Source organism: Bidens hawaiensis, unplaced genomic scaffold (assembly GCF_021521415.1).
Source record: "Bidens hawaiensis isolate Kalapana, Puna unplaced genomic scaffold, B.hawaiensis_p1.1 tig00040272_1, whole genome shotgun sequence".
Taxonomy (NCBI): Eukaryota; Viridiplantae; Streptophyta; class Magnoliopsida; order Asterales; family Asteraceae; genus Bidens; species Bidens hawaiensis.
In genome coordinates this window covers 2,995-147,173 of record NW_027497118.1, presented here as the reverse complement: position 1 = coordinate 147,173, position 144,179 = coordinate 2,995, and the positions used below count along the sequence as shown (strand labels likewise).

At 35.8% G+C, this 144,179-nt stretch overlaps 6 protein-coding genes and 5 pseudogenes across 12 annotated transcripts; 8 read left to right on the top strand and 3 right to left on the bottom strand.

Moving 5' to 3' along the window:
* Positions 1–1,960: 1,960 nt before the first annotated feature.
* LOC143592013 (DEAD-box ATP-dependent RNA helicase 20-like) lies at positions 1,961–6,493 on the top strand. 2 transcript variants are annotated; one of them, XM_077072037.1, is made up of 10 exons: positions 1,961–2,112; positions 2,284–3,026; positions 3,103–3,282; positions 3,355–3,516; positions 3,602–3,756; positions 3,839–3,931; positions 4,031–4,116; positions 4,187–4,413; positions 5,965–6,192; positions 6,275–6,493. In XM_077072037.1, exons 1-10 carry the CDS (start codon positions 2,057–2,059, stop codon positions 6,373–6,375), a joined length of 2,031 nt encoding a protein of 676 aa, XP_076928152.1. In that variant the 5' UTR covers positions 1,961–2,056; the 3' UTR covers positions 6,376–6,493. The 2 variants fall into 2 exon arrangements, with proteins under 2 accessions (XP_076928152.1, XP_076928151.1); XM_077072036.1 differs by lacking the exon at positions 1,961–2,112 and having other exon boundaries at positions 2,186–3,026; positions 6,275–6,414.
* Positions 6,494–9,492: 2,999 nt separating this feature from the next.
* On the top strand, positions 9,493–11,224 carry LOC143592019 (uncharacterized). The gene is made up of 3 exons (XM_077072040.1): positions 9,493–10,656; positions 10,748–10,900; positions 10,987–11,224. Exons 1-3 carry the CDS (start codon positions 9,493–9,495, stop codon positions 11,161–11,163), a joined length of 1,494 nt encoding a protein of 497 aa, XP_076928155.1. The 3' UTR covers positions 11,164–11,224.
* A 6,160-nt stretch (positions 11,225–17,384) lies between these two features.
* Positions 17,385–18,753, bottom strand: LOC143592018 (uncharacterized). The gene has a single exon (XM_077072039.1). It carries the CDS (start codon positions 18,676–18,678, stop codon positions 17,755–17,757), a length of 924 nt encoding a protein of 307 aa, XP_076928154.1. The 5' UTR covers positions 18,679–18,753; the 3' UTR covers positions 17,385–17,754.
* Positions 18,754–39,944: 21,191 nt separating this feature from the next.
* On the bottom strand, positions 39,945–45,468 carry LOC143592017 (tryptophan aminotransferase-related protein 2-like; annotated as a pseudogene). Its single transcript, XR_013145835.1, has 5 exons — positions 45,240–45,468; positions 41,700–42,003; positions 40,827–41,108; positions 40,453–40,724; positions 39,945–40,352 (listed from the first exon to the last, which is right to left on the bottom strand). The product of XR_013145835.1 is annotated as a tryptophan aminotransferase-related protein 2-like (transcript).
* Positions 45,469–55,558: 10,090 nt separating this feature from the next.
* On the top strand, positions 55,559–63,117 carry LOC143592016 (short-chain dehydrogenase TIC 32 B, chloroplastic-like). Its single transcript, XM_077072038.1, has 7 exons — positions 55,559–55,856; positions 56,830–57,061; positions 57,175–57,254; positions 60,487–60,640; positions 61,321–61,399; positions 61,813–61,900; positions 62,783–63,117. Exons 1-7 carry the CDS (start codon positions 55,640–55,642, stop codon positions 63,013–63,015), a joined length of 1,083 nt encoding a protein of 360 aa, XP_076928153.1. The 5' UTR covers positions 55,559–55,639; the 3' UTR covers positions 63,016–63,117.
* Positions 63,118–81,891: 18,774 nt separating this feature from the next.
* LOC143592012 (uncharacterized) lies at positions 81,892–85,491 on the top strand (annotated as a pseudogene). The gene is made up of 3 exons (XR_013145832.1): positions 81,892–83,151; positions 83,236–84,789; positions 84,873–85,491. The product of XR_013145832.1 is annotated as an uncharacterized LOC143592012 (transcript).
* Positions 85,492–95,885: 10,394 nt separating this feature from the next.
* Positions 95,886–99,644, top strand: LOC143592015 (arginine-specific demethylase JMJ20-like; annotated as a pseudogene). The gene is made up of 11 exons (XR_013145834.1): positions 95,886–96,162; positions 97,307–97,444; positions 97,542–97,704; positions 97,776–97,893; positions 97,990–98,059; positions 98,150–98,230; positions 98,320–98,376; positions 98,458–98,569; positions 98,637–99,014; positions 99,142–99,269; positions 99,628–99,644. The product of XR_013145834.1 is annotated as an arginine-specific demethylase JMJ20-like (transcript).
* Positions 99,645–99,691: 47 nt separating this feature from the next.
* LOC143592010 (protein neprosin-like) lies at positions 99,692–102,727 on the bottom strand. Its single transcript, XM_077072034.1, has 7 exons — positions 102,420–102,727; positions 102,247–102,333; positions 101,923–102,147; positions 101,694–101,858; positions 101,387–101,440; positions 100,445–100,591; positions 99,692–100,361 (listed from the first exon to the last, which is right to left on the bottom strand). Exons 1-7 carry the CDS (start codon positions 102,585–102,587, stop codon positions 99,984–99,986), a joined length of 1,224 nt encoding a protein of 407 aa, XP_076928149.1. The 5' UTR covers positions 102,588–102,727; the 3' UTR covers positions 99,692–99,983.
* A 7,013-nt stretch (positions 102,728–109,740) lies between these two features.
* On the top strand, positions 109,741–111,393 carry LOC143592011 (uncharacterized). Its single transcript, XM_077072035.1, has 2 exons — positions 109,741–109,990; positions 110,811–111,393. Exons 1-2 carry the CDS (start codon positions 109,791–109,793, stop codon positions 111,232–111,234), a joined length of 624 nt encoding a protein of 207 aa, XP_076928150.1. The 5' UTR covers positions 109,741–109,790; the 3' UTR covers positions 111,235–111,393.
* A 3,795-nt stretch (positions 111,394–115,188) lies between these two features.
* On the top strand, positions 115,189–120,886 carry LOC143592009 (protein MODIFIER OF SNC1 1-like; annotated as a pseudogene). The gene is made up of 10 exons (XR_013145831.1): positions 115,189–115,537; positions 115,776–115,856; positions 115,939–115,983; positions 116,070–116,439; positions 116,560–116,659; positions 116,783–116,842; positions 116,939–118,078; positions 118,161–118,362; positions 118,443–120,482; positions 120,565–120,886. The product of XR_013145831.1 is annotated as a protein MODIFIER OF SNC1 1-like (transcript).
* A 2,252-nt stretch (positions 120,887–123,138) lies between these two features.
* LOC143592014 (DNA N(6)-methyladenine demethylase ALKBH1C pseudogene) lies at positions 123,139–124,989 on the top strand (annotated as a pseudogene). The gene is made up of 3 exons (XR_013145833.1): positions 123,139–123,312; positions 123,402–123,716; positions 124,681–124,989. The product of XR_013145833.1 is annotated as a DNA N(6)-methyladenine demethylase ALKBH1C pseudogene (transcript).
* The last annotated feature ends 19,190 nt before the right edge of the window (positions 124,990–144,179 follow it).

Sequence of the window (144,179 nt, the reverse complement as noted above, 5' to 3'; positions counted from 1 at the left end):
TTAACACTGAGATCTAAACCAAAGTTTTAAAATCTAAGAGCTAGAAATCAGCCAATAGGCTCGTGGTGGAGTGGTAAGGACGAGACTTGGTGTTCATGTGACTAAGGTTTGATTCATGCTCCCATCATTTAGTTTTGACGACACCAAACTGATTCTGAGAGATTAGGCGAGTATGTGACGTTTTCTAGTTGGATCCTTGAACTTAATGGGTTTTACCTCACCGCACTGCCGTGCCTTCGGGCTAGTGTTCACAACGTTGGCTTTAGGTGAGGGTTTTCCTCGGATCGTAAGAAGAATGTATCCTGATGTGGTGAATTTAACCAGTATCTCAGTTGAAGGATTCGTTGGCCTTCTAAAAAAAAGCTAGAAATTGGAAAAAAGAAACCTAAAATCTAATATCATAGAGTCCGACGAGACAATTCCAGTACCATTACTTTGAATTAATCGAAGTCATTTTGATACCCTTCTTACGACTTTATAGCTTTAGAAGATCACATATTTGAACCATGGGCTGGTCTAGCTAACAAGTGGGTGGTTCGTGGAACCACCCAAGTTTCGAAATAATAGTGTATTGATATATAGAAAAATTAGACTGAACCACCTTATAAATTAGGAATGAACCACTTGATTAACAATATAGGTGTTGGTCTAGCTGGTAAGTTGGTGCTTTTGTAAGTTGGAGGTCATGGGTTCGATTCCGTGCGCCCGAACTTTCTTTTTTCTAACTCAACCTAGCTTATATCAATTTTAGGGTTTTATAAAACACACAGTTACACATAGGGGTGTGCATGAGTCGGCTTGGGGCGGTTTTGAGCCAAACCCATAACCATAACCGATATGGCGTTTAATGGATATCCATAACCATAACCGATCCATTATGGCGGTTTCGGTTAATCGGTTTTGAAGGTTATAATGAGTCGGTTTGGGTCGGTTAACCATAACCAAAACAATGTATCTACGGTTAAAATTTTGGTACCAAATATTACAAAAAAAATGACATTACATGTTCCAACAAAATATATATTCCATAATACTAATACCATATATTTAAAAAAAACGACAACATATAATCCAACAATGAAATTCCAAGTTAACTCAATAACAAACGTTGAACAACCATCAAAATGGTGTATTCCGATCATATTTTCGGTGGAAGTTAGCCTCAAATATATTATGGGTTAAATAAATGGGCCGGATCGGTTATGGCGGGTTTTGAATTATCTTTAACCAAAACCAACCCATATTTGGCGGTTTTTGAAAATTCACTAAACCGAACCACCGATTATGTCGGTTATCGGTTAAAATCGGTTCGGTTATGTCGGTTATGGCTCGGCTAAACGGTTATGACGGTTAAGTTGCTCATCCCTAGTTACACAAACGCCTGCCTCTCTCCCCTATTAACCTCTTCATACTCCATTGACGCACACGACACGCCACTACTAGACCACCGCCTGAATGTTGTTCCTGACCACCGCTGCCACTTTTTCGGCCGACCACACGCCACCGTTGGTTCGTTGCTCCTTCTTCCTGCCTTGCTACTCTTCCTCAAATTCTCCCATTGTGAAGGTAAGTTCGATTCATTTGTTAAATGTTAATTGTTCTTGATGGTGTTAATTGTTAAGTTATTTGTTAAATCTTAGTTTTAATTTGTTAGTTTGTAATTATTAGTTTCTAATGACAGTGTCTTTTTTATTATTTTATCGCATTTTTGTTATGTAATGAACTTCGCCCGAACCATTGAACCGACCCAAACTTCGAACTAACCCGAAATTTTTTATCCCGACTCTAAAAGTAGTGCACTACCTAAAAAAATTTTCTGAATCCGCCGCTTATTTTCATCTCAACTTTAACAAACATATATCAATAACTCAATAAACACACAACAAAACAAAATATCTAAAAGAGTTTAGTTCCCAGGAAAAAAAAGAGTGAATCAAGCAAAATATCTTCTTGTTTCGTTCATTCATTCATTCTGTTAAGCGGTCAAAGCCTGAAGCAGTTTTCAAAGCCCTAACCCTAAAATTAGGCATCAATTCAATCTCTAATTCAATCAGCAATGAATCATTACGACGACAGAGTTGCCGATGCCGGCTCATACCATCAGCGTCGGAGGTAACCGTATTATTATTATAGATCTTTCGTATACGAACCAATATATACGTGCATTTGTTATGTAGTTTGTTGATTGTTAATTGTTAATTGTTAATTGTTATTACTAGTTGTGATGCAATTGTTTTGTTATTATGTATGTATTGAATTGTTATGGCATGTTGAATGTGGCAGTGTTTTTATTGGAGCACCACCTATGGCCGGATTTCCGCCGCCCGGTGCTCCTATGAGTTATGCTCCTGGTGGACCGGCTCCGTTTCGAGGTCCACCGGTGGTACCACCTCCTTTTGTAGGCGCGGGAAGAGGCGTTTTAGGAAATGGATATCCTCCTTTTGAGCCTGGAGTTAGAGGAGGTTTTAATATCGGTGTTGGTGGTGGTGCGAGAGGAGGGAGGGGATTAAGTAGGGGTGGAGGCGGTGGCAGAGGAGGATTTGATGGTGGTAGAGGTGGCGGTGGCAGAGGCGGTAGAGGTTTTGATTCTGGTCGTGGCGGGAGAAGAGGCGGTGGTGGTGGAAGAGGTGGGCGTGACGGAGGTCATCGTGGTGGTGGACGTGACGGAGGGAGAGGGTCTAGCGGTGGAGGACGGGGTGGAGGGAGGGGGTTTAGTAGTGGTGGACGAGGTGGTGGTAGGGGTTTTGATGGTGGACGAGGTGGCGGTAGGGGTTTTGATGGTGGTCGTGGCGGTGGGAGAGGTGGAAGAAGTGGTGGCTCGAAAGGAGATTTGGATAGTATAACGTTACCGAAACAGGATTTTGGCAACTTGGTACCATTTGAGAAGAATTTCTACATTGAGTCTCAGTCTGTAAGTGCCATGCCTGACCATGAGGTGGCAATGTATCGTGGTAGGAGGGAAATTACTGTTGAAGGTAATGATGTCCCGAAACCAGTCCGAATGTTTCACGAGGCAGGTTTTCCTGGTAAGTGTTATTCGTCTTGAAACTGCTTATTATGTCAGAAATGTTTATCAATCAACTAATGGTTTTTATTTGGCAGCTTATTGTCTAGAAGTTATATCTAGTCTGGGATTTGTTGAGCCGACACCGATTCAGTCTCAAGGATGGCCTATGGCTTTAAAGGGAAGAGATTTAATTGGGATAGCTGAGACCGGTTCTGGCAAGACTTTGTCATATTTGTTGCCTGCGTTGGTTCATGTTGCTGCACAACCTCCATTGGGTTAGTATATAATTTGTGGCTGATTTTGTTTGAGATTTCATGCATGTTAATTCTGTTCTTTGTTATATTTAGCTCAAGGAGATGGTCCAATTGTGCTAGTATTGGCTCCTACTCGAGAACTGGCTGTACAAATCCAACAAGAAGCTGGAAAGTTCGGGGCACATTCTAGAATAAGAAGCACTTGCATATACGGTGGTGCTCCTAAGGGACCACAGATTCGTGATCTTCAAGGAGGTACTGTAATTGTCAATTCATCCAATTTAAAATGCTTTTGCAATATACAGAGGCATTTACAAGACAATATAACACTTTAATGCAGGGGTGGAGATTGTTATTGGCACACCGGGTCGGTTAATTGATATGTTAGAAGCCCGTCATACAAACTTGAAGAGAGTGACTTACCTTGTCTTGGATGAAGCTGATCGTATGTTAGATATGGGATTTGAGCCTCAAATCAGGAAAATTTTATCACAGGTATGATTTAAAGTAACTAAACTTTTGTAAAACTATATTTCATTGTTTATGCTAAATTTTGGGTGTGCTTTATGTTCCACAGATCAGACCCGACAGGCAGACTCTTTATTGGAGTGCAACATGGCCTAAAGAGGTTGAGAGTTTAGCAAGACAGTTTCTATGCAATCCATACAAGGTTAATATTTTGCATCTTTACAATCCAGTGATGAAATTATTATTATTTTTTTCATGTTAATTTGCTTATTTCATTTTTTTTTAAAACTCAACTATATAGGTTATCATTGGATCACCTGCGCTGAAAGCGAATCAGTCAATAAATCAGATTGTTGAAGTTGTAACAGATGTGGAAAAGTATACTAGGTATAAATTGGTAGCATTTTAATGCAAACAGTTCTTTTTTGGGGTTATTGATTTAAAAAACTTCATGTAGGCTGGTGAAACTGCTGAAAGAAATGATGGATGGAAACAGAATTCTTATATTTGTGGAAACAAAGAAAGGATGTGATCAAGTTACACGACAACTTAGAATGGATGGGTGGCCTGCATTATCTATCCATGGTGATAAAAGCCAAGATGAAAGGGATTGGGTGTTGGCTGAGTTTAAAAGTGGCAGGAGTCTTATAATGACAGCCACTGATGTTGCTGCCCGTGGTCTTGGTAAAATCACTCTGTGTTAGCCTGTTAGGACTTAGGAAGTTTAGTCTTTGTAGGTCACGTAATCACTAACAAATGGGAGTCGCCGGCTGCTGTCTACTTACCTGTGAATATAATTTGTGGTTTGGGTGCGAAAAGGACGTGCAATCGTTGCGAGAAATGGTTGTTGGTGAGATGGAATTGTTTAGCTTCAGTACTGTGTCTTTTCTCTTAGAATGTAGTTTCCTATTGGCATGAAGGGTTAGGAAAAACAGCTCGCTGATATAGTTTGCAGCAGAACCCCATACCTTAAGAATATTTTACTAGGGCTGCTAAAGAACACAAAAAAGAAGTTAAGCGCATGCTGTGGGTCGGTCATAGTTCATTATGCTCATTGATCTGTGCTATTTAGTCGCGATTAACTGAATCCAACCAATAATAACTAGACGCATTAAAAAAGTACATATTTTATAGTTTGAATGATCTAATATGTTTCAAATACTGATAAGTTAGTTTAGGAATTTCTGTCTTTACCCTTGGGTTTGAAATCTATATGCTTACATTATATGTCTGTACTCTTACTTTACTTGATTCAAACATAAAGTTAAAGTTGTAGTTAACTAGTTATTAGTGTCAGGCTTGAGTTCTTTCTGCTTACACTGAAGAGTTATAGTTGTGACTTGTGAGTGACAAACTTGAGTTAATTGTATTCACTAAATTGATTCTTAATTTATCAACAATGAAACTTAACAAAGCAGATTGTAGGTGTTTAATTTTATAGAAGACCTTACAGTTGCTCATCTAGAGTTGGCTTTGTTAAGTTATGTGGCTTATACAAGGGGTCTAGTTTAGTGGACATGTAAATTAGGTTTTTTTTTTAAATTTAAACAAGTGTGCGTTTTCGAAGGTTTAATGCAACTTTAAAGTATTAGAATATGTGGTGACATGAATTCGTTGCACTTATCACTTATGTTTGATCAGTTAATAGGTTATGTGCTACCTGACGATGCATGACAAATAATTCTTAAAACATCTGGTATTCAATGTGTGTTTTTGTGCATTTGCATTTGTGTTAGAAACCTTTACCGAGCTAACGGAGGACAAATAGATTTAGGATGCAAGTAGAATGCCATGTACATAGGATTTACTAGGTTTTCTGAGCGTGTTATGGTTACTTCACATTCATGTGGTTGGTATCCATTCTTCAAAGCAACCAAGGGAAACATAAGGAGGAAGTACACGTATGGCAGCTTATGTTGGTTGAACTCGTTCTGGTTTTACTGTTTTACCCTTCATCTTTAGAAGTTATCGCTGCCCAAACACGGTTATGAGGTTGGTGGTCGTGACAGTCCGGTTGACTCGTACAAACAAAAGTTAGATACTGGTTATGAATATGGATTTTTGGCGGAGGTAGTGGTGGTTGCTGCTCCTTATCCCTGCAAAAGGTAGAGGTAATGAATGATCTTTGTAGATCTTATAAATGCAGGGATAAGGTTGCCATTTCATCCCAGGTTTTAAACTTACATTTGTTATGTTTTGTATTCTTCTAATATTAATTCCTTATGTTAAACATAGATGTGAAGGGCATAAAGTGTGTCATCAATTATGATTTTCCAACAAGCCTTGAAGATTATGTTCATAGGATAGGACGAACCGGTCGTGCAGGAGCCAAGGGGATCGCCGTTACGTTTTTCACTCATTCAAATGTTAAGCATGCTAGAGAGCTTGTTAATATCCTTCAAGAAGCCGGTCAAGCCGTTCCTGTTGCGTTATCTTCTATGACCCGGTCCATGGGCCCTGGAGGTAGTTTGAATATATTCACACCAATTCATATTATTTAGTTAATGCTGTTTTAAAATATAAAATGTCATTTGTTTTGTTGCAGGTTCTGGTGGGAGCTTTAGATCTAGAGGCAGAGGAGGTGGGGGCCGAGGTGCGATTTCAGGAACTAATACGGTTCCGCTTGGTTCCAAAGCTCATTGGTAGAGTACAACTAGTTGAGCCGGTTCGTTTTTATGTTTCTTGGTGGAGTCAACTTTGGTGTTTAGATCATTAGATATATTGTCTTTCTGTGTAGATTAAATAAGTTTTATCATATTCGGCATGCATTGGCAATGGGTTGTGCTTTGTTTTAACTTTTAATGACTCAGATTGTCAAATGCATATACGTGTAATTGGTCTGCATCGAACGCTGGTTTCTGAAACATTGTTCGTTGTATGCAATGCTCGTTAAATCATAACATATGCTTAGTTGTTTCTAAACCCAGTCTAGGGAATTGTTGACTTTCGGTAAAACAAAGCTGGTTGGTTGATATTTTCAAAATTGTGTGGTAAAAATATGTAATCTAAGTGTGTTTAGTTTTATATTTTGAGGTTTATCAACTTAATATTTGAGGGAAATATTAAGACTAAAATGGTACAAGCTTGATGGCATAAAATGCAGAGACGTTTCAGTTGGTTTTTAACTTTTGAACCGAATTGTTAAGCATGGTTTCGGTTAACTACAAATAAACGGTCTGTGTAGTTATTTTGTTTTAGTGTTTGTACAAAATTTTTGAACACCGTTAATTCATTTTTCAACCGACCATTATCTTGCTCACCTCTATTCATGGGTACTACGTTAACCCCAACCAATCTTGCATGTCACCTTATTTCTACCCTCAAGTGTTCTAACATTCGAAATCAATGGAAACACTTACCCTCAACTACCATATAACGCTTTTGGATTTTAATAAAAAAACAAAACCATAATTCAAATAAAATATAAATTAAATAAAAAACATAAATAAATTAAACAATTAAACATACTGTGATAAAAAAACGTAACTCAAATAAAAAGAAATCAAAATGAATACATGGGATGGGAGTTTATACTAACTTTGTGAACAAGATAGGATTTTGAAGGAGCTGATGGTATTTGTGAAAACAAGTGTATGTGTTGACTAAATAAAAATTGATGGGCTTTAGTGCTATTACTTATTAGTGTCTATCTTGTCAACAAAACCCTACTGCTGATCTAGCCACCAATCCATACACTAGTAATCTTCTATGTTGTTGTTTTATTTCCATAGGAAACAAGTTGGTTGAGTTCTTTGTTTTAGTCATTTTATAATAACCTCACAATCATCATCTTTCAGAGGCAAAGGGCAACCGAGATTAATGAGGTACACATATCTTAGTTCCTTCTCTGTCTTCATATTTGGTATTGAGAAAGTCCTTTTTTTTATGGTTATGTTTTGGGTAAAGACTTATTATTTATGTTTTGTACGATTGTCATGGTTTTGGGTTCATGTTTTTTAATCTGCCTCTTTTCTTTTTTTAAAATACACACGAATTTAACAACATTCATGAGATTTATTATGATTTATCGAGCAAACCTTCATTGGTATCTTGTGGAATTATGGCACGTAACCGACATAGACTAAATACGCCCCGACTCCTCACCACAACGCTGGGGTTTTATCAATGTCTCGGCTATGGGTGTTCGTGGTGCGATTCGGTGTGGTTTTTGACTAAAACCGAACTGAAAACCAAACTTTTGGTTTTATGTTTTTTAAAAACAATTTGGTTTCGGTTTTCGGTTTTTGGATGAGGTTTTTTCTATTTTGCTAATCGAGCCAAAACTTTTTGGGCAAAAAACCCAGGATATTGAAACTAGAGGTGGCAAATGGGTTGGGTTGGGTTGGGTGGAACGAGTAATGGTTTGAAATGAGTCATGGGTCAAAACGAGTTTGGGTCAGAATGAGTTTGGGTCAGAACAGGTCAATTAATAAAAAGGTTGTTTTGGTTTGGGTCAGAATAGGTTAGAGTCGAACCGGGTTTTGAGGTTTTTTTTTTATTTTTATATTTTTTTATTTTTATGAACGAGAATAATGGCGGAAACATTGTGGTTTTTTTAGATTTTTCTTTTTTTATTTATATTTTAAGTTATGATTTTTTTTTATTATTTTTTTTGAATTTTTTTTGAGGAGTTTTCTATTAAGATTAAAAACCCTCAAAAAAATATTCAAAAATAATAATATTTCAAAATTATAACTCAAAATATAAATCATAAAAAAAAAGTAAAACAAAAATGTTTCCTACGTTGTCCTCGTTCCATAAAAAAACCAGCTAGAATCGAACCGAAACCGAAAGAATCGACGAAAATGAAACAAAGAAACAAAAAGTCAAAACCGGACCACATCAATCGAAATCGAAAAAATCAATCAAAACGAAACTAAAAGAATTCAATCCGAACAAAAACATAGCTGAAAAAACGAACAAAAACGAGTCCGGAATCGAACAAAAAGAAACAAAAGAAACCAAAACCCAACACGTCACGGGTGAAAACTCGTGTTGACTTGAAACCTGAACCGAACCCGTTCCGATCTGAAACCCGTTTCGTGCCGAAACCTGTCTTGTACGAAAACCCGTTCCGATCCGAAGCCTGTCACATTTCCTTAGGACACTAACCCACATCGACCCATTTCTTTGAACTTGTCGACCCATTTTGACCCGAATGTAAAAGATGGAATTTCAAATGACTCATTTTGACCCATTTATTTAAAACCTTTTACCCAAACCAACTCATTTAACTTTTAAAACAACTCAAATTGACTCATTTGAAAGGGTTTGGGTCAAGACTGCCACCCCTAAATTGAAACTGAGCATGATATATTTTTTATAAACTAATGATTAATAAAATATTGAATATTTGGACTTCAAACATTAAAAGTTAATAAAAGATACATTTAAATTCAAATCAAAACCTAGTACTATTATTTATTAACCATATCTAGAAACAAAATATAGTTATTATTAACTATATGTTAGAACTAAACAAATAGTTATCGGTAGATTTTGCTTTAATGGTTACAGAGTTACGGTTAAGATATTATGGTTATTTCAATTTTTGGTTATTTTGGTTCGGTTCGTTTTTTTCGGTTCTTAACAAAATACAAAACCGAACCGCCAGTTTCTAATTCGGTTTGGTTTTTCCGGTTCAGTTTTTTCGGCTAAAAGATACACCACGTCATCACCATCGTCGGTTCCAATCCTCTTAACTTCAACTCTCCGACGATATCATCCGCCGCTCAACTGCGGCAGTTAACACTGCAATTCCACATGCAGTTCCTGCATTCAAACAGAGGAGATGCAACCACCGTATTGTATTCCAATTCCATTAAACATGGACTCGTTATCACTCACCCTAAATCATTCCAATTCTCAATTCCACCAAACCTCTACAGACCAAAGTCCTTAGAAAATGCAATTAACAACACAACCGGCCAAGAGCTCTCGCCGGAGCGATCCAACCGATACATATGTTCGCTATGTGAATCAGGAAACATCGATAAAGCAATGGACTTTCTTTCCCAAATAGAAGCCCTAGGGTTTCAATTGAGTTATGGTTCTTACACTCATCTATTAACAGCACTTGCAACTGCCGGCAGGACTTCAGAAGCCGAAGCAATTCTTCAAGAAATGGTAGCTCTAGGGTTTCATCCAAGGCTAAAACTTTATAATGTATTACTAAAAGGGTTTTTAAAAAGAGGGCTTTTAAAACCTGCTGAGAGTGTTATCGTGTTCATGAATGATATGGGTGTGTTTAAGAATCGAGAAACGTATGAGGTTCTTCTTGGGTATTACGCGAGTGCGGGACGGTTAAATGATTCTTGGAAAGTTGTGAGTGATATGAGGAAAGACGGGTTTGAACCGGATTCGTTTGTGTATAGTAGGATTATTGAGCTTTATAGGGATAATGGAATGTGGAAGAAGGCTACGAACGTTGTAGCGGAAATTAGAAATAATGGGGTTGTTCTTGACAAGAAGATTTTTAATAGTGTTATTGACACGTTGGGGAAATCGGGTGAATTAGGAGACGCACGCCACGTGTTTGATAAAATGCTGCAAGAAGGGGTTACTCCGGATATCAGTACGTGGAATTCTTTGATCCGGTGGCATTGCAAGCACGGTGATCTCACGAATGCGCTTAAACTGTTTGGTGATATGCAAGCACAGGGGTTGTATCCTGACCCGAGTATCTTTGTTACCATCATTAGTCGGTTAGGTGAACAGGGGAAGTGGGATGTAATCGAGAAAACGTTTGAGCGTTTGAAACATGGAGGTCATCGACAAAGCGAGCTCATTTATGCGGTTTTGGTTGATATTTACGGGCAGTATGGGAGGTTTGAAGATGCAGAAGAGTGCATAAATGCATTAAAACTCGAAGGTGTTCCATTGTCAGCTAGAATCTTTTGTGTGCTCGCAAACGCCTATGCCCAACTGGCAAGTGTTTTTGTATTTATGTTGTCATATAATGCTTGAAAATAATTAAATAACCATACATTTGGAAATTTGATGCGACTTTGTTACACAGGGTTTGTGTGAGCAAACTGTTAAAGTTCTCCAGTTGATGGAACGTGAAGGAATCGAACCGAATCTTATTATGCTTAATGTATTGATCAATGCGTTTGGCATTGCTGGACGACACTTGGAGGCGCTCTCGGTATATCAGCACATAAAAGAAAGCGTATGTCCTTTTGTCTGTTATAAACATAATAAAACATCTTAAACTTGGAGCTGTTTATGCTAATGTACTCTTGGTTGATTGTGAAGGGTGTAAGTCCAGATGTGGTTACCTACACTACTATTATGAAAGCTTTGATAAGAGCTAAGGAGTTTGATAAGGTGCCTATAGTGTATAAAGATATGGAGGCTAGTGGATGTTCGCCAGATAGGAAAGCCAGGGAATTGCTGCAAAATGCAATGATGGTTCTTCAACGCAGACGTTGATTAGATCAACAAGATTGTGAAGTTATATGGTTCGTGTCAAAAAGTGCAATTTTTTAGTACGGGTTGGGTTGACCCAAAATACATATAGTTATAAAACTTATGATTATGTAAATAATTAGGTTGTTAAATATGAATGTGAAATTTAATGGTTTCGTTCACATTTTGGGGACTTTCGACCCGCCTTCCTTTTAAGCTAATCTTCTTTTACTTGTTTGGCATTTTATATACTAAACAGTTTGCGACTTGCGATCCAGCGTATCATTTATGTTATTTAATTAATAATATAGTTTCTGTCATATTTAATATATTTAGTTCTTGAAGACTTCATTTCCCTGAGTAAGCCAATGCTTTCTGTATAACCACTGTTGGTCAGTGTAAAACCTCAATGTTTTATGTGAAGAAATTAGTTTCTACTTTATATATAAAACATGGTTTAGGGGAGATATGGACGACACCACTGCTTTATGAAAGGGAAACTGAAAGATTACGGTGGTGCGCGATGTAAGGGACTTAGAGGAGTGTGGGACGACAACCTCCGTCCTTAGGTTACAAGTTTATCATATGTTTCTGAGAATAACTATAAAATTATCATAAGTTTAGGATGTGTGGAGTATTATCTGAGATTAGCTTAAACCTATGTTAATACCTATATACTTGCATCAAAATTGAAGATGTTAATACATCACATCATCATCATCATCATCTTAAAAATATAATACATGGTATTTTATAATTTGTTAAAAATTAGAAATTACAAATAATGTATATTTCTTTGAAGTGCAGTTTAATATTTGATACATGGTTAAGTGTGTATATCGGGCTGAGTTTAGGGTAATAGAAACACAAGAGGTGTCAACGGAAGGCTTTAAAGTAATTTTGATACCATAGCGAAAGTTAACGGTTAAATTTTTTTTTATCATCAAGCACTTATGAATTATGATAAACTCAAGAACAACCTAGCATCAAAGGTTTTTCATGAAAATATAAGGTTTGGGTTTTAAAGGTGAAGGTTATAATAGGTCTTCTGGCTTACCAAGTTATGGTCCTTTCAGTTAAAAAAAAAAAAAAGACGCCTCAAAATGAACATGAAACATAAACATGTATCGAATATCATAAGTATCGGGTAATAGAAACACAAGAGGTGTTAACACAAGAGCTAGCTCACGAGCCTATTAACTATATAACTTTTATAATACACACACACAATTATAAATATTTAAAAATTAATTAACAGATAGTAAAAGAGCCTAGCCTAGGCTTTAAAATTAGAGATTAAACAAGCTCGAGCTCTGTAAATGAGCCAAGCTCGAGCCTAGCAAAGCTCGGACTCAGCTCGTTTGCACCCTTAGGAGTAATTATAATCAATTAATTATATAATAACAAGAACATTAATAACCAAATTTACTTTGTCAACAATCTCTAATCAACCTAAAAGTTTTAAACCTAAACATAACCGAAAACCAAAATGTCTGTTTAAGACCAACCAGACCCCGCTGGACTCTAATTTGGGTCATTCTAAACCAGTAAATTTTAAACCTGAATTACAAAACCGAAATTGTGTCAAAATGGACCAAATTTTATTCGACCAAAAAGTTTTAAACCTGAATCACAAAACCGAAACTGATCATTTTTCATAAACAGAAATCTCGGTTTTCAGTTTTCAGTTTTCAGTTTAAGCTCAAACCAACCTACACACACCCCCAAATATTTAGACCATTCAGTTTTTAACCAAGGTGAAAAAAATCATATGAAACAGGTCAAAATGAGCCCTCTTACACCTCCAATTAATTAGAGGTGTGCGACCGTGCGTGGGTCGGTTTGGGCTTATATTGAAAACCGATATTTTTGTTTTTCAAAAAAGTTTTTTGAGTTTGTGATTCTGGTTTAAAACTTTTGGACCGAGTGAAAAAAAAAACACCCGCACACACAATGTCAGATTCGGGCCAAAACAGCCCTTTTATAAAATGAACCGTTTTCTTAAAAAGCAAGACCGTGACTCCGCCCTCGTTTTGCTAGGCTTGATGCTAAAAAATTTATAAGTTGTTTTTTGCAGGGCCACCAAGATTTTTTTTAACCTCTTTTTTAGTTGATGCTTTTTTTATTCTAAATGAAAATGGGGAAATACACTTGACGGTTAAAGCAACCACACCAAACGACCGACTAAATATTAGAGGCCTAGCTCAAGAAAATGGCCTCACTGTGAAATTGGAAATTAAGTTTCCCGAAAAAGACTATCCTTACTATGTTAACAAGAAAGGTGTGGGACCAATCGCGGATGAAACATATCCCCTACAACCCTTATCTACATTTGTTTTTGTCAGGAGTCTCGTTCAAGTAAGAGTACCTCCGAGTTATAAGTTTCCTACAAAATTTCCGAATTTTAAATTACTTGTAATAATTTACAAAATCAAAAGCTTAGCCTTTATGCTTTCATAAAAACCGACCCATTGGTTCAGTTTTGGTTTTCCTATAACTAAAACTGAAACAACGTATCAAACCGAACTAACATATTTCATTGCTTTTTTTTGCTTTGAAATGTGAGTTACATAAAAAAGTGTTGAAAATTGACGGTTTAGTTTTTTGTTTAAAAATAACCGAACTTTTGGTTCAGCTTCAGTTTTGTGTGTAAATACAACCAAACCATACAGGAACTGAATTTCTTATATTTGCAGTCTGATTTTATATTTGGCTCGGTTTCAGTTTTGCGAGTAACTAAACCGAACCTAACCAAATTTAATTTTTTACCATTAATTATAAATTATGTACAATTATGAGCAAAAACCGAAGAATTAATGTATTCATAAAAACCAAACTTTTGGTTTCATTTCATTTGAATTTTGCATGTAACTAAAACCTCAACCAAACTTATAGATTTCACCTTTTTTTTTACTTTCAGTTTTAAGTTATTTACAAAAATTTACAAAAACCGACGCTTAAGTTTTATTTTTTTATAAAACGAACTTGTGGTTCAATACCCGTACTGTACTGAAGAAAAAAATCGGTAGAATACCGGTATCGAACAGTACGGAACCCGAAACCTCAAAAGGCGGGTACCGAATTGTACCCCTCTCCTATAATAATCAAATAAATAAAATCAAAATTTCAGTTTTCGGTCCGTTGGAGCACAAACCGACCCATGCACTGATACATGGGTCGGTTTTCTTAAAAACTTTGGTGCATTGGAGCACAAACCGACCTATATTTCATGATATCTTGTAAAATACTGAAAGAAGATTGTTAGTTTGTGTCCATGCCGAAGGAGCATTAAAGGTATATATAGTTTTTGCATTTCAGATGCAAATATTAATTTTCTAACATTATTCTTTTGTCCAATTGATACCTTGACTATATAGATTCTTAGTGTCATTGATTCAAATTATCAAAGTTTTGATGATATAAAAAGCCCAAATTCTCCTCAGCTAAATGCCAGAATAGAATTTGATGATTGATTTAGTTAAAGAGTTTAGAGCAGCAAAAGTTTTCATTAAAAATATTGATAAACAACTTTCAACCACACCTTAACCTGTTATAATGTCTTTTTACCATGAATACAAGCAAAATCAACTTCACAGATTATTACTAAACATGATAGTTTGAGGGTAAATCGGGGATGTATGAAGCAGTTCATGTGAACATGTATCGTCATTGCCTGTTGCAAAGTCGAGGAATAAAGACAGAGCGCTACTTTCATTCAAGCATATAATAAAAGTCTATTTGGTAGTAAAATGGGTTGAAATTGCTACCTGTGAGTAATGGGTCGGGTTGACCCAGAAATGATTTTTTGTCCAAAATTATATTTCTAAGCTAATTAGTATTTCCAAAAACAGGAATGACTTAAATACTAAGTGCCGAAGATTGGACCTGTTGGTAATATTAACGGGCTATGAGGCATAACAATATTCATTTTTAATGGGCCAAAGTTATCCAATAACGTTTAAAGGTTAGGTATAATTAACAGGTTCTGTGTTGAAACCGTCTTTTTCAATTACAGGTCAAAATGTTTTTATTAACGAGTTTTCGTGTAAATGTTTCGTATTATTAACGGTTTATGTGTCGAAACTGTGTTTTTTAAAACGGGTCAAAAAGGTAAACGTCTTATGTGACGAAACCGTATTTTTCAAGAACAGGTCAAAAGATTTTTTATTAACGACTAATATTTAGCTTGGAAATGGGTAATATTTATTATTATTAATGGGTCAAAATTATCCATTAACGGATTAGAAATTTGGTTCTATTAACAGGTGTCGGGTTATAAGCCAGAACAATATTCGTTATTAACGGATTATCCCAGTAACGTGTAAATGTTTGCCATTATAACGGGTTATATGCCAAAACCGTGTTTTTCAAGAATGTGCCAAAATTATCCCGGTTATGTTCTACTATTTTATTTATAACTCAACCGGATTTCAAATGATTTTTGACGTTATTAAATGATTTTACTAGTCTTTGATGCACAAGGTACAAGACTAATAACATTGATCAACTTGTACACTTGGAATACGGACCTAAGTGTTTCATATGCATCCATATTGTACACCTTACACAGCTTACAAGTCAACAATGCCCAATGTACAAGTATACTAAGCATCCGAAATGTTTCACTACAGGTGGAAAAAACACACCAAGATTGGAAGAAAGTTGAACTTTTAGCAGACAAGGAGCTTAGAGTAAGCTATGATCAAATCGACGTGCATGAGATGTTACAAGTGGCCGAAAAATGGGCCACGACACATAATATCATAATTAATCCTAACATCGTAAGAGAATGGGATGGTCCAAAAACTTGAAGACAATGATGATGAGTTGATGACTATACACCAAGCGCTTGGAGCGATGCTGATGGATTTAACCGTAAGCACCGTAAAAGGGAAATGAACATGTATTTTTTTAATTTGGGTTATGATGGATTGACTCGGATCGAATGGGCTAGCTGATAAACATTTTTTTGCTTTTAGTTTTATAAACACTTATAAATGTGATCTTCATCACTTGAGGCGTTGTAAGATTTTTGTTGTGGCGGTTTCAATTTCACATGAACTTAATTGTAAAAATGTATTAACATTTATTGTGAAATTTCATACGACATCGGATATAGACCTGTTTCCAGCTCATTCATATAAAAATGTGACTATCGTCAATTCGTCACATTCCCGCGCTGATTTTCCCGTCCACCGGGCAGGTAAAACAACTAGTTTAAACTGATGACATCGTTATTACTCCAAACCAACATTAAACTTCTTGTCGGTTAATGTTTTCATAATCAAATTCTTTGAAATTACATTTCCGTTAATAAATTTCAGTTCCCTCAAAAAAATATTCCGAGAAGCAAATGCAACCCTTAAGTTCATATGGTGATATGTTGCAACTAGAAAAGTTTTCTGAATCCATTTCAAAATGGAGTCGCTTCCCTCGATAACACAATGTACACAACATTACACTATAACGTAAATTTACATTGTCTAACGTAAATTGGCTCAAACAAACATAGCAATTTAAACCAAAGTCGGGTCTCAAATGACAAGTTACTTTAAATTAGGGATGAACATTTGGTACTGAGCTAAAACCAAGGCTCAAAGCTTCTTGTTTATATTTCTCATATTACTCATAAACACTTATTTCATTATATTTCTCGTTTTTATACATTCATGATTATTCAATGGAGAATATATAATAACTTTTTATAATTCAGGTTAAGGTAAAGAAATGGGGAATGGAATAAAGTGAGTTTTTAGTAGATTTGTAAAAAATATAAAGATGGGGGGTGAATGATGGATAGGGATACTCTTAAAACATTCACCGCCATTCTTCATCCTCATTCCTATAATTAAAAAAAACTATTATTTAAAGTTATTTCTTATTTTTCAAAAATCTCTCGTATTTTGTTTCCCGTGTCTCTCTACAGAGGACTCTCTGGGATATCGATTACCAAAACTTAACGAAATTTTTACACCGGTTCGTGCACGGACTAAAAGGGTGACGGATGAATGAGCAATTAAGAGCAAGTGGATAATTTCTAACATATAGACCAAATGTAAAATTTTGGCTTACCACATGAACCACCTAATTTATGTGCTTTTGATTAACAGAAGCTCTAGACACGAACTCGTTGATTGTGTGTCTCTAGATCCAATTCAACGACTAGGCTCGGGACTATAGAGATTCGAACAATTGAACTAGACAAAAGGAAGATTCATTCGCTCCTCCTTTCATGATACCCCTAATTACAACTCTCAACATGCATACATATTAATATTTTATATCCTATATACATATGAGTACACCGAATTACATAAATACTTATTTGACCGCCGAAGGGGGTCACGATCTCACACCAAGTTTCTCTACTTTGTTGTATCCTTCCAATCTCTATAAAGACTAAAATCGGTCTAACCCAAACACCAAGCAAGAGCCCGCATGATCGTTATCATCAAGTCTACTTGATCAAAACTATTACCCACCCTTATAACCTTCCTAGCAATCAAATAAGTTACCAACAGTTTGTAAGTTTAGTTCTGCAACGCATTTTGTCGAACACGTTGTATGCAGAGAAAATGTCACAACTAACAAAACACACTTATACCTAAAAACATGTTATTCACTAAATGGTTTCCACATATCAACATAAAACCTCAAAGACTTAGCCACATTACTCTTCCACAAATCCAAATCAGGCAATTTGCCCGTAACCGCAATCGAGCTATCATCCTTATTCCTACCAAGACTCAAAACACTTACCTCACCCGGAAACACCATCTCCATCGCCTTCAACGTCTCCAACACAATCACCCTCCCATCCCTCCTCGAATCCTCGGGTTCCACACAACTCCCTCCCACATTCACCATAATCCTCCCGCCTTCCCTCAACTTCCTCTTCATCTTATTCCACGTGTCCGGATCCTGAAGCTCCGGAATCAAACACCCGTTACTAAACACATCAACCAACAACCCCGCAAACCCTGAATCCACATTCGCATTCAACGCATTACCAATATGTATAATAAGCCTATCCCGGTATTGCCGTTCGAGCTTCGACAGTCCGAAATACTCCCTGGCTACCGATACTACAGCCGGGTCAAGCTCCCACCCGTGGATAACCCCTTGTGGGTAAAGCTCCAGTATCAATTTGGCAGCTGACCCGGCTCCGAACCCGAGTATACCTAACGGTCCAGGTGGTAATATAGGTGGGAATGTAGCGAATACATCAAAGTAAGTACCGGTTAATAGTTTTAACAGGAATGAAATGCTGTGAATGTTGCCGGGTTTGTCGAGTAATAAGAGACGTGAACCGGCAAACGGGTGGTCGGATTTACGGGATACTTCGAGGACTCTGATGAAGTTATGTCGGGATTTGAATTTGGCTAAGGTTTTGACTTGGTCGGATGGGATTCCGTTGTCGGATTTATGGGATTTTAAGGTTGTTGATTGTTTGTGGGATTGATTAAGTTTTGGTGGGAAATGAAACATGGGAGATTGAAGTGAGGGTTGGATTTGGAGAGAGGATAGACCGGCTGCCATTGTTGTCTTCTTACCTTACTGAATTAAAAAGAAAGAGAGAAGGGTATTGGTTAGGAACCGGTGGCTCGACTTGTTTTGACTATGGGTGCAAATGAGCAGAGATCTCGCGAGATATTCGAGACCGCCTCGTTAAAAAGCTCATTCGAGTCGAGTTTTATCGAGCACGAGCTCAAGCCTAAAAATAAGCTCGTTTAATAAACGAGCCCGAGCCCAAGCTTTACTTATCGAGCTCGAGCCGGCTCGCGAGCCTGCCATTTATATAATTTTTTTTAATATATATATTTAATAATTATTAATTAATAAAGATAATGTTATGAAAAAATAAATAAAAAATAACTAAATAATATATGTTCATTTATACATAAAATTATAATAGAAAACAATTTATCAAATAATTAGAATTATATAAAAAAATATTTGATAAATAGTAAACGAGCCGAGCTTGAGCTTTGAAAATAGAGCTCGAAACGAGCCGAGCTCGAGCCTAGTTGAGCTTGGGCTCGGCTCGGCTCGTTTGCACCCGTAGTTTTGACTCATGAGAGCTTGAATTTGGTTCATGAGATATTTAAATATTTTTTACACTGGGTTTGGCTCGTTATTATTGATTAAATAATTTATATATGTTTTTAATAAAAAAAAATATATATTTTGAGAAAAACTTTTAACGAGATTAAGCACGGTTCGAGCTCGATGTGCAAGGCTTAAAGATAAAACTAATACATAGAAGTCTAGAAAGATAAAATTTAAGAATACGCATTGCTTATTAAGGCTTGACGAGCTCACACGTGCTTCCCATACAAGGTTCGAGTTTGATAACTAAACGAGCTTTATTTGAGGTACAGGCTCGAATCGAGCTCAAAACGGCTCAACTCATTCAACTTTGGTTTGCGAGTGACAATAAACCAATGTACTTTTGTTCCCATTTTATGTATAGCTTTTCTTTTCTTCAGACTGCATAAGTTATCCTCCAAATCTGATTTTGAAACGACTTCATTTTAAGCCTTTGCATATCAACGACGAATACTTGAAATTGGTCATGTAGGAGTTGCTCAACGTTCGATTAGACAATTCATCTCCGGGTTTTTTTTTCTTTGAATTGGATAAATTGAACGTAGAATGAGTACACATCGAAACAGATTGTTTCAGCTCTGATACCGGATGTTGTAATATCATAGTATTAATCGGGTAGGACAATTGAAATCAAATGTAAGTGATAGATCTAACGTTTGTTTGTGATACATAATCACACCATAAACATATGGGACAATTGAAATCAAATGTAAGTGATAGATCTAACTTTGTTTGTGATACATAATCACAAAATAAACATATGGTAGGACAAACTAAAATTGGATTAAGATCCACAATTAGACTCCGAAAACACCATTCAAGTGGCTAGACTTGAACTAGCATGGAAATAATTACTCACCTCATAATCCAACATGGAAACAATAAATCAACTCATAATCCAGCCACTTAATCCGCAATTAGGCTCCAATAACACCATTCAAGTGGCTAGAATTGAATTAGCATGAAAACAATTACTCACCACATAATCCAACATAGGAACAATAGATCACCTCATAATCTTAACCAAAAGAATATTCATTCATCAAAACTCATCCAACTTTTCATATAAATAAGGTATTAAGGTAGCATTTGATATACTAAAATTATAGGTGAAATAAAAAGGATCATCGTGAGTGAATGAAAAAAAAAATGTTTGGTTGGTCAATAAAATGGAATCACTCATTACCATGTCCATTGTATTCCCCTAAAACAACTCAAATTTATTCCATTCATCCATTTGGTTTTTTTTCTCATTCCATCCTTCTTTCAAACTATATTACCTCCACCACCCTCTCACCAACACCACCCATTGCCCTCTCGCCACCACCGTTGACGCCAACCGCCACCACCACTTACTACCACTCCCCGCCATCACCACCACCATTATTGCTTGCCCACCCACCACCACCACTCATTACCCTTTTTATTTTATTCCGGCTTTTACTAGCATACCGAACAACACAAAATAATAATTTATTTTATCCCACATGGTAACCAAACATCTTAATGAAATGATAATGATCCATTTCATTACCTCATCCATTCTATTCTCTCGCCCATTCCGTTAACTCATACCAAACAAACATTCGACCAGTCGGTCTCACAGTCAAACAGGTTTATACCATTACGTTCACGAGTAGAATCTTAGCTTGAGCCTACCTTCGCACACCTCCGTTAGTCTTTAGAAGGCATCCCCCCCCCCCTTCACACGAATAATCGGTGTAGCGGTTAGGCATCCTTAAAAGAAAGAGTAGTCTTTCAAGATTGGTCGTTTTGTGTCACCACCTACCGTGAAAGAAAATAAACCTACCTATGTTTTAAGGAATGGAAATAAATAAAAATAACACACAGAAAATAACCATCACTAAAGCAAATAAACAAAACTAATGTGATGGTGTGGGACGTGGAAAATGTCATCATGCATTTACTTTAGCTAATAACTTCATGAATCAAACTGGCCCATTTCCAATGACCCATGAATCACAAATACATAGCTATCATCCTAAAGTAGAAAAGAACGAGCAAGTCAAAACTGCCTAAAAGTAAGGTTTAAACGGCCGGTCTAAGCGCGGTATCTAGTTATAATGGACAAGGAGTGGTGCTTGAAAGACTAACCAGATTTATTTTACATTTATTTTACATACTATTAATGTTGATGTGGTCTGGTGGAAAGTCCCTTGTTTTATCTTTGAAATGTCATAGGTTCAAGTCTTACACGGCTTAGTTTTTGGTTTTTTGTGTTAATTTTTAGTGTTAATCAATCATTTGATTGCTAATGTTGCAATGATAACTTTGGAAACATTCAAACACCTCTAAAATACATATCATTGTTTTCAACTTTATGCATGATTTTCTTTAGAAACATTCAAACACTTTAAAATATCAGTTTTATTTTTCACTAGTTTAAGTTAATGGTTTTCAACACATGCTTATGAAAGGGTGGATCTAGGTTCTATCTCAAAAATGTTTAAGAAAGGGAAAACAAAGTGTTTATGTGTCAACCCGACCCATTTTGACCCGTTCAGGTAGTGATGATTGAAAAGAAAGTTTTATTATGATATTGTTTTTTATTATGTTCTTCGCCTCGACCCGACCTGAACAACGACCGACCCGAAAAATTTGAACATCGAAAATATGGGACCTCATTGGCAAAAAATCCTGGGTCCGCCACTGTCCATGGGTCCAATTGGTATGTCACACTAACTTTTATTGTTCATTCGATTACATCTAATTTAACTATTAAATATATAAAGTTTGACATGATTTAAAAAAAACATATAAACCATTGAATATCTATAATGAGTTTAAAATCAAACAGTGAATTATTAAATCAGTTAAGTAATAATTTACGAACTATTATTGTATAATAATTGATGACCTATGTTTATTATATATATTTAATTATGTGTGTACTTCAAATTCCGTTGAATAAATAAAATATTTATAATTATAATCTTACAATTTGTAAAACACTATTTAACTTACATTCGTATTGATCAAATAAAACATCTTTAATTAATATATTTAGGTAATCACCAATATTTTATTTTATGTCACCTTAAAACATTATTTCAATCTTAGAAAAATGAAAAATTTAAATATGTAGTATTTGAAGTACGTGTGTGTGATAATATTAAACTTAATCTATAAATTAAAAAGAAAATCCATAAATTACGTATAATTAAATACCTAAATTTCAGTAATTTGACAAATTCCGTGTAATACACGTGTTCAAAAACTAGTTTGTTTCATATTTGGTAATAGCATGATAAAGTCCTTTTTTTATGGTTACGTTTCGGGTAAAGACATTATTTGTGTTTTGTACGGTTGTCATGCTTTTGAGTTCATGTTCTTAATCAACCTCTTCCAATTTTTTTTAATTCATAGGGATTTAACAACACTGATGAGATTTATTAAGATTTTTCGAGCAAACCTTCAATGGCATCTTGTGGAACATCATCTGTTCAGAACATGCTACAAGTATTAACACGACGTGTTATTGAGTTTCAGAAGGTACGTTCATTTTCCAAGCCTTTAAAATGCATATGAATAAATGGTATGGTGTGTTTGTCTATTATTATATTAAATGTACAGTATCAAATACATTTGAAGTGCAACTTTGATCATAGTTTTGGCTAAAACTTACAAAAACTATATTTTGATTTGACTTATTTGACTATCAATGTCAACCGCCACTTTTTCCCTTCAAGCAACAAACTTAGATAATTTTGACAAATTTTTCGTCAAACATGTTAAATTTGAAGCAACATGTTAACATGACACTTATATATGCAACATCAAATTCTTTATTCCTGGTATACCCTTTGTATAATTAGCAACCCGATACAGCATTAATGCTCAGAAAGTCGCCTTTCAATCATAGGCCGATCCAATTGAGTTGAACAATCAAACACCAACTTGATTCAACTGTTTCGAACTAATTCACACGTATCACATCATAATCTGTTAAGCTATGAAGTTTTACACTAATTCGTGAACGTCCGTTTATGTTCATTTACTTATGTTCATTTACACAATTATAGAAAATAATCAAATATTTTACAAATTGCATCACCCTAATGCGTTTTATATTTTTAGTTTGTATTCATTCAAGCTTGTTCATTTATGTTGTGAACGTTTCTTTGCGTTTGTTTACGTATGGTTATATATGTTCGTTTATTTGTGTTTAATCATGCGTTTTTGTATGTTCTTTAAAATTATTGTTGACTGATCACAAAGGAACACAAACATTTTGATTTTTCAAACGAACGAGAACATTAAACACAAATATTTGTCTGATGATGTTCATTTGAAGTTTAATGAACAAACACGAACAGCCCTGTTCGTGTTCGTTTATAGGCTTCATATAAAGAGTTAACCAACTATGAAGACTGTCAAATAAATTTTAAGAATGAAAAATTGAGAACATACCTACGGGATCTGTAGCAAACTTTCCTTCAGTCATTAGCAAGGTTTTCAAATATGTTGACCATTTTCCTTAATTTCACATAAAAAAATTAAAAGATTAATAAAGTTTAATGTGTTTTGAACAATTAACTAAGTAATATTAATCCTAAAGACTTACCTGCATGCTAGTTGAAGAGGTATGCACCCGCCTTAACATCGAGCGGGGCGGGTCAACCCACAAGATATAGACAAGAGGCTTGAAATCAAGATATCATGAAGGCACAAAGCCAAAACCTATGCGCATGGCGCATATCACATATGCCCACGCATCACATATGCCCACGCGTATCACATGCTCACGCACCATATATGCTCACGCATATCACATCTGCGCGTGGCGCATCTGCGCGTGGCGCATATCACATGCTCACGCATCATATATGCTCACGCATATCACATCTGCGTGTGGCGCATCTGCGCGTGGCGCATATCACATATGCTCACGCATATTACATATGCTTACGCATATCACATCTGCGCATGAAACATCTGCGCGTGAGAATAAAGATAAGACCTCGCGCATCCTCAGGATAGGCGCATATCACACATGCACATAATCAACCTCGTCCTTATCCAAATCAGGATAAGGACAACCCTGATTGTGCTCATCAAACAACCTTCCAGAAGGTATCCTTTAAGGAATATAGAATATGCTGATGTTGACAGCTGCCAATGAAAGGTGGACAACTCAGCAAAACCCATGTGCTACCACGTGATTGCACATGGGTCAGGTGAAATACCTTGGTCAGAGAATAATCAATGAAAAAGCACCAGGTGTCCTAAGGACACGTGGCGCGAAGCAATAGGAGGAGGCCAAAAAGGCCCTAATGGGATCTGAGCCCAATCATTGGAAACCCTAGCACTATAAATACCACACCACCTCCACAAGGGGAGGTAAGCAAGAAAATACATTCTAAATCCTTACTGACTCTCAGATTATTATTATCTTCTCCTACAATCTCTTATTCTCACACCGGAGGGTTACCCCAAAGAGGACCCCTCTGTCCCTTTCTGAGGGGTAAGTTCACGGTGCTGCTCGTTTTGTAGGTGGAATAATTCATACTCCGGAGAACCATCGGTGAAATAGCATACTCATACCCAAGGAAAGTTGATCGTCTACCAGTGAGCCGATCCACGTTTCTTTATTGGCGCCATCACCTGTTACAACGGCAACAAAATCACCATCTCATCAGTTCTCTCTGAAAAACTTCACCATGGTTTCTGGTGTTCGAAACAGCGATCAAGTTCTGGAGGATATTGAGCTTGAGGATGTTAATGAGGGACAGTAGTTTCTGAGGGTGCCGCGTGATTCTGCGCGCACCACCAGTAACCATCCCTTCATCACAACTCCTCATAGCCAGACTGAAACTCCTCCAGACGATCTCACGTTCCAAAATCTGACTGGCGCAAAACAAAAAGGACCAATGGGTCCAGAAGTTGAAACCAATGATCCTAAAGAATGGCTCATAAACGAACAACGACGTCTAATGGACAAATACAATGAGCTGGTCAAACACAAAAAGTTAGCCGACTTAACACAAAGGCTCGCATTTGATAAGCAAACCATTCAAGGAACAACAAAAAGGGCGCGCGCGCCGGAAGATGGGCACTCTGTTCACACTGAACACACTGATTTTAGTGATGAAGAAGTGCACAGCATGAGGAAGACGCGAGATACTCATGCAGGAGGCTCACAGCTCCGCGCGCACATGAACATAGCGCCTGGAGCCAAAGCCGATATGGATCTGTACACACCGTACAACCCACCAGCGAGAGGGCAAGTGGACGTAACCACACCATATAGGCCAGCCATCTTGGTGAAGCATTCAAAATTCACTGAGCGCATCGTGAAGGCTCCCATTCAACACAAAACCAAGATGCCAAGTGGTTTGGGCAAGTACGATGGCACAACAGATCCAGATGATTTCTTACAAGGTTTTTACAACACTGGAAACCTAGAAAGCTGGACGATGCCAACATGGTGTCAATTGTTTGCTCGCTGCCTCACGGGCGCAGCGCGTGTCTGGTTCGAAAGCTTGCCGACTGGGCAAATCGATGGGTTCGAAGAGCTATTGGAGAAGTTCCAGGCTCACTTCGTATAGCAGCGCAGACACACGCGCGACCCCGATGACATCATGCACTGCGTGCGCAGGAATGATGAAACAATTGAAGACTACATAACCCGTTTCAATCAGGAATCTCTTGCAATTGGAGGTATCACTGAACAGCTCTTGCGCGTGGCCTTTATACAAGGTGCGCGCAGTGATCAACTCCGCAGAGCTCTCGTGAGCAGAGATGGCATGCCAACCACTTGGGCTAAGCTTATGGAAGCATCGCGAGTCTTCGCGCGAAATGAAAAACAAATTGCCCAAGACAGAGCAAGAGATAGAGGGCATCAAACAGAAGCACCGCGCAACAACGAAAGGAGGGGCAAACAAAACTCCGTATGGTCCAGGTTGCAACAAACCAGTTTTTCTCCCGCAGAAAACAGGCGCAACCAAGTTCACCCCAGCCCCAAAAAGACATTCGTAATCGCGGAGAAAGTGACAAAAGGGAAGGCGGCAGAGAGCCCAACAGACCTCTACCAAGAATATGGACTCCCCTCACTAAAACGCCATCTCAAGTGTTGAGCACAGAGAATGTCCAGTTCAAAAGCCCCAAGCCATTACTCCATAAGGGGCCACCAAACAGTGGCAAGTATTGTGAGTTTCACAAGTCCACAGGGCACAACACCGATGCATGCCACCATTTGAAGGACGCGATTGAAAGAGATGTAAAATCAGGCAAGTTGGCTCACCTGGTGAAAAACCCAAGACCAGAGAATGAACAGCCAGATGGAGCCCCAGCCAGTAAAAAATTCAAAAGAATCTGTGTAGCCGAGGGAGGAAGGCTGGGGCAAATATCGAGAAAGAGAAGCGCGCAAGTCCAAGGAGACTGGCGCGAGCAACAAGTAATCTTCCCAAGAATCAGAGGAGGCCCGTCTATCAGCAGTCCTCTAGTCATCACTACACACATTGCTCATTATGAAGTGTCAAAAGTCCTGGTGGACACTGGCAGTGAATCAGACATCATGTATGAGCAATGTTTCAGGAAGTTGGATCCAGCAGACCAAGCAAGGCTCGAAATCGTGAATGCACCAATCTCGGGTGTTTCAAATGAAATTATTCACCCCCTAGGTCAGATACAATTTGAACTAACCATGGGGGATGAGAAACACAAGCGAGCTGAAATTGTCAACTTCTTGGTCTTGCCCACCACTTCATGCCACAATATGATCTTGGGTAGAGGAACGATTGCCCAATTCAACGCCATACCGTCACCAGCGCACGGCGCGTTGGGGTTCCCAACACCAACAGGTGTAACATTTGTATACCGAGATCATTTGTGCGCAGTGACAAGTATACCGCGGGAAGGGAGAATGAAACTTCCAATGGCAAACAACGCGACAGAGGAATGGATTCTCAACCCAAAATTCCCAGAGCAAACAATCATAATTGGGGCTACGATATCAGACGACACAAGGCTGAGAATGAAAATATTGCTCACAACGTATATGTCAGTCTTCGCGTGGCAACATTCTGATATGACTGGGGTTCCGCGAGACCTGGCGCAACATTCTCTCAACACCTTCAAGTCTGTAGAGCCAATTGCTCAAAAGAAGAGAGTCATGGGGGATGAGAAGGCAAATGCCATGAATGAGCAAGTAGAAGACCTACTGCGCGCAAATATCATCCGCCCAATACGATACCAAACATGGGTAGCCAATCCTGTGATGGTAAAGAAGAGCAACGGGTCATGGAGGATGTGCATTGATTTCAAGGACCTCAACAAAGCATGTCCAAAAGACTGTTACCCCCTCCCAAACATTGACGCGAAGGTGGACTCTGTGGCGCCATTTAAGCTCAAATGTTTCCTGGACGCCTATAAGGGCTATCACCAAATTCAAATGGCACCACAAGATGAGGACAAGACTGCCTTCAGAACTGACAAGGGTGTTTTCTGTTACACAAAAATGCCCTTTGGTTTGAAGAATGCAGGAGCCACTTACCAAAGACTCATGGATGTGGTTTTCAACGAGCAAATTGGAAGAAACTTAGAAGTCTACGTGGATGATTTGGTGATTAAAAGCAGGGAGGAAAAACAAATGCTCAAAGACATCGAAGAAACCCTTTGGCGCCTAAAGGAAGTAAACATGAAGCTCAACCCGAGCAAATGCACATTCGGCGTAGAAGAAGGGAAATTTCTAGGTGTAATGGTCACCAAGGATGGTTTCAAGGTGAACCCAGAGAAGGTGGAGGCTATCCTTGACATGCCCTCACCATCCACCATGAAGGAAGTTCAAAAGTTGAATGGTAGATTGGTATCAACCAACAGGTTCCTAGCGAACCATGCAAGCAAATCTACCCCATTCGTTAACACATTGAGAAATTGCTTAAAGAAAAGCCAATTCAAGTGGACGCCCGAGGCCGAGCAAGCTTTCAGTGAGATAAAAGAATGTTTGATAAATCTGTCTGCGCTCACAGCTCCACTTCCTGGTGAAACTTTAACGATGTACCTGTCAGCAGGAGAGCGCGCCATTGGCGCAGTGTTGTTGGTGGATCGCAAGGGAATCCAAACACCAATCTATTATGTAAGTCGGGTGCTGACAGATCCTGAGACGCGCTACTCCATCATGGAAAAGTTAGTTTTATCAATAACACACGCGTCGCGCAAGCTTCATAGATATTTCAATGGTCATCCCATTAAAGTCCTGACTGATTACAACATCCAGCAAGTCTTGCGACGTCCCGCGCTCTCAGGAAGGCTGACATAATGGGCGTTGGAATTAGGAGAGCACACGATCGCCTATAAGCCTCGTCCAGCAATCAAGGGACAAGTCTTAGCTGATTTCATCGCAGAAATCCCTGAAGGAAAAATTGAAGAGGCTCAGCGCGAGGTAGACCCTCCGCAAGCCAATAATGAAGAAAATGTTTGGAGATTATTCACTGATGGAGCTTCAAACAATGAAGGGTCCGGCGCAGGCCTCAAACTGGTGGATCCAGAAAATCGTGAGTATACTTACGCAATCAGGTTGGATTTTAAGAGCACCAACAATGAAGCTGAGTATGAAGCCCTGCTGGCTGGTCTGCGCATCGCGCGCAAGTTCGGAGTTAAAAAGCTAGAGGCCCATGTTGATTCATACTTGGTAGCAGCACAGGTCAATGGCCTCTATGATGCCAAGGAGAACACCATGCCTCTGTATCTAGAGCAGGCGAAAAAACTCACCGAGCAATTTGACTTCTTCAGAATCATACATATTCCGCGCAGTGAAAACAAGTCCGTCGACGCGCTGAGCAAGATGGCATCAACCAGCTTCGATCACTTTGGCAAAGACGTCAGGGTGGAAGTAATGAGCAACCCGTCGGTGGGAGCGAAGTCTGTCCTTGTAATTCATACAACACCTTCATCATGGATAACTCCATTAATGGAATTCTTGAAAGAGGGAAAGGTACCGGATGATCGCGCACAGGCGAGGAAGATAAGACACAAGTCGCAGAACTACGAACTGCTTGATGGTACGTTATATCGACGCTCTTATCTTGGACCGCTCATGAAATGCCTAGATGCTGAGGAAGCAAGCTATGTGATCAGAGAGATACACGAAGGAATCTGTGGAATACATGCTGGCCCGCGCATGGTGGTTGCCAAGGCAATGAGCGCAGGTTACTATTGGCCAGGCATGTACTTGGACGCGTTAAAAGAGATCCAAAAATGCAAAGCGTGCCAGAGCTATGCGCCAAACACCATGCGGCCAAAGAACAACTTGATTTCGGTGACCTCCGCATGGTCTTTCCACAAATGGGCAATCGATATTGTGGGTCCCTTACCGCAAGCGCAAGGGCGAGTAAAATTTTTGGTAGTGGCAGTAGACTATTTCACAAAATGGGTTGAAGCCAAGCCACTAGCAAAAATCACAGCCGAGGCGATGAAGCAATTTATTTGGAGCCACATCATATACCGTTTTGGCCTGCCCATGGAAATTGTGAGCGACAATGGCAAACAATTCACTGACAGGAAGATATCCAGCTGGCTCAAGGAATTGCGCATCAACCAAATCTTCACTTCAGTATACCACCCTCAAGGGAATGGCCAAGTGGAGCGCGCGAACCAATGCTTGCTGAATGGGCTGAAGAAAAGGTTGGAGGGAGAATCTCATTCATGGGTCGAGGAGCTACCTAATGTCCTGTGGGCGCACAGGACATTAAGCAAAACCAGCAATGGTGAATCCCCGTTCAGCCTAACCTATGGAACGGAAGCTATGATTCCAGCAGAAATTGGATGCCCATCCCATAGAGTGCTCATGATGAGTAAGATAGATAACGAGCGCGAAAGGAGGTTGGATCTCAACTTACTTGAAGGGCGCAGAGAGGCGGCTATCATCAGTGAAGCCAAATACAAGAAAAAACTAGAAAATTATTACAATCAGCGCGTAAAAGAATGCCACTTCAAGAAGAATGATTTTGTCCTTCGGAACAATGAAGCTAGCCGCGCGATACCCCCGGGAAAGATGTCCCCCAATTGGGAGGGACCTTATCAAGTCTCGGAAGAATTGGGAAAAGGCGCATACGCTTTAAAAGATTTGAATGGAAAGAAGATCCCATGCGCATGGAACGCAGCACAGCTTAGAAAATGTTTCATGTAAAAATTGTCAAGTTTGTAATCAAGGCTTTTTTAAGCCATTATGAATAATGATAAGCGCTATATTCTCTTAATGTGTGTTCTATTACCTTTTGCATACATGTTTCACACTTCCCTTTATTAATTTTGAGCAATATGACAACATTGTATTGACATCAAAACTAAAAATAAAACGAAGTAAAACATACATGCGCGAGCTTCAAGCTCAAACGCGTTAACGAGTTTTAACTCTAAAACGTCAGGGCCTTAGCCCAATAATATGAGCCTTAGCTCAGGGCCTTAGCCCAATAATACGAGCCTTAGCTCAAATCACTCACAACATCCATCCTACATGCTGCGCAGCTAGACCATAAAAATACCTAAGCACAACTAAGGCAAAGCACATGCCAAAACATAGTTGTTAAGGTCTCAGGTCGAGGTCGCGCATGGAATTGTAATGGATATCAGAGTAACACATACTGACACGTAAAGGCTAAAAAACTCATGCATAATTCCCTATAATAAATGCACGATAACGTCGGGCAAAAGAGGAATAATGAAACGCCAAGGCACGTGTCAGCATAGTCAGGATATTGCAAAATCACTTAAAATATGACAAGGATTAAGTAAAATAATTTCCTTACAACCTTGTTCAAATTTCAACGTGCAAGCATATCTTATATTCAACAAGCAAACATGCAATACAAAGAGATGAATTGGGAATGCGCAAGATGCGAATAAGGCAAAAACAAAATTTCATTCAAAAACATAGAAGTTTACAAATTTACAAAATGATGAGATACAAACTACAAATAAAAAAAAACATGAAGGGCTTCTCAAGTCTTTATATCAACGTCAGCCTCTTCATCGCCCTCATCATTACCTCCCTCAGCATCTGGCGCAGCCCGCTCCTCGTCATCTCCAAACTTGCCATAGTCAAGCTGTTCGTCTTGAATGGAGTCGTCTTCTATCACGATAGTGTCAGGAGCGGGTCCTTTGGCCACGCCAGAGACGCTAGCAGAGGCAGCATTGCCCGCGCCATCATCACCGCCACCAGCCCCTTCACACTCGTCAAGTAATTTCTTTAGAGCGCCGAGATCGGGCTGGTCAGCAAGCGAGGCTATCTGCAAATCATAAGGAAAAGTATGAGTACATAAAAAGACTAGGAAAATAAGTTAAGGTAAACTCATTAAGGTTAAAATACCTGCTCAAGGATGGGAATGGGAGTATTCAAATACTTCTCCCCCACCTCGGCCATGTCAGTGCAGATAACGTCGAGCTGATAAGGGTAGTCGGATGGGTTCTTCTTCAGCATGCTATATTCACAGCCATCCTTAAACCCTTCAGCTCGACCCACCAAGCGCGAGGCAGCGTTGCAATCCATCACAAGGGTCTGAAACTCGTCTGAGTATTTCATCGCATAAGCGCAACGAGTCATACCCTGGGAGACTAGCCATTGGCGATCCTGCACGAGGGAAGAAACAGACGTCTCAAGAGCAGGAATCTGAGAGTTTAACAACTCAACAGTTTCCTTGGTCTGTTTTAGCTCTTCTCTGTCGGACGCTGCTGCCGCCAAGGCCTCATTCCTTTCCGCTCGCGCAGCATCGAGCTCTTCTTGGCCAGACGCTGCCGTCGCCAGGGCTTCATCCTTCTATGCCCGCGCGGCCTCAAGCTCTTTCTTCAGGCGCGCAACCTCACTCTCTAATAAAGATTTGTCAGTGATAGTCTGCACAAGAGTTTGATCATGCGCCTCTGCATCTAGCTCCAAATCGCGCACTCGCCGCGCGTACCTGGCTGCATCCGCCTTTGCCGCCTGCAGCTTCTCCCGCGCAGACTGCAGCTCATGCCCGCGCTTCACAAAGGCAGCGTTGGCACTTGCTCGGTTCTCGCTGAGTTCTGCTTGGAGTTTCTCATCTCTCTCTCGAGCGTCAGAAAGATTCCAAGCAGAAACCTTAGCCTCTTGCTTGGCCTCCACAAGAGCATCACGCACTTTTATATAATCATTGCGAAGCTCTTGAGAGGCAGCAAAGAACACAGACCCAGCAAAAAGATGGTCGTTGACCAAGTCCACGCGGGCGCGGTCCTCCTGAACCTCCTTTCAGCCGGAGGCACAGAGTGAGCCCAGAAGTCTTCACACACACCCATGGACTGAAATGAGCTATCCTCAGTAATATTCCATCTCGGGCGGTATATGTGATCGGCTTCCTACAAACACAAAGCAACGTTCTAGTCATCTAAACACTAATATGGAAGTCCGCACAGCGGAGCAAAACGAACTTATACCTGCGGAGAGCAAGCAGAAAAGTCAGCGCCAGCCCCACGAGAAGGCTGCGCCACGAAATCTCGTGGCGCTACAGGGCTTGCGCGGCCGCCATCGGAGTCTTCAAAATTGACCTCCTCATCATCCTCTGTAACAGGTCTTTTCTCCTGCGACTTGGAAAAATCAAAACCAGTCTCGCGAGGAGGGCTGCGCGCAGGAGGAGGTGAGGGAGGTCTCGATGCCGCTAGATCAGCGCGTAAAACAGTCTCCTGCTCCTTAGTAATCCCAATGAGGGGAGATTCAGTGCTTGTAGGAGCAGGAGCAGAACCAACGGCGCCGGCGCCGGCGCCAGCAGTGCCGCCAGCAGCTTGTGTGCCAGCTATAATTCCTATGAAAAAACCAACAAAGAGAAACGATTCATGACTTGATCTAAAAGAAAAAAGTCAGAAAATCAAAGCGCAATATATACCTTGGCGCACCGCCGTCCGCGAGTTGAACATCGCCATGAAGTCCACTTTCCCCCTTTTCGAGGGTAAAACAGGGGACTTCAAAGCAACCTTCGGCGCAGCCTCGGTACCTTGCTGCGCCTGAGGTTGATCCACCAAGGTCGCCGGCTCTACAAACATTTGAGTGAGCAAAGATTCATTAATAACTCTATCGGAATCACGCTCATAAAACCACAAAATATAAAATATACCTGTTGGAGAGGAGGAAACAGCAGGCACAGCGCCGCTTCCCTTGTCCGCCGCGCGAAGAGAGGAGGTGGCGGCACCATACCTCGTGTGGACAGGAGGACTGCCCACACCTAGAGGCAAGGAAGACGAGGAAAACTTGAAGGTAAACCCCTTGGTTTTCTCAAGTCCCTTCGCTTGAGTAGGAGGATCCTGAGCAACAGGGGCATCATTTTTCTTCTGTTTCTTACTGGCCCCTGCGCCAATTTTCCCTTTAGCTTTACGCTTGAGTTGTGGCACCTCAGCTTCCTCCTCCACCTCCTCTTCCGCGAGCTCCAGCTCATAGTTCTCGAGCGCATCTACAATACGTGCAACAGAAATGTTAACCAAATTTGGTATTCTAAAGGCATAAGCATAATTTCAAAGGCCTACCAGGCGCATCGCTGTCAAAGCAAAATACCAAATCAACAGGGATGAACATATCATCGAAGCGATCGGGGAAACCAACTTCCCCAGCGCCCAGCGCGACAGAGCCACCCTCCATATGCTCATCATAGGCGGCGTGGACGTACTCCTTGCTTACTGCATAAAACAAGACAAATGATATCAGCAAAACGAATTATATTCGCGCATAAATAATGCAATGAGCTAATAACTCACATAAGCCATCAACTTGGATAACAGGCTCAGTCGCGCTTTCGGTCCACCTCCTGCTCATACCAACCCCCACCAGCGCCTCCTCGCAAATATTCTTGGCGGGGGATGGTTCAGCAGTCAACTTATTAACCCATGCGCCAGTTGGGTTCTTAAGAACATTCACATCCGCTGGCGCAGAAGTGATCGCGCGCATGGTCATGCGGATGGGAATCACACCAGCCTTAATATAAAAAAATTTCTCAGACCAGTCATGAAGGCTTTTGAAGGAAACAGTGCAGCACTTGACCTTCTGACTGCGAGGAATGAATGAGAACCAAGAATCTTGGATTTTTGGCTTATAAAAATATTGAAAGCGCCGAGGGGTGGGCTCCTCGCGCTGAGCTTTGCACATGAACTCAAAATGAGTCATGCGCACAAGTCCAAAAGGATGGACTTGGGATATGTAAATCCCATGAAATTGAAGCAGCGCACCCATAAACCTTGTCATCGGGAGACGAAGGTTACAGTGAGTGAAAAAATGGCAGTATAAGGAGATATAGCCGGTGGGCGGATCTGCCGCCGTTTGCCCGGCCGCCGGGAGCAGACAGCTGTACTCAGGGAGAAAACCCTGAGAGGCGATGAGACTGTCGAAATCAGACTGTCTCAATTTGCAGGGAATCTCATCCCACCTCTTCACTGTCTTGCCCTTCCCCACCTCCTCCGACGAGGCCTCGGCAGCCCGTTTTCCCTTGCCGGTCTTCTTCAAAGTGGACATGACTAATGATTTTACACGGCGTTTGCTGGGGGAGATTGTGGTGTCTGGGTTATCAGACATACAACTATGAATCAAACAGAGGTTACTTTAAGAAGATAAAATCTGTAAACAAAAGACGGGCTCTTAATCGGAATGAAAATGGAAGGAAAGAAAAAGCTCTGAAATAACAATGAAGATGAAGAATAACAACTCAAAAGGCTTGCTTTTATAGGCCCAGGAGAGAGAAAGAAACAGGTACTGATCATAGTTCACGCGCCCCCACTCGCAGGTGCAAGCCAACACGAGCGCTACACGTGTTCCTGACACTGTGTGAGGGGACATGAAGGGAACGAAACAGGTACTGATCAGAGTTCACGCGCCCCCACTCGCAGGTGCAGGCCAACACGAGCGCGACACGTGTTCCTGACACTGTGTGAGGGGACATGAAAGGCAACTGTAGCACTTTGAGCACACGAAAAGTCTGACACATGTCTCCATCTCTAACGCATGTCAGCACCAACCAACCACGTACATGGACGATTCATTTCAACCAAAAGGATAGAATTTCGTGCAACGATGAGAAATAAAAAAAAAAGACAAACCCTATTAAAAGAGCAAACTATTAAGTCTAATATCTATCTTACCTCGCTCACGCGAGACAAGACACACATTAGACTGGGGGAGCTTGAAGAGGTATGCACCCGCCTTAACATCGAGCGGGGCGGGTTAACCCACAAGATATAGACAAGAGGCTTGAAATCAAGATATCATGAAGGCACAAAGCCATATGTGATATGCGCATAGCGCATATCACATATGCTCACGCATCACATATGCTCACGCGTATCACATGCTCACGCACCATATATGCTCACGCATATCACATCTGCGCGGGGCGCATCTGCGCGTGGCGCATATCACATGCTCACGCATCATATATGCTCACGCATATCACATCTGCGTGTGGCGCATCTGCGCGTGGCGCATATCACATATGCTCACGCATATTACATATGCTTGCGCATATCACATCTGCGCATGAAACATCTGCGCGTGAGAATAAAGAGAAGACCTCGCGCATCCTCAGGATAGGCGCATATCACACATGCACATAATCAACCTCGTCCTTATCCAAATCAGGATAAGGACAACCCTGATTGTGCTCATCAAACAACCTTCCAGAAGGTATCCTTTAAGGAATAAAGAATATGCTGATGTTGACAGCTGCCAATGAAAGGTGGACAACTCAGCAAAACCCATGTGCTACCACGTGATTGCACATGGGTCAGGTGAAATACCTTGGTCAGAGAATAATCAATGAAAAAGCACCAGGTGTCCTAAGGACACGTGGCGCGAAGCAATAGGAGGAGGCCAAAAAGGCCCTAATGGGATCTGAGCCCAATCATTGGAAACCCTAGCACTATAAATACCACACCACCTCCACAAGGGGGGGTAAGCAAGAAAATACATTCTAAATCCTTACTGACTCTCAGATTATTATTATCTTCTCCTACAATCTCTTATTCTCACACCGGAGGGTTACCCCAAAGAGGACCCCACTGTCCCTTTCTGAGGGGTAAGTTCACGGTGCTGCTCGTTTTGTAGGTGGAAGAATTCATACTCCGGAGAACCATCGGTGAAATAGCATACTCATACCCGAGGAAAGTTGATCGTCTACCAGTGAGCCGATCCACGTTTCTTCACTAGTAGAAAAGAACAACCATTATTTCACCCAACCGTGATCATGACACTTCAATCTGCAACATTAACTTTTTTCCTAATATACCCTTTGTATAAATCAGCAACTCGTTACACCATTAACGCTCAGAAAATCGTCTTTCAATCTTAAGCCGATCCAATAGAGTTGTACAATCAAACACCAACTTGATTCAACCGTCTCAAACTAATTCACATGTGTCACATCACAATCTATTAACCTATCAAGTATTACTCTAATATTGAATTAAAATATAATACAATAATACAACTATACAAGAGTCGGATTAGGGTTGAAAAATATATGTTCGTTGATTACATATAATTCTAACAGATTGTATTTGTTTTCGTTTGAAAAACAAGATCTACATAGGTACATTTTTCGAGAAATCAAGTCAACTTATCAAGGATGACGGATCGATAATTATTTGACAATAAAGGCCAATCAACCATATGATCAGCTTGATATAAGAGGGTTGGCCAACCCGCAAAACTTGATGGTTAAAACACAAATTGCATTTCCAAATAAGGATTATCCATACTATGTGGATAAACAGAACCCCGATTCAGTTGTCTTCAACATTCATAATCGTAAAGCGCCCGATCGAGGTATACATAAAACTGAGAAAAACAAACTGACCTTTTGGTTCGGTTTTGGTTTTGCGCTTAAATATGCAACATCAAATTCTTTATTCCCAATATACCCTTTGTATAAATCAGCAACTCGATACACCATTAACGCTCAGAAAATCGTATTTCAATCTTAAGCCGATCCATTGTACAATCAAACACCAACTTAATTCAACTATCTCGAACTAATTCACATGTATCACATCACAATCTGTTAAGCTATCAAGTATTACTATAATATTATATTAAAATATAATACAGTAATACAAGAGTCGGATTAGGGTTGAATAATATATGTTTGTTGATTACATATAATTCTAACAGATTGCCTTTGTTTTTGCAGAAAAAACAAGATCTACATTGGTATATTTCTTGAGAAATCAAGCAACTTATCGATGATGACGGATCTATAAATATAACCATAATGGACAATGAACCATACGATCAGCTTGATATACGAGGGTTGGCCAGCCTGCATAACTTGATGGTTAAAACACAAATTGCCTTTCCAAAGAAGGATTATCCATACTATGTGGATAAACAGATGTCTTCAACGTTCTTGGTTTTGGTTTTGCGCTTAATTAAAACCAAAACGAATTTAGAGAGATCACTTTTCTCACTTTGAATTTAAATTTATTTATAACAATTCACAAAACCGACAGTTCAGTTTCGTTAAGTGATTCATTAAACTGAGGTATACACAAAACCAAGAAAAACAAACCAAACTTTTGGTTCGGTTTTGGTTTTGTGTTTAACTAAAACCGAACAAAATTTAGAAAGATCATTTTTTTCTTATTTTGAATTTGAACTTATTTATAACAATTTACAAAACTGACAATTTAGGTATACATAAAATCGACAAAAAAAACCAAACTTTTGGTTCGCTTTTGGTTTCAAATGTATAATTTTATATAATAAGCAAATAATCAAAACCATAATTGAAGCTTTGATTTGTTTGAGCCCAAAACCGAACCGTGCACTCTATTCCTAGTAGGAATGAGCAAAATGTACCAGGTACCGGAAACAAACTGGTACTGAATTGAGCATTTCGGTACCTACCAAGTTTTAAAATAAATCAAGAAATCGATACCGACTTTCTTGGAAACTCGGGATCAGTACACCAACAAGAACCGAACCGGTTTCGAGCTCTTTCCTAATTTTTAGTTATCGGTTAACTTTGGTGCATTCAACCAAACTAATACATCATTTCACTAACCGGTATGCATAGAGAGCTGCCCTTCAAACATTGATCACCAAAGAAGCATCAATTTTCCGGGGAGTCGACTACAATTTTTGTCAACATATGGTGTTAAAACCTCAAAACTTCCAAGATTATGATATTATAATATGACTTTCAGAATTATGATATAACTTATGAGATTTCTTTTGTCTATAAAATGATGTAAAAAAACTAGTTACAAATAACTAACAAACCCTTCATTTCTTCACGATATAGATGTGAAGATAACCAAAAAAAAAGCTTTAAAAAATATATATACAAATATTTAAGAACTTGCCTTTAGATCTTCCGGTCGTCTTATCCATGATGACAAGACATTCCAAGATCTTTCCAAACTCCTCAAAGTACGAATGTTAAACGGTCTTATTCATTTTGTTTTGTTTTGGTCGGTTACGTTTAAGCTTTTTGTTTCGTTTTGGTAAGATTTTCGGTTGCACTTCACTTTTTATGTATCGTTTTGGTCGTCTATTTCGGTTCAATTTCGTTTCGGTTTTTTTTTGTTTCGTTTTGGCCAGCTTTTCGGTTTCATATCGTTTTTTTGTTTCGTTTTGGACGTTTTTCTATTTCGGTTCAGTTTTGTTTCGTTTTGGTTGTTTTTCTATTTCGATTCAGTTTTATTTCGGTTTTTTTGTTTCGTTTTGGTCAGCTTTTCGGTTTCATATCGTTTTTTTGTTTAGTTTTGGTCGTTTTTCTACTTCGGTTCAGTTTCGTTTCGTTTTGATCAGCTTTTCGGTTTCATATCTTTTTTTTGTTTCGTTTTTGTTGTTTTTCTATTTCGATTCAGTTTCCTTTCGGTTTTTTTTGTTTCGTTTTGGTCAGCTTTTCGGTTTCATATCGTTTTTTTGTTTCGTTTTGGTCGTTAGTCTATTTCGGTTCAGTTTCATTTTGTTTTTTTTTTCGTTTTTGTCAGTTCGGGGTTTTTGTTTCGTTTTGGTCGTTTTTTTGTGTTTCGGATGAGTTTTGTATCGCACGTAATAGTTTGGATATTTTGAATTAGATAAATTTTGGATAACTTGGGAATTTTGTTTTGACTCATTTTAACCTATAAATGAAACTCAGTTGTATATTTTCAACCCTTCCTGATCTCCTTGAATAATTTTTTTTATCCATCATAACCCATTTAACTTTTAAAATTTATCCATCTTGACCTAAAACAACCTATTTGGGTTGGGTTTGCTACCCTTACTTATATCCATGCATTAATGACTTGTACAATTCAAGCCATTTATCTGTTTTAAAATTTTTTTATATTGACACGTCTATAAAAATAAGCTTGTTAAATTGGTATGTTCAGATTTAGTTTTAATCAAGTTTTTAGAAAAGATATAACAAGAAAACCAAAAAGAATCAAGTTAGAGCAAAACTTATGTAAACAATAGGGATGAAAGTTGTAATTATTTTTTAAATTAACAAAATTGAACTATAGTTGAGATACCAAACTTGTGATTATATTTGTTGAAATCAAATGAACGTGTGTAGATTGTATTTAAAAGACCACTTTGTCCTTTGTTACACTTGTACCTTATATATTGTAAATTGTAAATCTATTAAAACAAATGTTTTAATTTGTCCTTATTTTGTGTATTATATATAGTAAAGATAAAGATAGATGTTTTGTACTTTTTGTGTGTTATGTTGAAACCAAATCATAGTTAATGTACCTAAATCTTTGAGGTTGTCTGTTAACATATAAAAACCATTTACTGAATAATATTTTAAAACTTTGTTAATGGTGACATTTTCTTTGCATACAACCTGTTCGACAAATGCCTCACATAACTTAAACACCATTTTCAAATGGTAAAGAAAACGTCTTTTTTATACGGACCTATGGCTAACCCACGGTCCATTATCTAGCCGAAAATAACAACACAAGTTGGCTTCTTTTTCATGATCTAATCGTAGGCAATCGTTCAGTTAAGACCTTAAATTCGCTCTCTCGGCTTAGCATGCTAACCCGAACATATTTCATGCTTGCCCCAAACTGCTTCCCGCCTCGCGTTAATATCTTATGCTGCCTTAAATAACTTTCACAATCATCCACTTCTCCCTCACATTTTAACCAAGCAAATGCTACATTACAAGAAACAATATTAATGTCAATAGTCAATATAGTTTATGTAAACTTAAGTCTTAAACTAATAAACTACCATAAATTTTATTGTGAAATTACCAGGCAGTTGTCCGAAAGTCCGACCGCTGAACGAGCATGTTTGCAGTGGAAAACTAGGCAGACTGAAATGTGCGGTTTTGTTCACGGCTTCTCTAATCCTCTTCCATCTATCTGCCATGAGTTTGTGGCTATAATCAAAAAAATTAGTCTCAGATACCGCTTGCAAAACCTTTGCTGCTCGGATTTGTGAATCTTTAGACACGCCAATTGTATTGATCTCGATAAACGTGGTCATTTTCTTAGCAATCTCTCTATCTTTCACAACAGCCCAACTACATGCAACATATTAAACCGAAAACCTTAATATATGTAGTTCTTTAATTTCGTCCCGAAAACAAAGATAAAGTTATAATTCAACGGGTATGAGAGTGTACCCTATTCGGGAACCAGCATGGCCAGTACTTTTGGAGACGGTAAAGAGCATGATATCATTGTCTGCAGGTAATAATATTGGTGTATATTGCGGCCAGTAATAAGCGAGATCATGAATCAAAATCCCTTTTATCTCCTTTGACTACATCTTGTCTCGTGAATCCATCGGGGTTGTTAGGAGATGTCACGAGCTCGATGTAGGGTTCTTCTTTGTTAAACGCGTATGCATCACCCGCCCATTTGTGTAGCCCTGATTTCAAGTAGTCGGTCATCAATGGGTACGACTGCAACCATTATTATGTCAGCAGTCAGCTCACATGTGGAACAAACTATAGTATTAACTAGTTTGAGGCCCGTGTATTACACAAATAGTTCTTGAAAGTACAATCTTTAATAAATAATTAGTATATAAGAAATACTAAAGACATTAAACACTATTAATACAGTCGTTGTACAATAGTATTTAAAACAACTTTAAAGTAAAAGATAATTATAAATGTCAAATGTTTGAAAAAAAAATAGAAAGTAGATATTAAATTAACAAATTTTGAAGCATAAATTTTAAGAATGATAACTATTATTTTATTACTATAAACTTGTTAAAATGATTAGCAAAACTTGTAGCCTTTTATTAGAGAGTATAAATGAGCCTGCACATTTTTGGTGGCTTGTATACTATGTGTATTATTATTATTGTGTCATTTAATTTGACATCTTAATCTGTTAAGCAAGAGTGTGACACAAGGAACAAAGTCATTAATTAAAGACCGAATATTGAAAAATAAAATCATAATTTTTGAGATATTGCTTTAACAAGAAGCGATCGATAAATAGTTGTAGAAAAGCATGTATGTAGTAATGAAGTTGTAGATTACCGAGTAAAACGGAGCTGCAGACACGACGTTCATGGGACCAGAACCATTGGGCGGTGAAAGAGCGTAAAGTGCAGCCTGATAAAGCTGTGAAGAACCCGTCCCCACAACAATGTGTCGACCCTCTGTGATCGCATTGCCAACCACTTTGTGCAGCCGTATGACTGCAGTCACAAGCCCGGGCTCCAAAAACCAGCAAACGTTTTTTGTACCCGAAAAATAACTTATGTGTTGCCAACTTGAAGTCACAACCTTTGTTTGTTCACCATTTTGTTTCCAAAAGTTCTCATACATTGTCGGGTCACCGCTACAAAAGCGACAAAATAATACAATGATTAATATGTTGTATATATTTTAATTAACCAAATAGAAAGATGTTATGCGTGTTTGTTTGAGCTTCCTTGTAACTATTTCTTTAAGTCTTTAACGTTGGATTTGTCTATAACTTAACATGAACAAGACTAACATCATAACATGTTTCTTTTGTGAAGTTTAACCAACCACAATACCACATGATAAACAGGTACGTCGTATATAAACAGACCGGTCTTGTGGCTTCAATACTAATACACGTGATTCTTTAAAAGAGCACCATTATGACATGACTTAGGCTATGTGTAGTGGAGGGGCTATAAAATGGGACGTTTTGTACCATGTGGCGTCCAGTCAACAAATGATGGGTTTTTATTTTAGGGGTGTAATAGTGTTGTAGCCTACATGCATATATATCACACACTCAAATATAATAATAATAAACTCAACTCACAAGCAAGAGAGAAACAGTCCTCGCCCCCACCCTTTTCGCCCATTTTGTCGCCCAGGGGGCGGTGTTCTCGCCCCCTTTCGCACTTCTTTGCCGCCCACTACACATAGCCTAAGTGATTGATTTAACGACGAACAAAAGCATAGTTGTAGTGCGGCAAAAAAAAACTTGTCGCTCGTTTAAAACCTGCTTGTTTATAAACGAGCCAAGCCAACCTAAGCTCGACTGACATAAACTCGCTTGTTAAGCTCATTCAAGTAATTAAGCCGGCGTGTTAATGTTTATAACCAAAGACCTAAAGTTAATTATACTTCGTATTCAATTATAAATGTAGGCACATAACATGGTCCATGAGCCAACTTGTGGCCGCCATAATATTAACTTTGGTATTTGATTTTACTTAAATCGAATAAGAAAATATTTAATATTTTTTTTAGTTTAAACCTATACTAAATTTTACTTAATATAATAGAGCAAATATTTAATATTATTTTTAATTTAAACCAGCTAGCTGGAGCTTTTTACAAGCCAAGTTGAATTAGCTCAACTTTAAGCTCGTAAAAAATAAACAAGTAAACCGAGTTGATTCGTTTAACTTCAAGCCCGAGTCCAAGCTCATAGCTATATATAGCAGCAGCCAGATCATGCAATGATGCAAATGGATTTGCTACTTTAATTAAACTAAATAAAGTGTAAAAGTTATAATGTTATTATATATATTGTTAAAAGGATGCATGAAGAAAGCAAAAGACAGTAAAGCAAAGCAGTGGAAATGATTATGGAGGACGGTGGCGGTGGTGGAGCTAGTGGTGGCGGGTTAATGGTAATAATGAGTTAAAAAAAAAGTTGGTACATGAAAACGAAAGCAAGAAGACAATAGGAACGTTAACCTAGAGTGCACGTTAACAATAACGCTAGACCCAAGAATTGGTAAGTTAAAACTTTGGAGGTGAAACTAAAAAGAGATTACTGGCTCCCTCTAAACCTTACACCTATTGTTGGAATTCACAACATCGTCTTCTGTTGTTGTTTCTCTTCTAACTTATATGTATGTTAATGTATAGAGATAACTAGACGCCAATATGGTGTATGGTTTTCAAATCACATGACACTGTCGCCATCTCATTTGAGTTGGATGAAGCCATGCACCCAACTCAAATGGATTCAATTTTTACATTTACTGTACCTGGATAACTAAAATACAAACAAAAAATTCTAAAGTACGTGTAGATATTGCCAGTAATTTTGTGATTTTTTGATATTTGAGGGTAGAAATGAGGTGGTCGTGTAGGATTGGGCGGTGCATAGGTATTAGGTAATACCTATGACTATCCTTCCCCTTTATACGCATAGAATTTAACGATGCAAGGATAATACCCATAAATACCCCTTCACCTTTATACGAGTCCCGTTATTGTTTCGTTTCTCCTTACAATATATTGTATTGTAGTACTCCCTTCGTCCCATTTTAAATGTCAATTTTTCTATTTTTGATTGTCCCAATTTAAATGTCATTTCTATACATATAAATTCAATTTCCAATTGTGCCCTTACTATTACATATAGTGGATTTTTTAGCCAATGAAGAAAAATGGTTTTTAGCCGTAATAACTTAAAGGACATTATTTTCATTTTACAGCTCATAAAATAAAATGATCAAACATTTTTTAATTTGTGTATTTTAGGTCACATGACATTTTAAATGGGACAGATGGGGTATATTCTTATAAACACTTAAAAGTGTTCACTTAAATATTAGAAAACAACATATTTTATTTCACTTTTGGGAAGTGTTTGGTTCGGTAGTTGTTTGCATTTAATTTTATAATTACGGGAAATTGTTTTCCATGGTCGTGCAGAATTCATAAATGTATTTATGAAAAAAAATAATAAAAAATCATAATTTAATTATAGAACTCAATAATACCCATGTCCTAGTGTTAATTTGATTGCAATTCATAAATGTGATAGTTTGATTTAAATCCTTGCTAACGTAAGATTTGACAAAATTAAAATTAAAAAAAAAATGTTGATCAGTCGTACTTTATCAAAACATGTGCTTTAATATTGAATTCTCGCTATAAACAATCTCTCTCTACTAACTCTTTTAGTAGAGTTCGTTTGATTTTTTTTCATAAGACGTTTGAAACTATTATCAACACCCCGGTAAATCTTCTTGAGACGATATGTAAAACGAGCATACCAGTTTTGACGTTACAAACCTGATTTATTCAGAAACATCATCAAAGAAGAAATCCATTGCTAGAGGAAATCCCCCTTGAGTAAGGTAAACCTGATACCATAAAGATCTCAGTGATGGATTTCTTCCTTGATGATAGATCGGCCACATTACCTTACCGAAGATGTATTTATATTCATTCATTTACGTTCAAAAATTATTAAGAACACAAAACCAAGGAGTCGTTTTTAGAATGACAAACCAAAAACGTCAAGAACTTAAGAATATAAAAATATAAAAGCGTATAAATGTTCACGAACATAAACAAACGGACTATTTCATTAATTCATAAAAAGGAGACTAATCATTCGGTTCATTTGAGGTATAAACTAATGTTTCATTATTCTGCTATTAATCATCAAATAAGCTAAACTTTTTCCAAGTTAAAAGTAATCACTTTTAGGAAAAATCATGTTACACTTATTATTACTTATATTATATTGTTAAATATAGTAACAACACTAGAATTATTAATACTATCATTATTATTATTATAAGTTTTAAATATCAATTATTCATAAAGTTGTACTACATCACTTACTGGTCTAAATTGATTACAGCACTCCCCTCCAAGCCATCATGCACCTCCTGTGTTATCTTGTTCTTGTCACCATTAAAACAACATCCATGTAAATGAAGCATGTTACCCCAACTGGATGTTAATGTTTCAACATCCTCATAGCTTATTTTCCAAATCAACCCCATGTTCATAGCCAAAGACACCACTAGAACATGTTTCAAAAAGAACACATAATCTGCCATCTTTTTTTTTTGTTACAAAGAAGTAAGAAGATGATTTAAGATGCAATATAGGTTAAGAGGTTGAAAAGGACTGGACAAAGGATGAGTTTGATGGATGATGAATCTAGACAGAGAGACAGTGGCATTTGTCTCGAGTATTGGGTGGGTTAGATAGTGATCTACATCGGTTGTTGGAATCGATAAGAGTGTTTAGTGAATCAAGATTGAGATACAGAGTTTAAAACGAAGCAAGAATTTGTGCTTGTGGGGTGGAGAGAATGGGCTTTATAGTTCTTTTTCAGTTCACCAGTTAACTTTTCCACTACCTAGTAGCTTTTTTAAAATTATCACGGAGTATAAATTGTTATTATTAGTGTTTGTAACTGCCCAATACTCGAGCGTATACTTCTTAGACGAGATATCAATCGTTTAAATTAATTTGATAATTCAAGTCTGAATTACCTAGAAACCTGTCGAGAAAACAACTCACCAATACGGAAAAGCCTTAATTGAGCCGGATTTTAAATCAAAAACAATAAAGATCTCAAGTTATTAAATCAGAAGGTCAATTACAACTACATGGTAGTTACTTTTTTTTTCCTTTAAAAGTAAATAAATATTTTAATATTCTTTTAATTGCAAATTATAATATTTTTACACTAAAAACGCTTGGACCAAGACTCTGTTTAGTGGATGAAGTTCACATGAGAAAGTTTTACTTCATGTGACCTCACGTTACCATAATGGTTTTTTGATAAAAGTGGGTGTAGTAGATTAAGCCCATGTCATCATTATCTTATTATTATTATAACCCAAACCAACCAACCAACCAATCAGACCCTACCAATCTCCCAAACCAGCCAACCAATCACACCCTACAAATCTTCCCGCATTCGGCGCTTAATGAAAAGCGCTCACCCCCCCCCCACCCCCACCTCCAAATCGCTCAAAGCGCCCCCGGATTTTTTTTTTGGGGGGGGGGGGGGGGGGGTTCCCCTACGCTTTGAGGTTTTTGGGGTGTTTGGGGTGAGAGAAGCACTTCCACTACATGTGGCTTAAGTTTTTTAGATGATGGCTAGTTAATAAAAAAAAAAGTATTGTCACATCATTATCATGTATATGAGATATTAAGGCTATGTGAATTGGGGCGTTTTGCGCCATGTGTCGCCCTTTCTCGCCCCATTACGCATAGCCTAGCTAACTAACTCATCAAACTTGTGTAGGAAATGACATGACCTAATATCTGACCGTCACTTAGCCCAATAAAATGTCTCGCGGCACCAAATTCTGTTTTATACATATTATTATATAATATTATATATGATGATATGATAATAGTAACTCAATGGTCTTTGAAAATAATATATCATTCACTACAACTTCGAATTATATTTTAAAAATAAAGCCGGTCACTTTACAGATCGTTCCACTTTTCTGGTTATACCGACGTACTAGATTATTATTAAAAAAATCCAAACAATTATAAACCTTATTCATGGCGGCTAAATGGGATTAACACTAAACTTATAAGACCCATGTTAAAAAAGAAAAAAAATATCCATTTTAAATAGACTCCCTTTTTCTTGTTTGGGGCCGTCACGATAAAAGAAATAAAAAGAGAGTATTTTCATAATCGGAAGGGTTTGGATCGGACTTATAAGACTAAGTATAGTGGTTTAATTATAAAATGAAAAATGTCATGTTACATCACTATGAGACAGCATAGGGTTTTTCACTAACTTTACGCATGAAAATGCGTAATGGTAATTTAGTCATTTGCCTAAGCTTAACATAAAAGTTAACTTTAATACCCAAGCTCGTTACAAACTGAAAGCACAAAAGGCGAACTTGTTACTTTTTCTTTTTTTTTTTTTTGAATTTGTTAACATGTTACTTAACTCGATCACTTGGTCCATATTTGCACATCTAAATGAATATATGATTTTGTATAGAATCAAAATTATTAACATATCATTAAGAGCATCTCCGATGAGTGTTTTTTAGCACATGTGTTTTTAGGTGGTCTGTTTGTGTACATCTTAAAGAGCGCTTTTTACTTTGACGGATGGTCGTGTTAGATTTGCCGGCGTTGTTACGTTTTCATGATTTCATCATTACTATTACATCATGTGAATTTAATATTACATCTAATCGTGTATGGGGTCATGGATCTATCTACAATGACACAAATTGATTGTAGTTACAAGCTGGATTGCATAAGTGACCATTGGAACAGAAGAAAGATTACAATGTTGCATAAATCACAAACCTATTCACACTTTTAAGATTCTCCAGATTTAGGTCCTAATATTTTGACCCTAAAGCCATTCATTGCTATCATTTTACTTTATACACACAAGTTCACCCACATGCTGGCATCAATATGTCAACCATGTTGAAGTCACATCTAGCTAAAGCAAATGTATACTTACATATCTGTTGTACCACGATTACACATGGATATAAATGTATAGCATATCTATAGAAAACCATAAAAATGAATATTGATATCGATTCTAATAGTACTGACACCAGTACCTACGTTGTCTTGTCAGTATTGATTTGGTTCGTCACGTTATTGGGACGTAGTTTACGGTACTAAAAAAAATGTTTTATATGGAATAAAACTCCGTTTTTTATCAAAGTTTTATCGGAATGTTGAGGGAAATATTTAATCACAACCATGTACGGAGTATTTAGTTCTGAAAAATTTAAGTAACGCAAGTGATTTGTAATCTAAAGTTACTAAAAACTAAATGGGTTAAAGACGTATATTGTTTTTAGCATCTAGTGAAATTGAAACTAGAATAAACAATGTTTTTTATATCTACTGTTGGACGAACAATGTGTATCTTGTGAGATAACAGTATTGTGTTATATAGATAATATATATTCAATAAAAAAACTAATTATATTAAATAATTTATAAGTACTAATATATTTGTAATCTAAAGTTACTAAAAACTAAATGGGTTAAAGACGTATATTGCTTTTAGCCTCCAGTGAAATTGAAACTAGAATAAACAATAATTTTTATATCTACCGTTGGACGAATAACGTGTATCTTGTGAGATAACAGTAATGTGTTATATAGATAATATATTAAATAAAACAAACTAATTATATTAATTTATAAGTACTAATATATTTGTCATTTATATTTTAGAATATGTTTTTCACATTTAAGTCTTAACTACTTAAACTTAATCAAGGTTTTCAAGCCCAAGGCAAAATCTTATTGGGCTCACTCAGTTAACCCATATCCAAAAGCAAACCCAACCGCAGGCCCGCAGCCGGATATGTTTATTGGTTTCGGTTTATCTTAAACACCTACTCTATTATAGATGTGCACAAAAAACCTAAACCCGGAACCGTACTTGAAAGAAAAATCCGAAACCGGTTTTTTCAATACCCGGGTTTTTAATACCCGAACCCGTACCCGACTCTACCCGTAGGGTACGGATAGGGTATACATTTCTGTACTAAAACCCGAACCCGAACCCGAACCCGATTTGTAGCCGGTAATACCCGAAAACCTGAACCGTTTCCACACTCGGAACCGGGTTTTTCCAATACCCGAAACCGGGTATTTCAAATACCCGATGTATACCCGAAAAATATCTTAAAAATACCCGAAAGGTACCCCTAAAAAGTGCAAACTTTTAAAAAATTCAATCCATACCCGGAAAAAAACCCAAAAAACCCAAATATAGGGTTTTTTCAATACCCAAAAATAGGGTATTCAAATACCCGGTTCTATACCCGACCGGAACCCGATGCATAGGGTATGGTTTTTAGAGACAATGCCCGGAGCATAACCGGTTATTACCAATACCCGATTTTCCAATACCCAGGTATTTAAAAAACCCGATTTGTGCACCTCTAGTCTAAGAAAGAACGGTTATTATTTATTCAAACCAAAAAAGAAGTGAGATATTTGTAGCTATAATGCATCCCATATCCACAATATATTTACATAGGAACAGTAACGGGTGGAATTTGACGGGTTTTAATAAATTAAATTCCGTACTTGATTGTAAAGTTGTGTCTCATGCCCGGAAGAACACATGCTGACAAGTGACAAGCCTTTTTTGGATGGTTGTCAAAATTACTCAAAACTAAAAGCTTTAAGAGTTTACTAGATTGTTGAATCGAAAAGCATCGTGTGTAGTTTACCGGATAACCTTTATGAGACAAAGAAGTGAATAAAAAAAACTGGTCTACCAAAACAAAAGATTTATGCTTGCGTGTGGGATGAATATCATTACAGCACAAGTTAATGGTAAGGAACCGATTACTCGCAAAATTTAAAGACATTATATGCCAACAAAGAAACCGAACATATGACTAGGCATCACGATCATCCACACAACGCTAGACTTGATGGTCCATCCAAGTGATGATCATGTCTGGAATCATTTTGGCGCAAGAAGTCCGAAGCATCCTCTTGGGTTATGTATTGACAAATTCAATATGAATAGTTCCAATACAAAGTTGTATGCATTATGACTTGCTTTTGTAACCTTCTATAATTTACCTCCTTGGATGACATTGAAAAATCATATGTAGTGATGACGGTGAGTATGTTAGCGACAATTTCTTGAAAATCTTTGGCGTACAAGGAATGATTTTATATTAAATAACATACCTGTGACGATAGTCAAGTTGATTCACGACATTAAAGCCACTTTGTTTCTATGGGTTAAACACAGGAGCCAACGAGCATGTCTAGATTGTGAGAGGTGGTGTTAGTTCAATTTTGTCATCTACTCTCTACAATTCTTTCGTGTTTTCGGTTTTGTTTGTTTAGTGATTGTTTTTCTGATTGGAGGACTTGCTTCTTGTGAAGCTTCCGTTTGTTTTCTTTGTTTAAAGTTGGCATTTAATAAAAAACTAAAGATTTTGTATTTAAAAAAAATATAAATACAAAAAATAGAAACGAGTAATTTTTTTATTACTAAAACACTATTTTGAAATTCCATTTAACCTACAAATGTGTTATATACAACTAGCATGGTTTGATGGTAAAGATTTATAACCTTCCGCAAAAAAGGTTGTAAGTTCTACTTGAAATAATTAGGAAATATTAGTCATTAAAAAAAGCTACAAACATCTTAGAACAAAATTAAAATACATTTCACACCAAAACACATCATTTTGTTTTAGAGTAAAAAATATGAAGTCATTCATTAACTAACACTAAGTAAAGCCCCCACTCTCGTTAAATTATGAATTAATCATAGGGGGTTGGTAATTAAGTAGACTTTTGTTTCAAACAAGATTTGTAAAACCCTAATCAACTTGGTTTAGAAATATTGGTGTTGCACTTGATTTCTACTTTCACCTTTTCATCAATCCAAACAACTTTTCCCAAATCTAAAAACATTAAGGTTGCAATGTACAAAATCTAATGCATAAGGTACAAGCCATGACTGCATCAAAGTTAGTTTGACAAAATGGAATTCACCCAAATGAAATGAACCTTTAATTGCATCTACTTTAGTTGGAGGGGCAAGGAAACAGTAAAAGGCATGGGAAAGTTAAAGACAAGTGGTTGTGAAACAAGAGGCAACTTGATTGGTGATGTAAACAAATAAGGAAGCAAATGGGGCCATTGTTGTTTTCCATTTCAAAACTCCATTGTTGAGTAGTCACCTTCAATGTTCCACTCTTCTATACACTCTAACTCATTGAATAGAAAGTCTTATATCTTGTTTCTTTTCTGATGTATTATGTTGTCATATCAATTTTATATGAAGATGTAACATAGCTTATGACATTTGAACCATTCTGTATAAAGAATACCCCTCAATGTTCACTAATATCTCAAATGTTCTGTAGGGATCTTTATGAGATTTCGGTGTCCCAGACAAACATTGGAAAAAAAAAAGTTATTGTAGCGATAAACAAAGTTAAACGAATTTAGATGCTCTGTTGGCATTTTTCGAAGCAAAGCTATTGATCAACTCTTCACAATCAATGAGTCGATCGAGTCCCCAACGTTTAGAATTCTAAACGTTGACTAGGTAAGCTTATTCTAGATTAAACCTATTGTGCACTACTGGGCTTGATATCAAAGAGTTAAATATGTTGGACTAATTATTAATTAACTAAATGGGTTGTGAGCTAACTTGAGTAACTTTTAACTTCGGACACTAACTATTAAGTAATTAATTAAGGGCTTAAATAACCTAGCTACTTATTATTCTTTTTAAAAAAGTTCAAGCCTAACTTAGAGTACGTTGTGAATTACCCATAAGTTTTTTATGTGTATAATCGTTTTAAAACTTTGAATCCCTCTAGACTACGGACCATTAGCAGCGGTTGAGGCCCGGCCTACCTCTGAGTCAGCCTTGAACGTAAGTAACCGAACAGTCAAAATATAAGTTTTACTTTAAATTTTTTCAATCACTTCGAAAAATGATTAAGTTAGATATACTTATAAATAAAAAACTTGATTGGACTGAATCAGTGATTCTGTATGATTCAAGTTTTGCCAATGTGTTTATAAGTCATGGGAAAAGATGCATCGATACATAATAGAAATTTAAAACTTATAAGATCTCAAAAAACTTCATAGTAGATAAACTCCTAATTTGGAAATATTTAATTTAACCGAAATTGATTAGTAAAATATTTTGGCGTAAACATGAGTTTTTTGTAATGACCAATGAAAATTTCATTAAAAATAAACAAAAAAAAAATACAATGAAACGGTCGCAACGAGTAGCTGACCACAATTGAGCCACCAACCCACATGGGCAAACAGAAGCCCATTCAAGCCGCCAAATTACAATAAAATAAGTTTCAATTTTCCCATGATAAAACCGAGTCAGTCGATCTATTTTTAATCCATAGATAGTTAAGAGCTTTGATGTTGCCTATTATGCCCGCCATCATCACCTACTTGCCATTAAAAACCAGATCATTTCTAGCATTCCCCAAACACATAAATGTAACAAGACAAACCGTATGAAATGTATGTTTTTTTTAATAAAAGCTGGTGAATAAAAAGCTAAAAAATCAATAAACATGTCCCTCACCAACCGTGTGAATAAAAATTAAATATAATTCCAATAATATTTATAATATATTTATTTAATATTTTTTCCAAGAGACAAAATGGTTAAAAGTGAGTAAATGGGTGGAAAATTGGACCATAAAGACAATGAAAAGATATATACGTGCGTGACACGGTTGGTTGCACGCACCAAAAGCACTTTTGTCTTCAACACATTATTTCAAAATTTCACAAAATCTATTAACAGGTGGCAATTCGATTATGTTTCTTATTATTCATATAAGCAAATAATTTTAAACCAAGATTTAAAAAAAGATTTAAATTTAATTATCAAACTATGTGTTATGGATGTTATGAATTGTTATATATTAGTCCGTCACATAGACAACACGTAGACAATGAATTCACATTTCGCATCAAAACATGTGTTATGTTTGAATAGAATGTGAAATGAGATTATGAAGTGAAATGATTTGTTTCATTATTAATTTAAAATTCAATAAGCATGCCCTCACGCCCTCAATTTGGCTCACACCATCATCCTCACGCAACTTTTCGCGCCTCTATATCGCAGTTTTCACACCCTTTATTGCTTCAGTTACTTAGACATTCAACCTAACAGATTGTGTGGTAGTTACAATTTTCGTTGATATAGCTTAACTTATATGAATAAGTGAATTAACTTTCAATCCAACATGTACAAAATTATCAGTATGGTAGCCCATTCTACTTTCCTATGTTGCCACATCCAAATGTATTGGAAAATTGAAACCATTTCCATATCTTCTTTTAAAATTAAGGGTCAGGATAAAAAAAAATTATACATTTGTTTAGCTACTCAATTTATATAATCAACTTAACAACGAAACTGAAATTGAATACTCTATCATTCTATCAACAGCTAGATATCGTTACCGGCTAAAAGGTCTTTAGTCTAAGTGTTAGATAAGGTTTTGCATTTCCAAAGGATGAAGGTTCAAATTCTCATCGTTGTTAAAAACGTGTAATGAATAAGAAGAATAAGGAGTAGATAAACCATGTGTAGTGGATTGTTTTGGGAGGGGAAAACGGCCCAAAACGTCAGAAAACACCCCCCCCCCCACCCACCCCGGGTGCGTTTTGAGGACCATTTTGTACACAACGGTGGTGAGGGGAGTTGGTCAAAGCAATGACTATCAACATCTTACCACTAAAACATTTTTTGCGAAATGTCTCGTTATTGGCTGGGATATCATGTATCGCAAAACGTCTCTAGGTAGAGTGTTATGACTAGACATGGTCTAATAGTGTTGCTGGGATAAGGGTTAAAACCGAACGGGTAGCTCCACCAATTCATATGTATTAGTTGACCTAGTGACATATAATTAATGATTTTATAACACACCACCTATATTTACGGTTTGTAGCATTTTCAATCATTAAAGAGGCTCGTTTGAACATTTGGTGTAATGGTATTACCTTCTAGATCTAATAATAATAATAATAATAATAATAATAATAATAATAAAACAATATGAAAGTAAATAAGATGAAAAAGAAAAGAAAGACAAACTTATTAGCAATAGGAGTTTTATCTAGATGTGCACGTGTGAGAGAGAAGAAACAAATAAGTATGGATGTTACGCGGTTGTTTATGGGATACCACTTTTTTTCTCTTATTTCTTCCTCTTAATCATTATTGTGGTTGGTGCATGGCCTAACACAATTTATCTGCTCATAACATTTCGGAGCTTTGTAAGGATTGTGTTTGGTGAATATTATATACACAAATATCTAAATATCCCTATATAAAACCTCAATCACCTATTTAATAGCAAATATCACACATGTTAAATATCAAGTTCTTAATTGAATATGCAATACTCAGTCAATGTTGTAGAAACAGCTAAGCGTCAATCGGACGGTTGGATAAGAACTAATGATTAATTATAATTAATCTAACTGAAATATATATGTAGCTTTTCAAATATATAGTAACTAATAAATAAAGGTTTTCATTGCCACGTGTCCTTCTATCAGCCCCTCTCACTCTCGAAATCCCGCCTAAAACATTTCCCATTATTCTTCACTCGTGGATCCCTTACTCGACCCAAATTTAATGTTATAACCTGAACATATATACTCGTCATACTCATACTATGATAATCGTTTCCTTATATCTTCGCTTACCTACACAATTTTCCAACCCCTTTCCTTATCATCAATCGTTCTATTTTGATAACTCAAAGGATCGATTGATGACGTTCTTCAATTTTAACATATTAGAAACCCCAAATGTTTAGAAGAAGGAATAGCTAGAAACGAGTTGATTTGGGTGGTTGTGTACAAGAAAATGTTTAGAGATTTATGTTTTGTTTATAAGTTTGAGAATGATAATTGTAAGTTAACTTTGTCTTTATATAGTGTAATACACAATCTTAATGTATCATTCTTTGATTTTTAAGATATGACTTACATAACTTGAATTGTTTAACCCCAGGTTCCTAACCTAGTATACACATATATACCAAGTTATATATATATATAATTTTCAGTTTTGACCAAATAACGATTAATCAGCGACTAGTAAGTGGCATCGACTAGCCAGCTATTAATCGGGAATTAACCATGCTTGTGGTACATGAGTTATAAATTAAAAAATAAATATATGAACAAACAAGAGTTTTATATATTATGAGTTTGGATCAAATACAAATGAAATTAACGTGCTAAACGTGAGGAATCAAGTAGAATAATTATATATACAAGTATAGTGATGTAAATACATAATTACTCTACTTGATTCTTACGTATAACACATTAATTTATTTGTACATTAGCCTTCCCCTATATATTATATTATACCAAATGATATATATAGTCAAACACATATATTATGGCAAGAAATGTATGTTGTCACACATGTATATATAACTAATAATTAAAAGGATGGAAGACAATATTGACAATGAGTGTAAAGAAACAATAATAATTACCAAGTAGAAAGAAAACCAACATTATTAATCATGCTTTAATTCCCACTAGTAATAAGTAATTACTTGCTTCACTTTGAAATAACTCAGCCTAGCAATAAATACACAAGTCAAATATTTTGACTTACTAGACCAACTCCTCTAATAACAAATCTTACTGGTGAAGAGTGAAGACCACCCACTTATGGTGGACCATGGAGTAGGAGAATGTTGAGAACCACCATATATATTTGTTTCTATCTATTTGGTGTCATTGCAATATTGGTGTGGAGGGTTGTGATAAGGTGTAAACAAAACATGAAGGGAACTGTTAGATACTTGGCTGGGATTGCTGGTCAAAGTGGATATGGATCAAAGTCAACTGCTGAACATGTTACTCAACATTGTTCTTCACTTCCATCTCATCTCACTGCTATTGTCACTGGTATGTTTCTATCATTTTTCTTGTGTTCAAAACCATATTTGATTGGTGAATATCATTAACATGATTCACATGAATCACATATGATGTATATTTAGTTACTCCAACACTAGATTAGTATATATGTTCAAGAACTCTATCTATGTTACACGTACGGTCCATTTTAGTATCGAATAATGAAAACTATGTCATATATTACGTGTTACTGATCAGTTATATATAAGGATACGATTAGAATTTTATATCCAAAAACTACGATCAAATCGTAATTTTTAATTATGACTTTAAGTAATTTATTCTATCTAATGGTTTGTGTTTGAATATGAAACTCCAAGTCTTTCTATATTATCATCGATGACATCGTGCCATAATTAGGTTATTTTACGTTTGTATCAACGTTCACGTGTGATCTGACACCTGATATATAACATTAACATATAACGACTTTTATGTTCCAAGTTTTAGTTTCAAATCACACATGTTAGTATTAACTATTAAACTTTGGCCATGTTGATTTCTTGTAAGGAATAGCATAAGTTTATAGACTTGATACCATAGTTTTATATATTTCATACCAATATTAAATATTTTATTTTGTAAAATATAAATGAGTAAAAAACTGTGGTCTTTGGTTTTGTCTTTCCTGTATACCTTTTCTCATTGGTTTACACTTTACACAAAATCACTGCTATCCAGACAACTTCCATGACAACACCACAGTCATGTTTACCTTTTTTGGTAGATTTAATTTACTGCTTATTTCCTTTCCTCTGACAGTAAAGCCTAAGGTAATAAATTTAACATTTTTTATTTACCATAAGCTAATATTGAAGTTAAAATTAACTTAATTATTTTCCATCTAATATCTTGTAAATAAAACTTGGCATACAAGTGTCTAACATAATGCTTATAAGGTATTCTTTAGATCTTGTGTGTGTGTTAGTAAAGTGAACTAACTACTTAAATTATTTAAAAGGGGCTACATCCGGAATCGGGGCAGAAACCGCACGCGTGTTAGCAAAAAGAGGGGTGAGGATCGTGATTCCCGCAAGAGATCTACGAAAGGCGGGTCAAGTGAAGCAAACTATACAAAAGGAAACCCCGAATGCGGAGATTATAATTCTAGAGATTGATCTCAGTTCATTTGCTTCTATCAGGAAATTTTGTTCTGAGTTTTTGTCACTAGGCATACCACTTAATATTCTCATGTAAGATTTAAACTTGGTTCCATTAGATCTTTTTTTACATGTAACTATGTAAGTCCTCAAAATTTGATATTTGAGTATGTTACTAATGATGAATATGTTAATTTTTTTATTAGAAATAATGCAGGCAAATTTTCACAGAAGCTAGAGTTCTCAGAAGATAAATTTGAGATGACTTTTGCTACAAATTACTTGGGTAATCTCTATATACCATATGTATCCATACATTACATAGAATTTTGAATCATTTAAGATAAACTACAGAAAAGAAAAAAAAAACTTTTAACTTTAAAAAACGTACAAATAAATAGAGTAATTATAATAATAAAAGTTATTTCATTTTTTTAATAATTATTACTCTAAGTTCGAAAATTTGTTATAATAATAATTATTCGAGTTTAATCGTAATAACTCTACTTTTTTTTAATGACGATGACTATTGAAAATGTTTACCTACGAAAGCTTTGAACCTAATCACTCTACTTATTTTACGTTTCTCACGTAAAGATCTGTTTATACTTGATCGATCCACCCTGATCTTTTCACACAAAAAACACACACACACACACACACATATATATATATATATATATATATATATTGTTTTCATATTTCAGAATATCTTATAGGAATATCCTCTTCAAAATATATATTTAATAGTCTTTATTTTAATTTATTGTAAAAAATGATTTTTTGTTTTCCTTATTTTGGAAGTAAAAAAAATATCTTTTATATTCTTTTTAAATTCAGACAAAAATATAAGCAAGGGTCAACTAATGTCGCATCGATTAGCATTACCAATAGTTAATGGGCTAGAGCACTTCAAGTGGTGCTTGTGCCACCATTTCAAATAAAAATACAAAAAGAATAATAATAAATAAAGTGGTATCTAATAGATACTAAATAAATAATATTACTAATAAATAAAGTGACGTCATGAGCATTTTTATATTAACACATGATATCTATGTTGTGTTGTGTCAATAAATTAGTTGAAACAAATATAAAAGAAAATCTTTGACCAATGCATTTGGGTTAAATATATATTTTTTTTTTTTTGAAAATTGACTTTCATTAAAAAAAGACACAACCAACGACTATCACCAAGACGGAGAAAGACGCTGAAATCCAAAAACCAAAACCAACAATCACGTTACATCAAATAAACACCAATTTTTCCAATCCACCACCCCTATCTTAGATCTATTTTTGTACCAAAGAAAACCCAAAGATTTTATATCCGCAACCATTTCTGCCACGTTAGTGCTCTTGCCCGAAAAAATCTTTTCATTCCTAGCCCGCCAAATCCTCCAACAAGTAATGATGACAATTCCATGAATAATCAACCTTTTATTCCCCGTCGCACCACAAACCTTATGCACTTCCACCAAATCATTGACATGAAAAACAAATAGTCTAGGGATGTTGCACCATGAACCAATCGCATTCCAAACGGCCATAGAAATGGAACACCCGGTTAACAAGTGCTCGAGCGATTCCTCATTACTCTCACATAAAGCGCAACTATGATCATCACAATACAAATGACGTCTAGCTAAAGCCTGCTTGGTTGGAAGGCTATCCTGAACGGCCCTCCACATAAAAATATTACATTTTTTCGGGACCCAATCGCTCCATTGGAAACTGGAACTCCCAGCGTCCACAACGGACCGCACCATCCATCTTTTAATTGCCGAAACCTCAAACTCTTTGCAGCTACCAACCGCCCAAGACCATGAATCTTCACGGTCAACCATCACCACCCCTTGAAGGAGATCTTCCAACTCCTGCTTCTCGCTGACCTCCTGATGGGAGCAAGGAGCTCTAAGCCAATCCCACACAATGCGACGAGAAGATCCAGTGACCACCAACCGATCAGCTAACAAGACATTTTTATGTTTTTCTACCGCATATAAGGACGGATACTTGTCCATAACCGGCGCCGAACCCAACCACAAATCCGTCCAAAACCTAACTTGGCGACCATTCCCGACTGTGGCCCGGATCACTCTATTAAAACCCACACCATCAACCTTAAATTTGTTCCAGAACATAACACAATTCTTCCAAACCCCGGGAACCCCATTATTAACCGGAGCAAGCCCCCAACAGCGCGAGGTCCCGTGAATAGACAACACTACTCTTCTCCACATCGCGTGCTGGTCATTTAGAAATCTCCCAAGCCATTTAGTAATCAGCGCTTGATTATTAACCTCTAAACGAGCGATACCTAAACCCCCTTCTTTTATAGGTTTGGTGACTACCTCCCAAGCCACCCAAGACATCTTCCTCACTTCATCCGAACCTCCCCATAAGAACCTTCTCATCAAAGCTTCTAAATCATTGGTAACCTTCTTGGGTGCCTTAAAAAGCGAAAAGTAATAAGTGGGAAGACTATCCAGCACCGATTTAATAAGGGTTAACCGACCAGCAATAGATAACGAATTAACTTTCCATTTAGAAAGCCTCTTCTTGAACTTGGACACAACCGGTTCCCAATTAACCACCCTATTCATGTTAGCTCCAACCATAATCCCAAGATAAGTAAACGGGATTCTACCCGGCTTACAACCCATGAAACCGGCTTGGATATCGATCTCACCATCTACTACACCTACTCCAAATAACACTGATTTATGGAGATTAATCTTTAGCCCCGAACACAAGTAAAATATGCGAAGAATACGTTTCAAGTTATCAAAATTAAAAGAAGACCACTCTCCCATAATCATAGCATCATCCGCATAAAAGAGATGGGATAAAGTAGGACCTTCGATAGGAAGAGTAATACCATGAAACGCACCTATATCACAGGCTTGTTTCAACATACCTGAAAAAGCCTCCATCATAATAATAAAAAGAAAAGGCGATAGCGGGTCACCTTGACGAATGCCTTTATGACATCCAAATTCGAAAGTAGGAGATCCATTAACAAGAACAGACGATCTGCTCGCCAACAAGATACCACTAATCCAATCGCACCAGACCGAAGGAAAACCCATCTGAGAAAGAACCGACAACAAGAACTCCCAATTCACATTATCAAAGGCTTTATCGAAGTCAATCTTGAACATAAAAATTCTTCTTTCCCTCTTTTTAGCCCAAGCAATAACCTCACTAGCCACCAAAGGGCCATCAAGAATATATCTCCCGGATAAGAAAGCCGACTGATGCTCTGAGACAATCTTATTCATAACCGTTTTGAGTCGATTCACTAACACCTTCGACACAGTCTTTAAGATACAACCAATGAGACTTATCGGTCTAAAATCCCCCAAAGAAGACGGATTGTTTACCTTAGGAATTAAGGTGATAAAAGACGAACCAACCCCCGAGCAAAAACTTTTAACCTTATGAAAATGATCAAGAATATCCACAAAATCCTTCTCGAACAACTCCCAATTTATTTTTTTTTAACTTTATAACAGGCCATTTCTTGTTAACGGAACTTGTGTTGGAGAAGATGATAGAAACGGCAAGACAGACAGGAGTTGAAGGAAGAATAGTAAATGTTTCTTCTGTAATTCACAGTTGGGTTAAAAAAGATCATTTCAGCTTTAACGGAATGCTGCAACCAAAATTGTAAGTGTTATCTTAATAACATATCGAAATTATCATGCATGCAATATTCATTGATGCATTCGTCTTGGTGTAGTTATAAATTTATTATAGATATAGATATAGACATAGATATGTTTTGATATGATCGCTTTATATCATTTTTAAATTTACTAGAGGTGTGAATAGCTCGGTTTCGAGCTAAAATGAAGAAATTTTGGTTTTTAAGTTTTTAATAGCCTGCTGATTTCGGTTTTTTAGATATTTAGTTGGGCTCAGTTGGGTTTCGATTATTTCAGTATTACTACTTGGGCTTAAAATGTATGGACCGAAAATTTATTTGGCAAAAAATAATAATTGAGGCCTGAGTTATTAGTTAGTTAATGATATATATTTGATATATACATTTGGATTAAAATACTTTAGTTAAACTATATATTAAATAACTATAAATTACTTAAAATTTAAAATAAAATGAATATCTATAAATTTGGTTCGTTTTAATTACACACAAAATCAAAACCGAATTAAAAGTTCGGATTTTATAAAAACATAAACCCAAACCGTCCTTTTGGGTTTCATATGTATCCCTAGTATTTACGCCCCGTTATATTCCATCTAACGTAAAAATATTTTAGAATTCATTTAAAATATCATTCTTCAATATTGTTTTAATTATTCTCTCTTTAAATTATATATCTCAGTTATAACGCAACCCGAGCATATGCACAATCAAAGTTGGCCAACATAATGCATGCAAATCAGCTCGCCAAACGACTAAAGGTACAAACCATAGTGCATCATTTGCGACTAGCAAGGCCGTCTTCAAAAATCATAAATAACTTTTGGGCTGAAAGAGAAAAACAATTTGAACCTTAAATTAGTTGAGTAATTGGTTTAAACATTAAAAACACATAATTTTTTTTTTCAAAAATATATATATTTAAAATAAATAAAAATTCAGGTGTTGTCAGACCGGGGTCTCATAGTCGGCCTTGACAACCAAGGTCATATATGCAATGTCGGTTCAGTTCAGGTCTGGGGCTTAACCATAACCATAACCATAACCGAGCTTTCGGTTTTGAAAAATATATATGCTCACCTTTAGCCAAATTCATGAACGACCCACCAAACCTATTTTCATGATGGCAAATCTTATTAATTAATTTGTGTTTTATTTTTTATTCTTTTTAAAGGCAATGAATGCAAATGTATCAATCAACGCAGTACATCCAGGGATTGTGAAAACCGGCATCATCAGGGATCATAAAGGCGTTATCACAGGCATGCATATTTCACACTATAAACCACTTGTACTTCTTGCATTAAAACTTGTGCAGTAATAATAATCAGAGGGTGCAAGCTACTCGAGATCGGATCAATAAAAAACTGAAAACAATGCTAGTTTTTTTCTAGCCCGAGTTGAGTCTCGAGCCTTAAATAAAACTCGTTTAGCAATTGAGCCCGAGCTCGAGCCTTGTATAGAAAGCTCGTTTAGGGTTGTCGACCGTTAACGAGCCTTATGTGTTTTTAAGTTTGATCTATTTTTAGACTTTGACTTATTAATTTCATACTGCATAGCCGAGCTCGAGCCGTGCCTTGCCTTGTTGTTTAAGGTTCTTCTAAAAAAATAAAAATAATTAAGAACGTATATAAATAATTAAAAATAATAAACAAGCTGAGGTAGAGTTTTAGAAAAATAACCCGGAATGAGCTGAACTCATACTTGGTCGAGCTTAGCTTGGCTCGTTTATGAAGTTTGGTGACCATGATCGATAAACACAAAACGAAGTTTAGATCATAAGCTCGATCCTTGTAACTTTCATTTGCTCGAAAAATTACAATGCATAAACTCTTTCCTCACTTAATGATATAACCAACAAGCTCGGGTATATATACTAGTTTAAACATGAAAACCTAATTAGACTAGAATACAAACTTCTTATCATACTCAAATATTAATTAGTAAAAACATATTAAACAATTAATTAAATAACTTGTAACCCAAGTAATGTGCTCGACTCGGTCTCCAAGATGCCGATCCACCATAGGCTCGATGGACCGGACCAAACCAAATTATGGCTAACAGTTTACACCCCCCAAATTATTTACAATAATAATAATAATAATAATAATAATAATAATGTTGTCTTTTGTTGTTTTCAGATTCTATTTTCTTCATTGCTTCCAAGTTTCTTAAATCAACTTCACAAGGTGCAGCAACCACATGTTACGTTGCATTGAGCCCGAAACTAGAGGGCGTGACGGGGAGGTATTTTGCAGATTGTAACGAGGCTCGGTGTTCTTCGCTAGCCAGTGATGATTCCGAAGCACATAAGTTGTGGATGCAAACTCGAGCACTCATCCAAAAACGACTACGAGTCCAACTAAGACTTTGAATATATTATTTATATTATTATTTTTCGTTCGATTATATATACAACGAGCTCGTTGTATATGTGTAGATATAAGTGTAAATCACAATATTTACCAAGACGGGTGATAAAAGTACCAGAAGTTAGTTGATTGAGTTAAATGTGTCAACTTATAATAAACAGTCATAATTGTTTTTTGATGTCAATAATGCCTGACCTCAACGAATGATGACTGACATGTCATTAGCTAGTACAAAATTAAAGACATAAAACGTTACGCTAGTAAATTTTGTATCCAATAAAAGTTGTATAATTTCAAACTTTAATAGATATAACGTGGGTGGCTTTTGAGAATTAATGATCCTAAACCAAATATGTCCTGAATTTTTTATTTTGAACGATCAACAAAAAGGTATATAAACAAATAGGCTGACGGGTCGACTTGTTTATGTTGGATGTTGAATCTTGTAAATAAAATTATAAAACTAAACTTAATTTGACTTAGTATAATCAGCTAATATGAATAGAAGTAAAATTCGTGTATTTAGGAATACATATTAACTAAATTTATAATACAAATGATGTAAAATGAACATAACCATCACAACGTTTTACTATTAATTTATCTTTAATGTAAATTATATTAGATGTGAACACGTGATATAACTCGTGTGCACTCATTCGGCTTAACGAATCATGAAATATAAGTTGGCAATTTTAACTGTAGATGTAAGACTTTTTTTTAACGTCTACGATGTAATTTTATATTTATATAAAGATTTAATTAAATGATGCATTTATAACTGCTTGTCGAAACAAGTATACACACTTTAGTTTCTTCATTCAAATAAGTTACTCAACATGAAAATAATAACAAAAAAAAGGTTCACAATGATCACACAATATTATGGAAAATCCTTTTCTATAGTAAAACTTTGGTCTTTCTAGTCTATGGTCTCATGTGATTCCATAAAGCTAAATTAATATCTACCAAAAATAAAAGCAGGCCAACAGAAGCCCAAAAACTAAAAGCCCAGTACTTAAACACATTAGCAGGCCTTGTAGAGGGACAAACTAGATTTAAAGCCCGTGTTTAACAATGGGCCAATGGTAACACCGTAACCGTAATAAATTCCCTCATATTTTTGGAAAAAATATAATCGCTTAACAAAGAGTAGATATTATAAACTAAAATGGGATATAAACAAATGTAATTTTTATTTACGATTCAGGAGTTATGTTTGATTAATTATTAAAAATTTAAAATAAATACAATTAGTTATTGTGTTCTTTTTTGAAAAAAAAAATTATATGATTAGTTATAATGTCGTGTTCATGTCTAGCTTCACAGGGAGTCATGTATTATCATTTTGTGTGTGACCTATTCATGCCAACCCTACATAGAGGAGTATAGTTTCTTTAGGTGTATTTTTTTCATAACTTCTTTTGAATTTTTTTATAGTATAAATAATTTTGATTAATTCATTACTAAAATTTTAAAGAATTTTATAAAATGAAAAAAAAAATGAACTGGAAGTATAACAAAGAAAAAAAAAATCAGAAAATATATTTTTTTTAAATTATACACTTTGTTAAGGTCAAAATGCTTACTTAAAACAAAACGTAAAAAAAATAGCGCCATTTACTAGAAAAGACGTAATATGTTAGAAAATAATGAAATATGAAAACCTATAACAAATTTTGTACCTATTAAAAGTATAGGACTTTTTTATGAGAAATACAATTCAAATTATAGATAATCTATTATTAAGTTTATCTAAATTTAATATTTTTAAGACAATCCCATCACCATCCAAGGACATATTGATACGACAAAATACGTTGTGTTTGATTTGGACGAGTCATGTGTAAAAAGGTTCCTTACGTAAAATCAATGGGAATACAACTATTTTTAATTGTCTATAATGTTTTGTTTGTTATATTTTTCTTTAAAATAATAAATATAAAGCTAATTTTAAGGAATTTGTTATGTAGCGATGTCATTAAGTATAAGTGCACGTTACGACGAATTTATAAGCTTGTATTGTGTCTTTTAAAAGTATATCACATGTGAAAATGCATGTCTTTAAATACATGGTTATTAAGTATACAAAATATTAGAATAATATCTGGTTATGAGTGATTTATATGTATTTCTATTATAATCATACTATAAAATTATGTTTTAAATATTCTTCACTTTAATCTATGAAAATATTAAAAATATAACTATAATAAAAAAGTATTATACAAAAAGTGTTATTTTTTAAGTATTTAAGGTTCTTAATAGTTTATTTTTTTTAGAAAAATTATATATCATATTTGGTGAGTTATTTAGAAAAAAAACATATATTTTCAAATTTGAAACATTATCAAATAAATTATAATAATAAAAATTTAATTGGAAATTTTAAAGAGCGAAAATTAATGTATTTTGAAGTAAGTTTTCAAACACCTATTGATAACAAATAAAATTCAATAAAAAGTTATAAAATAATGCATGATATCATAGAATCTCAACAATATATATTTGGATAACAATAAAACTTTTAAATATTATCAAGAAAAGACGGTAACTGGTATTTTATTAACAAAAACTCATACATCCGGGATCACCATAATAAAAGGATCATCCTTCCGTTTGAAGAGCATAACGTGGTGACACAACCCACCCTCTCAAAAAGAAATAGAAACCCGCAAATGAAAAAAACACTTGATTCAACCACAAAAAGGATTGTAACTCGTATTTGGTACCCTTTACTTTCTTGATTCAGTCTGGAGTTGGTAGTTCGAAGTGGATACGATTTAACAAATGAACTAATATTATTTATATGTTTAGTTATTAATTCTGTATATTATATATAAAAAATGGCAACGAATTGAAATGCGTTACTTCAAGTACATAACCAACGTTCTATTTTTGATTTAAACAACGTTATTAATATAAGCATATATCTTTACAGCCGAAAGAACAAAAGTTATCCTTAAAACAAGGAACGAACCTTCCATTAACTTCAATCAACAAATTTGAGTTTAGATATATATTGTGCGTTACTTTTAGTGACTCACCGATCTTTCAAATGTATATTATATAATAACCGTGTTTGTCGCATTATATTGTATAGTACAAAGTCTACTATGCTATTTGGGAAAACTGTGGCTGTTCACGAGTCGATCTAAGCTGAGTTGGGGCAAGTTTGTGCATGGCTCGGTTTTAAAACCAAGCTGAAAATTTGAGTCTGAGCTCGGCTCAACTCAACTTGATTTTGTTCAGCTTTTCTAAAAAAAATAAACAAAATAGCAAATTTTAACAAAAAAAAGTTTAAAATGAGTTTAACCAATTCATACAAAACACATAATGAGTTCAACCGAATAAAAAAATATATAATCGTATAACACCAATTGCGAAAAATGATCATTAGCATCCGAACAAACCCACAATAGCAATAATGCAAGAGTTGTAAGGAATAAGAACGAGAATTTTGCTTCTAGCAACTGTCTATGTTAGGATTTGAGATTTGAGCAGGATTTAATTGGGAGGGATACCCCCCCCCCCCCCCTCTCCTTTCTTTTTTTTTCCTTATAATATTTTAATAATATACTATATGTATATAATTATAAATTATATATATTAGAAATAAAATAACCCGAGCCAAGCTGACAAACGAGCTAAACCAAGTCAGCTTGACTCATTACGAACTGAGCCATATCAAGTGAGTTTTTTCCGAGCTACATTCAAGCAAAGTTTCAAGCAAACAACTAGATATTTGAACAACTCTAAGGAAAAGCACAACCAGATCCAGAGACTAACTTGTTTTTCGAACTACTTTCAACGTGTTATTTCTTTTACTAATAATTTTTTATTGAACGATAATTAAGAAACTAGCAGCAAAAAGAAGTCATATATATAAAGGTGTTACAAGTAAAATACAGGTTGCATATAATTTATAAACATAATTAACCGGACCAATAGCTAAACCGATACGTCACAAGTTGGTAATCCATAAGAAGCTTATACATGCGTTTACATCATTGAAAACAATAATTCGTTGAGGTCGTTTCATTTGGAAGCAAGTGGCTCCAGATAATCGAGCGATAAACTCGTTTAACCCTCTACCGTTATTTTGTACACTTCGTCAATTGCATGACCTGCGAGCTGCGACATAAAGATGGTAGATATAGTTTCATAGTTTGCCTAAAATAGACAACACAAAAGACAACACATTAATTTTGTTTTATTTATATATCCAAATTAGTTTTAAATGAGTTATTGTTGAAAACCATGTATGCTTTTTTGTGCAATTCTACTATAATAATCAACAATTTGTATCAAAATATGTAAAAGTTAGTAACTTTTTGAAAACAATTGGAATATTATACTAAGAAATAGAAGTGATACTTAAAAACTTAATAAAATAGTTTGACTTGACTAGATATTTCATAATTGGAGATTTATAGAGGACTTAGTTTTCAAATAATTCAATCTTTCACTTTAATTAACTTATGTTTATAATATGAGTTAATAATATCAGAAAAGAAAAGTAACTTGTTTTTGCAAATCCATGCATGCATGCAATAATTAGTGTACGTTTATTAATAGAAATAACGAATAAAGTCACATAATATACTAATTCTTTATTCTTAAGTTGATCCTTTTATAAATCCATATTTTGACCTTAAATTAAGAGATTACATACACTTACGTGCATGCAATAATGCTTTTAGAACGTCTAATTTCTTTTAAACCTTGTCGTCTGTGAGACTTAAATCCAGATTGATCAATTTTATTCAGTTTGTATAACTTTCGGAAAAAAATTTAAATTGAAGGTAACCTCTTAGAGGTGATAGATGGCTAGAGTTATATGCAAGTTGTGCTTCCAACTTCATTTTGGACATTAGGATCAAAATTATCTTAATTGTATTGTTCATTTAGTGCGAATTGACGTTGCCTCAACTCAAACTAGTTAGTGGTCGATAAGAAGTAAACATACTCTCGATCGTTGTTGAAAATGATTATTGTTAACTAAAAGACAGAGATTAGAAAGATGATAAAGAGAATAATGATTGTTGTAATCAAACCTCTTATGATTATTGGTTTTGGTTTAATTTAGGTTTTAATGAATTTAAATCTTATTTAAAAGGGAATGTATCTGTTTACGAGTAATGAGCAAATGATGAATGCATTGAAGTTAATGCATCAACAAACAATCGACTTTTGCAATTTTGTTGTGTTTTAATGTCTTGTTCAAATGTTAGTGTCATTTGTTTGTTAGAATTGTCTTTTATATAACTCTTGTAGCAACAAAACGAGCTTTTATTTAAACAAAAAACAGTACAAGAAACATGAATTAGCTAGGTGCTTTTGTAATTGATTATATATAACTTTTATGTGTACATGTGTAATGTGTTTACTGTTTATCGTTATTGGTTTAGGCATATTTTGTCTAGCGCATATTTAAAGCGTATAAAAAGTTAATAATGTATATTTCATATCTTGTAACTACTATTGAAAATATTTCAATTATATATAAAAAAAGGGTACATTTTTGTATTACTTAAATTTGTATATTTCATATCTTTTTTTTACCTATAAAAAAACTGATTAGATTAAATTAACATTACCAGTAAGATGATATACTGTTAAAACCATAACTTTAATAAATTTATATCGGCTAACACATCCCGTTTAATTCTACTCTTAAGTCTACGTATTTTTCTATCATTACACTTGAATTATTTACCATATAGGAATAAAAATCTAATTTACTTATCAAAAATTTTTTTGGACGGCCAATTATTATTAGAAACCAAAACGAGAACTTGACTAGCAAAATACTAGCCAAGAACAAACACGTCAAAGTGCATATACACTCAATTACAATGACACTTGATTACGGTGTATACTCAAAAGCAAAAAGCAAAACGGAGACCAAGATAACCATTCAACCCCTTCTATTTCTCCCATATATTTTACCCAATGAAAACTATATCTTATGATATATCAAGTTAAAGATAATATCGAACGCGTTTATGATAATTAAAATAATAATAATATTATAGTGGAAAATCATGCATCTATCATTGATATTTACTAAGATTCTCTAAATCGATCATAATTATTAATTGATGATTAAAACTTTGAAATTTTTGCACGAAAAGAAATGGATGGAACAACCCTAGAATTCCATGCACACCTCGTCGAACCATCATGGTGTTTGCCTACTTCTAGTGTTAACTTTATGTCGCAGATTAGACTAATTTTAATTCATTATATCATTATTTTTTGTTTTATCTATATATAATAGTAATAATTGTTGTATTTTATCGTGGACGACAATTTCATCCTAATATAGAGTAGATTATATAGACGTATTGTCGTTCTTAATAAAGATTGTATTTTGTAGTTCAAAAAGAGATAGCAGCGCAACTTATTGTCTGGTTGTTTTCTGTTTTGATGTAATCACTACTTTGTTTATTATAATTCTACTAGTAATCACCATTAAAATACGGGAGAACTCTATATAGTAGGGACAAGGTTGCAAAAGTCGCTACGCGGACCCTAGGCGGCCGACTGGGGAGTTGGGTGTACTCGGAGTACTCGAAGAATACTCAGACATGGTAAATATAAAGAGATAATTTTTGGATATTATATATATGTCAGGTATCATAAATTTACTAATATTTATAACAAAATAGGTGAATATCAATATAAATGAGAGAAATATATTTTTAACTAATAAATTATTCTAAAAATTGTTAATCACTAATTTAAAAAAGTTACATTTGTTCATTAATATTATAGAAATAAGAATTATGCTTTATTTTTTTAAGTCAAAATTGGCCCAAGTTTATCGAATAGATGTGATTATGGCTAAGGTTGACCACATTTCATCGACTCTTAGTAGCTAGGCGGAATTTAAGAAACTCCCCTCGACGACATACCTTGTAGCGAGTACTCGGGGAGTACTCGGTCTTAAAAACCTACTTTTACGACATTGAGCAGGGATCATGTTATTTTAAAAATGTTTAGCTTAAAACTACTTGAAACCTTTTTCCCACAACCTAAGTAATAACAAATTATCAAGTCCTCTTATTAATGTTTGGTTCTTGCCCCATCTATACAACAGTCTTTTATTGCAATAGACCAAGCTTTTGTGTTTGCTATTATTTGGTGTAATCTTGTTTTTATAATATTAATGTCCTTAATCCAATCCATACTTAATTTTGATTTCACATAAAGGATAACACAAAGAGAGAGAGAGAGAGAGAGAGAGAGAAATCATTATTCTCATGTACATACATGTGATGTATGCTTAATTAGTGATTGTTTGGGTTACCGATTTAGAGGCTTTATTTCAGCATGCTTATACGTACGTATGACCTATTTAGAGACATCATGACTGATTCAGATGTTTTCTTTCAGTGAACCAAACACACTTTGAAATTGACTAATTCAGATGCAGTCTCTTAATGAATTATTAAAATACTACCAAACAATCCATAAGTTGTTGAACATGAAACATCACCTAATTTCTTGCCAGCCAATAATTAGCTAGGTTTAATATGTAAATATATGTTAAATGTCTAGCATTTGAGCATTTCGTACACATTTTCTGGACTATAATATTCGATATTTCGACAAAGTCTTACCAAATCTAAAATTTATTAGAATTAAGCATAGAAAGAATTTTCCAAATCTCCAAAGGACTAGGCTACACACATGATATTATATTATATATATATGTAATATGTATGATGTATGATCATGTGACACCCTCTAATCCTATCTCGTGCTAAGATTCCCAAAAACGGGCACACTTGTAACCTAATTTAAGTAAAATAACACCCATACTCCATAACATCAAGTATAATGCCAAAATATATACAAATCATATTCTCCACACACCCTCTTGTCACGCGACATCACGTGATCTCCTTCCTTACCTTTTTCCTATATTTTATAATCAATATTTATTTAATTAATAATATGAAAACAATTTTGAAAAGGTTAAAAAAAAAAAGAATCTTGAGCTAATTTAAATAGTCCAATAAAAGTATAGATCTTGATCCAGAAGTGATTGTTGATGTGAAAATTTACAATGCTTTTTTTATCCAAGTCACAAGAATAAGATGTTTTAAAATTATTATGTTTACAAAAGAAATGGTTTTTAATTGAATATCAATCCAATTATTCCCATAATCGAAAGTAACCTGGGATGAGATTTGTACCAATATTATAATACCGAAGTATACCGATACCGCAAGCGAATGAAAGTGTAAACCGAATACTATACCAATTATATACCTAGGTTATGTACTGGTTGGTACCAATACCGTGAAATGGTGTCGGAAACAAAAACATTGAAAATGAATACCGGCACTAGCGCCAATTGTATTTGGTCGGTATTGGTTCGGTACGGTACTACACCTTACTCGATACAATGTATAGTTAGATGCATGTGAGTATGTGACATAAAACTGTACTATCTATTTACATGTAGCTTTATAGGACCCTTTATAGATATACAAACATCACATGAGCATTTACAAAAGTCCTACGTAAATTCCTCATTATCTTTTAAATTACAGAAAACTATTAGATAATGAAGTAAAACATATTCCATAAAATTTAAAGAAAATATAAGTGTTTCATATTTCACACTTTCAAACATAAATTTAAGGAATATTGGTTTTTATTAATCTCAATAATCGTTTTTTGGTTACCGCCAGTCCAACTAACGAACTGGCTGTTGACGGTCCCAACTTTAAGTTATTTGTTCCTGATGGTCCGCGACTAACAGAATCCTAACACCATTAGTTGCAGGTCGTCGGGAAAACGTTTTTTTGCCGGAAAACTCACATGTTGCCCGAAAACTCAACATTTTCTTCCCAAACATCTTGGTAACTTTGTAACGGACCCGTAGAAACTTTTTTCTAGTTAAAGCCCAATTAGCAAGGTCGACAGAACCATCATCGGAATCGGTTGATGGTGCTCAAGTGGTGGTTGGTTGGTTGACGGTGAGTCAATTGGTGGTGGTGGCGATGTCCAAGTGGTGTTTTCTAGCAAAAAAAAAGTGACTTTTCCGGCTAAAAACGTTTTTCAGGCGACCTGTAACCAACAACGTTAGGATTCTGTTAGTCGCAAACCGTTATGAACAAATACATTAAAAGTTGAGACCGTCAGCAATCAATTCATTAGTTGGGAACAATAATAATTAAAAGACAATAGTTGAGATTGATAAAAACCAATGTATTTTTTAGAGAAGTGTGAATAAAAGTTATATGAAATTACAATGAGATGTAAACATAGTTATGATTTTGTTGAATGGGGCTGACATTGTAAGTAGCTTTTGTCTGATTACATGAACTTTCAAGTGGATTAGCAGATCTGGTCGCATAAAAAACATATAAAAGTGTGTTTGGTTTTTAACTGCCTCTAGATGTAGATGTAGATCGAGATCCAATGTGGCAGGGTTTGTAACTTCTGCTAACTTAGCTACATTAGTTTTAGTAGCTAAGGTTTAAATTAATTAACTATATATGTTTAAATATTCCATATTTTAAGTTTTACATATGTTATTATAGTTTTAAACTTATTAAATATAACTTATGATGGTTGGAAGACTTGACATTTGTTTAAATTATCTAAAAGATGAGTCACGTGAACTAATTAAACGAATTATGTCATATATCATGGTAATTTTTATTTTCCCAAACTATTTATAAGAAATAGAGGATAATTAATAATTTCTCAAACTATATATGCACCAGTTTTTATCCCCCGTATTAAGGGGGTTGTGTTTCTTTTTCGTGTCTAATATTCATATTTTTTTGCATTTTAATTTTATTTGTTATAAAAAAAGTTAATAATATACTTAGGGTTTGAAGATGAAATAGTTTCACAAATAACTAACATGTTATAATCCGTTTAAAAACTATGGGTTTGGTGAGACTCATGACCCGCTTGTTTTTTTTACTATAAAATTGTTTCTTATTATAAATAGTATAAATTTTTCTTAAAAAATTGAATATTAATATTTAGTATCCCTATTTTATAAGATTTGCATATCAATTACTTGATGAGATTTATTTTTAGAATAGTGAGATGTTATAACCCGTTTAAGGTTATCTGGGTATGGTGAGACCCATACCGTGAATTCGGGTAAAATGCATGAGAAATCTTCATTTACAAATAAAACAATATGATGGTTTGAGTAAATGTAAGAAACAACCATAGAATTTTTAAATGTTTTGTTTATTTACATGGGTTGTTTTATATTATTTGTTTATAATATTTATTTATTTTTTGAATTTTTATTTTTTTATTGTATGAAAGTTAATAATATATATATGATTTGATGATAAATTGTTTCACAAATAAATGAGATGTTATAACCCGGTTTAAAATCTATATGAGTTTGATGAGACCCAAGACCTGTTAATATTTTTTACTATAAAATTGGTTTTTTAATTATAAATAATATATATATATATATATATATTTTTTAAATAAATCATATATTAACTCTTAGTATATCCATACTTTTTAGGATTTTTATATCAAATATTTGGTGAGATTAGTTTTTTATTTAAGGAATATTGGATTTTAATAATCCATATGAAATGATATTGGCCGATAATAATCCTCATTCATTTTATTGCTGTGACATTCGTCAAATTCGGATATCGATTTGTATTCATGTTGCAAACCTTTATTATACAAACCCGACTCAACATCTTTTGTTTTTTTATTTATTTATCAAATAATATTATTATATACCTCGATCAGCAATAAATCGATATTGGTCATATTATAATGTCGTTAAGAAAAACATAAGAGGGTTCAAAATAATTTTCGTTAAGTTGTCATAAGCTTTTAGAACATTTAAACTCATATTAAACAACGATTGAAACTTGAGGGGCCAGTTTTGAAAATATGTATTGCATATAAAAAGGAAAAATATAACCTAAACCTAAACATATTAACACTAGCCGCCACTTCCTTTCTCTCTCACAATTCCGGCGACCGGAATCGGCTCCGGCGAGCCCGATTTTCCGGCAAGACCACCTCCGGACGCACCACCACTAAACCACCACCTCCACCGCAGCCCGTAACACCTTCTCCGGCGACACCATCACCTCCGGCCACCCTCTTTTCCCTCGGATCGTTTTTCCGGTGACCGGAAACCGGCCACCGGTGCGCGTACTCTCTCCTCCTCGCTGCACTCCCTCTCTTCTCTCTCTGCGCCTCTCTCTTTCTCCCCTTCGGCTTCTTCGAAGACCGGGAAAACGGCCACCGCCGCTCCGCCGTGTCTCTCTCTCTCTCACTGTCTCTCTATCTCTCTATCTCTCTCTCTCTCCCTCGCGTCGTTTCTCTCTCTCTCTCTGTTTCTCTCCCTCCGTTTCTCTCTCTCTCTCTCACTTGTCGTAGTCCTCGTCTCCGGCAGGTTTAGCTCGGGTTCATTCCCGGTATCGAGCCACGACTCGTGAACACGAAAAAGGTATAAAATTTGGGTGTTGGTATTATTAAATTTCATATATCGAATTTTAGATTTAGATTGTTCGTAATCGGTTTTATTTATCGGTTATAATTTTTGGAAACGAGTTGGTTTGATTTTGGGTAAAAGACGAACACCCGGGAAATGGATATGTTATTTTCTTATGGGTTTAAGTTAACAATTGATATTTTGTTTCGGTTGGTTAGTGCATAAGTTGTTGAACGAGAGGTCTCGGGTTCGGGTGTCATCCTAGATCGGTTTTGGTTTTTTTTATATACTTAATAAATTTATTATTTCTATTTAGTATTAACATAAATACATAAAGATTATTATTATTATTAACAAGATAATATTTATTATTATTATTATTAATATTAATATTATTATTTTTATTATTAACAAGATAATATTTACTATTATTATTATCACTATTATTATTGTTATTATTATCATTTAACAAAACAATTATTATTATCTATTAAAACCATATTTTATCATTACTTACTATCAATAACATTAGTATAGTTATTTTGCGAACTCGTTTAGAAATCAAACCAACATCGCGTATGGTATCATAATTTACTATCAATATAATTTATTATTATTATTATCATTTTTTTTATCAATGATATTTTAATTAATACTAAGATCTTTATTCTATTACTATTATTATTAGTATTATACTATATTAGTATTATTAATAATAATTATTGTTATTATTACTATTATATTTATCTTATATCTATATATAAATATACAACCTATCTTTTTTTGAATTATTACTATCATTACTATCATCTTCATTAATAATACTTTTACAAACTTTATTACCAATTCATTTTTTATAAAACCCGAACTCTTAAATTAAGCACGTCTTTTTCTATTTTGATATTGTTTTAGTTATTTAAAAGTCCAATAAAATAATAATATTTTATTTTAAATTATCAATTAAGTACGAGTCCTTAATCATTAACAAATTAACCGGTAATCCGATTTACAACCGAACCTTCTCGTCCAATGTTTCCAATATAGTTTCATTATGGTTTCAAGTTCATTAATATATATTACATTATTTATTTTAGCTACGGTGTTTATCGTTTCAAGTTGGATCTGTTCGTTTACCATTCGAGCTTCATTTATTTATCTATTTATTTCTCGGTTCATCAATCGAGGTGAGTACTTTCATACCCCCTTTTTCCATCTTTCGTTTTGGGGTGACATTTCATACTTATCAAACTAAATGCTTTAATTACTTGCATCTTAAACCCACAAACGTGATTGTATACCTTACTTGAATAATTGCTCGATTTGGTGTTGTATGCTTATTTGACTATGTGTTTACAGCTTTTGGATGGTGAAACTATAAATCCTATACCATTTGGCAATGGCAAGGTGTCGTTAACGTATGCTATTAACGATAACTATAAATCCTAGACTACTCGGCATCCCCTTGTAGCTAGGTGGTGCTAATGTAAGCTTATTAGCAACTGTCATAAAATCCTACACTAATTGCCAATAGCTAGGTGTCGCTAACTTGTTTAGCGATAACTATTTATTCCAGTTTATAGCTCTTATTTATTGTTTTGTATACAAGTTTTGTGGATATTCATACTATACACTTATATGCTCAAACTTATGAATTGCTCACCAACCTTTGTGTTGACAAACTTTATTTTATGAAATGTTACAGGTTTGACTTTTGTTGACTCGAGTGCTTGACGGAAAACGTTACCAAGACTATTAGGGTATTAGTAAAACGAACAATATGAATGCTATTTATTTATATGAACGAGATGTGTTGTTATTGATTTGTTGAAATAAAATGAGTTGAATAAATATTGTCACTTTAAATAGTGTCTTGTGTATTTGTCCAATCACGTTGCACCCCAGCATGTTCCGCCTTTGGTCGGGGTGTGACAATTGTCAATAGCGGTCCCAAATTCAAAAAAGTTGGCCCCCAATGGTCCCCCGTTAAAAATGACTTAACGGCGTTATAGCTTTTTTTGAATTTCAAACCAATGTTTTAGAGCTTTTGATCGTTAGGAGGATACGAGTCGATTGGTGTAAAACTTAGCTCGAAACAATGATCCAAACGACTTAATTTTGGTTAATTGTAAGTTTAAACACCCGAATTGAAGCATTGTTTCGTCATTTTGAAGCACAATTTCAAACTAAGTTTTACACCAATCGACTTGTATCCTCCTAACGATCAAAAGCCCTAAAACATTGGTCTGAAATTCAGAAAAACCTATAACGCCGCTAAGTCATTTTTAACGGGGGACCATTGGGGGCCAACTTTTTTGAATTTGGGACCGCTAGTGGCGATAAAACGAATATGGATTATTATCGGCCAACACTATTTAATAGGGATTATTAAAATCCAATATTCCTATTATTCCTTAATTTAATAAGATGTTATAACCTGTTTAAGAAATATACGGGTTTGATTAGACCCATACCCATGAATTCGGGTCAAATGCATAAGAAGCCTCCATTTAAAAATCAAGAAAATCTAGTGACTTTAAAAAAATGGGGAGCGATCACATCACGACACATAGGATTTTTATATTTTCGTTTATATATATTATGTATTACGAGGGTTGTTTTATATTGTTTGTTCTAATATTTATTTATTTTTTGAATTTGTATTTTTTTTATTGTATGAAAGTTAATAATATACTTATGGTTTGATGATAAATTGTTTCATAAATAAATGAGATGTTATAACCTGGTTTAAAAGCTATATGGTTTTGATGAAACCCAAGACCCGTTTATATTTTTTACTATAAAATTGGTTTTTTAATTATAAATAATATTTATGAAAGTTAATAATATACGTATGGTTTGATGAGACCCAAGACCTGTTAATTTTTTTTAATATCAAATTGTTTTTTTAATTTAAATAATATATATATATATCTTTTTTAAAATAAATCATATATTAATTTTTATTATATTGGTGAGAATAATTTTTAATTTAATGAGATGTTATAACCCGTTTAAGAAATATCTGAGTTTGGTAAGACCCATACCCATGAATTCGAGTCAAATGCATGAGAAGCCTCCATTTAAAAATCAAGCAAGATTTGCTTGAATTTTAAATGGTGGCCTCTCATCGATTTAACCCGGTTCGACCCAAATAACTCTTACACGGGTCGTAACTTAACTCTTACACGGGTCATAACTAATTTGCAGCCGCCGCCAGGTTCCTTCTTCCACCGTTCACCTCTACCTTCATGGTGATTAGACCAGTGGTTGTGATGTTTGTTTTATCTGTTATTAACACCTATGTGGACACCAACCTTTACCTCACCAACAAAGTGGTTTCTAATTATCCCACTATTGTGCTAATAAACCATTGATCTAAAGATTTTCTATGGAGTTGTTTTATGTTGTTTGTTCTAATTTTTATTTATTTTTCGAATTTATATTTTTTTTATTGTACGAAAGTTAATAATATACTTATGGCTTGATGATAAATTATTTCACAAATAAATGAGATGTTATAACCCGGTTTAAAAGTTATATGGTTTTGATGAGACCCAAGACCCGTTTATTTTTTTTACTATAAAGTTGTTTTTTTAATTATAAATAATATTTATGAAAGTTAATAATATACTTATGGTTTGATGAGACTCAAGACCCGTTTATTTTTTTTACTATAAAATAGGTTTTTTAGTTTAAATAATATATATATATATATATATATATATATATATATCCTTTTTAAAATAAATAAGATATTATTTTATATGATTTTTACATCAATAATTTGGTGAGAATAATTTTTAATTTAATGAGATGTTATAACCCGTTTAAGGAATATCTGGGTTTGGTAAGACCCATACCCATGAATTCGGGTCAAATGCATGAGAAGCCTCCATTTAAAAATCAAGCAAATCTGGTGACTCCAAAAAAAGGGGGAGCGACCACATCACGACACGTAGGATTTTTATGTTCTCGTTTATATATATTATAGATACATGGAAACATAAGGGGGTTTCCTTAACTCGTTTGAAACATTTTGATATACATTCACCCACACGACATAACTATATAACACCGAACCGTGTATAAAGGGTAAATCTTGATAAAATTATGAGGTGTATGAGTTTGAGTCGGTTATCTAAGTTTATCTAGTTGTTTAAAGTCATTATATTAGCGAGTTATTAAGATAAGTTTAAAAGTGTTTGAGTCATAATTGGGTAAGGCCAGGGGCGGATTTAGGTAATGTTTAGGGGTAGCCCGGTTTACCCCTCAACTTTATCAGCGAAATGTAAATGTTTAAGATTTTTAGCATTTTTATGAGTCTAATATGTATATCATATTTAGCAATTGAAAAGCATCTATTGAACATATTTTTAATGGCTCTTGTTTCTTAATATATTCTTGATTATGAAATGAACTGTCTCTACACTCATGTGTTTATATATGTTATTTTTTTGGTACATTTGTTTGGTTAACTCAATAAAATTGTAATATAATAATATGGAATATAGTTTGAATAGAAAAAACAAAAAAACATAATGTGATTATAAACGTGAATGAGTAAGTGGTTTGAATATGTCGTATACAATGAATTTATCATATATTAGGTCGATTATTTCTTAGTGGATGGGTCTTGGCTATGCCTCTATCTATGTATTAAAATAAGTCACATTATTGATATATAATATAAAGAAATTTAAAGAAAAACTAATACATTAAAATTCATTTAAATGTTTTCACATGTTAATCACCATGCAAACATATTTCCTCCTAAAATTTTAAAAAGTTTATTAGTGATTAATAATTTATGGGCGTTTCTACAAAGAAACAATTATGATATTAGAACTCTTTTCTTATCGAGCATGTTATCCTATTTTTAAATTTAGTCAACATTGCATCCTTCAAGTTATTAAATACGATTTTTACACCTCTAAATTTAGATTACATATGAAACTCGAGTAAATTTAGCCATTTATTAGTTAAGTATTTTTAAGCGAGCATAAAAAATATTGATGATCAAATGCATCCTTTAAGCAATGGTATAAAGTTTATGGTACTCGGGGCACCTTCGGGCACCACATTCAGTTTTATTTGGGTTCTCGGCAACATCACCCTAACAATTCAGTTTGGTGATTTGGTTTCTAGTTTCGGAACACTACCCTTGTCAATTTAGGTTCGTTTGGGTAGTTTTGAGTTATCTCTTAAGAACAAATTGATATAACTCATCGAAACGTAAATAATATATTTCGATCGAATAACTCTTAGTCTTATAACTAGAAAAATATAAATCTAAAACCAATTAAAAACTCATAACCATTTGATTTAATTAATTAACCCAATTCCATAACTTGAAACCGGCCTAACATGAACTGCCCTATTACTTGAGATCGGTCCAACCCGCCTTAAGAGACTCGAGGACAGGAAATAAGTCCAATAGTCTCCATGTGATTGGTTGTAAATTATGGTTTCATTCATTTTTTTGGTTATGCCCCTAGTAGCCTTAGAACTGCTCATTTGACCAAGATCCCTAGACGTGTCCGATTCTTTTTTGCCAAATTTAGCAATAAGGGTAACCTCCATTTCTTATTGCCGAATCTAACAATAAAGATAAACTCCACCCTTTTGTATCTATCGCAATTGAATCATGACAATACACCCGAAAGACCAACTATCGATCACCTTTCCGAAAGACACCTTCTTTATTTCTCAATCACAAAATGTTCAAACGTTACGTTTGATTTAACACGTGTTATTATTTCATCAAAGGTTTTAAGGTATCACTAACATTTTTATGCTTGATTTTGGCCCCAAGAATCAAAGGTTCAAGATGTATCTATTTTCAAAAAAAGTTAAAAGAAGATTGTACGTGTTTAAAGGGTATGTAAACATAAAAAGGCCTCACATGTGATGCTCTTAAAAGTCATGTCCTATAAAACACCCATTCACTGTTTCATTGTATACTCACCCAGATCTCTCTGAACCTCCTTTTTTAAAAACAAGTGTGTAGGCCCTTTGCCTTTCATGCATTTGGAACTTGTACTATACAATCAGTCAATGCTTGAATAACCCTTTTGTATACTTTTTATAATTATCCTCACCTACATCAACATCATTAAAATAGTAAAATTCTTTTACATTATTTATTTCACACAACTTTATTCTTTGTAAATTGTAAAAATAGTGTTATAGATCTTTATTGTATTCTCATACATTTGAGGAGTAGGAAATTGTCTTTCTACATTAAATTTTAAGAGTTTAAGAAGCGGTTTTTTTTTTATAAATTTGACTACCTAATTCTCGGGTCTCAAGTCTGATTCACGCTTCATGTGCACACTCTGATATATGGACATGGCATCTCATATTTAACTAAATTCTAATTGTTTTATTTTATACGATTTTATGTTTACTTTTCTTTTTTATAAATTTTCATTAAACCTATGTAATAGTCACTGGTGTTTGTGTTATTGTGTAATATTCCGCTTCGAATGGCTCAAACCCCCCTAGTATTTTTATTACTCTATAGTATTTTTGATGTAAAGTTATGTTTAATGGAGATGCTAAAAAATGAGACGACTTGCGTCATGTGACGCTCACTCAACAAAATGTGAGTTTTTGTTTCGGGAGTGTCATGGTGTTGTAACCATATATATGTATTTATATTACAGACACACAACCTATTATAATTATTATAAAACAACAAACATTGCAGGCAACAAATACTAGACCCCCCCTTAAAAAAAATTCACGTGAATATCGTTTAGGCGGTGGTGTTCGAGCCAAAAGTCACCCCTTATCGCCCAATATTGTAGCCCACTACGCATAGTCTAAAAAAACAGATACTTACATGACGTGCTTGCTTATGTATAAACACACATAAAAAATAACTATATAAACAAATCCTATGTAACATAAAACACACTTAATTAGTAAGGTAAGGTAACCCCCCTCAAACATGATGGTCTAGCTGTCTTTTGATCCGTAGATTCTGGGTCTCCATCTCTCACTATAACCTCCTTTTCATCACATATAAATATATAATAATAATATTAATAACATTAAAAAACCACCCCACTAACACAAACACAAACACAACACACAAACTCCAACTCCACACACACAAATTTTTTTTATTTTTTTTGAATGTTCAAGCTTTCCTCCTACTATTTACATTATACCGTCAATGCCAAGAATTGAACCCTGGACCTCTCACCCAAAGGTCAAAGCCTTTACCATCCCACCAAAGTGGTGATGGCTCCACACACACAAATGATTTGGTTTCTTCTGTTTTTCTCCCATATTGTTTGTTGTTCCTCCCTAGGCTCATGCTCATCCTCATCCTCATCCTCATCCTCATCCTGATCCTCATCCTCTTCCTTCTCATTAAAATCCACAACTTATTAACATTATTTTTGTAATGTCAAGTTTTCAACTTAACTTCTCATTTTTTCTACTCTTCTTTCTTGTAATTATTATTCCTTCATATTTCTCACTTAACCCACAAGGTGAAGCTCTTATATCATGGAAACAAACCTTAAAAGGACCAAATTTAGATGTCCTTTACACATGGGACTCAACTAATGAAACCCCTTGTGCATGGTTTGGTGTCACTTGTGATGACAACAAGAATGTTATAGAGTTGAGTTTAACTTATCTTGACTTACTTGGAACCTTGCCTTCTGAGTTCACCGCTCTACGGACACTCAGAAGGCTTGTGTTATCGGGGACGAACCTTACAGGTTCGAGCCCGAAAACAGTCAGGTTCTTACAGGACCTGACTTATTTGGATTTAAGTGACAACGGGCTCACAGGGGAGATCCCGATAGAGCTCTGTGAGCTTGAAAAGCTCACAGAGCTCTATATTAACACGAACAGGCTCGAAGATTCCATTCCTCTGGAAATTGGGAACCTTTAAAGCCTGGTCGTGTTAACATGCTACGATAACCAGCTCAGAGGAAATATTCCGAGCTCTATCGGTGAGTTGAAATCCTTACAAGTTATCCGAGCGGGCGGAAACAAAAACATTAAAGGCGCATTACCGAATGAAATCGGAAACTGCACGAGTTTAGTCATGTTAGGGATCGCCGAAACGAGCTTATCGGGGGTTATTCCTTCGACGATTGGCAATCTAAAAAAACTTCAAACGCTTGCGATTTACACGTCATTGCTTTCGGGTCAAATTCCCGTAGAGATTGGTGAATGCACTGAGTTAGAGAACATTTATTTATACGAAAACTCGCTTTCGGGTTCGGTCCCGAGTACTTTGGGGAATTTAAAAAGTTTAAAAAATCTGTTACTGTGGCAGAACAGTTTAGGAGGCGTTATCCCGCCTGAGCTTGGAAACTGTGTACAACTAGAATTGATTGACATTTCAATGAATTCGTTAACCGGAGTTATTCCGGTTACTTTTGGTAACTTGATCCGTTGCAAGAGCTTCAACTGAGTGTGAATCAGATCTCGGGTTCGATACCGAGTCAGATTGGGAACTGCAGAAATCTGACTCATATCGAACTCGATAATAATCAGATCACCGGTACTATTCCATCCGAGTTCGGAAACTTTGGCAACCTTACTTTGTTGTTCTTGTGGCAGAATCGGCTAGAAGGCGTGATTCCTAGTTCGTTATCGTCTTGTAAAAATCTCGAAGCGATTGATTTATCGCAGAATTCGCTAACAGGTTAGTGGAAACCGCGGTTATATACTTAACTCATATTTACATAATGCTGTTTTTAACATTTACTAATTACATTGTGTCTAATAGGTCCGATCCCGAAGGGTCTTTTCGATTTGAAGAATCTAAACAAGTTGTTACTATTGGGAAACGAGTTGTCGGGTCAAATACCGCCCGAGATTGGGAACTGCTCGTCGTTGATCAGGTTTTGTGCGAACGATAACCATTTAACCGGATCGATACCACCCGAGATTGGAAAACTGGAGAATTTAAATTTCCTTGATCTCGGGTCGAATTGATTGACCGGGATCATACCACCAGAGATATCCGGATGCCAGAACTTGACATTTCTAGACTTGCATTCTAACTCGCTCACCGGAAGCTTACCCGAGAGTTTAAACAAGATTGTATCGCTCCAGCTAGTTGACGTGTCCGAAAATCAAATCGAAGGCGTGTTGAGTCATACTCTCGGGGCACTTGTTTCATTAAACAAGCTCGTGCTCAGGAAGAACCGATTTTCTGGACAAATTCCCCAGGAAATCGGTTCTTGCGTGAACCTTCAGTTGCTGGATCTAAGCAGCAACAGGTTCTCTGGCGAGATACCCGCGAATCTAGGAAATATTCCAGCGCTAGAGATTGCTCTGAATCTCAGCTGCAACAAACTCTCGGGTAAAATACCCGCAGAGTTTGCTGCATTGGATAAACTTGGAGTACTAGATCTTTCTTACAATTCGCTTTCGGGCGATTTGCAAAATCTAGTGGACCTTGAAAATCTTGTGACACTTAACGTGTCACACAACGATTTTAAAGGTAACGTGCCGAACACGCCATTTTTCGCTAAACTACCGCTTAATATGTTATCGGCCAATCCTTCACTGTGTTTGGCCGGTAACAAATGCTCCGCTGAGAAAGAGGGTTCTCAGCGGAGCAAGGGTGCGCGGGTGGCGATGGTGGTGCTGATTGGGGTCGCGTGTGTTCTTTTGATGTCTGCGGTTTACATCATACTCGCTGGCAAAATGAGGGCCCGGGACCGCGGTATTGATGATGCTGACGTGGAAATGGGACCACCTTGGGAGATCACTTTATACCAAAAACTTGACTTGTCAATTGCTGACATGGCAAAATACCTAACACCTGATAATGTGGTGGGCCAAGGCCGGTCAGGGGTTGTGTACCGGGCAAATATTCCGTCCGGGTTCCCCATCGCGGTGAAAAGATTCCAACAATCCGAGAATTATTCCGCGGCCGCGTTCTCTTCAGAAATCGCCACTCTGGTGCGTATCCGACACCGAAATATCGTCCGGTTATTGGGTTGGGCTGCTAATGGGAAAAACAAACTGTTGCTTTATGACTTTATGCCTAATGGTACATTAGGCATATTGTTACATGACGGTAACATCGAGGTGGTCGAGTGGGAAACGCGGTTCAAGATCGCTTTAGGTGTGGCGGAAGGGTTAGCGTATTTGCACCACGATTGCGTGCCGCCAATCCTCCACCGTGACGTGAAGGTGGAGAACATATTATTAGGTGATCGAAATGATGCTTGTCTTGCGGATTTCGGGCTTGCAAGATTGGTGGAAGACGATAGCGCCTCGTTTTCGGTGAAGCCTCAATTCGCGGGCTCATACGGTTACATGGCTCCAGGTAAAGTAAATGATACTCATTTTTCTAGTAGTGTTAACATTTGTTATTTAATTAGTTGTATAAATAATTATTTTTGTTTGTAGAGTATGCAAGCATGTTAAAAATTACCGAAAAGAGTGATGTTTTTAGCTACGGGGTGGTGTTATTGGAAATAATAACCGGGAAAAAGCCCGTAGACGAATCGTTTTCCGAGGGGCAACACGTTATCCAATGGGTTCGCGATCATCTCAAAAGCAAAAAGGACCCGGTTCACATTATAGACCAAAAGTTACATGGCAATCCGGACTCACAAATACAAGAAATGTTACAAGCTCTAGGAATAGCCCTCTTGTGCACTAGTAACCGGCCCGAAGACCGGCCCATGATGAAAGACGTGGTGGCGTTACTAAGAGAGATTAGACACGAGTCCACAACAAACAACGAACCCCATAAAGAGACCAACGGCAACAATACACGAAAAGGTTCGACCACCTCCGGTCTGTATTCGTCGTCTTCGGTGACCCCGGCTCAGTTGCTAGTTCAAGGTTCATCAAACTGCTCACTTGCTTACTCATCCTAATTTCCGGAATAATAAATTTATAAATATATAGGTTTAGTTCATATATTAGGATTGTAAAAATGAGCCTAGCTACTTTTTATTATTTATTTTGTTTTTTTGTAATTTTTAGATATTAAATATAGAAAACAAGATTTTAATCATTATATAGTGGATATTAATATTAATCTATTATTGGGGGTTGATGGTAACTTGAGAGGGAGAAATGTCTCTTATAATTGAGTCATACATCTCTATCAAACTTTTGTTAACATTTTTATTAGAGTTAATGGCCATTTTCGTCCCTGTGGTTTGCTACTTTCGCCACTTCAATCCAAAATTTTTAATTTTGTCAATTTAGTCCTCATAGTTTTAAATTTTAGCCAATTACGTCCCATCCGTCTAACGGCATCCAGCTATGCCGTTAGTTTAAGGGTATTTTTGTCTTTCTCCTTTTAATTTTGAGTTAATGGTCATTTTAGTCCCTGTGGTTTGATATCTTTGCCAATTCAGTCCAAAGTTTGAAAATTTGTCAATTTAATGTTCAGTTTAATTCAGTTTTTTTTATTTTTTATGTTTTTTGTTTATAACCCTAAAGAGCATAATTCAAGCCCAAAACCATCGAGCAACCTCAAATACTGGTATGCATTTACTCTGTTGACAACAGTAATCATACCCCCCCCCCTTATATTTAGTTTCTAGACATTTCCTAAAATCTTCTCCATTGTGGAATTCAATGGTAAAGTGGTCAAGGTAATTCCCTGAAATCGAATTATACACAAAAAACTAAAAATTGTTTTGTTGATTAATGTATAATAGTTGATTACGACCCAGATTTTCGTTATGATATGTTAATCTTTAAACCCTAAATATTATGCATTCATCAAATAAACGATTTTTAGTTTTTTCCGTACAATTCGGTTTCACGGAATTGCTTTGACCACTTTACCATTGAATTCCACCATGGGGGAGAGTTTAGGAACCGTCTAGAAACTAAATACGAGAGGAGGGAGTATGATTACTGCTGTCGACAGAGTAAATGCAGACTTGTTTTGGGCTTGGATAATGCTCTCTAGGGTTATAGAAAAAAACTGACTTAAATTGACAAAATTTCAAACTTTGGACTGAATTGGCAAAAGTATCAAACCACAGGGACGAAAATGACCAATAACTCAAAATAAAAAGGAGAAAGACAAAAATACCCTTAAACTAACGGCATAGCTGGATGCCGTTAGACGGATAGGATGTAAATGGCTAATATTTAAAACTATGAGGACTAAATTGACAAAAATACAAATTTTGGACTGAAGTGGCGAAAGTAGCAAACCACAGGGACGAAAATGGCCATTAACTCTTTTTATTATTTGTTTATAATCTATGATAAGTTTGCCGACATTATATGTAGAATTTAATCAATACACATGTGTGAGGCTGTTTCATAACATAAAGTACTCATAGTTGGATCAGATGGTTCAACTAAAAACAGCGTAAGTTAAGCTATATGGAGTTACGTGGGCACGCGGCCGTTTGTGGTTTGTTTTAATTGTCGAACCTGAATTCCATCATCTAGAGGCGAGAGCACTGGTTTCAGGCACAATGGTTTTTCACGAAATTTATGAGCTTTTAATTCTATGTTAAAATGTTTGATTTTTTTATTTTAGTAATTCACGCGTTTATTTACGAAGGCAATTTCATAAATACGGAGTCAGATCCGGTTTCGTATTTATATTTTCTCATTTTTTGTTGTTGAAATTGCAATATTTTTTGTTGCTTCTTTTGTTCTGTGTATCAATTTAATTTTAAGAAACATATATAAAATAAGAAAGATGTTACTGTACAATAATTACTTAACGTACGATATGTACGCGAGATGCTCAAAGGCAAAAACAAAAACGCTTGAAGGCAAAAAATTCTAAAACGCTCAGCGAAAATCCTAAAACATTCAAAAACGGTTTTCGTGAAAAAGGTAAAAAACTAGAGAGGATTCGGTGTTCTTTAACCTCTCTCCAACCAAAGTTTTATACTAATAAAGGTATTTCGTCGGTACTTTCTTATGGCTTAACTTCTTAAATTATCATTAGTAAAGTCGTTGAAACGAACGTAAAAAAAAAGATATTATACGGCGAAGCTTAAACCGAAGATTTAACCCCACCAACTATTAGATGGAATGTTAGGAAGTGAAAGGGAGAGCAATGATGATGAAATTCAATACTATCCAATCAACTAGTGATTGAAAACAAGTAAGACCCCATTAGGGTTGGATGTAGGATCATGTCATACTCAAAGAGTATGTTTGTAATGAGTTGTGTGGTTTGTTTGTTTGCTTGGCTCTTTTCACAAAATGCTTTTGGTCATGTGGGCTATATGATGTTAATTGACATCCATATTTTGTCCAAAAGTGGCAAGAAACCTTCCTCACCTTCATGCATCTAATTCATCATAGGACTAGTCATATAATAAAATCCATGTGAATTTGATATGGGTTGTAGATGATATGCACTAGTCATATAATAAAATCCATAAAAACAAAACTTGATTATCCTTTTTAATGATTTTATTGTTAGCTACAAAATCAACATGTACAGTATAAACCGATACGTTAGAATCAATAGCGATTTTCTTAGGTTTGCTAAAGAAAATGTTGCTTTCTCTTTTCTGTTGTGTCTAAACATTACTTAGATGTGCCAATTAATATATGTAAGTTGCACTGTGTAAATAGTAACGCGAATTAACTAGACGGAAATGTTTTCTGTTACGTGATTTTATGGTACCCGCCACAATCGTGTCTACGTCTTAATGTTTAACTCGCTCTCGTGTTTGGGATGTCATCACATACTCACTAGTCACTAGTGTGTATTGTGTCTTTAGATATATAGATTGCAAGTCTCCAAAAAAATACATGTATTTTTAATGTATAAATACATGTCCAAACTCCTAGATGGAACAAGTGAAACTAGGCTTGGTTATTGGGCTGCTCAATTAATTATATGAAACTGGGTATTTATAAGTTGGGTTGAAAGAAGACATAGCACAGTAGCTTTATTCGGCTGTATCAGTTGTCTGTGCGGCCCACTTGAATTTGTAAAAAGAAAAATAAAAACATAGTTTGTACTCTAGTGGAATTCAGAGCATGTTTGAGATTGAGTTGGAAAACAACTTATTGGTTTATTGGTGTTTTTAAAAATTCAATAAGTTAAAAAGTGTGTGGCAATCATAAAAATCTTTTTTATTTTAGTTTTTTGAAAGTGATAAAAACAGTTTTTAAAAATCCTCAAATCATGCCTTTTCAAAATTATCTTTTTAAAAAGTCATTAAGCCAATAAGCAATTTTCAAACTTAATCTCAAATAGCAATGTTACAAATTAGTCAACCATAAAATGAATTTTTGGTTAATTTTAACAAAAATTGAATTTTGATTCAATCTAACTTTCACGAATATTAGTTCAGTTACTAGTTTATGTTGGAAGAATATCCAAGTTGGAGTAACAAAAATGAATAAATCATAAACAAGTTGGTCCTGATATAAAAAATGATAAATGAGCCAAGGTCGATACAAGCTTGATATGAGCTCAGTCTTTAGACTAAGCTCAATCTTTTTTCTTTTTTCCCCTTTTATTAATAACATAAAAGCTTATGGGAACAGTTAGGGGTAGGGGTGTCAATTCTTGACACGATCCGAAACCCAACCCGAAACCGACACGAAGAAAACAGGTTTTTGGTCGGCTAACACGACCCGTTTAAAAAACGGGTCGATTTTCGGGTTGACCTGTTTTCTAAACAGATCAGGTTCGGGTTGACCTGTATAAAAACGGGTTGACCCGTTAACCCGATTAATTTTAGATATTTTAAAAATAATGTTATATTTCCTCTTTAGTTTTAAAATGTGTTGAAGAATTTAATTATTTTTCATTCCCCATATTATCTTTTTAGGTCTCCTCTAAAATTTTATTTTTCGTGAACGACACTTTTAAATTCTCAACCAAAATTTCATTACCCGAAATTCATTTCTTCTGTCCATTCACCAATATGCATGAACATATCGTCAAATCCATCTATATCTAAATCGACTCATGCTTATATTCATTTGAATTTTACAATATATGGTTTTGATTTTATTATAATTTGCATGTCTGATTATATAAATTAACTTGTTTAAAAAATATGGGTTAAACGGGTCGTGCTCAGGTTGACCCGAATTTATGTATGTGCGGGTTAGGGTTGACATATTTGACACGAATAATAATATGAGTCGGGTTCAGGTTGCACATTTCAACCCGTCAACCTGCCAACCCACAACCCGTTAACCCGTCAACATGTCAACCCGACACGTTTGACACCCCTAGTTAGGGGCGTGCATGATTTGGTTCGATTACTATCCCAAACCAAAACATAAATCATAGGGTAATCCATTATATTAACCAATTAGTTATTGGTTTATAATTATATATATCTATTAAAAACCAGTTTTTCAAACACTCACATATTTTACTATTCATCAAGTTTGATTGTGGACCACACATTACCTATCATTGCTTCAATACTAGCCACACACGTCTTTTGTCATAACTCGTGTTGTTGTGTCTTGCATCACCCTTACCACTATCATCAAGGTGACCCTCGATTTCTTCTCGATACAAACACGACTAGAGAGAGAGATCAGAATTTCTGATTTATCTCCACCGAAATCGGCCGCCAAAGGTTTGTGTTGGTTCCCAACCACTGATTTATCTTTGATTTGTTTTACTAACTCGATCTATTGTTATTTTCTAAGATCTCAAAGTTTTTTGGTTTAAGATTTGTGGTAATGGCTGTGATTTCTTCAACTTCGCACGCCGTTGAAGACATCTTACGTTCATCGCTCCATAATCGTTCAAGCTCTCACCTGCTGTGTGTAAGGTAATTTTCTCCAAAAAATAAAATTTTATTTACTTATTCTGTGTTTATAGGTTTTGCCTTTCCATAGTTTTCATTATTTGAGTTTTTGCCTTTTGTCTTGTTTACAGATGTAGACGAATTTTATGCAACCGCAATCCAGGTTTGTTATGGTGTTCATATGCAATTAGGTTTTGGAAGTTGATTGATTTTGAGTTATTTGAGAAGTTTTGTGATGACAAGTTTGATTTTTGGGACTTATTTTAACTTTCAAATTTATAAGAATTTTGTCATCTTTGGAATAAATAATTTACTACTTTAACTGCATAAAAACTAAAACTTTGTTTTGTAATTGAAACGAGCATTGTGTTCTTTTTCATATCAAGAGAATTACAACTAGCTTTTCTGCTGCTAAACATTGCATATTTGAATTACTGCAACAACATGGTGATAAGAACTTTTAAATACTGATCTTCATTTAAGTTAATAATGGATTATTTTAACTTCTACATCCAGTGTTGAAAAATACTAAAATGGCTTTGAATCATTCCAAATGAGAAAAAAAAAAGACATGGTAATATGTGACTAAACAGGGGCCAAGAATATGTTTAAGCAATTGTTTAAATTTGACCATCTTCTTTTGGGATTCTAATTATCACACATCTCAGTCCATCTTCAAAAATCCAAAATGCATTCTTTTGTAAGTTTAAACTTACCATTTGATTTCAGTATAATCCAATGGCCCACATTGAACTGAAAGTTCAATCGAGAGCTTGAGGTTATGCTTTTATTGAGGTTTGATTCATTTTGTAGCTTTTACATTTTTTTTCTTCACTTTTTAACAAACTTGGTATTATTACAAATTATTTTTTTCAACTTTATAGAAAATTTGTTTCGTTTATTGTTTTAGGTACAGCTTGGAGAATACGACTTATGTTGGGAAGCATCCAAAGCTTATGGAGAGGTTAGGTGCTTTGATTGTTGTAGATGGTCACATTGTGTATTTGTATTAGTGTCTTGATTTGTTCACTTTGAACCATTGGTACAATGGTATTAATAATTAAAAACTAATGTGTTTTGTAGTAGCTGGATATAGCATTATGTTTGGTGTATTATAAAACTATTGTAATAGTCCATGGTTAATCATTTACTCTAACCCGCCGCAGCGCGCGGGTAAAAAAGCTAGTTTAAGTTATTTGGTTAATGTTTCGATTTCCAGTTCGGTTTGATTCACAACGGTTACTAACCAAAACCAATCTTGGACTAAAATATTGCTTAGACATACGTGAAATGGAGGTGGTATAAATACAAATCTGGATGTATAAATACATGAATGGAATGGAGGTAAAAAAATGAAATTTCTGAAAATATGAATGATTTAGTTCAGTTAATTTCAGTCAACCAAGGGTACACAAAAAAAACCTATACTCGATTTTCTGTTAATTTATGTTTGGTTTCATCAGACTTCAGTTCGGTTCAGTTTTGACTAACCGTTAGGTTATTGCTCGCCCCTAACCAGTGTTGTAAAAATCTCTACTAGACACCAATTAATCCCCGATTAGGCGCTATTCCCCACTCCACTGATTAATTTTGTGCTAGCCAGCCAATTAATCCGTCAATGGTCAAATCCGACCAAAATCGGCAGTTTTCGGTGAGGAATCCAAAGTCAACGGTTTCCGACGAGATTCCAGCAAAAACCATTGGTTTCCAGTGAGATTCCGGTCAAAATATGTTTGTGTATGTATAACACTGAAACCTATATATAAAAATGTGTATATGCATAAATAAAACTAAAAATTATACATTAAAATCTGATTCGATTAATACTAATTAATCTTAATAAATCATCGTCGCCTGATTAGTGACTAGCGATTTTTACAAGACTGCCCTGACAATTTAGAAAGTTGGGAGGTGAAGAAACACGAAACGTACCAGGCATAGTTCGGATCGTCTTCTACGGGATGATGTAACCAAATCTCGCTCTCCTCCGCTCAGATCCGCAATGGTTTTTGGGGGTGTGGAGGTGACTGCTAAGAAATCTCGAGGATCTCTTGTTTACAGACACAAAAATGGTTATGGTGGTGGCTCTTATTGAGAACAACCTTAATAAGGAGGTGGAGACCTCCTTATATAGGGAGCCTCATGGCCACCATCATGGTACCCTAATGGGCCTAGCCCAGTTAGGGTTACCTCCACAAAACCCCCTCAGCCCAATAATATTGTATTAGTCCATATAATAAAATAAGCCAAACATAATAAATTAAGGTCGTAAGCCGGGTTTAGTACCATACCCTACAAGCCCCCCAAGTCCAGTGTTGCTCCTAGGCGTGCAAGCGTTTAGGTGGAGCGCTGGACTTCATAAGGTGTGTTAGGATATGAGGCGGTTTTTCCCCTTTCTTCGGCCTTGTCTTTATTGTCTTTGAGTTTTGAGAGGTTTTCTCCATGATGGTGACATGTTGTGATCCTTATGATAATAATGGTGCACTGGCATGAATAAGATATAGCACGCATCATAACAATAGTGGCGCGGGGCCTGATAAAAGATAGAGTGCGCATCTCGATAATAATGTAATACAACTTGCGCGCGAGGCAGCTTACGAGCTATAAAAATAATGAAGCTTGCGCGCGAGGCGACTTACGAGCTATAAAATAATAAAGCATGCGCGAGTTGCGGCTTATGAGCTATAATATGATGATAATGACTGGCCCACAAGGGCCTCTTCTACGCAGGATGACTATCTCGGCTTGTCTTCAAAATAATAATGGAGGCACAAACGGCCAGATAATAATAATAATGTCATAGGTGCTTGTGCGACTCGTAGCCGAACCTGCAAAAACATATCAACTAAAAGTGGATGTATTACAAGGTTCCCATCCTCGGGCAAATTATGAGGTGTGCCCAACCTACGTTGGCGCGTGGCCGTTTGGGATATTATTAGGCTCCCGACCTTTATGTTTGGCGCGTGGCCATGTGGGATATTATTAGGCTCCCGACCCTTATGTTTGGCGCGTGGCCGTTTGGGATATTATTAGGCTCCCGACCTTTATGTTTGGCGCGTGGCCATGTGGGATATTATTAGGCTCCCGACCCTTATGTTTGGCGCGTGGCCGTTTGGGATATTATTAGGCTCCCGACCTTTATGTTTGGCGCGTGGCCATGTGGGATATTATTAGGCTCCCGACCTTTATGTTTGGCGCGTGGCCGTTTGGGATATTGGCTCCCGACCTTTATGTTTGGCGCGTGGCCATGTGGGACATTATTAGGCTCCCGACCTTTATGTTTGGCGCGTGGCCACGTGGGATATTATTAGGCTCCCAACCTAAGATTCGGATGTCTTCCATCGCGATAATGTAGTGGTGGTATACCACGATAGTCCCCCAGTTCATTGCTGCTAAATAATGTTAGGAGCATTGAAATTGTAATAATAAACTTGTTAATAAAGTTTTAATCACATGGGCGGATGAGGGGCTGTTATGAAAAATTGGAAATAATTCCTTCCTCTTTTAAATCTTTTTGCCTCTGCACGTTCTTGCCACAATTTTGAACATTTGGGATGGTTGCATGGAGTTCGTAATTGCCGGAGTTAGCGTTGAACTTCAAGAAGGTCGCATGCATTCCGCGACGGCGGAGTTTTACCCACCGGATCAGGTTGGTGGAATGTGATACGCGACTGCGCGCAAGCATCATGGCGGTGCGCGTGTAGAGTGGCGGAAGGGTTGATCTGCGACTGCGGTGGCAGAATGTTGATCCGCGGTGGCGCGCATGCGACGTGGCTTGTATTCCACCCTGCTATAGTGGCGCTGTTGCGTTACAATGGCGCTGTTGGTATGCTAGTGTGTATGTGATCCGCGGTGGCGGGTGTTAATCCGCCGTGCCTGTTTTTGTCCGCCTACGCGCATGAGAAAGCGGTTGACACGCCGTGAACGGATTACAAATAACAAGCATGGTGGTCTTCGTGATGGCGGCCTTCATGTCTTCCCACTTGAACAGTGATGCGGATGCAAGAAACCAAATTTTTGGAGGCGCCCATCCATAATGACGCGGTGTTGTTCCGCGACGGCGCCCATGCATATGGCGCAGTGTTCTTTTGTGACGTGATTGCGTAGTGGTGATCCGCAAGTATGATGGCGGTGTGTTGTTTAGCGATGCGCATGCACGGTGGCGAGGTGTTGGATTGCGGTGGTGCGGTGCTCGGCGCCAGCGCGCATGCGTGATGGCGCGCTGCTGCTTCATAGCGGTGGAACTCATGCATGGTGGCATGCACCATGGCGGCCAGATGGTTATCCGCGGTGGCGTGTACGCGTGGTGGCGCAATGACATTACGCGGTGGCGAGGTTCACTTGTCGTGGCGCGCATGAATGTTGACGGAATGTTAATCCGCGTGTGCGCATGTATGGTGGCGGAGTATTGACCCGCGACGGCGCATCGTGATCCGCGGCGACGCGCTGCTGCTTCATGGCGGCGCGCTGTTGCCTCAAGGTGGCGCGAATGAATGGTGGTGGAATGTTGATCCGCGACGGTGTGCATGCATGGTGGCGGAGTATTGGCCCGCGACGGCGCATCGTGATCCGCGGCGACGCGCTGCTGCTTTATGGCGGCGCGATGTTGCCTCAAGGTGGCGCGAATGAATGGTGGCGGTGTATCGAACCGCGGTGGCGGTGTTTCGAACCGCGGTGGCGCACGCGTGGTGGCGGTGTATCGAACCGCGGTGGCGCACGCGTGGTGGCGGTGTATCGAACCGCGGTTCAATCACCGATGGTTTTCCGAGAAGAAGTGTGTATCGACTTACTTGTATACGATCAACGTTTCTCGGGTACGAGTGTGCTATATCACAGATGGTTTTCCGAGATACGAGTTCTTCCACCTACAAAACGAACAGCACCGTGAGCTTACCCCTCAGAAAGGGACAGAGGGGTCCTCTTTGGGGTAACCCTCCGGTGTGAGAATCAGATATTGTAGGAGAGGATAATCAGGATGTGAAAATGAGTAAAGGACTTAGAATATATTTTCTTGCCTCCCCAACTGTTGAGGTCGTGTGGTATTTATAGTTTTAGGGTTTTCAATGATTGGGCTCAGACCCAATTAGTGCCTTTTTGGCCTCCTCCTATTGCTTCGCGCCACGTGTACTTAGGACACCTGGTGCTTTTTCATTGATTATTCTCTGACCAAGGTATTTCACCTGACCCATGTGCCATCACGTGGTGGCACATAGGCTTTGCTGAGTTGTCCACCCTTCATTGGCATCTACATCAGCACATTCTTTATTCCTTAAAAGATACCTTCTGAAAGGTTGTCTGATGAGTACAATCATGGTTGTCCTTATCCTGATTTGGATTAGACTATTGTCTCATTTGTTGTGTGTCGCTTACGCGCGGCCTTTATGCGCCTATCCCGGGTCTTCTCTTTATTCTCACACTAAATGTGTGTGTTGTGTGCATATGTGATATGCGTCACGCGCAGGTGTTTCATGCACTTGCGCATAGGTTTTGGCTTTGTGTCTTCATGACATCCTGATTTCAAGCATTTTGTCTATATCTTGTGGGTTGACCCGCCCCTCTCGATGTTAAGGCGGGTGTATACCCGTATCATGGACTAACTCTCCAAAAGAACGAGGGTTTATTAGTCATTTTGGTGTAATCTACACGACTGTGAATTAATTAACAGTTCGAAGCTGCCGGAGATTCTCAAATACGGTTTCCTCCGGCCAAAATAAAACCTATTGATCGGAAAATAAAAAGGCATGGGATTGAATATGAATATAACAGGAGGCATAGAGAAGGTGAACGGTAATGAAATAAGTTACAGTGATTTTGCAAATAAATACCTGTCGAAGAACGAACCGGTAGTTATAACCGGACTCATGTCCGATTGGAAAGCTTGTAGAGAGTGGGTGGTGGTTGATGACGGAATAATATGACCTAATCTTCACTTCATTGCCTCCAATTTCGGTGATTCTAAAGTTCAGGTACATATGTTTAAAACCCTAGGTTTAAGAACTTGCATTTGTAAATTAGGTGAATATGATTGTTAACAACTTGTAAATTTAGCGGTGTAAACGAGCCGAGCCTAGTCAAGCTTGACCCGTTTTGATTTACCAGGGCTCGAGCTCAACTCATGAGTTTTTTTTTAAGTTGATACGGCTTGCTTATTATTTATTAATAAATATATATATATATATGGTAGTATATTATTTTTATATATTTTGAGAAAAAACTTAAACGAGCATATGCTTGGCTCGAGCTCATGTAGCACCTTAAACGAGCCAAAAGTCAGTGGTGCAGTGTGAAATTAATACAAAGAAGTCCAAAAGAGGTTAAAACTTAAAGATATACAACGCTCGAGCTCGGGCTCGATAGCTAAATGAGCTTTATTTGTGGCCTGGGCTTGGCTCGAGCTCGAAAAATCTCGGTTCGTTTATTATTTGTTATAAGTTTATATATGTTTTATATTTTTAATATATATTTTGAGAAAATCTTAAACGAGCCTAAGCATGGCTTGAGCTCGTGTAGTACCTTAAACGAGCCAAAGCTTGGCTTGAGCTCGGTTGTGCAATATGAAGTTAATACAAATAAGTCCGAAAGTGGTAAAACTTAAAATACACAAGGCTCATTAAGGCTTGACGAGCCTATACAAGCTTCCATTACAAGCGGACCGAATGCTCGATAAATAAACGAGCTTTATTTGAGGCCGAGGCTTGGCTTAAGCTCGAAAAAGCTCGGCTCATTTAGTATTTATTATAAATATACATATGTTTATATATTATTAATATAATTTGAGAAACCTTAAATTTGCCTAAGCTCGGCTCGAGCTCGTGTGTAAACGAGCCAAAGCTTGGCTTGAGTTGGGTTGTGCAATGTGAAATTACTACAAAGAAGTCTAAAAGCGGTAAATTTAGAAATACACAAGGTTTGTTAAAGCTCAACGAGCCTATACGAGTTTCCCATACAAGGCTCAAGCTCGATAACTAAACGAGCTTTATTTGAGACTCATGCTCAGCTCGAGATCGAAAAAGCTTGTTCGTTTCGAGCTTATTATGATATGAGCTCTAGAGGCTCGGCTAGTTTGCACTCCTATTTGTATTGTCATACGTACTGATTAGAATTTTGTAGGTTGCTGACTGCGGTAGCAGAGAATTTAGTGATCAGAAGAGGTTAGACATGTCAGTAGCAGAGTTTATTGATCACTGGCTTAAGCTTTCCACAGTGGAGCATGACAATCTGTATCTGAAGGATTGGCACATTGTAAAGGTGCATTTAAGCTGCTTAAATTAAAAATATTTGAACTTTGAACAATGAACTGAAAGTTTATTTGTTATGCATATTTATCTTATTTAAAAACTTGCAGGAGTACCCGGAGTATACAGCTTATACAACTCCACTATTTTTTCGTGACGATTGGCTAAATTTGTATCTTGATCATTATCATATGCATGAAGACCTTGATACATATCAAAAGAGAGATAACATAAGCTGTTCTGACTATCGCTTTGTGTACATGGGTGCAAAAGGTTAGAACACATTTTCTTGCAAGACCCCTTTTTTGTCTATCGTTTTTTAATTTTTAATATTTTGTATTCAGGAACGTGGACGCCTTTTCATGCTGATGTGTTTAGATCTTACAGTTGGTCAGCAAATGTATGTGGCAAGAAGCAATGGTACTTTCTATCTCCAGACCAACGTCACCTTGTCTTCGACAGGTATATCTGGATTTTTTTGAAGTGTAGATATTTTTTAAAAAAAAACTTGTGCATGTATTCTTTACAAGGTTAAGTTTTGTATGTTTGTACATCCAGAAACATGAAAAATTCTGTATATGATATATTTGAAGAGGTTGATGACACAATATTTCCAAACTTTAAGAAGGTACTTTTCCTTTGTTACTTCGTAGACTACTAAGTAACTAACGTTTACCTATTAATTCACCTTTTATATATTTGATTTGTTTGTATGCAGACTGAATGGTTGGAATGCACACAAGAACGGAATGAAATAATATTTGTTCTTAGTGGATGGTATCATCAAGTTCACAATCTGGTATATAGATTTCATGATGTTTTGGTTACGTGTGTCATTTTTCTTGTATATATCATGTATCATATATGTGTTAAATGTTTTCATTACAGGAAGACACAATATCTATAAACCACAACTGGTTCAACGCCTATAACCTCTCCTGGGTGGTAAGTAGAGCTAAATGAAGCATAGTTATTATGTAAATATTGAAGTTATCATTAAACTTTTGTTTTATATATTTACTATAGTGGGATCTTATGCTGAGAGATTACAAGGAAGCTAGAGAGTATATTGAAGACATCAAAGATATTTGTGACGATTTTGAAGGACTCTGTCAACGGAATCTTGCAGCTAATACCGGTATGTTCAGCTTATTTGGGGCGTTTAGTATCTCTAAATGTGATTTTCTACACTTATTTTAATGCAGGCATGAATTTCTATGACTTTTTCAACTTCATGGTGCGTTTTTCGTTTGCAAACATCGTCCAACTTTGTCATCTTGCTAAAAGCAGCGTGTCTGCCGAATGGCTATCCTCTCATACGGCTCAGCATTTAATCTTCAACCTTGAATCTGTAAAAGATATTGCAGTAAAGATGAAACTCACATGTTTGTCTGAAAATCATAACATTTCACTGGATTTTAGAAGTGTTTCGGAGGAGCCTGCATTCTCGGAACTGTGTTTCCAACTGGAAAGAACATATGCTTCCATACACGATAAACACGAACCGGTTAGTGAAACGAAGAAATTTTTAATGGACGATTTACTGGACACGGGTCTTTGTAAATTGTTGAACACTGTTGTTTGTAATCCTTCGAGCCGGGGGTCTCACCGGAAGCAGCCTCTCTATCCCTATGGGATAGAGGTAAGGCTGTCTACATCTTACCCTCCTTAGACCCTACCATAGCATTGCTATTGGTGGGATATACTGAGTACGATGATGATATGATGTTGTTTGTAATCCTGAAAATCTAGTGATTCTCATAGATGACACCTTGCAGAATCTTGTAATAACATAAAATATAGTGATTTAAATCATTTGCAACTTTAGTTTAAATTATGTGTGAACCCTCGGGTGGGCAAAAGTAAAATTGCACTAATTTTGACGTTATTTTACTAATCTCGTGAAAATAACGTTAAAAGTGGCGGAAGGTTAATCAGGCATCATGTGGTGGCGTTGATAGCCGAAAGACAAGGGCACATGCACCGATCAGCCGGTGTCCCGATGATTGAGTGCTATGTGCCTTATGTCCAAGGCTTGATGCAAAACTACTATCGAGCCGGGGGTCTCACCGGAAGCAGCCTCTCTATCCCTATGGGATAGAGGTAAGGCTGTCTACATCTTACCCTCCTCAGACCCTACCATAGCATTGCTATTGGTGGGATATACTGAGTACGATGATGATGAGTTTAAATTAGTTTATGGAAGTTATGTAATATTCTTACAACTCAATCAGCTAAGACTTGTGAGTTGTGTCTTAGTAGCATGTCGCGTATACGTGGGCCCGCTGTTAGTTAAGGGCTACATATTATGATGGTGATAGAAGGGTGTTTGGTACACCAATATTAGGTCGCATTGATTTTAAGTTCCTTTCAATATCAGCAAGTAGAAAAGAGTAGAAGTAGATATCCAAACCATTGACTTCACTATTAAGCTACGTACTATATATACATAAAACATATAAAAAACAAACCAAACACTTATATGTTATAACAACTAACCATATAACCATGTGACAAATTAGAAAGGTTAATTATATACCAAAATATTTTGTTTATTGACATCTTCCACTCCTACCAGGACCTCCATAATAAATATAATCCCCCCAAACATTATTTTTTCCTGATTTTATATCATAACAATTTGAATAATCAGCCAATAAATGAACATTTGTAAGAGGAAGCAAGCTATTATCCCAATCAACCACCTTCATATTTCTAAAATAAGAAGCTTTCCCAAACCCTTCATCCGCAAAATGACCGCTACCCATTTGCGTTGTAGTGTGATGTCCCCTTGATCTCGAGTTCACTATCTCACCTCCAAACTGAACCATACTTGCATGCTTATGTAGATGACTAAACAAGAAAGATGGCCAATAGCCTATAAGTTGTCCCGACCCGAGTTCCAGCCACCAGTGTCCATGTTTAGGGTCCTAGAAAATATTAAGTCAAGCATAGTTAAGTATAATCGATCGGAGATGTTACTATATTAGCTTAAATTTATTATGTAATTTACCTTCCATATCATAATGCTGATATCGAACTGTTTACCCTTGTAAGATGATCTTGGAGAGATTGTCGCACCTATCGCGATCTTGTTGTTTGTTTGAACGAATCCGGAGCATAATAGGTTGTAGCATCCGGTGGTTTGGTATGCATCTGTCTGTAAAAATAATAAATATTGTTTTAAGATTATTATCTACGGAAAATAATTACTACTATATATAATTATGAATTTTGGTGCCGCGAGTGCCCTATTGGGAAACTTGGCGGCACCATGTTGGTCCGCAAATTTTTTTAGTTCAATTATCATATAAAAACTTAAAGGAAACCAACCAAACGTCTTTTTTTTTGTTTTAGTTCCGGTAGCATAACAAACCTCACAGAAACCGACCAAATTCACGCACTCGTCGTCTCAATGCCCGTGATCGACAATGCTCAGGTTTAACCAAAGCGCAAGTTATTGACCGCCCCCCCCCCCCCAATTGGCCACTGGTCCACCTCAACTTTTATATATATATTTTTTCGTTTTTTAGCTCCGGTACCGTAACGACCGTAATCAAAACCAATCACATCCGTGTCGAGTTATTGCCTCAATTCCCGGGACCGACAACACTTGGGAACCGTCCGCGTTTTCCGACCAAATAAACATCATTTTAAATATTTTGTTTTTTGTTTTACATTAATTTGACGAATTAATTTTTTGGGTTTTAACACTCAAATTTTACCAGTGGTGTGTATACCGTAACGAACGTATCGGATACCGACCAAATTCGCGTCGACCCACCATAGTAAGGCTCGGGTTTTACCGACGCTCGGATTTTAACGCTGGTGATTTGTCAGCTGCCCTGGCGCATTGCGCCAGGTAAAAAAGACAAGTTATATATATATATATATATATATATATTATGCCAAGTTAAGTAGAAAAGATTTTTGAGGTATATATGTATATACTTACAGTCCAGTAAGTAAAAAATCTTGGGTAACCATCTCCATATAACTCCAGGCTTACCTGAGTAATCATCAATAAATAATCGTGCTAAACGAAACGTGACAAAATTAACCAAGAACATTAGTTAAGATTTTTGTTCTGTGTATTAACCACATTTGTCATGACTCATGAATGTTATTTGCATATAAGTTGCTATAGCATGCATCCTTTTTAACTTAAAGAAAAAAAACACTATATTTTCAGTGTAGAAATGACAAATTAATAAGTGTATTTGTAATATTAATACATACATAAATTAAGTTTTTGAAATTACCTGCCAACCGGCTTCTACGGTATTCAAATCATTTCCAAACGAACCGGAGATAACCCACAACTGCGATAAACTGAATTCATATGGATTGGTAACCGCGGGTGTCCATACATTTATACTAGCTTTAGCTCCATAATATTTATCTCCATTCACAAAAGCAACTGCATGCTACAATATAAATTATATCAATAACCATACTATGTGTAACATTTAAGTTAAACTTGGTGTTTACTTCATGACCGCTGCTCATCGTGTCGTGCCTGACATGCCTAATGATCTTTCTTCCATATCGGTTTAGAGAACTTGCTCGTAAAACGTCGGTTTGTGTAGTTCTTCTGATCGGGACCGTGCCTTTGGGGCAGGAGTCATTGGATTGTGTCCAAAGCTGAAAAGTGGGAATGGTTTCATCACTTGTGGTATGTGACTTGTGTCCTTTTGGCCTCTCCAATGGTGGTTCCTAAAAGTTTATTAAAAAAACTAATACTGTTTAAGATCATATAACACTTTCTATAAATAGAAAGCACCAAAATTTACGGAATAGAAAAGGCGAAAGTACCAATAATTTTTGTCCTTTGAGTTTAGGATGATCAAATGCAGGTTGAAGATGAGAAAGAACACAATCTATCAAGTCTCCATCAGGACTCTACACTTTCAAAGAACATTAAATAATATAACTTTTGTAGTTTTTTTTCACATTTAATATACTATAAAATGAAAAAAAAATGTGACTTGAATGGTCTTGATTGAAGGCTTGTTGATCTTCTTGAGATGATCTTTGATTCTCTTTATCTTCTTTAACTCTTTCACTTGTTTGAAAGCGGTTTCGTTCTTTGGTTCAACGGGTACAAACACGAGTAGTACACATATGAAGAAAATGGAAGAAGAAGAAGAAGCCATGTTTGTTCTTTTGGTATTTGGTTGTATTCTAAGGTGGGTGTGTTTCAAGAAACAGGTTTTGGTTTTATTACAAGATTTTGTCACATAGAGAAAAACATAGAAACTGCAAATGCATACAAGACTGAAGACAGAACTACAGGAGATGAAGCTTGAAGCTTCAGTCCTTTAAAAGACAAAAGAGTTAAAGTGTTGTTTTGAAATAATTCATTTTTACTTACAGGTAGAGAAAAAAAGAAACCCCACAACACTTTACACTCACATAACAATTTATATATAATATACTAGTATTATGTATATTCCTACATTTTTTCCTTCTAAACCAACCAAATAATAAATGGGATATACTAATTGTATTTTATATTATTAAAGTGTATGTGGCTTTATCAATGGTTAAATAAATAAACTTTTGAGAATATAAACTACAGATGTATGTTTGGTTGGAAATAATGGAATAAAGTGGGAATGGAATGAACATGTAAATAAAATAGAGCATTATCATTTCTTTGTCTTATTTGTTTAACACATGTGAATGAAATTAATAAATACTTTATATTGTTTGGCATCCAAAAAAATTGTAGTAATAAAATAGAAATAATAAAAACATTCCAATCTCAATATACGGAGTTGTAACATCCTAAATATTCTAATAATAACTAAAGAAAGTTGCGTTAAATTGTCGTGCGTTTAATAATATTAACTAACGTCTAATATGGAAAAGATCATGGACTTGGATTTAATTAAGATGGATTAAGGGTAATGAGCCTTAGGTCCATGAGCCTTAAGGGGTATAAATACCTCCTTAAATCACCCTTAAACCCTAAGCCATCATTCATTTCCATCTTATTCTCTATACATTCAAAACACACACACATACACTACACCATATTTCGGCCGAGAGAAAGAGAGGTGAGGTCCGAGCAAGCACACGCGATTCAAGATAGATACAAGATCTAGAGCCCTTAAGCAAGCTAACCGAGACCGAAGAACGTATAAAGGTAAGCCGTTTTACCTTTAAAGTTTACATTTTTATACACGTTTAGTCTTGAAACTTGAACCTAGAATAGATCGAGTATAAACGAAAGATAAAGTTGTAAACTTGATAGTAAATATGAGTGTAATGAACCCGGAAATGGAAACGGCTCGATTAAATGAACCCTTAAACTAGTATTGATCGTTTCGAGCTTAAAGGTCCGAACTTTATGCATTTTCGGGCCAAATCTTATTCAAAAACGACCATAGGGTTGATCGTGAGTTGGTTAAATATCGTATCCAAAGATTTCGCGTTAAAACGGTGATGGTTATGGGAGTTTTGGATGAGCCGTAGTTGCTGCTGGGCAACTTCGCCTGCAACTAACTTCGCCAAGCAAGTTCGCCCAGCATGTTCGCCAAGCAAGTACGCCTGTCTTATATGTTCGCTCAAGCATATAAGTTCGCTCACTGCTAACCTCGCTGAATGTTAACTTCGCCACAATAAGCTCGCTGGCCAACTTCGCTTGTTGTTAAGTCCGCTTAACAACAAGTTCGCCAACCTTAAGTTCGCTTGGATGTTAAGTTCGCTGAGGTATAAGTTCGCCAATGTTAACTTCGCTGAACAGCAAGCTCGCTAATGTTAAATTCGCTTAATATTAAGTTCGTCAAAAGTTAAGTTCGCTGAGAATGAATTAAAATCCTAGTGAAAAATGCGTTTAGACAGTTAATGAAAATAAAATTTTTCCAAGCTAACCTGGCAGCTCGACCCCAGCCAGGGGCTCTGCCCCTTGGACCCTGCTAGGGGCTGCCGCCCCTAGAACCCCGCTGCCAGGGGCGCTGCCCCCGGACCCCCGTTCGTTGTGGGTTATAATTGAACTAGAAACACAATATAGATAGCGATAGATGATTGATACGTGTATTGTTATACAGTTAGCCGTGTACAGCTCAAGAAGGGAATAACAATTAACGGTGAACGTAACCGTGTTCAGGTGAGTTTCTAGCCCCATTTATGTGTTATGTTTTCGAGGCTGTGTGCATACTCAATATGTTTGTTAATACGCTTATCCTAAGAGATAAGTGTATGCATTATGTGAATAATGTGAAATGTCTGAATGATTGCTTGATGGTACGTGAACGATCTTCGGATATTGCACGTACTGTCAGGTTGTAACGCTATGTATAAAGTAAGTATGATATGTATGCTTATGTGTATGAACGTGATAAAGTTAATAAAAGAATGAAAGGATGGTTGTATGGTTACGAAAAGGGTACCGAGCCCTAATAATACTCGAGGTATGATGTATGGTTGTATGGTAACGAAGAGGGAATCGAACCCTACTAATATTCGAGAACTAGGGAACCGAACCCTACTAATATTCGAGGAAAGAGGGTACCGAGCCCTAATAATACTCGAGGAAGGAGGGTACCGAGCCCTAATAATACTCGAGGAAGGAGGGTACCGAGCCCTAATAATACTCGAGGAATGTAGGGCGTAATGCTCTTTATAACGTAAGATATGAAAGCAAGTTAGTACAAAAGAAAGTATGAAAGTATGAATGAAAGAATATAAGTTTGTGTGTATTGTATAATGTATGATTAACTAGAACTCACTCAGCGTAGCTGACTTTTAGTATGCACGCAGGTGAGTAGGATGAGGCAGCTCGCTTGAGGGGACACGTGGCGTTGAATAAGAGACTGGGGCCTTACAGGAGTATTTTTTTTCTAAAAAAAAATGATATGGCGACGATGGTGGTGGTAGCTCCAGCAATGAAAATGGTGGTGGTGGTCAGGTGGCAGGGGCAGAGGTTGTGGTGGTGGCAGCATTGGTAGTGATGGCAATGGTTTGGTGGCAACGATGATGAAGGCCAAGCAATGACAATGGTGGTGGTGGTCATGGTCAGGTGGTAGTGGTAGCGCTAGTGGTAAGGTGGTGGTGGCGACGGCGACAGTGGCAGTCAGGTGGTGGTGGTGGCGATGGTAGTGGCGGTGGTTGTTGTTAGGTGGTGTTGAGAAAGTAGGGTGATGGAGGAGTGGGATGAAAAAAAAGAGGGGGGGGGAGAAGGAATAGTTTTGATGAAATGAGATTCCATGTGTAATGGATGATTCCATTGCGTCGAGCAACCAAACAACATTTTTTTCATTCCCGTGTAATAAATCATTTCATTTCCCCTGTCATTCATGTATTTCAAACGCTACCTTATTGAATTAAACGATTAAAGAAGGAAAAATGTGGTGTATCCTAACACAACTTCTTAATTTAACAATAGTTCCCACACAAGTACATCTAAAGTTAATATGTTTAAAACACGTTAGTGATATTTAAGATGTGACATTTTTCATAACAGAGTATCAACATAACGATGTAGGTTTCACTTAACGTGGCATGGATCAAGTTATATTTTAAACTATGCATTTTGGTTAGTTTTATTTGTATGAAAATATGTCATGAACAAACTATAACATCAAGAATTATGGCAATACTATCCCCATATACAAATTCCAAAACATGTCTAATCCTTTTACTTTCCAATGTTACCCTGAATGTCTATGTCACAAACATAATCATATCAGAATATTTGGAGTGTAGTGTCATATATTCAATTGCATTGGTATCTAGAGTTAAGGTGCTAATCAAATTGAAGTATAATAACTAAGATTTATATTATACGAATCAAAGATAATTGACATTTGACATAATTGGCAAAACTAACTTCATATAAATCGAGTATATATCGAAGGATTTGTAGCCTGACAGCACCTAGGTGTGTGACAAACTAACACATGTGTTGTAGCTTTAGATAATGTGACTTTCTTAATACACGACACGAATGTCATTATCGACATTATGAACCTAAAAGGAATGTTTAATCATTATTTGCATCATTTTGCCTAGTTTAATTTTGTATTCTTGCAACTTCTTCTCAAAAGTGTGAATTGAATAACATAGAAAAGCAATTGTGAATATTATCCATTGATAACCTTATTGCTAGTGACATCATGCTTCTCATAATAGTTCTTTGTTCATAAATGGTTGTACATCCATAATAACTATACGACTAGTATTTAAAAACAAATGAATCAAATGTTCATCCTCTTGCCTTTCATTATTATTAAACTACTTTAATCATAAATGTCAAGAACACCTTTACCTTTTGTACTACCAACATGAAAGTCCCCATTGTTGTGTTGTAGCTTTATCCAAAAGAGATTGTTGCTTCACATGGTTGTATGTAGTGCATAATTATTTGTACCTCAAGTTGTCAAAACTCAAAAGACACTAACTTTTTAAAGCAAATAATAGAAAACTCATATTTCTTTATTGTCATTTGGACCCTTTGAGATGACCTAGGACACATGTTTATGGGCCCTCTGAGCTTCTTTTGCCCTCAAGGTTTTAGGCTAAAAATCTTTCCCACTTAAAAACAACAATAATTATTATTTAGTTATAATTAGTTAATTTTAAGTTTTAAGGAAACACAAATGACAAACAACAATGGAAACCATAACTATTATTTTCCATTTAAATGTCATGTTTTCTTCATATTTAAAATAGACGGTGTTACTAAATAAGGGTTTATTTTCAAAAACTACTTATGAATATTATCATTCTACAAATGATCTTGAAACTCTTTGTTATCATACAATATAAATATTTGTTTTTCAAATTAGTTATGAGGTAAACCAACCCCCGAAGAAATAAAACTAATCCAAAAAATTCAAACCAACATATAGTATGGACTATAAAACCCGGCCCATAGTAATTCCAAAGCCCTTACAAGGCCCATTATTCAACTTGTGACCAATGAGGCACAGACTATACCTAAGAGTTTTACACTTTACAATACAACAATACAACCTTCACATGTAAATTAATGCATGTTTAGTCACTCATGTAAACAAAAATCACGGTGAAATATGATTCAACAATCTATGTTTGTTCGAATTAATTTAACAGGATTCGTAGTGTTTTAGTATTCTTGACAGACAACGATATAGTTATAGTTAATTTCTTTTCATATATATGACTAAAATGATTAATAATTAACGTAAATTAAAATTCGAGAGTGCCTAATACAGGGTACAAACCTTTAAGAGACAAATCCAAACACAACTACTAATCTGCTATTATTCATCATCGAGCTTCAATTATGTGTATGTCTTATCAGAAATGATGATTTTGTTGCGCCATATTTAATAACAAGAACCTTTAGCTTTATTTGTAACCCGTTTTATAGTTAAGTTTCAATAATATTAACGTTGAGTGATTTAGATTTTAAATGATTCAAAAATTTAGTATGACCATGATTTTTATTGGATTGAAAGTACTAAAACTAACAACCTACAACCCTATTAGAAATGAAATCCAACAAGAAAAAAGTGATAAATCACAAATCTAGAAGATAAAATAAGAACTCATATAATAATATTCTGTATAGTGTTGAAAGATAAAAACTTGTTTAATGTATGACATTAATCTATTGAGAATAATAAAATAAAGAGTATTGAATTTTAAAAGCATACGCAAACTTGTCACAAGATAGTATAAAGTCAGCGGGACCAGAGATGTATAAATCGTTTTAAAACTCAAAACTGGTTTGTTTTGGTTAACAAAAGTCAAAACCAGTTTTATGACTGGTTTTAGTTCAGGTTGAAACCGGTTTCTTGACTAGGTTGCGATCGGTTTCGGTTCGGGTTTTGATCGGTTTTGGTTCGGGTTTTGACCGGTTTTTGCTCGGTTATGGTTCGGTTAACCGATTTTAATTATAAAAAAGTTAAAAAACTGGTTCTGAACCTTCAGTTTCAATCGGTTCCAATCTGGTTTCGGCATAACCGGTTTCAAACCGAGTCGGTTTCGGTTAACCGGTTTATTTGCCCACCTCTAACGTAGACCAGGTTAAAACAGCATATCTAGCCAGAATAATACAAAACAATGAGGCTTTCCAATTTAAATAATACGGATGTCTAAACACAAAGTTATTGTTTCACCTGTCACAAAGTTTGATTTAAAAATGGTCACACATAGTTTAGTAAAAGGGTCGTTATATTCAAACACCACTCTAGAGGTGGCAAATGGGTTGGGTTGGGTCGAACGAGTCATGGGTTGAAATGAGTCATGGGTCAAAAAGAGTATGAGTCAAAATGAGTTTGGGTCAAAACGAGTCAATTAAAAAAAGGGTTGTTTTGGTTTGGGTCAAAATAGGTTAGGGTCAAACCGAGTTTTTTTTTTTTTTTTTTTTTTTTTTTTTTTTTTTTTTTTTTGTGAACGAGAATAACGGCGGAAACATTTTAGTTTTTTAGGTTTTTCGTTTTTTACTTATATTTTAAATTATGATTTTTTTAATTTTTTTTAGGGGTTTTCTATTAAGATCAAAAACCCTCAAAAAAATATTCAAAAATAATAATAAAAAATTATAACTTAAAATATAAATCATAAACAAAAAAAGTAAAAACACTAAAATGTTTCATACGTTGTCCTCGTTCCATAAAGAAAAAAAAACTAAACTATATAGAATCGAACCGAAACCGAAAGAATCGACGAAAATGACACAAAGAAACAAAAAGCCAAAACCGAACCACATCAATCGAAATCGAAAAAATCAATCAAAACGAAACTAAAAGAATTCAAACCGAACAAAAACAAAACTGAAAAAACGAGTCCGGAATCGACCAGAAAGAAACAAAAGAAACCAAAACCCAACACGTCACGGGTGAAGACTCGTGTTGACTTGAAACCTGAACCGAACCCGTTCCGATCTGAAACCCGTTTCGTTCCGAAACCTGTCTTGTACGAAAACCTGTTCCGATCCGAAACCTGTCACATTTCCTTAGGACACTAACCCACATCGACCCATTTCTTTGAACTTGTCGACCCATTTTGACCCGAAAATAAAAGGATGAAATTTCAAATGACTCATTTTGACCTATTTATTTAAAACCTTTTACCCAAACCAACTCATTTGAAAGGGTTTGGGTCAAGATTGTCACCCCTACACCACTCCCGTGGTGTGTGTTAACAACTTTATACGGTTCGTATAGGGATTATACGAGTCGTATAGCCTCACATGACTAACTATTGTACGAATGATAGATTTTTTAGTCTATACAGCTTGTATAATTCTTGTACGAGTCGTATAGACGCATACGGTTAAGATGAATATTATTGATTATACTACCCAAGCACTCCAAGTATAAAATATTAATCTGACCGATCTTGTTAACAGAACAATTTGGAAGATGAGTTTGACCTTCTTATTAACAATCATCATCTTCACCGTCTGCAATTTAGGGTTAATCAACGCATATGAATCACCACCGTACACCGTGATCCACTCCGAATCAGAATTCGAGATCAGATTATACAGCCACTCCGTCTGGATGACTGCTCCCGTTAAACAAACCAACTTTCGTAAAGCCACCAACAATGGCTTCCACAGGTTTACAATTACCGATCACTTGCTGTTCAATTTGATTACTGTTTTATTAACTCTTCAATATGATTTAGGACTGGCAAACGGGTCACGGGTTAGCGTCAGAACGGGTTGATTAAAAAATGTTTACTTTGGTTCGGGTCAAAACGGGTTGGTTTATAAAGTTTTTGTTTTTTAAATCTATACACTTTGGCTTTGCTTTTGTTTTGCTATATGAAAAGAGCTAGTGGCGTAGTTTGTTGCCTGTTTAGTCTATTTCTAGCCAAGTAGGTAATAAAATCTGACACGGCACAGCCTTACAGTGACTGAAGTGAATTCGGTCATTATCAGTTAAGTTTGTGATGGTAAGTACGATAAAGCCAAAAAATAAATTAGTAACCGCGTAGAGTAGTGTTGGCACTTGTATAGATTAAGATATAAGAAAACATATTTAAAATGACGTGTAGTCGGTTGGTGAAATTCAAGTTGTACGGTTGTGAGCCTGTGAATCTGTGATTCGACACGAATTCCGTCGTTATCAGGTTAAGGCACCGGAACTAAACCAAAAAATAAATTCAACGCTCAAATGCAACAAATTAACGTAATTTAAAATGAAAGAAAAATTGCGGGTTACGGTGGGAAATCGACGCAAATTCAGTCGGGATCAACAGTTCAGCATTAATTCGTAAACATAAATTAGTAAGCCCCCAAAAAACAACGTATGTTCTTAAAGAAAATAAAAATTGGCTGACGTGGCACCACCGCAGGGCGCTATGTGTTACAATCAACTCATTGCGCTCCATCACGCTCCATCGACATCCCAAATTAATATAGTAATATTTTACAGGTTGTTCCAGTACATCGAAGGTGCGAATTTGAACAATTCGCGTGTACCGATGACTATACCGGTTTTAACAAGCAGAACAGGTCCTCATGATTCATCAACATATGTGGTTCATTTCTACTTACCTGAAAAATTCCAAACTTCACCGCCACTTCCTCTTCCTGAACTTAACCTTAAACCTGATTCATGGACCACCACTTGCAAAGCGGTCCGCCAGTTCTCTGGTTTCGCTAGAGAAAAGAACACGGTTGAAGAGGCTGAGAAGCTGGCCACCAGCCTGAGCGGGTCACAATACTCTAATTCTGCATCTAGTAACTTTGCATACTCGATTGCGCAGTATAATTCTCCTCTAAAGTTTTTTGGGAGGTTAAATGAAGTTTGGGTGGATGTTGATGGTTGTGAGTCTGCTAGTGTGGCTGCATACTGAAATTTGATAGACCAGCCGGCTAGCGTCGATATCAAGGTCAGAATTCAGAACCAGTTGACTGTAACTCGTGTGTATTTTGTTTGTAAATTGTAATTATGGTGGAATGATTATCAACTCTTTAGTTGTTGGGAGTTATATTACCTAATGCAAAGTTACTAGTTAATATAGTTAATACTTATTACTGATCTTATGTTCAATATGTATTGTCATTTCATTACATTCATACCAATGCCCATCCTAAGGGTATGCGTAGTGGGCGGTAAAACAAGGCGACAAGGGGGCAATTTTTAGAGAAACACCCCCCGGGCTACAAAAGGGGTGAAATGTGGTGGGGGTGGGGTGGGGAGCGACAAATTCTTGTCCGGCTTGTGTTGTGTATATATATTATTATAATATGTTGTGTGTGAGATATATACATATGTGTGTGCGCGTGCGCGCACGTGTGTATAATGGGCTACAACACCACTACACCCCTAAAACCAAAACCCACTCTTTGCTGACTGGGCGCCACATGGCGCAAGTTGACCCATTTTGTAACCCCTTCCCTTCACTACACATAGCCTAGCAGAGGTTGAATATAGGATCCTTATGAATATGAATGAGTGAATTTGTGTAATGTTTTGTATTAAAATTGTCCAATAAGCATCCTTTGCCACTGCATTCAACCTTTGAATAAGAGAGAGCAAACATAACCAACAAGACGATAACCAACCCATTTAATGGTTCATAGCCTGCTCGGCGAGATATGGCTTTGCATGCCTGATAAGGTAGGTACATATTCATATTGTTGCATCAATGCATCATATCCTTAATATGATAATTGTGAGGCCCCTTAACAGTTGGAAGACATGCTTATAGAGTGCGTTAATGTATTCGTAGGGCCTTCATGTCTTTTAGATTTCCATATACATGATTTGAGTATGCGTTGTGATAACTAGTTAATAGCGTTAAGTTACTCGTCATGGTTACAAAATGGAGTTAGCGTCGGTATATCCTTATTGACATGACGTCTATCTTTGTGTCTATGTGATTGTATACTGTGAAATGCGCTCGTCATGGTTACAAAATTCAACTTCCCATCGATAAAGAGCATCTAAGCCTTCATATTGAAGTCTAGATTCCAAAGTCTTGATAACCAAGATAAACCTTTCACACTTCCATTTCTAATTGTATCCTGGATCAAGTAAAGGCTATGGGTTTCCGACAAGTTACCGCCGTCAATAACTACAATGGAAACGTCAGCACATCCGATAGTCATCGTTGAAAAAATCTATAGCTCTAATTATAACTGATTCTCATCTTCTCTTATATAATATTCTATTAATTAATCAACATTGTATCATTTATTTATTAATTAATCAATATGGTATCAATCGTAGCTCAAAAATAATTTTTTTTATCAAGCTTTCAATCTTCTCAGCCTTCACCATAGCAATATACAAAAAGTAGTATATCGGGAGACCGTCAATAACCAATTTGAAAAAATTCAACTTAACGTCGATAAAGAGCACACGAGCCCTCCATATCAAAGTCTTGATAACCAGGTCCCAATTCTTTATGAAAGTCACATTAGCTCCCACTTTTAAACTAGAGTTTTTACTTGTCGTTAGAGTTTCACTTCTTTTTTTTTGAGCGCCGACTTTCTTGTATTTAGGCTACCGCACTCTTCGAAACTTAAAGAACACAACCGATTCTCATTTCATCTTATCTAATATTCAATTAATTAATTACCCAACAAGGTATCAATCATTGTTAGCCATTAATTTATTTCCATGTTATACACCCATTACAATTAATTAAAAAGATATCCTACCTCTAACAAATTTCATAATAATAATAATAATAATAATCATCGTAAAAGGTCACGCAATCTAATATACTAGTGGTTAAAGAATCCTAACTCTTAACTCACTCAGATCAGGTTTCTTATATTTTGGGCTTTAGCCATTTTACATTTTACCCTTCACTCTCGACCCACCCAATCACCCAACCAAACCCATTGGAATCAATTGTATTCACCACCACACACAACCACCGTATATCTAACGCCTCTTCACTCCCACCGTAACAACCATAACCGTCACCGTCGTCTAATAACTCCTGCTCCAGATCCGACTCCTACTCCTAGATCCGAATTATCAACCCTAAGTATGTGCGATTTCTCCTTTTATTATTATTATTATTATTAGTATTACAAATTTGATTACTGGTTCTCTGTTTTTGTTTAATTAGAGTTTAATTAGGGTTTCGGAACGCTATTAGGTTATAAGGTATGTATCTGTGTAATTGTATGTGTTTAGATGGAGGCTATATCGCGGATATAGGTTTTTATATAATTAAATTGAAGATTGGATGAATTTGTTTGTTGTTGATTGATTCGAGTTGAATGACATTAAGCAAATTCTTTTGAGAAAGTTATTGCGTGAGAAGTAAGCAGCTGGAGGTTTAAGTTGTCTCAGTTGGTGGTGGTGGTGGTGGTGGATTATGTTACTTGTTATGTAGAGTGTAGACTTCAGGTTTACTTTGTCTAGTGATGAGTTTATTGTATTGGTAACATCTGTTTGTTAGGTTTCTCAACGCCAGAGAATTACAGTCATTGATTTAAGATATTTTTTTATGAGAAGTGTAGTGTCTTTGGTTACCTTTTGTTAGCTAAACATGTGCAAGGTTTAGGCTTTGTTAGCATCGTGGTTGTTTAAGGTGCTATGTGCAGAAAAAACGTGGGCTTTAGAAAAAAAAATTAGTGAACTTGATGAAGGAAAAGTTAAAATATATTGTTTATTCCAAAAGTTGAATAACAAGAGGCACTAGATGAGATGCTTCAATCGGTTATGCTAAAGTTCTAACTTTTAGTATATAATATAATTTTATTAGTGCCAAAATTTTAAGATAGACAAATGACTGGATATGTAGAGCTTCAAATAATCTGGGTGAGATGAATAATTTCGATGAGATGCGGCAAAAAGTGGTATTGTGGAAGGTCCGTTATATGGAGTAGAAGATGAATAATTGTGCATTAAATAAAAGTTAAAAAATGAATTAATATGTATTTATTGCATTTGCTTCTAGAGAGCTAGACCATCTCCTAGTAAGTAGGAGCGCATTTATTGTGAGTTGCCAGATTATTGCGCCTAAGAACAAGAAGTGTGGGCTTTTAATAACTAGGGTTAGCATCCGGCTCTAGGGGAAGCCATACTGCATATTTTGAGACATCTGAGTTGAGTTGCCATAAAAAAATTCAACCAAAAAGTGAAAAACTGAAAAAGCAGTTTTTTTGTTAGGCTCGGAGAGTTGATGCTTTGATCTTTTGCTAAAAGGTGTGCATTAGATATTGATCAGATCGGTATTGGGTTTGCGTGCCAAAATACTGATTATTATCTAACTACTACATATGGGATGGGTTTATAACGGGTTGTCAAGTTTGGCACATGAGTATCGCTAGCATTATTTTAAAGACTCATGTTTTCAGAAAATTCTGAGATGGTTAGTGAGTTCTTCAACCGCTACATATTTGTAAGATCTTCTCATGAGTTTTTTAATTGTTGTTACCATATTTAAAGCCTCAGAATTATTTTTGGGTCTTTATCGTCGTTACTTAGGTTAATTGTTGTTACCATATTTAAAACTTCAGAATAACTTTTTGACAGTGTCATCGTTCTTGAGATTTTCGCACTCTCTTAAATTCCCGAACGTTTTAAGTATTCACTCTTTTGTTCAGTGTATCAGTAGATAATATTAAACAAATTAAAGTAAGAACTCTGAAGTACATTGCTCTCTAGTGATCTGGTTAAATTTTGGGTCATGGATTCTATTATCCTACCGAAGCAAGATCTATGAGAACGAATGAGTTGAGCTCATACTGAATTGTGAAATCATGTGTATTGCTTCATTTATTTTGGACGCTGTTAAACAAAATTTACCTGAACTATGGTTTAGGAAATAGACAATAATTGGCTCATTTATTAAAATGGTGTGTAAATTACTATAGTTACGGGTTTTTTCTTCTTTTCGTTCAGATCTTATTTTTAATAGCATCTATGTGCTGCATGATAGTATTCGACTATACGCTTTAGCTAGTTTACTACACACATAGAACCAATGCCTAGGTGCAACCGTACTAATTTGTTCGTATTGTAATCCACGTAATATATCTTGTTGCGTTACTGAGTTAAAGTCTTCTGCTTTTGTAGTGGAAAAGTAATATTTTTTTTTTATTTCATCTCCAGGTTGTGTAGATAGTTCTTGGATGACCTTGGGAGTGCATTTGAACAATGTCATCAAGCATGTTGGCCGGAGAACGGAAGTATAATTCTTTCATTTATATATTCACATGAGCTTAGTTGCATTTTGCATATTTTTAATTTTATAAAGCATGTATTACGTGGGGAAAAAATAACGCATTTTGATTACAACAATTTTAAAACTTCTGATTTACCTCATTTTTTTGTTGCTTTTTTTTTATCTCTGATTACCTTATGAAGGAAAAAGCAAATCTCAGGAAATCCGGATGTACTTAATGTTTCTATTTTCTGTTTTTATAGGTGGTCCTCCTCAAGAAGAGGTGGCATGACTGTTTTGGGCAAAGTTGCTGTTCCTAAACCAATTAATTTACCTAGCCAAAAGTAAGGTTTTACATTCAAATTATGGTAAATTGTCTTACCATTTACGTACCAATAATCTCACACTTTATGCTGCTGTTTCAAGGTTAGAAAATCATGGCCTGGATCCAAATGTGGAAATTGTTCCCAAGTGAGATTCTTTTATTTAATTCCATACATGTTCATTTTCAATTTTCTTTTATGCTAAGTTTATCCTTCATCTCATGTTACCAATAGGGGTGGCCTTAGCTGGGGAAGCCGGCCATCTTCTTCAACATCAAATCCTTGGGGTTCATCAGCAGCATCTCCAAATGCTGACGGCACTACTGCCTCACCACATCATCCTAGTGGCCGCCCTACATCATCAGGTGGCCTTAGTCGGCCATCAACAGCAGGAAGTGATAGACATGATCATTCTGCTTCTACGTGGGGCCCAAATTCTAGGCCTTCATCAGCTTCAGGAGTCTTGACTTCAAACCAAACACCATTAACTTCACGTCCACTCAGTGCAGATACAAGACCAGGCAGCTCACATTTATCTCGTTTTGCTGAGCCTGCATATGATAATTCAGGAGCTTGGGGCCCTAATGGTACTGCAGATAAGCTGGTAAGTTTTAGCTTGATGTTATCTGCCCCTTAAAATAGAATCTCTTTTATTTTTCCACAATTAGAATGCTGAATCAAAAACTCATTTTTAATCAGCTATTTGCTCTGCTATTTTGTGTAGTCAATACCTTCCAAAGTCAATGATTTTTCTCTTAGTTCTGGGGATTTTCCAACACTGGGTTCAGAAAAAGATAACACAACAAAGAGCGGTGAACCACACGGTAAATTTTACTTACTATGGTACAATTTGAAGCAGTTGCTGTGACTTTTTATTCTGTATATATTTGTTATGTGATATATTTATCATGTGCAAGCTACTGAATCTGAACTTGCTTATGTTACAGATCATGGTTCTCATGTTCGTCCTGGCTCAGGCTCTGGCAGAATTGCACCTGTGAAAGATGGTAATGAGATGGCTCAAGCTGATTTTTCGTTTTCTGTTAACTGTTTTAAGAATTTTGTCAATTGACTGAATAAATGGTATGTTTTTTTGAGTGCAGAACACAAGAGTGGAACCGTTGATACTTGGACAAGAGATGGATCATTACATTTTGATGAAGGCGTTCGTCCTAATGCTGACAACTGGCAGAGGGATCCGCATCAATATGGGAATCCTAATGTACCCCCTCAACATTATGATGCCTGGCAAGGGCACCAATGAATGGCCCTCCTCCTGGTGTTTGGTATAGAGGACCGCCACCTGCAGGCCCCCCATATCCACATGTTCCTCATGGTGGGTATCCAATGGAACCATACCCTGACTATCGCCCCCAAATGCCCCCTCCTTTATCAAATTCACAATCTGGCCCTCCACCTGGGCCTGGCCCAAGAGGACACCATCTAAGAAACGGAGATTTTTACAGACCTCAAAAGCCTGATGCTTTTATCCGTCCAGGTATGCCGCCAATGAGGCCTGGATTCTACCCTGGTCCAGTCCCTTACGATGGTTATTATGGTCCACCAATGGGCTACAATCCCAATGATCGTGATATGCCATACATGGGAATGCCACCTGGACCCCATGGACCGCCTGTTTACAACATGCGTCCACCTCAAAACCCATCAGAACTCAATGATCCTCACTTTAGAGGCGGGCCAGGTGGCGTACGTGGACCGATTGGAAATATGTTTGTCTCTGAACAAATGGATTCTCATCCTCATGGGGAGTCTCATGGGCCCTACAAAGTTCTCAGAAAACATGAAAACGAAAGGAATGCCGACATGGAAGAAGACAGTTGGGAGCAGAATATAGAAAAGAATGACCACCCGCGACCATCATTTCACAAGAACGAACGGGGACCCGACATCAGTAGGAATGAAGACATGTCTTCAAGAAGAAACATGCATACAAATCAAGGATATCCTTCAGACCCTGTGACTGTGCATTCTTCTCAGGGCCCACACAAGTCTAAAACATCCAATGAGAGTTGGGGAAACAGGTCATCTTTCTCCGAAGACTCAAAAGATTCAACCTTGATACAGAAGATTGAAGATTTGAATGCAAAAGCACGAGCGTCTGATATTCGAGGGGACGCAGAGCAAATCAATAAGTTATTAATTAATCCAAAGAGCAACTCTGCAATTGCATTTGGTAGCATTTCCACCACTGGAGATCTTGCTCATCCCCATGACAATTCAAGGTTTATTATATGGATTTGCTGATGTCACACTTCACATTTAACATGTAACATGTTTTGTTTAAACTGAATTTGGCCTTTGTAGGCAAGCACATCTTGGCGTTCGAACGCGAGCAGATCATCATACCAAAGGAAGATTAAGTAATCAAGATACTGATGGGTGGCGAAAGAAACCTTCATTTATAGGTTCAGAGGCTGCTGCACCAAAGAATCATATTACTTCTGAAACTAAGGATACAGGCGAATCATTGACTCAAGTCGTTGACCCTGCTGATGGTCAAGCACAGGTAAACTTCATTTATGAATTCTTTTATTATTCACTCGTTATATGTGTGACTATTTACTATACATCTTTATGCAATTTCAGCGTGCTAGGATGAGGGAGTTGGCAAAACAACGTGCAATTGAGCTACAAAAGGAAGAGGAAGAAAGGATAAGAGAGCAGAAAGCAAAAGCTCGTGCAAAATTAGAAGAGTTGAATAGGCGTACACTTGCGACAGCAGATGGTACAATGCAGGTTGCAGAAAAAAACAACACTAGTGTTTCTGAGCAGGAAGATGTGGATGGATCCAAAAAACCAACTGAACCAGCTATTGATTCAAAAGCTGAAGTAGCTACTCAGATTAGTGAGATCAGTCAACAAGACCCTGTTGACCAGTCAATGCATTCCAAACAAAGTGATACCGAAAGCAAAGCTACTCACGGTAATGATGTTGGTGTTAGCAGGCAGAAGCGTGCTAGTCATAGACAAAAGCAGAGTGTACAAGTGGTGGAGAGTACGGTTGACAAGTCAACTCTGAGCGTGACAGGTGGCGAAGTTATAACAAATCCAGCAAGTAGTGTGGCTGTATCTGGTGAAGCCGTACTAAGTCAAGAGTCAACACAGCAGAAAAAGAGAAATAACAAAAGTAGCAAGAATAAACACAAACTTGATGATGCTTCTGCATCAAGAGACGTTGATCTTGTAAAGCCAGAATCGCCTCCACTTGATCCAAATCCAACTACCATGACGGTAACTGACGACAAGGATGCAAAACCACCTCACACGGACCAGATTTCATCTTTACCAAGTAACCAGCATAAACCACAACACCCAAGAAGGACGCCAAGAAATCCACAAGCTAATAGATTTCATGTAGGTGATGTTGCTGTGTGGGCCCCTGTGCGACCCCACAACAAAGAAGAGACCATGCAGGATAACATGGCTTTGCCAGAAAAGGCCATTAACTCGGGTCAGACTAACCTGAAAAGCAAAAGGGCAGAAATGGAAAGATACGTCCCCAAGCCAGTGGCTAAAGAGCTTGCTCAACAGGAACCGTTATCCAATCAACATCACCATCTTCTCCCAAGAAACCTACATTAGAAGAAATGACAGATACGCAAGCAATCCCTGTGCCTTCAAATGTGGGGCCTACTAAAAGTGGTGATAATAAGCAGCAGCAGCAGCAGCAGGTGAAACCTCATGGAGCATCACGACAACGTAATCAACAGGATTCAAAGAAAGGTTTTCACAAATCTACAAGCCAAAGTGACCAATCTAATCCTAATCCTATTCCTGTTTCTACTGAAACTAATGTTGTGCATGAGTGGGATCCATCCGATGGGTGGTTTATGCCTGATGAATACCCACCAACTGAAATTGCACCTGCACCTGCACCTGTTGTGAAAGATGAAGGTGGAATCACGAATAAAGGAAAAAAACTGGCTTACAAAGGCCAAAGAAACGCAGTGAAGGAAGTGGAGGTGGACCAAACAGATAGACCTGCATCTTCAAAAGAGAACCGTTCTTCTCATTGGCAACCCAAACCTCAACCTCAAGCTTATAAAGGTGGCTGGTCTGGTAGCGGTCAAACTGCCAACTCAGAGGTGAAAAGGGAACCTAGAAAATATTCCCAACCCGATGAACCTGTACATGATCAAGGGCATCAAGAGGGTAGGAGAGAAAGAAAGCCTGCTTCATTTAGAGGCCGGGACCAAAATCAAGGATATGGTAACATGGAAGATGAAGCCCCGTTTGAGCAGCATCAACAGCATCATGTTTCCTCAGGTTTTAGGAAGTATGGAGGCCAAAATAATAATCGGTCTAGTGGTCAAGATGATAAGCGGAAGCATAATAATTATCAACAGCATGCAAATGTAAACAGGGAAAAACCGAGGCAGAATATGCATTATGAGTACCAGCCAGTTGGATCAACAAACAACAATAACAACAATAATAGTAATAATAATTATAATAACAAGTCAAGCCACTTAGACGCACATGCAGATGCAGCTCCTAGATACAAAGAGAGGGGTTCGGGTCAACCCAGACGAGGTGGCGGTGACTTTTATGGGCGAAATCATTGAAGTGCATTCAAATGAGCTTACTTTATTTCTTTTTAGTCAGAAAATTGATCCGTGGTATCAGGTATGGTTTATTGTATTTAAATATAGTGACTTGTAAATCTGCAAGTTAACGTATAGTTTGAAACCTTTGATTGTTATGCCAGGTTCATTGAGCAGGGACGGAACAAGGTTGTTGAGGGCAAACGGGTTGCATTCGCATGGTTATGTGGTTTCGTTTGAAAAAAATGTTTTTGTTCTGGGAGTTGTAACATGTTGTGGAATCTGTTGGTGAATTGTTGAAATGTGCCCGTTCTTGTTTGCCCTAAATATTGGTTAAGTGGAGAACTTCTAAGTTGTTTTGTTTTAAATATTGGTTGTTGGATGGATGTGTGTTTAGTAGGATGCATAATGTGGGCTTTAATGGTAGGATTAAATTCTTATATACTATCTAAATATGTTATATCAGCCCTAACAAGCTTCTGCATTTTAGAAAAAAAAATTATTTTATGTACTATTAACAAAATTTTATATTTTAAAAATAGAAAGAATGGCTCTGTTTCAAAAACTTTAGTGTTTGAAGTTAGAAGTATTTGGACTTGTTTTAACCTTATAATTTCTGTGTAAAAATGTTAGTTTTAGTGTTTGGATTATTATACTCGGATCGTTTTGTGTTCTGTTTCTAAGACTGAAAAATGGTTGTTTAAACTCAAGCTCATCTTGGAGTCAGTCGATTGTTCAATTATCAATTTTTTTGTTTGTCTTAGGCCTTAGGGCTCCAGTTATGACCCTTAGTATGGGTTTTTACTCTTTTTCATCGAACTTAAATGTCGAACAAAAGGTTTTGACAGGGGACAAAAACGGGTACTAAAGTTCACAAGGAATCACAAAATGAAGAAAACACAAAAGATCATGATCTAAGAGCTAGTTTCTAGGCTTCATGTATCTTTTAATACCATAATCCCAACCAGACCGATTGCTATTATCGTGTTTTGATTAGACTTTCAAAAATCTAACTACTGAATAACCGAAACCCAAATACCAAACCCGATGAACACCTCTAACATAGACGGACATGCATGAACATAAATCCGAAAGAACATTACGAAATGAAAACCGATTAAATAGTAAACATGAATATCCAAACTTAATAATCATTACAAGTAACTTCAAAAATAAGCAAACACATCTAAATTAAAGCCTAAAGCAAGCTTCAAAACACCAATTTCCAATTTGGTGGATGGAGACGTGGAGATGTCCAATAGTTCTATCATGAGTTGTATCGTGTGCTTACTTGGTTTGAACCTTATGTTATATTAAAAAAAATTACTTTATAACTTATATAAACCGTAGTATAAAATGACCATAATGGCATCATACACAACAGAAAAATCTAACAGAGTTAACAATATTGACGTAAAGTGTTTAAACTTTGAAACCGCAAGCCACGACACAACCTTGGTACTCAAATAGTTAAAATGAGTAAATTTCGAGGTTCAAACTGTCCGTGACTTTTAAAATAAAAATATAAAATGACCAAATTGTCCTTGAACTAACCGAGTAAATTAACATTGTCTTTAAAGTCACAAACCATTTCTTCACAATTTCATAAACCCTCGTTTGGGGGTTTTATTGATCAACAATCAAAAGATCAGCACACCAGAGGTAACACACTTGTAAGTTTTCGTTTATTATTATGCCACTTTGTGCGTTTAACTGTTTTTGGGATGTTAATTTTATAATTTATTATATATTAGTGTGATTTATACATAACGAACCGAACCGGATAAGACCTGTTCGTCTGTTAAGCTTTTGTTGGATAAATGGACGGTTCATGAACGCTTTACTGAACGAAACTTCGTGCCGGTGTTTGTTCGTTAAGAAATTGAGCTTGTTAATTGCCCGTGTCCGTTCATTAATTTTGTAAACGGACACTAATTAACATATATTTATTCGAGAATAATAGTCACTAAATCAACACAAAATCACCCAAAAATCCAGAAGTACACCACATAATATCCAAAATAGTAAAATTCTAATAAACGGCCATATGTGCGTAAACGAACGTAACCGGACAGACGTAAACGACGAACGTAACGGATGAATCTTAATAAACACATTGCAGAAAATTCACGAACAAAATTGAACGAATACGGCCCCTGTTCGACTGTTTGTGTGCATTCGTTAAGCTTACCGAATGAAAATATATGCTCATGTTCATCCATTTATTAAACAGATGAACATAAATGAAGTTGACGTTCTGTTCGTTTAAGCCCTGTATGCGATCATAATTATCTGTTTAGTGTAACCGATGCAATCAATAGTAGATATGATTTAGAATAAATTGAGTGTAAATTCCGTACGTATTACATTACACTGGTATGTTTTTAAAAAACTTTAGGTTCTATGATGGAAGTAATCCCTTGGTTTGTTGCAGCAAGGCTGCAAGATACAACCATGCCGCTCTTCAACAGAACTGGTAATATCCTAAGGCCGACTTTGCAGACGGTAACTTTTAAAGCTCTAGTATTTTTCATGATGTTTGAGTTTGATCTATAAAACTTATGTTTAAGAGTTTTAAAAGTTCTTAAGTTTTTACGCACCGACTAAATTTAGTTGATTTTTGTTTTAATATGCAAAGAATTGTTAGGTAGTGTTAAATGTATAAACAAGTATGATAACATTTTTTTATATACATACAGACTGCGTTTCGTCGTCCTTTAATTAGAATATCGAAGCAGTATCACAACACTCCATTAGCTAAAGTTTCCGATGAATCACAACCATTTAATTTACTCTGCTGCCCTTGCTTCACCAAAATACCCGTGCCTGAAACGAGCAGCCTTTCAACAAGTTACGAAATACTTGGACACGGAATGATTCTTATGAAGAATTACATCAGCATCAAGGACCAGGTTTTTTGCAAAATCACAACTATTATAGAAATTAATTTACATGTTGGTTTGTATATTGTTATAGTTGAATTTGGATAATAATATTTTAGGTTGATATAGTGAATATATGCGAAAAGTGGGGTGTGAGCCCCGGGGGGTTTTACCAGCCTAGTCACGAAAATGGAGCTAAACTTCGACTACAAATGATGTGTTTTGGCCGAAACTGGGATCCCGTCACAAAATATAAGAAACGTTGCAGAAGTGACGGTTCTGAAGCACCACCGCTTCCATCTGAACTTATTTCATTGACTGAAACCACAATTCAAGATGCTCGAGCCCATTTGCGAAAACTTCCTTTTATGTGCCCGGATATTTGTATAGTTAATTTCTATTCACCCGTCTATGGTCGACTTGGCCTTCATCAGGTTAGTATAAATATAGGGGTCAATTTGGGTTGTTTTAAAAATTAAATGAGTTGGTTTGGGTAAAAGATTTTAACTAAATGGGTCAAAATGAGTCATTTGAAATTCCATCTTGTTATTTTCGGGTCAAAATGGGTCAACACGTTCAAAGAAATGGGTCGATGTGGGTTAGTGTCCTAAGGAAACGTGGCAGGTTTTGGATCAGAACGGGTTTTCGTACAAGACAAGTTTCAGAACGAAACGGGTTTCAGATTGGAACGGGTTCGGTTCAGGTTTTAAGCCAACACGAGTTTTCACACGGGACGGGTTGGGTTTTGGTTTCTTTTGTTTCTTTTTGGTCGATTCCGGACTCGTTTTTGTCTGTTTTTTCAGTTTCGTTTTAGTTTGGTTTGAATTCTTTTAGTTTCGTTTTGATTGATTTTTTCGATTTCGATTGATTTGGTTCGGTTTTGGCTTTTTGTTTCATTTTCATCGATTTTTTCGTTTTCGGTTCGATTCTCGTTGGTGTTTTTTTTATGGAACTAGGACAACTGAGGAAACATTTTAGTGTTTTTACTTTTTTTGTTTATGATTTATATTTCGAGTTATGATTTATTTATTATTTTTTTGTATATTTTTTTTTGAAGGCTTTTGATCTTAATAGAAAACCCCACAAAAATAATTCAAAAAAATAATAAAAAAGTCATAACTCAAAATATAATTATAAAACAAAAAACTAAAATGTTTCTGCCGTTATCCTCGTTCAGAAAAAAAAACCCCGAAACCCGTTCGGACCCTAACCTATTCCGACCCAAACCAAAATAACCTTTTTTTTAATAGACCCGTTCTAACCCAAACTCATTCTGACCCAAACTCGTTTCGACCCATGACCCGTTCGACCCAACCCAACCCATTTGCCACCTCTAGTTTAATATTACTTGCTATTTGTCACATAATATATAAAGTTAATGTTTATGTGTTTTTGTAGGATTTTGATGAGAGCAATGATAGTCTAAGAAGAGGATTGCCTGTGGTTTCAATCTCCATTGGTGACACTGCGGAATTCTTGTATGGGCGTTCGAGAGATAAATACAAGTCAGAGAGTGTGTTGTTGAAATCGGGTGACGTTTTGATATTTGGTGGCAAGTCTAGACTAGTTTTCCATGGGGTGAAGCAAGTTTTACCAAACACAGCTCCTCTGGAACTATTACAAGAAACCGCGCTTAGACCAGGTCGTCTAAATCTTACTTTAAGGCAATTTTCTTATGAAGTTTTAAACATGCCAAACTGTTTATGAAAATATCCACGATAACTAAGTTCGAAAATCGAATGTTTGTCACAAAGTTGAAAAGTTATGAATCTAAAAGTATGATTATTATGTTATGACAAGTTTTAACACTTCTGGGGTGAATGACTTGAATCACATGTCATCTTTCCTATAAATTCTTTCATTTATTTCTCAGATTAAATTTGTATATTTTTTTTCATTTTCATAGAACTGAAATTGTGTATACACAATTAATTATGCTTGCCTTCTCGATATATACAAATGTTATTAATATTAACTAATCTAAATGTTACTAATTAATTATGTTTGCGCAAGGTCTGGGGAAGGGCCGGCGTTCTGATATGCACGGACTTACCTTACACTTTCTTTGTAAGAATAGAAATATACATGTTTAATCTAGGAAATACATGAAGGAAATTATAGGAAGATAGGGTTTTATAAACTTTAAATCCGGTTTGAACAGTCACATGTCATGTCACACCAATTCAACCCAGTTTTAACAGTCACATTTCATGTCACACGCCACGCGAATTAAGTCATTTAACACTTTCTATTGGTTTTGTTTTGGTAACAAAACTGAAAATTGAGATTGCCACTCGTTTAAATGTTAGTTGGGGTTATTATTGGTCGATAGTTTAATAGTCCGAATTAAATAAATAAATAATAAAATCCAATTTTTTATTATTCAGTAATACCCAAGTATAATCAGTGTCTAAGACAAGTCCATCTCTCGGGTTAGATTTAACTCTTTTTAATTGTTGTTTAATTAATTAAAAGTAAAAAGAAAAAAGATAGTCATTTGATGATGAAGAAATTGGTAAAAAAACAAGTCATTTGATGATGGAGAGGATGGTTAAAAACAAATAGATACAACCTTTTTTTTGCTTAATTAGTTAAAAAGTGTAAGTTAATATAGTTGTTTGATGATAGAGAGGTTGGTTAAAAACAAGTCGATTGGTGATGGAGATGATGAATACAAACAAGTTGATTGATGATGGTGTCAAATGACGTTGACAAAAACCTACACGGGTCTTATAATGTGTATATGAGTGAAGGTGAAAATTTTGAAAAAGTTGAACAAGAATGAGATATTATAACCTATATGAGGCGACAAGGCGTATGGTTCACCCACGAAGAATTATAAAAGGCGTATAGGGTCTGTAGGAGGTCCTCATAGAACCAGAGGTGCACAAATCAGGTATTTCAAATACCCAGGTTCGGGTATGGAACCGGGTTCTGGTATGACCGGGTATTAGAAAATCGGGTATTGATAATACCCGGGTCGCGTTCGGGTATAGAACCGGGTATTCTAAAACCAGGTATTTCAATACCCTATTTTCGGGTATTGAAAAAACCTTATTTTTGGGTTTTTCGGGCTTTTTTCCGGGTATTTTTCGGGTATAAATTGGATTTTTCAAAAGTTTGCACTTTTTAGGGGTATATTTCATGTATTTTTAAGGTAGTATTCGAGTATACATCAGGTATTTGAAATACCCGATTTCGGGTATTGGAAAAACCCGGTTCCGGGCATAGAACCGGTTCGAGTTTTGAGTATTACCAGGTACAAATCGGTTCGGGTTCGGGTTTTAGTACCGAAATTCATACCCTATTCGTACCCTACGAGAAGGGTCGGGTACGTGTTCAGGTATTAAAAAAACCGGGTTCAGGTTTTTATTTCGGGTCCAATTCCGGGTTCGGGTTTTTTGTGCACCTCTACATAGTACTAACTATATTAGACATCAAGGCCTGTCGTATTTCCTTCGTATACTTATCAATCACGTGTTGCCAATACGACTCCTACAAACGAACATACCTATACGGAAAGACACCAACATCCCTTTGTTGCACCGACTTCCCGTCAAAAACCATCTCATTCCCCTTGGAAGGGCACCAAAAGTCCAAACTACAATGTTGGAACCCTAAATGTTATTATAGTATGGATTCAAGATGTGCTCTTAGAATGACCAAAGAGATATATGAGTTGTTCATTTGTTATTAATGTTCTAATGAGAGTGTAGAATGAATGGTAGAGTATGTTATAATCAGTTGGTCATACATGCCAAGAGAATGGTGATAAATGGGGACAATAGTATTCCAGTGAGTTAGAAGAATTGTGCTCCCTCCTTTACAAATGCCATCCACCCCCATATATAGGGGGAGGAGAGGGTTCTTATTACATTTCGTGTACTTTAATTAACTTAGACAGTACTTTCTTTGGTCCGGTTTCTTCTCTTCCCTGCTGAGTCCTCATCTTTCAGTCTTTTATCCTTCAGACATTGACTGGGCTCAGGAGACATACTTGTCTTGAGCCTCACACCTAGGAACAGTGACCTTGAGATCCCCCCTAATTTGACCACTCCTTGCTTGATCATCTTGTCCTTTTCCTTGCTTTTGGGCTTTCTTCATTGGGCTTTCATCAACTTTCTTCCTTAATGGGTCATGGGCCACATTGGGGGCCTGGTCCTGAGGTAGGGTCTTCAAGGCCTGTCGTATAAAACTAACTATATTAGACATCAAGGCCTGTCGTATTTCCTTCGTATACTTATCATTCACGTGTTGTCAATACGACTCCTACAAACGGACATACCTATACGAGCAGACACCAACATCCCTTAGTTGCACCGACTTCCCGTCAAAAACCATCTCATTCCCTTACCTTGGAAGGGCACCAAAAGTCCAAACTACAACAACCAACAAAACACCAAACACGTATTGGGGGCTGCTGATGACATCGATTTTGGTTACTTTGTTCTTGACACGTTTTGAACTCGTGTCTTTTTCTAATTTGCATATCTTATCCTTTTATTTTATCCATACTCCTCACCGCCATCTCAGGTTTAAAGTCTGAACCATCGGCGTCGGATGGTGTGACCACCTTCCAAAACTTCAATCTCCTCCAACCGACCATCTTCCCTTGCATCAAGTTTGCATCTTTAGATCCCCAATTTTTAACACCCTAATTCTTGATGATTGATTATTCTAGAAGGAATCTTTTAAATTAAATTTGGGGTTTTATTTTCTTAGCTTGCAGAATTGATAACTATGAGTCCCAATTTATAAACTTTTGTTTGTTTGAACTTACAAATTATATTTAGTAACAACTGTGTACTCAAATTGGTTTGGTATAGTTATGATTACCAAATACAACTCAACCTTCTATTGGGTGGTTTATGCCCGATGAGTAGCCAACAGCTGAAATTACGCTTGTTGTGAAAGATGAAGGTAGAAACACGAATAAAGGAAAAGGACAAGCGAACAAAGGCCAAAGAAACACAAAGTGGTGCACAAGTGGAGGTTGACCAAACAAACAAACTTTGAAGAAATCGTCCTTCTCATTGGCAACCCAAACGTCAACCTCAAGCTTACAATCAAGGGTGTCTGGATGAGTAGCAGCAGCATGTTTCCTCAGGTTTTAGGAAGTGGTCAGGATGATGATCGGAAGCATAATAGTTAACAGTATGCAAATGTAAAGTTGGAAAAACTGAGGCAGAATAGTAATCAACAATATGCAAAAGTAGTAAGAATAACCTCAAACAAGAGTATACATATCAATTTTCATTAAGCAGAATAGTAATCAACAATATGCAAAAGCATCAAGAGTAGTACATTTGTAAAAACATAGCAAATGTAATATGTTTCAAGTTTGTAATTTGAAAACATTAAGCAATGAATAGGAATGCCGTTATCAATTTTCATTACTCGCCAACTTTAAATCTTCCAAAATTCTCTGAACCACCCATATGCTCCTCAAACTTCATGTTATGATCTTTAGCAATTTGATGGAGGTTCCAGGTTGTGTGGTCAATCTTTTGAGGGTTGACAAAGAGAAGCTCATCATTTGCCATCTTTTCAGCCTTTTTGATGAATTAGTTGACTATTTTAGCATTAGAAGGTTTGATGAAAACTATTTTGTTGTAGTGCAATGGTTGTATCACTTCTTTTTCAGCCAAAATTACTTTCTCAAAAGCAATTTCTTCTTCAGTGTCCATGGAGTTTACTAAAACTTTGGGTAGAACAGTCACATTCCTAGCTTTCAAATTGTTATCACATCACTGCAAGGACTTCCTTAATCACATGACTAACTAAAAAAGATAAAAACAAATAAAAATTGCTCTAAATTACCTATTGGCAAGGGAGTTGTGGTAAGAACTTCAGACCCAAATCCAGTAAGCTCACAAAGCCTTTTTGTCCAATCAAAGTTGGTTTCGTCGACTATCAGAACCTTCTCACAAGCTTGGAGTTCTTACAACAAGGCTTTAACTAAATTGTGACTCATTGTCCTGATATAAGACACTGAATTAATGAGTACAAAATTTTAATTAACAACCATTTAACTCTAGCTCAACTCTCACAAATTCACTTTCACTAGTTTAAAGAATCAATCGATAAACAAATAAGGGTTTAAAACACATATTCAATCAAATAAAGCTTCAATCAATCAATGATGGTTAAAACCATTTTTCAGCTATACTTAAGAACTTTTTATTTTACTTATTGGTGGATCCATTATACATGTTAAAGTTAGATGGTCACAAAAAGTGTTATATCAAGATGATGAACTTTTTATTTTACTTGATGGTGGATCCACTACGACTATTGTAAGAAAAATCAAAACAATATAATTTACGTAAACGTTTGAGTTGTGCTTTTTCATTAATTATGTTTCGTATGCTACATAAGTATTGTATTAAAGATTTTCAGAGAACTAAATAAAAACTTTTACAATTATATATATATATATATATATATATATATATATATATATATATAATTCGTTACTCATTATAAAAAGTTTTGAAATTTCTACTGTTGCTCTTGCAAAAGATGACGTTACCGAAACCACTTTTGAAATCACTTTATGTATCAAAATATGGCATTAACTCAATGAAAACTCGTTACTCATTACACGTAAAAAAGTTAATAATGTAACAAAATACTATTAAAAAGATGTTTTACCTCTCAAACTTCATGAAGCTCAACAACCTTCCGCTTTTCAACTCCCCAATCACAAAGTCTTAAAGAACCTAAGAATGCTAACATTTTGTGGGTTTACAAAATTCTTTATTGGTCGTGTAACGTTTTCTTTGATCTTAGAATTGATATATAATTATTGTTACTATTCAAATTTTACTTTTGACTAAGTGTAATAAAAAAAATCAAACTTTTATGTAATTCTTTTTAGTAATCTCTTATGAAAGAGTTAATTCAGTCAAAAAGAAGTTTAAGAAATTTGAAAAATGTTTTTTTTAAAGAACATTTAAATGCCCCTTTCTAGTGGTGAATGCATCTAGCATGCTGTCCGCACGACGAGGCGAAAAACACATCACGTAACATTTTTTTTAATAAAGAAAAGAAATGGTTCCAGATCGCTTAACCCAATTCAGCCAGAACCCAATCAAAACTCTACGGTGACTTTGAAAGCGACAGCGTCAAAACATACATTTTAGCCTTGTAGAAATGCGGTCCTTTTTTTTCCCCTGATCCTGCCTTCAAGTTGTAGAATATTATCAATCGTTTCACTCAAGTCAGAAATGTGTATGTTCATTGCTATCGCCTCAATTTTGTCTCCATGTACTTTCATATTAGTATGAAAAAAATGTGACATAATAGTAAGTTTAGTGTTGTAAGTTGTAACAAATTTAATTTCATAGTAGCATACAAAACATGTGACATAATAGTAAGTTTAGTATCTTAAATATATATAGACGAAAGCTTCTTAAATTCTCTTAAGTCATCAGATTGCTTTATTTGTAAATGAAGGTTTTTCATGCCTTTGACCCGAATTAACGGGTATGAGTCTCACCAAACCCATATTTCTTTTAAACGGGTTATAACATCTCATTATATTAAAAATTAATCCATCAAATATTTGATATGAAAATCCTATGAAATAGGGATATACTAAAAATTAAAATCCGATTTATAAAAAAAACATTATTTATAATTAAGAAACAATTATATAGTAAAAAAAACGGATTATAGGTCTCACCAAACCCAGATAGCTTTTAACCTGAATAATATCTTATGTATTTGTGAAACTCTTTCATCATTAAATCCTAAATATATTATTAACTTACTTACAATAAATAAAATTAAAATCCTACAAAATATATAAATATTATAAATAAATAATTTTAAATATTCCCGTGATAGGAGAGAGAAACTTGTCATTAGTCTAAGCCTACAAATAGATAGCCTAGATCCTATCCGGTTTTGTGAATGGGCGTCCATCTTTTTGACTTATTTCAAATACTTGAGTGTCGCTTGCATTAATATTGGAGATACATTTGCTTTTTAGTTGTATAGGACATGAGTTAACTTTTTATTAAAAATTAATAATAAAATAAATATATATGATGATATTCTCGTTATATACCAGTACAATACCATAGCAGAATACCGTATATACACTACATAAAAATGACTCAATAGCGGCGCTGCTAAAACTTTTCTGGCTAACCACCGGTAAATTCCGCCAAAGCAATAGCAGAGAAAAATTCACGTACGTTTAAGTTGGCTTGGTTTTTTACAATCATTTAAGTTCTTTTAAACTCATATATTAAATTTAGCTCTATAAAACCAAAAATATAATTTATTAAAATTTGTTTAATCTAATTATGTTTTTAGGTATAACATATTAATATTTACGTTTAGTTTTAGGGGTGTCGGGGATTCTTTATTTTTATCTCTTTATAATTTATTTTTGGGATAAGTTGACAAGTTATAATATCACACAATAAACAATACTTAACACCATTTTAACTTTTTAAAAAGTTATAAGTTGCTAAAACAAGCAATCCCAAGCACCCCCTTGGTTGGTGTTCATTTAGAACGTCCATTCATCTATTTAAAGCTATACATCTTTGCTAGTGTTCATATACATGAACCGTTCGTTTATACTTATTAAATAAAATAAGCGAACACGAAAATCAAACCCTTATTTACTTATTCATTATGTCTTTTGTTAAGTTAAAGCTATATATACATGCATGTTCATGTTCGTTTGGTTCGTTTACGGAGAAGTTCTTTACTTATTCATTTACCCCAATTGAAAATTTCTAGTTCCTTCACTGAATTTATTACTTTACATAAATAAAACTTTTGATTTTAACACAACCTTTTAAATAAAAACAATCTCTAGTAAGCTACTAATATTAATAATAAGATTAGCAAACAGAAAGCATACCTAAAGCTCAAAAAAACGTCATAGATCTTCTCATTAACATTGTCTACACGACCAGTCCGGAGTCCGGACCACCATACCGGTTGACTGTAGATGGAGTAGAAGATAATAGAGAAATAGGTGAGGGTTAGCTAGAGGCATTGTGTCGGAGAAGTGCTTTTTAACTGTGAAGAAGATAAACTAATATATATATATTAATAACTGAACCGGGCCTCCTTTAAGGCTCAAGCCCAATATATATATATATATATATATATATATATATATATATTTTAACCTCACTAGGATGTGGAGAGAATAAGAAGAAAAGGCGCTACAATGCAAGTATTAATTCATTTAACATAAAAAGATTAATTGATTTCTTGTGTTATTTATTTGTTTTTACTTTGTACGTTTCTCCTCTTTTCAACTGGTCTTTTAACTTTTAAATAACTTTATAACTTTCTATTTTTATATATATATATATATAATTAAAATACAACTTCAATATTTTTTCCCACAAATAATATTTAAAAAAGAAATTGATAAAAATAAGTAAATTACTAGTATCAAATTGTATAGATAAGTGCCTAATTTTATGAAACTACTCATTTGACTTGACACATTAATAAAACCAATAATAATAATAATAAAACAAAATAAACAACTTATGCCATATATTCTTTTTTCGCAATCCTCTTTTTTCTCAAGAAATACAACATCACCACAGAGGCCACACGTGACCGGTAAATTTCTAATAAGTTATCACTATGGTTCTTCACTTCAACTATTCAAACAATTATGCGGGGTCAAACTACAAAAATAGATTCACAATGAATAATACAGTTAATCTGACCATGGTCGGTCAATGTGTCCTAGACCCTAAACTTTAGTTAAGGATTTATGCTCGTGTTGCTATATGTTGTGTGGCTATATATTTTTCTTTTTTGCCTTTGCTATCTGAACGGATTACACAACAATGACGGGTCAAAAAAATTTAGTGACGGATTACACAAACTCCGAAGGGTCACATGATACATTTTATATATTCTTTAGTTTATAATAATAGTAACTTTGCCTATATGTAGATTTCAAAATCAGAGAGAAAAGTTTAACATTAACAAAAGAACCAAATATTTAAATACACAATAACTAAGTCACGCATTTTTGTTCTGTATTCCATGGCAAAAAAAGACAAAAAAAAGTAAATAATCTGTTGAATTCACATGTATTTCATGGCCCTATCGTTATCACTGAAAACTGAAAAGTAAGATGGTGTCCTTGTTAAAGAAAACACGGTGTCGTTTGAAGGAGGGTATAAAACGTGTCAATGGTACACAGTACACATACATGCCTATAGTATTTTTTTTACCGGCCAACAGAATTATTTTTTAGTTATTTATTTTATTTTACTCTTTTTGCTTTAATATGTAATTTTGTTTGTTTTTTTAGTTCTGATATAGAAAGGAATGTAATCGAAATCGATCAAATTCGTGTTGACTCACCACCACAATGTCTGGGTTTTTAAGGATAAAATTTACGTCTTTTAAAAATGTTATTATTTTGTATCATAATGTATACGAGTATTCTTTGTGTTTACTAATTTTATTTTTGGGTTAGATCAGTACTCTAACGAAGCTAACTAATATCAATTGAGTTTGTTTCATTTTAATCATATGATGTACGTGTCAATATTGTTTTGGACAGTCACGAACTTATTTTTTGTATTTAGCGTCGTTGCCATCACCGTAACGTAGAGCTTTTGTTACGTAGCTTTATATTAGAAAAACATTGTTGGTGGTAGTGTAGATTTCCAATTACGCCACCCGGGGGCCAATTTTTGCCACGTCATTAATTATTTATTTATTTTCCTTTTTTATACAGATCTATACGAGTGTTGATATTATTTTAAACATTTACCAACTTGTTTTTCGTATTTAGTCCTAATTTCGTGTTTTTTAATATGTTAATTTGAATATAAAAAATTGATCTTTGGCTATTATTTTGTACATGATTCATATTTTTGTTGTTTGTTTATTGATTATGTTAATTCTTTGTTTATGTTACTTGTGAATATATTATTTAGACTATGTGTTGTGTTTGTTTAGTTAAAACGTTATGTGTTTCGCCTATATATGTATATACTTGTTCCTATATAATTATATATAAAATAAAATAAAAATTTTCGAGCCGAATCGAACTGAGCATGTCTTTGCTCGTTTACAAACCGAACCGAGCCAATGACTCGTTTACAATCGAGGGAAAAAAACGAGCCAGCATTTTCTGAGCAATTTCCGATGAAGTGACGGACGAGTTCGAGCGACGAGCGGTTTGGTCGGCTCTAGTCTTATCTCATCCCATTTAAACTTTGTAGCTTGATAACAATTAACAACCCTATTGGGCTTTCTCTTGTTCAACTAGCCTACAGCCCAGCTCCTTTGTTAACCCAAATCAGTCCACAAGACAAGAGCCCAGGGACTTCTAAGCTTGTATACAAACATATGTGTTGTATAGTCATTTTTCTAATTTAGTTAGTTTTTTTATCTTATAAACAACTAGCAGCAAGAAATTTGTATAACACTTGAGTACATAATTCTTATTTGCTAAATGTGTTAATACTTAAAAAGAGTTGTGATATTCAAATATAGGAAATATATAAAAAATCACATTATGGAGTAAACATTTTTTTAGATATTTATGTAGGGGAAAAACCGAAATGTTCATTTTGACCAGGCCTATTCCTCTAATGTCCATCAAAATCTTCAAATATCATTATGTCAACTAAAAAACCACCTATATTTTTTAAACCGATCACAAACAGCCACGTGTAATAATTCTACAAAAAGTGTTCACGTTGGCCTACCTATATTCAGTCTTTCTGACAAAGATGTTCCCGCCTGGTTTTTGAAATCTGACCGGTTATTGATAATCCTGACGACTGCCAAATTTTCTTGGCAGCTGCCTGGTTTTTGAACGACCAAGTGACTACCTGATTTTCTAGGTTGCGGTATTTTTTTTTCTTTTTAGTCTTTAATTTTCCAAGGCTAATCTATCGCAATCGTTGGGCTGCCAAATTGTGAACCGAACAGAGGCTTAGGTCTTGTTAGTAGAACTAGAAACAACACATCACATTATCAAGTATTATGTAAATCTCGCTTTCATCTTGAACTTTAATCCGGTTGGAAGATCAACCAAGTCATGGTTCATTCATCTTAAGCATCATATAATGGTCACTTTGATCGGATGATTAAATAAGCGTTTCTTAACAACCAACACGTGTTTCTACCTTTTGCATTTGATACTTTTGGTTTTCTAGTCCATAAGGCCGTAGATCTACTTAGTCGTGTCCAGCGGTTCATGAATAGTATTATTATGACCCATCGTTTTATGAATGTTATTTTATACGGCTTAGTTTGTTATGGTCTCACGTTCTGTGAATGTTATTTTTAAATGACCTACTGACGTAACTTATTGCTCATTTGTCTTTTGCATCAATGCAAACGCTACTTTTTAATGGAATCCAAATTTAATAGACAAGGAAAAATGCTATATTTATATGTTATTCTCATATTCTACCGTTGTCACTGTTATCCCATACATATATCTATCTAAAAACAAGGATAGTAAGAAACTGGACTCACAATAATGGTTGTCATTGCTATCAATTAATTAAAACTATTTAGTCAATAACTACTCTTGGATTGTACTTGATCTTCAAGGCAATGGACCATCCAAATTTTGTTTCATCTCCTGAGCTCATTGACTTTCCCCATAAAAGAATTACACAATGAACCAAAAGTAATGGGAAAAATTCTCTAAATAGTCCTTTTTAAGAGAGAGATTTTGAAAATAGTCCAAAAAGTTTTGGATTCCCAAAATAGTCCTCCCAAATTTATCTCCCACGTGAGATTGGGATTTGTAACGTGAGTTTTGGGTATCCTATCACACACTGACACATGTCATTTCATAGATAAAGTTTCATAGAAATTTGACTTGGCCGATAGTTTTCAAGTCAAAATAGTTTTCTGAAAAACCATTGTTTTGGATTGAAATTTGTCTGTCACGTGAGGTTTCAAAGTCATTGTTATCCGCGTTTTTTTTTTAAATTCATCTCCTCGGACGCATTCCAAATGAATTTCGTCTACTACGTGAAATTTCAAAAAAGATGGAAAAAAAACGATACTTTTTCAGTGAACTTAGTTTTTTTAGATGATTTTCAAAAAATTTTTAAAAAACGATAATTTCCCAACGAAATTAATCTCCTTAGATGATTTTTATAAAAATTTTAAAAATATGGCAAGTGTTAAGAATGTGGTGGGTGGTGGTGGATGATGGCGGTGGGTGGTGGTGATGGTGGTGGATGATGGCGGTGGGCAGTGGTGGTGGTGGGCGGTGGATGATGGCGGTGGGCAGTGGTGGTTGATGATGGCGGTGGGTGGTGGTGGTGGTGGATGATGGCGGTGGGTGGTGGTGGTTATGATGACGGTGGGTGGTGGTGGTTATGATGGCGGTGGTTGGTTTTACTTTTTCTAATATATATTCTTTTTATGCAAAAACAGTAAGTTTCATCAAAAAACCATCGAATTAAAATACTTTGTAACAAAATCTATCTTTTTTGACAACACGTCTTTTTATGCAAAAATAGACGAAATTCATTTGAAATGCGTCCGAGGAAATGCATTTCAAAAAAACGCGAAACTCATCTTTTTCGAAACCTCACGTGACGGACAAATTTCATTCCAAAACAATGGTTTTTCAGAAAACTATTTTGACTTGAAAACTATCGGCCAAGTCAAATTTCTATGAAACTTTATCTGTGAAATGACACGTGTCAATGTGTGATAGGATACCCAAAACTCACGTCACGAATCCCAATCTCACGTGGGAGATAGATTTAGGAGGACTATTTTGGGAATCCAAAACTTTTTGAACTATTTTTAAAATCTCTCTCTTAAAAAGGACTATGTAGAGAATTTTCCTAAAATAATGACCTTTTAGCACTTCCTTTCACTCTCTAAATAATTATTATATGATTACAATTATTGAACATCCATTAATGTAACAACGTGAAAATTTCAAGTTCAAAGTATCAATTTTTCAAAGTCTAGGGACTAAAATTGTCAAATTCCAAAGTTGAGGGTCTAAAATGAAAATTCTAATTTTCCTGACCCATCGCGCTACGCGATGAGTCAGAAGAGACTCCCATCGCGTATCGCGATGGGGAGTCTGACAAACTGTGACACGTGTGCCACGTGGCACACGGTGGCAGTGTCTGTCGCCACGTGTCACCACGTGGCAACACTGCCGCCACGCGTCGCCACGTGTTGCCACGTGGCAGTGTTGCCACGTGGAGCGGCGTCTGCCACGTGTCAACACGTGGCAGGCCTATACCTCTGCGTCATCAGGTCTATATCGCGGTACGCGATAGGCCTATCCAGGGACTTATAGCGTAGCGCGATGGGGTTCCAAAAATCGCCTATAAATAGCAGCCATGGGGTGTTCATAATTTCCATCCAAAACCTGCTCCAACCTCTCTCTACTCTCTCTCTAGCTTTACCTCGATAAGCGTGCCATAGTATCTCGCTAAGCGTGTCCCGAAAATTATGTACCGGTGTTTCCTCGAAGTACGTACCAATCCCCACCCACATACCAAGAAGGTGTTTGTCGTTATGGCGATGAGTTTCGATAAGCGTGCCATCGTGTGTTGAAGATTTGGCGTTCCTCGATTTGCGTGTCGAGAAGATTAAAGCGGCGTTGGAGAGCTGCTCGAGTCCCTAGAGTTTCTATACGCCACTAAGGTTAGGCGTAATGATGAATTCAATATAATTCAATATTATATTAAAGGCTAAACCTCTGCTGGAAATCCTTCCTTTTCGGCACCAAGCAACCCAAATATTTCCTAAAGTAAAATCACAGCAGTAACATTAAACGCAGACTGTGTCATCAAATCATAATTTAACGAAACCCCTAATTTGAAGTCACCTTGAAATCCGATGACAAATCCGGTCGATTAGCCTCCAATATCGATTGTCAAAACTATCTTAGTGTAAATCGTGTGGAAATGTAACACACCGAGGTAAGTAAAGCGAGCTTCTTTGTATCCCGAAACGACGTCGACATGGAAACCTAAGTTTCAGTGGATGAGCATGAGGATTCGGAGGTGGATGATTCGCACATAGGACTGTTGAACGACGATTTTGTAGATGGGGTGAACCAACTGTGGTGTTGGTGGTTTTCCGGTGGGTAGCGGTGGTGATTTCTATCGTCGAAGAAGACGATGGTGGTGGGCTCGCCGGAGATGGAGGTTTGTGGCAGTGGTGGTATTTTAGCGGTTGGGGAAGACGTAGAAATTAAATTATAAATATATATAAATATGTTTCACCAACTACAGGTTTTAACATAAATTAATATATATTATAAATATATAAATTAAATTGTTTTTAATTATAAAAACGTTTCTTTTAAATAAGTTGGTGAAATTACCAATGTACCCTCACGTGCAAGTCACATGACCTGACTTAACGAGATTTTTTAATTGGGTTAGGCCTAAAGGACAAAAGGTGTTACTTTTTAAAACGTAAAGGATAATAAACATCAATTTGAAAGATAAATGACCACCAGTGAAATTTGGGGTAAACATAAAGGACAATTTCTGTAATTTTGTCAATAAAAAATAATGAATGTTGGGTTACTAATGAGAGTGAAAAGTTTGGGTTTTATTGAATTGGATAGGTGAAAGAGAGAAAAATTAGTTTTATAATAAAATATTGGTTTGGGTTGGTTTGTGAATGTGGATGATCTAACCATGTTTCTTCAAAATGGTTTTAAGAATCGCTTTAACACTTTGCTTAACTTTGTAGCCTTCAACCACGTTGACTAGATGAGAACTTTTCCACCTTTGCAACAAAAGAATGCAGATTAAAGGTGACAAAAGCTAATGGGTCAAACAAGTTGGGTAAGTTGGGTTTTCTGTATTCATTGAATAAAGCTTCAATCAATCAATAATTGTTTAAAACACATATTCAATTAATCAACAAAACTTCAATATATCAATCAATAAATAACGGTTTAAAACACATATTCAATCACATATTCCAATCGTTCTACTCATGCTACATTTAATCTCTACTGTGAATGTGAAGTTGAACTGAAACACATAGAATTGTAGATCTAGTGAGTATACATGCTACATTATAATCAATCGATAAATAGCTTAACAGTCAAATTAACACTCGATTCTACAAACTAATCAACGAAATTGAGACATAACTTTACATAATTGCTTAAATTGAACTGGAACACTTGCAATTGCAGATTGAGATCGAACAACAACAAAGGAGAGAAGAGATGCACGGAGTTAGTCAATCTGCAAATAGTTAAATACAAATGATTATCACAGAGATCAAATAATTGCACGATGAACCGATTATGAATGATTTGAGTTGAAATTACGCTTACATGCAGATGAATTGACGAAGATGACGATCACGTTCGGATCCAATGCGTATAGCACGATTGCTGTTGTTGGTGACGGTTATTTGAAATAGAGTAAATTACATCTATGGTCCTTATAGTTTGTTAAAATTTTTGAATTTGGTCATTGAAGTTTATTTTTCTTTTTGTAAGTCTCCTAAAATGGTATATATTATATACTTACTTTAAGTGACGAACCTTATAAACACTTTACATCTTTATGCATAACTGGTGGAAGAGTTCCTGTATAATTTGCAGCCGGTTTTGTTTATGATGCAAAATTATAAGAAATTTCTATAATAATTTTATCGTAAAAACTAAGTTAAAGAAAATTACTTACGTTTTTCTTTTAAAGTTAACGAATGAAAATGATATATACATATATGTAAGTAAGTTATGCTTACCAGTATACTAAAGAAAAACCTAAGTATGAGTTTGCCGCTACCGTACATAATTTATTATTTACCATTATTATTATGAATATTCTCTCACTTATATAGGATTCCGTCGTTATGAATTTGATGGTAATAAACAGAAAGTCAAAAGCTCTTAATGGCCAAAATGACACTTTAAACATACCGAATCTAATGCTTGAGTTTTTTCAATTCATGAACGGAAAAGACATTGAAGCAAGTAAAAAAAAAAGTAAGTTAATAAATAACTCAACTCAAGCGACAAGAACACGTATCTCATGTCGACAATTTATAATCATGTGCTTGGTTTTCGTTCGACAAATATGACTATTAAAAGAAAAATCAAAACAATTTGAGTTGTGTTTTTTCATTAATTATGTTTCGTATGATACATAAGTATTGTCTTAAAGATTTCCAGAGAACCAAATAAAAACTTTTACAATTATGGGTAAATATATATATATATATATATATATATATATATATATAAAACCAACAAAGAACTTTTTAATTTAACACAACCTTTTAAATAAAAACAATATCTAGTAAACTACTAATATTAATAATAAGATTAGCAAACAGAAAGCATACCTAAAGCTCAAAAAAACATCATAGATCTTCTCATTAACATTGTCTACACGACCAGTCTGGACCACCATACCGGTTGATTGTAGATGGAGTAGAAGATAATAGAGAAATATGTGAGGGTTAGCTAGAGGCATTGTGTCGGATAAGCCACCAGAGAAGTGCTTTTTCTTTCTAATGTTGGAAACAATGGTATAACTGTAACACCCCGTAACCGCAGCGGAAACGTAAACGGGATGCAACAGACGCCTCTGATATCAACCACATTGTTTATAAAGAAAACTGAATGCATTAATATACTTCAAAATTACATTATCTTGTATTTCATTACCGTCTAGGTGATACACACATCATACAATACGATACATAATTCTATTTATTATAATGTATCCTAACATCCCGCACGCTAATCTTACACACATCAAGCACTTAGCACGTAAGCAATCACTTCATCTTAGTTGTACCTGAAAAGCATGTGAGAAAACGGGGTCAACTACGAATAGTTGGTGAGTTTCACAATTTGAGTAAACCATGATAAATCCATATCAAAATATAATATTATCTGGGGACACTGTTAACCCAGTACCGTACTCATTCCAGGGGCAATGTTAACCCAAAAACACGATGTAATTATGCTGAGCCCACAAACGAAACCTCTGTCTGGGGACACTGTTAACCCAGTACAGTACTCATTCCGGGGACAATGTTAACCCAGAAACACTTCTAGGGACATCTGGGGACACTGTTAACCCAGTACTGTACCAATTCCGTACAATTCCCGTATAATCAAGTATTTATAAATACACGCAAATCCATGCGTTCAGTATGTACTTAAACATTTTATTAGTAACATGCTTTCCGCCCCGGGAAAAATATTTAAAAACAATTCAGAAAAAGAGGCTCGTAAAACTCACCTTAGCACATGCAAGCAGGTAACAACAATCATTATAAATTAACACGTCCAATCTGTAATATGATCCCTACGATCGTTATTATACAATTATTGTTTATATAATCTTTTAACCGTATCAACCGGTACATCTGGGGACACTGTTAACCCAGTACTGTACCCGTTCCGGGGGAAATGTTAACCCGGAACACTTCTCCGGACTCAGATTGTGATGACGTTTAGAGTTCAACAGTCAAATTTTCTAATAGCTTGTTTTCCCCGTTTTGCGTGCCTAGCACGGTTATCCGTTTTTATGTTTCAAAAATGAGTTTGGTCACACGACCCGAAAATAGTGGTTGACTGATAATTTAATTTAAATATGTGAAATTATAGCTCGGTTTAGACGCCCCGATTAGCCGCGGGACCCGTTTCCGTCTTTAGCGCACCGGAAAACTGCTAAATCGGGTCAAAAATTACTCAAATCATCCGAATTATTTTCGGATGATTTATTTTTACTTTTTTAACTCAATTATATGAAAATAGTTCATTTTTAGGGTTTTTATACACCAGTCAGTTCGTTTAAGCGAACTTTACCGGTTTACGCATTTTAAGCTTTAAAAGTTTGTTTTTACACAAATAATTATCCGTTTAATCTCGGATCTTGAAATTTTGCACAAATCACTTTTTGACAGTGGGGGATTTTATAAAAATATTTCCAGAATTAATTTCTATATTTAAAATTTATTTATCTATTTTTAAACACCATTTAAACACTAAATATGTCGTAAATACCAACGATCTTAGAAAAATCCCAAATTTCTCCTGGATGTCCCCTGCCATCCACATAGTCCCCTGTAATTTTTCCAGAACCAAAACCTTCTTTTACATACCATTTTCACTAAAACCGAGCTAGAAAACCCTAGAACTCGTTTAACCGAAAAGCCTACTTAGACTTCTCCAACGGACCTCAAATTTTGTGTGTGACTTATACATGATATAAAAAGCTTATCTGAAATTTTCCAGAATTTTTCATGATATTTAACTATTTTTCACCATTTTTGGCCAAAACCGAGCATTAAATTCACCAAATATTCATCCTTTATCCAAAAATTACCAAAAAATTCACAGAACTCATATTTTCATGTGTTTAACGCCTCTGTAAAATTTCATGACCTAACTCCAAACGGTCAACAATCTGCTCAAAAACTCCAAAACCGAACATAACCGAATATACCTTTCGTTTTCCGCCACTACAAGCTACAAACTCGTCTTCCGCCTTATCTACCACTAAACACAGGGCCTACAACCAACATACCACAATACCAAGCAAGTTACACTCACGATCAAGCCTCTTACACTATAGTTTCGGTTATGATTCAAAAACAAAGATTTAAACCGTAAAAATTCGTTCTTGTTTCGTTTAACCCCTTTCTTGGACCAAGATCCATTGTATAACCCGTATACATCACTTGATCATGCAAGAATCGGTTTTCATCTTTGAAACCTCATTTTCTTGCAAACAAACTCAAGAAACGAAGATGAAAACGTGATTAACTCGATTCTTTACCTTGTTTTCTTGCTACAAAATCTCGGTTTTGGATCATGAAGTTGAGAGAGTTGAAGATTGTTGGATGAGTTTGTGTGAAAAAGGAAAAATGGAATGGGGTTAGAGCCCCCTTGGTCCGTTCGGAATTGATAAGGGGTGGGGTGGGACCCACTTCTTCAATTCTAGCCACACAATTGGATTTCCGCAATCCGGATAATGTTTTGGATAATCTGGTTCAGTTTGTTTTTCGGTTAAATGTTTAATTCGGCTTAAAACGAGGCTATAAACGGTCGTTTTTCGGCTTAAAAATGAAATTTATATAAAACCGATTTAAAAACTTTTAAAACTTAAACCATGACATTTATTAACTTAAAACATCATATCATTAATTATCGCGCATCTTTTTCGGCTTGATCGATCATCTCTTGCTCGGTTTGGTATTAAAGGTTTCGTTTAATGTACCGACGTACCATTAAATCGAAAATTCTTTTTCTGTGCTTTAATTCACTTATCCCGAAGCTTTAATACTTCGTAAACATCGCTAAATATCATATATCTCGTCTAAATTGAACCCTCGATTCGTTCGGGTTTCAATAACTATCGATCGATTGATCGCATATTCAATACGATGAATTATATATTCACGTACAATCAATACAGTGAACCCTGTATTCTCGTATAATTACTATGGTAATTCATGTACCAGACATTAAATATGACGTAACTATCGTCTACCGGTTAGGGTATACCGGGTTTCGTCGGAATCGTTACAATAACTCTGAAGAAGATAAACTAATATATATATATATATATATATATTAATAACTGAACCGGACCTTCTTTAAGGCTCAAGCCCTATATATATATATATATATATATGAGATTTTTACATATATTCTCTTTCTATTTATATATATAATTAAAATACAACTACATTTATTACCGCAAAGAGAGATTTAAAAAAGAGAAATTGATAAAAATAAGTAAATTACCACTATCAAATTGTATTGATTACATATTTGAATGTATTCATTTGACATATTCTATGAATGTATTCATTTGACTGGACACAAATATAAACCAAAATAATAATAATAATAATAATAATAACTAAAATAATAATAATAATAA

What these genes read in the sequence shown, in the direction of transcription:
- LOC143592013 (XM_077072036.1), top strand. Translation starts at nt 2,225, where the DNA reads ATGCAATTGTTTTGTTATTATGTATGTATTGAATTGTTATGGCATGTT. An exon ending in TGCTGCACAACCTCCATTGG is followed by an intron (nt 3,283 to 3,354) that starts GTTAGTATATAA and finishes TGTTATATTTAG; the next exon opens with CTCAAGGAGATGGTCCAATT. An exon ending in TTCTATGCAATCCATACAAG is followed by an intron (nt 3,932 to 4,030) that starts GTTAATATTTTG and finishes TCAACTATATAG; the next exon opens with GTTATCATTGGATCACCTGC.
- LOC143592016 (XM_077072038.1), top strand. Translation starts at nt 55,640, where the DNA reads ATGTTGAGAACCACCATATATATTTGTTTCTATCTATTTGGTGTCATT. An exon ending in ATACCACTTAATATTCTCAT is followed by an intron (nt 57,062 to 57,174) that starts GTAAGATTTAAA and finishes TTTTTTTATTAG; the next exon opens with AAATAATGCAGGCAAATTTT. An exon ending in TTTTGCTACAAATTACTTGG is followed by an intron (nt 57,255 to 60,486) that starts GTAATCTCTATA and finishes ACTTTATAACAG; the next exon opens with GCCATTTCTTGTTAACGGAA.
- LOC143592018 (XM_077072039.1), bottom strand. Translation starts at nt 18,678, where the DNA reads ATGGCAGCCGGTCTATCCTCTCTCCAAATCCAACCCTCACTTCAATCT.
- LOC143592019 (XM_077072040.1), top strand. Translation starts at nt 9,493, where the DNA reads ATGCAGTTCCTGCATTCAAACAGAGGAGATGCAACCACCGTATTGTAT. An exon ending in CAAACGCCTATGCCCAACTG is followed by an intron (nt 10,657 to 10,747) that starts GCAAGTGTTTTT and finishes TTTGTTACACAG; the next exon opens with GGTTTGTGTGAGCAAACTGT. An exon ending in ATCAGCACATAAAAGAAAGC is followed by an intron (nt 10,901 to 10,986) that starts GTATGTCCTTTT and finishes TTGATTGTGAAG; the next exon opens with GGTGTAAGTCCAGATGTGGT.
- LOC143592010 (XM_077072034.1), bottom strand. Translation starts at nt 102,587, where the DNA reads ATGGCTTCTTCTTCTTCTTCCATTTTCTTCATATGTGTACTACTCGTG. An exon ending in TCAAAGGACAAAAATTATTG is followed by an intron (nt 102,148 to 102,246) that starts GTACTTTCGCCT and finishes ATAAACTTTTAG; the next exon opens with GAACCACCATTGGAGAGGCC. An exon ending in CGATGAGCAGCGGTCATGAA is followed by an intron (nt 101,859 to 101,922) that starts GTAAACACCAAG and finishes TTTATATTGTAG; the next exon opens with CATGCAGTTGCTTTTGTGAA.
- LOC143592011 (XM_077072035.1), top strand. Translation starts at nt 109,791, where the DNA reads ATGAGTTTGACCTTCTTATTAACAATCATCATCTTCACCGTCTGCAAT. An exon ending in ACCAACAATGGCTTCCACAG is followed by an intron (nt 109,991 to 110,810) that starts GTTTACAATTAC and finishes AATATTTTACAG; the next exon opens with GTTGTTCCAGTACATCGAAG.